Source organism: Macaca nemestrina, chromosome 17, assembly GCF_043159975.1.
Source record: "Macaca nemestrina isolate mMacNem1 chromosome 17, mMacNem.hap1, whole genome shotgun sequence".
Lineage (NCBI taxonomy): Eukaryota > Metazoa > Chordata > Mammalia > Primates > Cercopithecidae > Macaca > Macaca nemestrina.
Window position 1 is genome coordinate 23,062,524 of NC_092141.1, and position 143,544 is coordinate 23,206,067.

A 143,544-nucleotide genomic window follows, 5' to 3' on the forward strand; every position below is an offset into this window, starting at 1 on the left:
GACATCCACCTTGTGAAAGAATTTATGACTAAGTCCTCAAAAGCAATTGCAACAAAAACAAAAATTGATAATGGGGACCTAACTAAAACTTTCTGTGGCAGGGTAGTGTGCCATGCTGTCTCCCAGGCTGAAGTGCAGTGGCACAATCTCGGCTCACTGCAACCTCCTCCTTCTGGGCTCAAGTGATTCACCTCCCAGAGGTGCACACCACCATGCCTGGCTTATTATTTTTCCTTTCTTTTTTTTTTGTTTGTTTTTTAGAGATGAGTTTTCACCATGTTGCCTAGGCTGGTCTCAGACTCCTGGGACCAAGCGATCATCTTACCTCTGTCTTCCAAAATGCTGGGATTAGAGGCATGAGCCACCATGCCAGGCCAGGACCTAACTAAAGAGCTTCTGCACAGCAAGATAAACTATCAACAGAGTAAACAGACAACCTACAGAATGGGAGAAAATATTCACAAACTATGCATCTGATGAAAGTCTACTATCCAAATCTATAAGGAAATAAATTCAGCAAGCATAAAACAACCCCATTAAAAAGTAGGTAAAAGACATGTAGAGACACTTCTCAAAAGAAGACATAGAAGAAGGCAACAAGGCCAGGCGCAGTGGCTCATGCCTGTAATCCCAGAACTTTGGGAGGCCGAGGCAGGCAGATCACAAGGTTAGGAGTTAGAGACCAGCCTGGCCAACATGGTGAAACACCGCCTCTACTAAAAATACAAAAATTAGCCAGGCATGGTGGTGGGTGCCTGTAATCCCAGTTACTCAAGTGACTGAGGCAGGAGAATCATTTGAACCAGGCAGACGGAGGTTGTGGCGAGCTGAGATCATGCCATTGCACTCCAGCCTGGGCAAGAGTGAGACTTCAGCTCAAAAAAAAGAAGCCAATGAACATAACTATCAGTAGCCATCAGAGATATGCAAATCACAGCTACAATGAGATACCATCTCACAATAGTCACAGTGGCTACTATTAAAAAGTCAAAAAATAACAGAGGCTGGTGAGGCTGAGGAGAAAGGGGAATGTTTATACACTGTTGGTGGGAATGGGAAATTAGCCACTGTGGAAAGCTTTTTTCAGACTTCACAAAGAACTCAAAACTGAACTCCCATTTGACTCAGCAATCCCATTACTGCACATATATCCAAAGGAAACTAAACTATTCTACCAAAAAGACACATGCGCTGGTATGTTCATTGAAGCACTATTCACAATAGCAAAGACATGAAATCAACCTAAGTGCCCATCAACAATGGACTAGGAAAAGAAAATATGGTACACATACAGCATGGAATGCTATGCAGCTGTAAAAAGAACAGAATCATGTCCTTTGTAGCAACATGGGTGCAGCTAGAGGACACCATAAGCAAACTTACACAGGAACAGAAAACCAAATACTGCATGCTCTCAGTCATGAGGGGGTACACATGGACATACAATTAGCAATAATAGACACCAGGGACTACTAGAGGGGGGAGGGAGGGTAAGAGGGCCAGGCCTTAACTAGCTATTGGGTGCTCTGCTCACCACCTGGGCAATGGGATCATTCATACCCCAAATCTCAGCATCACACAATACACCCATGTAATAAACCTGCACAGGTATCCTCCTGAACCAAAACTAAAAGTTGAAATTAATTAAAATGTTAATTTCATTTTGTTACAAAACAAAGGTAAATTTATTTCTTTCCAATTTTGATATACATGATACTAACATACATACTGTATTATATGGTCAATTACATTGATTGAATTTCACATTTTAAACTAACACTGAGTTACTGTGAAAAACTCTATTGGATCATATGTATTATGTGTTTAATATATTTTAATACAATTTGCAAAAATTCTGTTTTAAATTTGCATCTATGTTTCATAAATAAATATGTAAAAAATTAAAAATGTTGGTATTATTCAAGTAAAGATTTTAGCGATCTTTAAAAATACCTACTTAATATCAACTAGCTTTAAATTCAGAAGTAGCAACTCCATAGAAATTCAACTTATTTCTACTTTATTAATGATAGTGGTCGCCTTGAAGAAGCTTCATTGCTATCATTTAGTTTAGACTGGGATGTCACAAATCTCTAGACTGAGTAGTATAATATTCACTGTTCAAATAAAATCAAACTATTGTAATGTTTTGACACCTCCAAATACAAAGAGCAAGCCCATGGATGTTAGGTTAAGGTATAGAGACAAGTATTCCTACTTACTATCTTTTAGGGCAGACATATCCCAGCCAAGATGATTGAAAAATGAAATGGAAACCATATGGTAGAAGGGGACTTGGGACTCATAAAGCCTGGATTTTCATTCCAAGTCTTACACACACAAGCTGCATGTCTCTGGGTAGACTGTATATTCTCTTAGAGTTTCAGTTTCCTCATTTGTACAATGGAGGTTAACGCCTACGTGTTATGGCTGATGTGGGGACAAAAGAGAACCAACATGGATGAATGGGCAGGGCCTGATTCATAGAGAAGCTGGCATCAACAAATGCAAGCCCCTTTCCCATCTTGTCTTTGCTTGCACTACAAAATTGGGAATATGTGGGTATAAAAAGTACTGTTTTGTTTGTTCATTTGTTTGAGATGGAGTCTCGCTCTCTTGTTTGAGATGGAGTCTCGCTCTCTTGGAGTGCAGTGGCGCGATCTTGGCTCACTGCAAACTCCTCCTCCCAGGTTCATGCCATTCTTCTGCCTCAGGCTCCATTTTTTATTAGAGACAGGGTTTCACTGTGTTAGCCAGGATGGTCTTGATCTTCTGACCTCATGATCCGCCCACCTTGGCCTCCCAAAGTGCTGGGATTACAGGCATGAGCCACCGTGCCTGGCCTAAAAAGTACTCTTACAAGAGACAGAATTGGAAACTTTTTCCAAAAGAGGTTGGAAAAGTGTCACATTTTGTGGCATGAGGAATTGTGGGCATATATTTGAACTTTGTGCTGTGAGATATCCATAGACCTTCAATAGCTTTAAGAGAACAGTTTAGATGCCATCTTATTCATCTACCGTAAAACTTCCTCTTCTTTTCTGAGATTTCCGAATTGTACCTTTTACAGCTCTAATAATGCAGTTCTATCCCTATTGTTTGGACTATTCTAATAGATGCAAAGCAGTATTTCACCAGCAGATGCTACTGCAGTTTACATGATTTCAAACTGAGAATCTCTTTAAGGTTATGCAATAGGTTTTTATGGAAATAGGATGGAAAGTACTTTAAGTTTAAAATCCTATAAAATAGGTTTTCTGTAAATAATTACTTGTTGCAATGTCTATCATACTAGCTTATATTCACATATGTATTGGTTTCCTAATACATGAGAGTGAAAGTTACTTGAGAGGAGAGACTGTGCCATATGTTCCCTGCATTGCTGGTGCCTATCTCAGCACCTGATATACAGTAGATGATCAATAAATACTTTAACTTAAAATACTTTAACTTAAAATCGCTAAGAATCAATCTTAGTAGACATCAAAATATATATGAGTACAATCTACGGACATGGTCAGGAGCTCAAAATTCAGTTTTCAATGTTTATTTATTTATTTATTTTATTTAGAGACAAAGTCTTGCTCTGTCACCCAGGCTGAAGTGCAGTGGCACGATCTCGGCTCATTTCAACCTCCCTCTCCCAGGTTCAAGCAATTCTCCTGCCTCAGCCTCTAGAGTAGCTGGGACTACAGGTGCATGCCACTATGCCCAGTTAATCTTTTGTATTTTTAGTAGAGACAGGGTTTCGCCATGTTGGCCAGGCTGGTCTCAAACAGTCCCCTGTCCTCCTGCTCCTTGCTCCCTGAGAAAGATCCACCTATGACCCCTAGTCCTCAGACCAACCAGCCCAAGGAACATCTCACCAATTTTAAATCGGGTAAGCGGCCTCTTTTTGCTCTCTTCTGCAACCTCTCTCACTATCCCTCAACCTCTTTCTCCTTTCAATCTTGGCACCACCCTTCAATCTCTCCCTTCTCTTAATTTCAATTCCTTTCATTTTCTGGTAGAGACAAAGGAGACACGTTTTATCCGTGGAACCCAAAAAGCCTGCGCTGGTCACGGACTGGGGAAGGCAGCCTTCCCTTGGTGTTTAATCATTGCAAGGACGCCTCTCTGATTACTCACCCACGTTTCAGGTGTGTCCGACCATGCTGTGGAGACGCCTGCCTTGATCCTTCACCCTAAGCGGCAAGTCCCGCTTTTCTGGGGGAGGGGCAAGAACCCAAACCCCTACCCTCCCTGTCTCTACCCCTTCTCTGCTTTTCTGGGGGAGGGGCAAACACCCCGATCCCTTCTCTGTCTCTACCCCTTCTCTGCTTTTCTGGGGGAGGGGCAAGAACCCCGACCTCTTATTTTTGTGCCCGCTCTTATTTTTGCGCTCCGATCTCTTATTTTTGCACCTAATACTTTATTTCTGCTCCCCAACCCCTTTCCCGCTTTTCTGGAGGACGAGAATCCCCAAACTCCTTCTCTCCGTATCTCTACTCTCTCTTTTCTCTGGGCTTGCCTCCTTCACTATGGGCAATCTTCCACCCTCCTCCATTCCTCCTTCTTCTCCCTTAGCCTGTGTTCTCAAGAACTTAAAACCTCTTCAACTCACACCTGACCTAAAACCGAAACGTCTTATCTTCTTCTGCAACACCGCTTGGCCCCAATACAAACTTGACAATAGCTCCAAATAGCCAGAAAATGGCACTTTAGATTTTTCCATCCTACAAGATCTAAATAATTCGCGTCATAAAATGGGCAAATAGTCTGAGATGCCTGACATCCAGGCATTCTTTTACACATCCAGTCCCTCCCTAGTCTCTGTTCCCAATGCAACTCCTCCCAAATCTTCCTTCTTTCCCTCCCACCTGTCCCCTCAGTCCCAACCCCAAGCGTTGCTGAGTCTTTCTAATCTTCCTTTTCTACAGACCGATCTGACCTCTTCCCTCCTCGCCAGGCCAAGTTACCTTCGCTCCACTACCCTGTAATCCTTTTATCACCTCCCCTCCTCACACCTGGTCTGGCTTACAGTTTCTGGCTTACAGTTTCCTTTGGAGACTAGCCTTCTCCCACCTGCCCAGAAATTTTCTCTTAAAAAAGTGGCTAGAGGCCGGGCGCGGTGGCTCAAGCCTGTAATCCCAGCACTTTGGGAGGCCGAGACGGGCGGATCACGAGGTCAGGAGTTCGAGACCATCCTGGCTAACACGGTGAAACCCTGTCTCTACTAAAAAATACAAAAAACTAGCCAGGCGAGGTGGCGGGCGCCTGTAGTCCCGGCTACTCGGGAGGCTGAGGCAGGAGAATGGCGTAAAGACCCGGGAGGCAGAGCTTGCAGTGAGCTGAGATCCGGCCACTGCACTCCAGCCTGGGCGACACAGCGAGACTCCGTCTCAAAAAAAAAAAAAAAAAAAAAAAGTGGCTAGAGCTAAAGGCATAGTCAAGGTTAATGTTCCTTTTTCTTTATCTGACCTCTTCCAAATCAGTTAGCATTTAGGCTCTTTTTCATCAAATATGAAAAAGCCAGCCCAATTCATGGCCCATTTAGCAGCAACCCTGAGACACTTTTCAGCCCTAGACCCTGAAAAGTCAGAAGGCCGTCTTATTCTCAATATGCATTTCATTTTATTACCCAATCTGCTCCTGATGTTAAATAAAACCCCAAAAATTAAATTCCGGCCATCAAACCCCACAACAGGACTTAATGAACCTCACCTTCAAAGTGTACAATAATAGAGTAGAGGCAACCAAGTAACAACTTATTTCTGAGTTGCAATTCTTTGCCTCTACTGTGAGACAAACCCCAGCCACGTCTCCAGCACACAAGTCCAAATGCCTGAACCACAGCTGCCAGGGGTTCCTCCAGAACCTCCTCCCCAAGGAGCTTGCTACAAGTGCCAGAAATCTGGCCATTGGGCCAAGGAATGCCCACAGCCTGGGATTCCTCCTAAGCCGTGTCCCATCTGTATGGGACCCCACTGGAAATTGGACTGTCCTACTCACCCAGCAGCCACTCCCAGAGCCCCTGGAGCTCTGGCCCAGGGCTCTCTGACTCCTTCCCAGATATTCTCGGCTTAGCGGCTGAATATCGACACTGCTCCATCACCTCAGAAGCCTCCTGGACCATCACAGATGCTTTGGGTAACTCTTACAGTGGAGGGTTAAGTCCGTCCCCTTCTTAATCAATACGGAGACTACGCACTCCACATTACCTTCTTTTCAAGGGCCTGTTTCCCTTGCCTCCATAAATGTTGTGGGTATTGACGGCCAGGCTTCTAAACCTCTTAAAACTCCCCAACTCCAGTGCCAACTTGGACAACATTCTTTTATGCACTCCTTTTTAGTTATCCCCACCTGCCCAGTTCCCTATTAGGCTGAGACATTTTAACTAAATTATCTGCTTCCTTGACTATTCCTAGCCTACAGCCACACCTCATCGCTGCCTTTTCCCCCAGTTCAAAGCCTCCTTCACATCCTCCCCTCGTATCCCCCCACCTTAACCCACAAGTATAAGATACCTCTACTCCCTCCTTGGCAACTGATCATACACCCCTTACCATCTCATTAAAACCTAATCACCCTTACCCCACTCAACGCCAATATCCCATACCACGGCACACTTTAAAAGGATTAAAACCTGTTATCACTCGCCTGCTACAGCATGGGCTTTTAAAACGTATAAACTCTCCTTACAGTTTCCCCATTTTACCTGTCCAAAAACCGGACAAGTCTTACAGATTAGTTCAAGATCTGCGCCTTATCAACCAAATTGTCTTGCTTATCCACCCCGTGGTGCCAAACCCATATACTCTTCTATCCTCAATACCTCCCTCCACAACCCATTATTCTGTTCTGGATCTCAAACATACTTTCTTTACTATTCCTTTACACCCTTCATCCCAGCCTTTCTTCGCTTTCACTTGGGCTGACCCTGACACCCATCAGGCTCAGCAAATTACCTAGTCTGTACTGCTGCAAGGCCTCATGGACAGCCCCCATTACTTCAGTCAAGCCCAAATTTCTTCCTCATCTGTTATCTATCTCGACATAATTATCATAAATACACTTACTCTCCCTGCTGATCCTGTCTGGCTAATCTCCCAAACCCCCCTTCTACAAAATAACAACTCCTTTCCTTCCTAGGCGTGGTTAGTGCAGACAGAATTCTTACCCAAGAGCTGGGACCGCATCCTGTAGCCTTTCTGTCCAAACGACCTTACTGTTTTAGCCTAGCCTTCATGTCTGCATGCAGCGGCTGCCACCGCTTTAATACTGTTAGAGGCCCCAAAAATCACAAACTATGTTCAACTCTCTACAGTTCCCATAACTTCCAAAATCTATTTTCTTCCCCCAACGTTTGCTCAAGACAATGCTTATGCTGATAAGGTAGCTAAAAAAGCAGCCATCAAAAAGCATCAGATCCCATCGCTCAGGACAATGCTTATGCTGATAAGTTAGATTAAAAAGGAGCTAGCTTCCAACTTCTGTCCCTCAGGGCAGTTTTCCTCCTTCACATCGGCCACTCCCACCTACTCCCCCTCTGAAACTTCCACCTATCAATCTCTTCACACACAAGGCAAATGGTTCTTAGACCAAGGAAAATTATCCCCTTCCAGCCTCACAGGCCCATTCTATTCTGTCATCATTTCATAACCTCTTCCATGTAGGTTACAAGGCGCTAGCCTGTCTCTTAGAACCTCTCATTTCCTTTCCATCATGGAAATCTATCCTCAAGGAGATCACTTCTCAGTGTTCCATCTGCTACTCTACTGCCCCTCAGGGATTGTTCAGGCCCCCTCCCTTTCCTACACATCAAGCTCGGGGATTTGCCCCTGGCCAGGACTGGCAAATTAACTTTACTCACATGTCAGAAAACTAAAATATCTCTTAGTCTGGGTAGACACTTTCACTGGCTGGGTAGAGGCCTTTCCCACAGGGTCTGAGAAGGCCACCACAGTCATTTCCTCCCTTCTATCAGACATAATTCCTTGGTTTGGCCTTTCTATATCTCTACAGTCTGATAACGGACCAGCTTTTAATAGTCAAATCACCCAAGCAGTTTCTCAGGCTCCTGGTATTCAGTGAAACCTTTATATCCTTTACCGTCCTCAATCTTCAGAAAAGGTAGAACAGACTAATAGTCTTTTAAAAACACACCTCACCAAGCTCAGACACCAACTTAAAAAGGACTAGACAATACTTTTACCACTTTTCCTTTCTCAGAATTCAGGCCTGTCCTCGGAATGCTACAGGTTACAGCCCATTTGAGCTCCTGTGTGGACACTCCTTTTTATTAGGTCCCAGTCTCATTCCAGACACCAGACCAACTTGGACTGCACCCCAAAAATCTTTCATCCCTTCTGTCTTCTGTCTAGGCATACTCCTGTTCACCATTCTCAACTACTCATAAATGCCCTGCTTGTGTTTACACTGCCAGTTTACACCCTTTCTCCAAGCCATCACAGCTGATATCTCCTAGTGCTGTCCCAAACCACCACTCTAAACTCCCTCTTAAAGTAAATAAATAGTCTTTGCTGGCAAGGCTATGCTGAGCCGCCTTAAGCACTCTCTAATTAGATGTTCTAGGTCCTCCCAATTCTTAGTCCTTCAGTACCTGTTTTTTCTCCTTCTCTTACCTTGTGTCTTCAGTTTAGTTTTTTAATTCATGCAAAACCGCATCCAGGCCATCACCAATCATTCAATACGACCAAAGTTTCTTCTAACGACCCCACAATATCACCCCTTACCACAAAATCTTCCTTCAGCTTAATCTCTCCCACTCTAGCTTCCCACGCTGCCCCTAATCCCGCTTGAAGCAGCCCTGAGAAACATCGCCCATTCTCTCTCCATACCACCCCCCAAAAATTTTCGCCGCCCCAACACTTCACACTATTTTATTTTATTTTTCTTATTAATATAAGAAGGCAGGAATGTCAGGCCTCTGAGCCCAAGCCAAGCCATCGCATCCACTGTGACTTGCAGGTATATGCCCAGATGGCCTGAAGTAACTGAAGAATCACAAAAGAAGTGCAAATGTCCTGCCTCACCTTAACCGATGACATTCCACCACAAAGGAAGTGAAAATGGCCGGTCGTTGCCTTAAGCGATGATATTATCTTGTGAAATTCCTTTTCCTGACTCATACTGGCTCAAAAAGCTCCCCCACTGAGCACCTTGTAACCCCCACTCCTGCCCGCCAGAGAACAACCCCCCCTTTGACTGTAATTTTCCTTTACCTACCCAAATCCTATAAAACAGCCCCACCCTTATGTCCCTTCGCTAACTCTCTTTTCGGACTCAGCCCGCCTGCACCCAGGTGAAATAAACAGCCATGTTGCTCACACAAAGCCTGTTTGGTGGTCTCTTCACACGGACGTGCATGACAGCCACCTTCATCAATGATCTTAGCCAGATCTTCTGGATAACTTACTGCAGCTTCTACATCAGAACTTGCAGCTTCATCTTGCACTATTATATCATAGAGATGGCTTCCTTCCTTAAACCTCATGAACCAACTTATGCTGACTTCAGACTTTTCTTCTGCAGCTTCCTCGTCTCTCTCGGCCTTCATAAAATTGAAGAGAATTAAGGCCTTGCTAAGGGTTAGGCTTTGGCTTAAGGGAAAGTTGTGGTTGGCTTGATCTTCTATCCAGGCCACTTCAACTTTCTCCATACCAAGCAATAAGGCTTTGTTTTCCTTATTTAAATATTATAGAATTGGTTTGTTATAAAGGTGATTCAAGAATATCCAGTTAAAACCTTATCCCAATGCTACCCAATACAACCAAGAAGCAGTTAAGCACTTTCACATTAGGAACAAGTACATAAAACAAGAGACTACATCAAGCCTATGATTCAAACCTAAAAAGAGAAAGGACTCTTAGGTCTCCTACAGGTCAATATAGAGGTTATCACAAGATCAAAGCACTGTGCCAGGTGTCACAGTACTGTCACAACACTGAGGTATAACTGGGCAAATTACAGTTGAAGGGAAATGAAGATCTCCATATTCTTGTTTTGTGGGTGTACTTAAGTGTTTGAAATTTCAGGAACAGCTGTCTTTAATGACAGCAAGATGTAAGACAAGTGTTTATTAAAGAGAAAGAAGCTTATAAAGTTCTCTATCAAGATCCCCCTAAATCCTCACAGCCCCTCAATCTTCCCACCCTCCCCCTGGAAGCTAGAGCTACTCTTGAAAGGACACAAAGATAGATGTGTACCCGCCCCCCACCCGCTACACCCTTGTTCTGCTCTCTAATCTTTGCACATACCAGAGATTTCGTAAGTTCTGTGAGTACCTGGTTTTCTGCACGTACCAGAGATTTTGTTTTGCACATACCAGAGATTTTGTAAGTTCTGAGGCAAGGTCACAAGACGTGTTTAAGTAAGATAAACTCTTGCTGCCATAAACCTGCTCTCCCGCCTCAAAGTTTGAACCAAAATATCAGAAATGGCAGGAACCAATCATAGTTTGCCAAATCGCTTTGTTCAAACTCCAGCCAATCATACCTCTAATTTGTATAATGATTCTATGCCTACTTTCCTTAGACTATAAAACATTGTTCGGAGCTCAGTGGGGGAGCTCTCCTGCCCGTCTCGTTTCATGAGCAAGTGAGAGCTCCAGGTTCGAACCTGTAATAAAGATCCTTGCTGCTTAGCTTTGACTCTGGACTCTGGTGGTCTTCTTCGGGGAATAAACGGTCTGGGCATAACACTCTGCCGGTATATAAGATGCCATCTTAATTTTTGGCTTACTGGAAAATTATAGGCACTCCTTCCAAGCAGCTTTGATCTTCTGCACATTAAAAAAAAAAAAAAAAAAAAAAAAAATCCCAGCTGTGGGAGATGGCTAATACCTCCCAGCACTTTGTGAGGCTGAAGCAGGAGGGTCACCTGAGGTCAGGAGTTCGAGACCAGCCTGGCCAACATGGAAAACCCTGTCTCTACTAAAAATAGAAAAATTAGCTAGGCATAGTGGCTCAGGCCTGTAATCCCAGCTACTTGAGGATTCTTCTGAGGCAGGAGAATCACTTGAACCCAGGAGGTGGAGGTTGCAGTGAGATGAGATCATGCCACTGCACTCCAGCCTGGACGACAGCGTGAGACTGTGTCGCAAAATGAAAAAATCCCAACAACACGCTATATAATTCATTTACACAATTTTGCATTCCAGGTAGAATTTCATTATTACTCTAAAACTCCATCTGCACAGTAGCCATTTCCCCAATAAGACTTAATTCCAGATGTAATCTTTCTGCTGTTTTCTGAATAAAAGCCTTAGAGTCAATTATTATGAGTGATCAATCTATGAACTATTTTATATAACATAGTGACTGCATTGTTTTAGCACTGAAAGTACTTAAAATAAAACTTCTTACTTCCAACTTTTGCACTCCTCCAAAATAAAAGGCCAAAATGTGTAGATTTTATAATTCAGGGAAAAATTTAACTTCCCAAGTTGAGGCTTGTCAGAGTAGCTTTTGCCAGGAAAAGAGATTTTATGTCTATAAAAAACCGTTGAAAACAAGGGCTTTTTCTGGAAACATTGGAAGACCCTTAAAACATAAAGGTGCTAGATGGTACCATTTAGACTCACAACCAAATGTTACTTTAGAGCTTATATTTAAGAGGTAATGCATGCTTACATTTTTTTCCTTTAAAAAAATACTCTTTGGAAACCATTATTACTCCTGTAGACACATACTCTAGTTACATCATCTCTTCTTGTAAAAATAAAGGTATAATCATGATTATCTCTATTTCTTTGTGAAATTCAACTACCAATATACATTTATTAATCTGATCACTTTTCCACTAACTCACGATCTTATAGTATTCTCTCCAGAGTCAATTTTCTTTCCCTCTTTATTTATTTTTTCTTTTTTGAGATGGAGTCTCCCTCCATCACCTGGGCTGGAGCACAGTGGCACGATCTTGGCTCACTGCAACTCCGCCCTCCAGTTCATGCAATTCTCTGCCCCAGCCTATGGAGTACCTTGGACTACAGGCAGCTGCCAACACACCCGGCTAATTTTTGCATTTGTAGTAGAGATGGGGTTTCACCATCTTGGCCAGGCTGGTCTTGAACTCCTGACCTCATGATCCAGCCGCCTTGGCATCCTAAAGTACTGGGATTACAGGTGTGAGCCACCGCGCCTGGCCTCCAGGGTCAATTTTCAGCATATAGAAGTAGGAGTAAGTCTTATAGGTAAGAACAATCTTGAAGGCAATTTTTAAATCTAGTCTTTAACGTGTTCAATGCAAATGAGGACTTGAGAACTACAAACTAAGATTTACTTCCAACACTAAGGTAAAAGTAAACTTCCAGAGTTAAATGAAGATAAACTACTATAAGACTGATTTCTGTCATGCACATTATGAATGTACTCAGTGATTTCCAACCAAGACTTAAAAATTAGTCCAAAGGAGTCCAAGGGGGAGAATAAAGATGCTTCTGGTTTGCTCTTTTCCAATTCATTAGATAATATCTATTGTATGCCCAGAGGGCATGGAGTACTCCCCTAGGCACTAGCCATAGTGATTAGCGATTTGTTTTCTTATCATGTATGTTTTCACTGGAGTAACATTTCTAATTTCCTTCGAGAACTTTTTCTTTGCATTTACAACTTGGTTCACTCTGACACAAGAAATATAGTTTTCGGCCTGTCTCAGATTTCAACATGGCCTATTAAACCTGATCATTTCTTGGTTTGGACTGAAAGTGAAAGACATGTATCTTCCTTTTATTTGAACCCTGAGAGGCCATTGGAGGATTATTCATTGGCATAATTTTAATATTGCTGAGTCTCAAGAAATAGGGAGGGCCAAGGAGAGAGAGAGATGGAGAAACAGCTGGTCAGGGGAGCAGTCAGAACACACACAATGTTTATCAATTAATTTTGCCATCATATAAGGGCCTGGCTTGGTTCAACATACTTACAACAGTTACATCAAAGATCACCTATCACAGATCATTGTAACAGAGATAATAGTAACGGAAAAGTTTAATGTATTGTAAGAATTACCAAAATGTGACAGAGTCACAAAGTGAGCACATAATGATAGAAACGTGGCACAGATAGACACTCCACGCATGGTTGCCAAACCTTCAATTTGTGAAAAGCACAATATCAGCAGGTGTAATAACATGAGTTATGCCTGCACTCAAAAGAATAAAGGGACAAATCTGGGAAATGGAAGGGCCAGTCCATCCCCAGTACAGCAACATCATCAGCACAATCCTGCTGGAGTCCTTCATCAACAAAGGCAAAAAGTATCCTCCACACATTTATATTATAACCCAAACTCCTGTTAAAGAGTTTTAGGATATTTTTAAGGGGCTGGCCCCTTTGTTCTTTCCTCTATTTTAATTTTTAAATTCCTTCTTTTTTTTTTTTTTTTTTTTTTTTTGAGATGGAGTTTTGCTCTTGTTGCCCAGGCATGATCTCGGCTCACTGCAACCTCCACCTCCCAGGTTCAAGTGATTCTGCTGCCTCAGCCTCCTGAGTAGCGGGACTACAGGTGCCTCCTACCATGCCCGGCTAATTTGTATTTTTAGTAGAGACAGGGTTTCACCATGTTTCTCAGGCTGGTCTTTAACTCCTGATTTCAGGTGATCTGCCCACCTCGGCCTCCTGAAGTGCTGGGAATACAGACGTCAGCCACCGTGCCTGACCTCTAAATTCATGTTATGGAGACTCATCTTCATGGCTAAAATATCCTGAATTGACTGTGGCCTGTTGGGAGGCAGGAGGGAGGAAGCTACTTGTGGAAAATGAAGAAAGGGAACCACACCAGAAGCAAGAAAGTGTCATCAATTTTTACATCAAAGGCTCCATGAAAAAGGACAGTACAAATAGCCTGTTTTTGTAGCTGACCATTGGACTGTGGACAGCACCTGCATCTACCAGGTTCTTCTGGATAGTCCCAATTTTAAATTTTTGACCTGATCAATTCATGAACACAGTGCTACCGGTTAGATCTTTGTCCAGGTGTTTTTTTGTTTGTTTGTTTGTTTTCTTGTTTGTTTTTTTTAGACAGATTCTCACTCTGCTGCCCAAGCTGGTGTGCAATAACACAATCTCGGCTCACTGCAAGCTCCGCCTCCTGGGTTCACACCATTCTGCTGACTCAGCCTCCTGTAATGCTGGGACTACAGGTGCCCGCCACCATGCCCGGCTAATTTTTTGTATTTTTAGTAGAGACGGGATTTCACAAAGTTAGCCAGGATGGTTTTGATCTCCTGACTTCATGATCCACCCACCTTGGCCTCCCAAAGTGCTGGGATTACAGGCATGAGCCACCGTGCCTGGCCACCCTTGTCTAGGTTTAAGCTTTAGAAAATAAGGTCTTCTTGCAGTGGGAGGCCTGATTAGGGTTATGATTCTGCCCTGGGGCATCTGCCACTTCTGACCTGGATGTAAACTTGGCATTTACTATTTACCTCCACACTTGAACAGCTAAGGATGGGCTGAGCACAGAGGCTCACATCTGTAACTCCAGCACTTTGGGAGGCCAAGGCACGAGGATCGCTTGAGGCCAGGAGTTCAAGACCACCCTGGTCAACATAGTGAGACCTTGTCTCTGTAGAAGCACACAAACAAAACCGAGGATGGGTGGGTGGCAGGTAGCAGATCAAACTGGAAAACCATTAATCTGAGAGCTGAAAGGACCCTTAGACCTGCCCCCAGTTATCAGATGAGACTCTGCCTTGAGATCATAGCCTAAGATAATGTATTGAGCTTTTCTAGAGATTTGAAAATAATCAATCCTAAAACCCCCAAGCATACTGCTACTGTTTGCTACTTCATAATGTTTTCTAGTCTGGGTGTGGTGGCTCATGCCTGTAATCCCAGCGCTTTGGGAGGTTGAGGCAACTAGATCACGTGAGGTCAGGAGTTCAAGACCAGCCTGGCCAACATGGTGAAACCCTGTCTCTACTGAAAATACACACAATTAGCCAGCCATTGTAGTATGTGCTGGTAATCCCAGCTTCTTGGGAGGCTGAGGCAGGAGAATCGTTTGAACCCATGAGGCAGAGGTTACAGTGAGCCGAGATTGTGCCATTGCACTCCAGCTTGGGCCACAAGAGTCAAATTCTGTCTCAAAATAATAATGATAATAATAATGTTTTCTACAAGCAAGGGGTTACTTTGTACTGCAAACTGGTGTGAAGGAATCCACCATGTATCAACTTTTGGAAGGATGACACTTATTTCTAGTTTTTGGAGGTGGGAATGCTTGTGGATCATCTTCTTTGTTCTTTGTTATATTGATTGATTTTTTTTAAAACTAGCATTTTTATAACAATAAAGTCATAAAAATAAGTAACTAAAATAAAGTAAAATAATCTAAAAAGGCCAGGCACGGTGGCTCACGTCTGTAATCCCAGCACGTTGGGAGGCCGAGATGGGTGGATTACCTGAGGTCAGGAGTTTGAGACCAGCCTGGCAAACATGGCGAAACCCCATCTCTACTAAAAATACAAACATCAGCCGGGCGTGGTGGCAGGCTCCTGTAATCCCAGCTACTTGGGAGGTTGAGGCAGGAGAATCACTTGAACCCAGGACAAGGTGCTTGCAGTGAGCTGAAATCATGCCATTGTACTCCAGCCTGGGTAACAACAGCTAAACTCGGTCTCAAAACAAAACAAAACAAAATTTAATATAATTGAGTTGAATATTTAAACTTTTTACTGACATTTCAAATTAGATTATAATTCAATTTAAAAGAGACTCTCATAGAAGCAGATGTACTCAATTATGTTACCTCTATGGTTTCATTTAAGCAATTTGTTTTGTGAAGAGACACAAATCCAACCAGATTTTAACAGTGTATAAATATGTATTTATTAATTTAATTACAATGACAATACTCGCAACTCCCCATTTGAATAAAGGAGAACATCTCATCTCTGTTCTGGGGCACTGTGCACTACAGGTGTGTGGAAATACCGATGCCCTCAGCTGTGTGGCAGGCTCAGTGGGACCTGGAGTGCTGGAAACCCTCGGCAATTCACCTGTAGCCACAAAAGTGTTTGTCCATTTATTCCCACTGCTATAGAAATATTATATTCAGTGGTTGTTATGATGCAAAAGAAAAGAAGGGAAATTTATTAAACCTTTACATATAAGTTATGTTAGTAAATAAAGTCAACTTTCTTCTGGCTTAACTAAAAAACTATACATATTTATGACTTCTGGAAATTTTAAATATTTTGAAGCAAAGCAACTCATTATTGGTAAGACAACCAATTAAAACTGCAGAGTTGTAGAGGTTATGGGTTACATGTATAAGAAAATTTCATAGCAATAATCTTTTAAGACTATGTGAAGAGACTCTACAGTGAAGCAGAAATCAGAAGAGGCTCCTAGACAGAAGAGACTTGCCTTGTCTCAGATGAGACTTTGGACAGCGGACATTTGGGTTAATGCTGAAATGAGTTAAGACTTTGGGGGACTGTTGGGAAGGCATGATAGGTTTTTTTTTTGTTTTTTTTTTGTTTTTTTTTTTTTGAGACGGAGTCTCGCTGTGTCTCCCAGGCCGGAGTGCAGTGGCGTGATCTCGGCTCACTGCAAGCTCCGCCTCCCGGGTTCACGCCATTCTCCTGCCTCAGCCTCCCAAGTAGCTGAGACTACAGGCGCCCGCCACCACGCCCGGCTAGTTTTTTGTATTTTTAGTGGAGACGGGGTTTCACCATGTTAGCCAGGATAGTCTTGATCTCCTGACCTCGTGATCCACCCACCTCGGCCTCCCAAAGTGCTGGGATTACAGGCTTGAGCCACCGCGCCCGGCCGGCATGATAGGTTTTGAAATGTGAGGACATGAGATTTGAAGGGGCCAGGAGCAGAATAATATGGTTTGGCTATGTCCCTACCCACATCTCAACTTGAATTGTATAGCTCAGAATTCCCACGTGTTAGGGGAGGGATCCAGGGAGAGGTAGTTGAATCCCTAGGGTCTCTGAAATTAGAATAGAATTAAGAATACGGTGTATGCTCTCAGTTCACCAATTTATCAAAAGTAGCTTTATGATTCAGGAGGGTATCTGTTCTTTTGCAATTAGAAGAAAAGAAAGAATATTATATATTTCAACTCTTTGGATTTTCTTCACTAACAGTATTTCCAAGGCTAAGTAAGGGAGTTGCAAGTAGCACCAAGAGAAAAAAGCAGGCTTGAGCAGCTTTTTAAAAATGGTCTTAAAATATGCAAAATGGAGCCAGGTGTGGTGGCTCACTCTTGTGATCCCAGCAATTTGGGAGCCTGAGGTGGGAGGATTGTTTGAGGTCAAAAGTTTTGAGACCAGCTTGGGCAGCATAGCAAGATCCCCATCATTACAAAAAAATAATATATGTTTTTAAAATTAGCTGGATGTAGCGGTGCATGCCTTAGAGTCCTAGTTTCTTGGGATACTGAGGTAGGAGGAGTTCTTGAGGCCAGGAGTTCAAGTCTGCAGTGAGCTACGATTGCACCACTGTCCTCAAGCCTGGGCAACAAAGTGAGACCCTGTCTCTCTCCATATATATATAAGTATATAAATAAATATATATAAATATATATATTTATAAATAAATATATAAATAAATATATATTTATAAATATGTAAGTAAATATACATTTATAAATAAATATATAAGTAAATATATATTTATAAATAAATACACATAAATATTTACTGATAAATACATATAAATATATATTTATTAATTTTATTATAAATTCATTAATTTTATAATATTTACTGATAAATACATATAAATATATATTTATTAATATTTATTAAACATATATTTATAAATAAACAAACATATATTTATAAACAAATATATATTTATAAATAAACAAACATATATTTATAAACAAATATATATTTATAAATAAACATATATTTATAAACAAATATATATTTATAAATAAACATATATTTATAAACAAATATATATTTATAAATAAACATATATTTATAAACAAATATATATTTATAAATAAACATATATTTATAAACAAATATATGTTTATAAATAAACATATTTATAAATAAATATATGTTTATAAATAAATAAACATATTTATAAATAAATATATAGATAAAGAAATATATATTTATAAATAAATATTTATTATATATATATAAATAAATATATATTTATTTATAAATATATATTTCTTAATAAATATATAAATATATATTACATAAATATATAAAATACACATATATATACCATGGAAAAGGGAAGGGGCCAAATTATCAAAGACATTATTGAAGAAAAAGAAATATTTGTCCTGCCAAATATCAGAACTTTTATAAAGCTACAGCAATTAAGACAATGTGGTCTTCACTGATTAACTGACTAATGAAAGAGAATAGAGCGCTCCCAAATAAATCTCCACAAATTTTATCTTTGATATGTGATGTAGATCACATGGCAGATCAGCAAGAAAAGAAAGGACTTTTCAATAAATAGAATAGAAAAATAAGGTTATTGATATAGGAAACAAAATGAAATTATATTTCTACTTTGCTCTATATACAAATATTAAATTCCAGATGGACCAGACTTACAAGTCAGAAACAAAACTTTAAAACTTCTAGTAGAAAATGTAAGTGAATGAGACACAAAAAGCCACTTAACCATTAAAAAAGAATAGACATTTTGACTATCACAAAATTAAGAACTTTTCACATCAAAAAGTGGAAAGATGGGCTGGACATGGTATCTCAAGCCTGTAATCCCAAACACTTGAGGTCAGGAGTTTGAGACCAGGCTGGCCAACATGGTGAAACCCAGTCTCTACTAAAAATACAAGAAATTAGCGGGACATTGGTGGCAGACACCTGTAATCCCAGCTACTTGGGAAGCTGAGGCATGAGAATCATCCGAATCTGGGAGGTCTAGGTTGCAGTGAGCCACTGCACTCCAGCCTGAATGATAGAATGAGACTGTCTCAAAAAAAATTAAAAAATTAAAGTTAAAAATTGAAAAGATAAACTATAAACTAGAGAAAGATATTTGCAGTACCTAAAACCTATGAAAGATAAATATCATATTGATGAAGTATAAGGAGCTCCTATGAATTAATTTTGAAAATAGCAACCCAACAGAAAATTGAGAAAAGACATTAATAGGGATTTCACAAAAGAGAAAGTCCCCAAAACATAAAAATTTTCTCACCCTCATTAGTAATCAGGAAAATGCACAAGATACTACATATCTATTGTCTCCAACAATATTAAGAAGTTTGAAAATACCAAATGTACTAGTCCCCATTCACACTGCTGATAAAGACATACCTGAGATGGGGAAGAAAAAGAGGCTTAATTGGATTACGGGTTCCATGTGGCTGAGGAGGTCTCAGAGTTATGGTGGTGGATGAACAGCACTTCTTACATGGCAGTGGCAAGAGAATATGAGAAAGAAGCAAAAGAAGCAAAAGACAGAACCCTTGAAAAACCCATCAGACCTTGTGAGACTTATTCACTATCACAAGAATAGCATGGGAATCTCTGGCCCCAGGGATTCAACTACCTTACCCTGGGTCCCTCCTCCAACACGTGGGAATTCTGAGTGATACAACTCAAGTTGAGATGTGGGTAGGGACATGGGCAAACTATATTATTCTGCTCCTGGCCCCTCCAAATCTCATGTCCTCATATTTCAAAACCTATCATGCCTTCCCAACAGTGCCCCAAAGTCTTAATTCATTTCAGCATTAACCCAAATGTCTGCTGTCCAAAGTCTCATCTGAGACAAGGCAATCTCTTCTGCCTGTGAGCCTGTAAAATCCAAAGCAAGCTAGTTACTTCCTGGATACAATGAGGGTACAGGTAATTGAGTACATACAGCTGTTCCAAATGGGAGTAATTGGCCAAAACAAAGGGGTTACAAGCCCCATGCAAGTCAGAAATCCAGCAAGGTAGTCAAATTTTAAAGATCCAAAATGATCTCCTTTCACTCTATGTTTCACATCAAGGTCATGCTGATGAAAGAGGTGGGCTCCCACGGTCTTGGGTTGTTCTGCCCCTGTGGCTTGGCAGGGTATATCCCACCTCCTGGCTGTTTTTATGGGCTGATGGTGAGTGTCTGCAGCTTCTCCAGTCTCACGGTGCAAGCTGTCAGTGAATCTACCATTCCGGGGTCTGAAGGACAGTGGCCCTCTTCTGAGAGCTCCACTAGGAAGTGCCCCAGTAGGGACTCTGTGTAGGGGCTCCGACCCCACATTTCCCTTCTGCACAGCCCTAGTAGAGGTTCTCCATCACAGCCGCACCCCTGCAGCAAACTTCACCTTGGACATCCAGGAGTTTTCATACATCCTCTGAAATCTAGGTGGCAGTTTCCAAACATCAATTCTTGACTTCTGTGCACATGCAGGCTCAACACCATGTGGAAGCTGCCAAGACTTGGTGCTTGTACTCTCAAAGCCATGGCCTGAGTTCTATGTTGGCCCCTTTCAGCCAGGCCTGGAGAGGCTGAAATGCACCGCACTAAGGCCCTAGGCTACATACAGCAGAATCAACTTGGGCCCAGCGCAGATAACAATTTTTTCCTCCTAGGCCTCCAGACTCATGATGGGCGGGACTGCTATGACGACCTGTGAAATGTCCTATAGACATTTTCCCCATTGTCTTGGGGATTAACATTCAGCTTCTCGTTACTCATGCAAATTTCTGCAGACAGCTTGAATTTATCCTCAGAAATGGGATTTTCTTCTCTATCACATTGTCAGGCTGCAAATTTCCAAACCTGTATGCTCTGCTTCCTTTATAAAACTGAAGGCCTTTAACATCACCCTAGTCACCTCTTGAATGCTTTACTGCTTAGAAATTTCTTCCAGCAGATACCATAAACCATCTCTCTTAAGTTCAAAGTTTCACAAATCTCTAGGGCAGGGGCAAAGTGCTGCCACTGTCTTTGCTAAAACATAACAAGAGTCACCTTTGCTCCAGTTCCCAAGAAGTTCCTCATCTCCATCTGAGACCACCTTAACCTGGACCTTATTGTTCATAACACTATCAGTAATTTTGTCAAAGCCATTCAACAAGTCTCTAGGAGATTCCAAATTTTCCCACATTTTCCAGTCTTCTTCTGAGCCCTCCAAACTGTTCCAACCTCTGCCTGTTACCAAGTTTCAAAGTCGCTTCCACATTTTGGGGCAACTTTTCAGCAGCACTCCACTCCACTGGTACCAATTTACTGTATTAGTCTGCTTTCACACTGCTGATAAAGACATACCTCAGTCTGAGAACAAAAAGAGGTGTTAAGAAAAATAACTGTAATTGGATTTACAGTCCTACATGGTGGGGGAGGCCTCGGTCATGGCAGGATGTGAAAGGCACTTCTTACATGGCAGCAGCAAGAGAAAATGAGGAGGAAGCCAAAGTAGAAATCCCTGATAAACCCATCAGACCTCATAAGACTTACTCACTATCACAAGAATACTACAGGAAAGACTGGCCTCCGTGATTCAATTACCTCACCCTGGGTCCCTCCCACAACATGTGGGAATTCTGGGAGATAGAATTCAAGCTGAGATTTGGGTGGGGACACAGCCAAACCATATCACCAAATATGGAGACACTGTGGATCAACAAGATCGTCTCGAACTTATACAGAAGGTGAGAGTTTAAATTAGAACAACCACCTTGGAAAACAATTTAGATTATCTTATAAAGATGAGCACACTCATATGTTATGGCAAAGTAATTCTTCTACCATAGGCCCTGGAGAAACTCTCCTGCACATGTAACAGAAGTAGTAAAAAAAAAAGAAAAGAAAAGAAAAGAAATGCTCATGTAATACCATCCATAATAGCAACAATCTGGAAATAAGCCAAATGCTCATTAATAAGAAAATGGATAAATTAATGGGAGAATGAGTAAATAAATTATACTCTTAAAAAACTAAATAATATGTCATTTAGGGCAATCATATATATGCAATAAAACAATGGTTTTTTAAAGGAAGGGAATCTTAAACATAAATTCAGGGTTGTAGTTACCCTGGGGCTGAAGGGTGTAAATCAGGAAAAAGGACAGAGGAGGAACAGATGTTAGGATCAGGACCTTAGTTCTTGGTTGTGTTGTGAGTTCACAAGTGATTACCATATAATTCAAATATATTCAAATACATTTACATAGATGTCTAGGCACAGACAAGGATTAAATAGGAGCCAAGCTATGCTATGAGCCAAGGATTGTGATTAATCAAATTTTATGCACTTTAAGCCATTTGAAAAACAGAAAAGCAAAACAGCAAAATAATTTTTAAGAAATTGAATATAGGGTGCTATGTTCTGAATGTGTCCCCCTAAAATTAATCACCAATGTCACAGGATTAGGAATAGGGCCTTTAGGTAGTGATTCAGGCATGAAGGAAGAGTCTCCATAAATGGGTTTAGGGTCCTTACACAAGGACTGGAGGAAGTGGGCTTCCTCTGTTTTGCCCTTCTGCCTTCTGCCATGTGAGGGCACATTGCATCCCCTCCTGAAGATACAGTGCACAAGGTGCCATCTTGGATGTAGAGACCAGGCCCTCACCAGATACCAATCCTACTGGTACCTTGATGTTGGACTTCCAGCCTATGGAACTGTGAGAAATACATTTTTGTTCTTCAGAAATTACCCAGCCTTTTGTATTTTCTTATATAATAACACAAACTCATTAAGGCATAATGCCTCTTGTCATTTTCTTCTACAGTTTTCTTTGTTGTCTCTTTACACTGGGTCACTTTATATTTGATGCTTCATAATATCTCTTACTTTTGGTTTTTCACATTTCTGTTCCAAGTGTATTCTTAGATACATGTTTTTCACTATTTGTTAGTATCCAGGTCAGAAAGTCCAGGATACATTATTTTAAGGGTTTAGTTTCTGCAACAACGTAAGTATTAATGCCTCCTGCAAACTAGGTATTTCCTATCCAATTGTAACTGCCATCCAGAAGCAAAGTGGAATTACAGTCTATGAGTGCAGGGTTGATTTTTAAGGTACCCAGGGTGTGGTTCAATGCTGGTTTTTAATCATGCAGATTCATTGATTGCTTGGCACACAAGTGTGTCGGTTGCCAGTTATATCTGTATTTATCCATACTGTTACAAGGGGAAGGTACAGACTGTGAAGTTGGACCAGGTATCACACCCAGGTTAATAGCTGGTTAATTAACTGCTTAACTGTTACGTGTAGTAGCTCAGCTGAAAGGCACTTTTATTATGGGGACTTTCCCTTAGTGCTCTGTGGCGCACAAGAGCAGATCTATGTAGAAGCATTTAAGTATTTTGTGCATCAATAGGAAAATTAAAGGAACAAATTCTTATTGTGTCTTTTAGTCCCTGAAGACAAAACCACAGTGACAATAACTAGGTCATGGCATTGTATTCAAAGAGGGTCAGCCTTGGCCTTTGAGAGTGAGTCCCCTTTAACCCACTGTCAAGACTCACTGAGCAGGCCAGGCGCTGTGGCTCATACCTGTAATCCCAGCACTTTGGGAGGCCAAGGCAGGCGGATCACAAGGTCAGGAGATCAAGACCATCCTGGGTAACAAGGTGAAACCCGGTCTCTACTAAAAATACAAAACATTAGCCGGGCATGGGGGCGGGTGCCTCTAGTCCCAGCTACTCAGGAGGCTGAGGCAGGAGAATGGCGTGAACCCGGGAGGCGGAGATTGCAGTGAGGTGAGATTGCACCACTGCACTCCATCCTGGGTGACAGAGTGAGACTCTGTCTCAAAAAAAATAAAAATAAAATAAACAATAAAAACTCACTGAGCAGTTGGGAAAGTTCAGGTGGAACAGGCAGGGAACAGCAAACACGGTGGGGGCGCTCACTGTCATGAGCGGCGATGCCAGATATAGTCAGTAGACCTGTCTTCTACTTGACAGCAGGCAGGTTGATAAACATTTTCTTGGAGAGTTTCTTGATTCTTCCCAGTTGTGGCAGGATGGACTGACTTTGAGGAGCTCAGGAAGGTTGTTAAAGGACACAGAAAAACAAGATGAATTGTACTCCTCAGCAGGCCTAGGTTACAGCAGCATGTCCTTGAAGCCTCAGCCTCTCCTGGGACACAGCATAATGCTCCTAATGATTTGAAATTTGGTGGAGACTGGGTTGCTAATCCCTGTGTCCAGGGAAAAAAAGGGACATCAATAGCAAAAGGTTATAAAATAAGTGGGCCTAACATCAGCTTATTGCAGGAGGTAGGGATTTAAGATGTAAGAATTTACCTGCATGTGCAAGCTCACACCTGTAATCTCAGCACTTGGGGAGGCCAATGTGAGAGGACGGCTTGAGCCCAGGAGTTTGACATGACCCAGGCAACATAGTAAGTCCCCATTCGCACAAAAATGTTTTTGAAGAAAAGTAGTTGAGAGTGGAGGCACATGCCTGTACTTCCAGGTACCTGGGAGGCTGAGGCAAGAAAATCGCTTAAGCCTGGGAGATTGAGGCTGCAGTGAGCTATGATCACAATGCACACCAGCCTGTGAGTCAGGAGACCCCAGCTGGTGCCCCGAAACTCCCCCTTCACTGGTAGATGTCGGCTCAAGTAGGTCCTGAGAACAGGAGTCCCGGGGGTCTGCTCCTGGAGGCCCCGAAGCCCCCACTCTCACAACAACCCCTACTATACCCGCGCTCCAGCCGCCAACAGGACTGCCACAGAAGCCCTTGCCCAGGTGTCAATGAACCTGTTTAAAGGGGCCGCAGCGGGAACTGGAAGAGCAGAGTCGGCCTGGGCAATGCGCATGCGCGTGGCGCTACCCTGTTCTCCTGTCACAGTGACTCCAGCGGTTGCCTGAGGACAACTCCGTGAGCCTTAACAAAGCAGGACCCCTCCGAGGCAGTGCCTCAGTGTCGAGGCACCAGCCTGACCAATCCAGGGGGTCAAAAAAACAGTTTCAGGACACCACGCTACACCGAGGGCTGACCAGGATGCCGAAACAGCAGGCAGAGTACAGGGAAAGCAGAGCGGAATCCCAGCCTCAGGCCTCCCGGACGGTGTTCAGGTGAGCCCCCCAAAAGCCGTGCCCCTGTGATCTCGAGACAGGTCTGCCTGTGTGCCCGTGGGCTGCTCTCTCACCTAAGGGTCGTGCTCCCCAAGAGCAGAACCCTCAGCCTCAGGGATTGTCTGGGGGTGAGTGTTTCTCTGCCACTGCTGTATGTCTGTGTGCGTGTGTCTCCTCTCCTCTCTCTCTGCCTCTCACTGTCTGTTTCTCTCGCTTTCTTTGTCTCTGTGTGTGTGTGCCTGTGTGCCTGTGTGTTGGGATGAATGTGTGCAGTGCGCTACAAAGCAACTTCTTGCAGGAAGGCCGGTCTTTGGTGAGCCTCTTTCTGTGTCCCGGGCTGGGTCATGTGCGGGTTGTCAATCATTTCCGTGGCAGTTCCACTCTGGCTTTGTGAAGGCCTCGATCATGTGAACAGATGCGTCCGTCTCAGAGAAATTGAAATTTCATCCCGATCCTGAGCAGCCTCTTTTCCATGATGAAGATGACCACACACCAGCCAAAAAAAGAAAAGCCTCAAAGAGCACATTGTCCTGCAGGAGGGGAGCAGACCGAGGTGAAAGGAGATGGTTCTATCCCCTCGCGTCTCTTCTCAGAGAAATGAAGACACACCATGAAATAATCTTGAAGAAAAAGCTGAGAACGGGAATCGAAACAGTGCCTGTCAAAGGCACACAAGCCTCTCAGGACAAGTCACCTGATTTGCACCCCTCCACTTATGCCTGAGGCAATGTTTCCAGGAGTTCTTCAATGGTTTCCATCTGCTCCAGGGGAAGCCAGTGTCACGTGTGGTCACATTGGCGCCACTTCGGAATGGCCCCTGGACCTCTTTACACATCTGTGGAAAGCTGGAAGAGTTTACAGGAGCCCCAGGCCCTCTATAATCGCGGCAGCCCACTGCTCTTTCAAAGGACGGAGCCAGAGGGCTCACAGGTCAGTGAACTTTCAGCTGACATCACCCCTTGGAACTCATGTGATTATTCTAGGCTGCAACAAGGCCATGACTGCCTCAGTAGATGTGCTCAGCCCATCCATTCTCACTCGGAGGGTTCCAGAATCGGATCTGATGGGGTGTCATGAGATGACCACAGCAGACGCCTTGAAACTACAGCTCCCACAGTGGAAATCGGCTCAAGGACATCCTGAAGACAGGACCCCTGGAGGTTTGACCCTCGGAGGCCGCCCGCAGCCAACTCTCCACGCGGCCCCCTACTGAACCCCGGATGCAGCCGCTGGCAAGGTGGCAGCAGGAGAGACCCTGGCGTCCAGAGCTCAAGGTCGTTTACAGGAGTTGCAGCCAGACTGCCTGCGGAAGAGCGGGGGGGGGGGGGGGGGGGAGCCAATGGGCATGCGCGAGTGGAGAGCAGGTGCCAGCGTCACAGTGGTTCCCATGGTTGTCAGAGAAACCGCTCCCGGAGGCCTGGCAAACAGGAGCCCTCTGTGGCAGTGCTTGGCTGGCGGGTCTCCGAGGCTTCAGCCTGACCTCTCCACGGGGTGGACAGGACGTTCTCCGGATGCCAGGAGTCGTGGCAAAGGGCTGACCAGGACGTTGAAAGCACAGGCGGGGTCCGGGGGAAGCAGCGCCGCATCCCAGCCTCAGGTCGGCCCGGACGCTGTTCGGGTGAGTCTCCCCAGAAGTCGTGACCCGTGATCTCGAGGACGGGTGGGCCTGCAGGCCCGTGGGCTGCTCTCTCAACCGAAGGTCGTTCTGGTCGAGAGCCGAACCCCCTAGCGTCAGCGGCTGCCTGGGGGTGTTTGTTTCCGCGCCACGGCTGTAGGGCTCTCTGTGTGTGTATGTGTTTGTGTGTCTCCCATTTTCGCTTCTCTACCTGTCTCTCACGCTCTGTGAGTTCCTTGCCCTCTCTCTGTCGGCTGGTGTGTGTCTGTATGTGTGTGTGTGTGTGTGTGTGAGATTGTGTGTTTGGAGGAAAGTGCCCTGTGCGCCCAAAAGCGATTTCTTAACTGTCGCCTGTCTTTGGTGAGCCTCCCTCCGCGTCTGTGCCTGGGTCATGTGTCCGCTCGTCAAGCGTTTTCGCGGCGGTTCCACTTTGGGTTTGTGAAGGCCTGGACCACGTGAGGAGATGCGTGACTCCCGGAGCAGTTGAAATCTCATCCCCATCCGGTGCGGCCTCTTTTCATTGATCAAGACAAACACACTGCAGCCGCGGACAAAAGCCGCAGGGAGCTCATCCTCCTGCAGGAGAGCAGGAGGCCCCCATCACAGAAGAGGCTTGTATCTTTTCAGGGCTCCTCTGTGAGAAAAGAAGCCGCACCACCACACAGGCTGAAAGAGGAAGCCAGGAATGGGAGATGGCCACAATCCCAGTCACTGGAACGCTGGCCTCACTGGACAAGCCACCCGTTTGGCACCCCTCTCCTTCAGCCCGTGGCAGTGGCACGGTGCTGTACCCGGCCTGGGCTCTGGCCTCTGCTCCGTCCTCCCTCTGGCTGTGTATCCCCTGTTTCTCCGGGGCTGACGTGCTTCCTGGTCTGGCTGGATGTCTTCCAGAAGGATCACTTCTCAGTCCATCAGGGAGACGCGTCCTGGAGATCCCTGTCATGATTGTTTCTCTCTGCAAACCTGCTTGGGTTTGCCCGATTTCCAGCGGGGGAGGGGGAGCTTCAGGGCCCCCGCTGGGGACTCAGGACTCCGCTTGGGATCCGATAATGGACACTCCGGGTGAGAAAGCATGGGCTGAGCACATCTCCTGAGGCAGGCAGGGTCTCGCTGCAGCCCACAATCATCCCACAGGCCTCAAGGCCTGCTGTCCACTGAAAGTTCACGGCCGCATCTGAGCCCTCTGCCTCCCTCCTCCTTTGAAAGACAGGTCCTTGTCTTCTGGGACAGGTGCTGTCGCATTTCCTCTGCACACCCAGTCTCATTCCTGAGAAGGAGACTCCCCTCTGCTCCTGGGTGGACTGGCCCCCTGAAACTTTTGGCCCGGTGCTAGATCCCAGGCGTTCTTTGATTTTCCCTGGCATTCATGGAAAGGTCACCTGTGCCCCCCTTCCACCGGGCACATGCCTGGACACCATTGTCTCCTTCGGTATCGCCCCGTGGGCCCTCAGTGACACACGTTCACACCATCTGCTCTAGGCTACGCCGGTGCCACGCGTTGGCTCCACCTCGGATTGGCCCCTGGACCTGTTGACACGTGTCCTGGGAAGCGGGATCAGCCCGATGGAGCCCCAGGCCCTTGAGAATCACGGCAGGTCACCGCTCTTTGAAAGGAGGGAGGCAGAGGGCTCACGGGTCAGTGAACTTGCAGCTGACTCCATGCCTTGAGGTCCATGGGATGATTGTGGGCTGCAGCCAGGCCCTGCCTGCCTCAGTCGATGTGCTCAGCCCATCCATTCTCACTCGGAGGGGTCCAGAATTGGATCTGATGGGGGGTCAAGAGATGACCCCAGCAGGCGCCCTGAAGCTGCCGCTCCCCCAGTGGAAATCGGCTCAAGGAGGTCCTGATGACGGGACCCCTGGGGGTTTGATCCTGGGAGGCCGCCCGCGGCCGTCTCTCCCACGCGGCCCCCTACTGAACCCCGGATGCAGCCGCTGGCAAGGCGGCAGCAGGAGAGCCCCTGGAGCCCAGCGGTCACCGTCCTTTAAAGGGGACGCAGCCTGACTGCCGGCAGCGGAGCGCGGGGCGGCCCAGCCAATGCGCATGCGCGAGTGGCGAGCGGGTGCCCGCGTCACAGTGGTTCCCACGGTTGTCAGAGAAACCGCTCCCTGAGGCCTGGCAAACAGGAGCCCTCCGTGGCAGTGCTTGGCTGGCGGGGCTCCGGGGCTCCAGCCTGACCTCTCCACGGGGTGGACAGGACGTTCTCCGGATGCCAGCAGTCGTGGCAAAGGGCTGACCAGGACGTTGAAAGCACAGGCGGGGTCCGGGGGAAGCAGCGCCGCATCCCAGCCTCAGGCCCGCCCGGACGCTGTTCGGGTGAGTCTCCCCAGAAGTCGTGCCCCCGTGATCTCGAGGACGGGTCGGCCTGCAGGCCCGCGGGCTGCTCTCTCAACCGAAGGTCGTTCTGGTCGAGAGCCGAACCCCCTAGCGTCAGCGGCTGCCTGGGGGTGTTTGTTTCCGCGCCACTGCTGTAGGGCTCTCTCTGTGTGTGTATGAGTTTGTGTGTCTCCCATTTTTGCTTCTCTGCCTGTCTCTCACGCTCTGTGAGTTTCTTGCCCTCCCTCTGTCGGCTGGTGTGTGTCTGTGTGTGTGTGTGTGTGTGTGTGTGTGTGTGTGTGTGTGTGTGAGATTGTGTGTTTGGAGGAAAGTGCCCTGTGCGCCCAAAAGCGATTTCTTGCCTGTCGCCTGTCTTTGGTGAGCCTCCCTCGGCGTCTGTGCCTGGGTCATGTGTCCGCTTGTCAAGCGTTTTCGCGGCGGTTCCACTTTGGGTTTGTGAAGGCCTGGACCACGTGAGGAGATGCGTGACTCCCGGAGCAGTTGAAATCTCATCCCCATCCGGTGCGGCCTCTTTTCATTGATCAAGACAAACACACTGCAGCCGCGGACAAAAGCCGCAGGGAGCTCATCCTCCTGCAGGAGAGCAGGAGGCCCCCATCACAGAAGAGGCTTGTATCTTTTCAGGGCTCCTCTGTGAGAAAAGAAGCCACACCACGACACAGGCTCAAAGAGGAAGCCAGGAATGGGAGATGGCCACAATCCCAGTCACTGGAACGCTGGCCTCACTGGACAAGCCACCCGTTTGGCACCCCTCTCCTTCAGCCCGTGGCAGTGGCACGGTGCTGTACCCGGCCTGGGCTCTGGCCTCTGCTCCGTCCTCCCTCTGGCTGTGTATCCCCTGTTTCTCCGGGGCTGACGTGCTTCCTGGTCTGGCTGGATGTCTTCCAGAAGGATCACTTCTCAGTCCATCAGGGAGACGCGTCCTGGAGATCCCTGTCATGATTGTTTCTCTCTGCAAACCTGCTTGGGTTTGCCCGATTTCCAGCGGGGGAGGGGGAGCTTCAGGGCCCCCGCTGGGGACTCAGGACTCCGCTTGGGATCCGATAATGGACACTCCGGGTGAGAAAGCATGGGCTGAGCACATCTCCTGAGGCAGGCAGGGTCTCGCTGCAGCCCACAATCATCCCACAGGCCTCAAGGCCTGCTGTCCACTGAAAGTTCACGGCCGCATCTGAGCCCTCTGCCTCCCTCCTCCTTTGAAAGACAGGTCCTTGTCTTCTGGGACAGGTGCTGTCGCATTTCCTCTGCACACCCAGTCTCATTCCTGAGAAGGAGACTCCCCTCTGCTCCTGGGTGGACTGGCCCCCTGAAACTTTTGGCCCGGTGCTAGATCCCAGGCGTTCTTTGATTTTCCCTGGCATTCATGGAAAGGTCACCTGTGCCCCCCTTCCACCGGGCACATGCCTGGACACCATTGTCTCCTTCGGTATCGCCCCGTGGGCCCTCAGTGACACACGTTCACACCATCTGCTCTAGGCTACGCCGGTGCCACCCGTTGGCTCCACCTCGGATTGGCCCCTGGACCTGTTGACACGTGTCCTGGGAAGCGGGATCAGCCCGATGGAGCCCCAGGCCCTTGAGAATCACGGCAGGTCACCGCTCTTTGAAAGGAGGGAGGCAGAGGGCTCACGGGTCAGTGAACTTGCAGCTGACTCCATGCCTTGAGGTCCATGGGATGATTGTGGGCTGCAGCCAGGCCCTGCCTGCCTCAGTCGATGTGCTCAGCCCATCCATTCTCACTCGGAGGGGTCCAGAATTGGATCTGATGGGGGGTCAAGAGATGACCCCAGCAGGCGCCCTGAAGCTGCCGCTCCCCCAGTGGAAATCGGCTCAAGGAGGTCCTGATGACGGGACCCCTGGGGGTTTGATCCTGGGAGGCCGCCCGCGGCCGTCTCTCCCACGCGGCCCCCTACTGAACCCCGGATGCAGCCGCTGGCAAGGCGGCAGCAGGAGAGCCCCTGGAGCCCAGCGGTCACCGTCCTTTAAAGGGGACGCAGCCTGACTGCCGGCAGCGGAGCGCGGGGCGGCCCAGCCAATGCGCATGCGCGAGTGGCGAGCGGGTGCCCGCGTCACAGTGGTTCCCACGGTTGTCAGAGAAACCGCTCCCTGAGGCCTGGCAAACAGGAGCCCTCCGTGGCAGTGCTTGGCTGGCGGGGCTCCGGGGCTCCAGCCTGACCTCTCCACGGGGTGGACAGGACGTTCTCCGGATGCCAGCAGCCGTGGCAAAGGGCTGACCAGGACGTTGAAAGCACAGGCGGGGTCCGGGGGAAGCAGCGCCGCATCCCAGCCTCAGGCCCGCCCGGACGCTGTTCGGGTGAGTCTCCCCAGAAGTCGTGCCCCCGTGATCTCGAGGACGGGTCGGCCTGCAGGCCCGCGGGCTGCTCTCTCAACCGAAGGTCGTTCTGGTCGAGAGCCGAACCCCCTAGCGTCAGCGGCTGCCTGGGGGTGTTTGTTTCCGCGCCACTGCTGTAGGGCTCTCTCTGTGTGTGTATGAGTTTGTGTGTCTCCCATTTTTGCTTCTCTGCCTGTCTCTCACGCTCTGTGAGTTTCTTGCCCTCCCTCTGTCGGCTGGTGTGTGTCTGTGTGTGTGTGTGTGTGTGTGTGTGTGTGTGTGTGTGAGATTGTGTGTTTGGAGGAAAGTGCCCTGTGCGCCCAAAAGCGATTTCTTGCCTGTCGCCTGTCTTTGGTGAGCCTCCCTCGGCGTCTGTGCCTGGGTCATGTGTCCGCTTGTCAAGCGTTTTCGCGGCGGTTCCACTTTGGGTTTGTGAAGGCCTGGACCACGTGAGGAGATGCGTGACTCCCGGAGCAGTTGAAATCTCATCCCCATCCGGTGCGGCCTCTTTTCATTGATCAAGACAAACACACTGCAGCCGCGGACAAAAGCCGCAGGGAGCTCATCCTCCTGCAGGAGAGCAGGAGGCCCCCATCACAGAAGAGGCTTGTATCTTTTCAGGGCTCCTCTGTGAGAAAAGAAGCCACACCACGACACAGGCTCAAAGAGGAAGCCAGGAATGGGAGATGGCCACAATCCCAGTCACTGGAACGCTGGCCTCACTGGACAAGCCACCCGTTTGGCACCCCTCTCCTTCAGCCCGTGGCAGTGGCACGGTGCTGTACCCGGCCTGGGCTCTGGCCTCTGCTCCGTCCTCCCTCTGGCTGTGTATCCCCTGTTTCTCCGGGGCTGACGTGCTTCCTGGTCTGGCTGGATGTCTTCCAGAAGGATCACTTCTCAGTCCATCAGGGAGACGCGTCCTGGAGATCCCTGTCATGATTGTTTCTCTCTGCAAACCTGCTTGGGTTTGCCCGATTTCCAGCGGGGGAGGGGGAGCTTCAGGGCCCCCGCTGGGGACTCAGGACTCCGCTTGGGATCCGATAATGGACACTCCGGGTGAGAAAGCATGGGCTGAGCACATCTCCTGAGGCAGGCAGGGTCTCGCTGCAGCCCACAATCATCCCACAGGCCTCAAGGCCTGCTGTCCACTGAAAGTTCACGGCCGCATCTGAGCCCTCTGCCTCCCTCCTCCTTTGAAAGACAGGTCCTTGTCTTCTGGGACAGGTGCTGTCGCATTTCCTCTGCACACCCAGTCTCATTCCTGAGAAGGAGACTCCCCTCTGCTCCTGGGTGGACTGGCCCCCTGAAACTTTTGGCCCGGTGCTAGATCCCAGGCGTTCTTTGATTTTCCCTGGCATTCATGGAAAGGTCACCTGTGCCCCCCTTCCACCGGGCACATGCCTGGACACCATTGTCTCCTTCGGTATCGCCCCGTGGGCCCTCAGTGACACACGTTCACACCATCTGCTCTAGGCTACGCCGGTGCCACCCGTTGGCTCCACCTCGGATTGGCCCCTGGACCTGTTGACACGTGTCCTGGGAAGCGGGATCAGCCCGATGGAGCCCCAGGCCCTTGAGAATCACGGCAGGTCACCGCTCTTTGAAAGGAGGGAGGCAGAGGGCTCACGGGTCAGTGAACTTGCAGCTGACTCCATGCCTTGAGGTCCATGGGATGATTGTGGGCTGCAGCCAGGCCCTGCCTGCCTCAGTCGATGTGCTCAGCCCATCCATTCTCACTCGGAGGGGTCCAGAATTGGATCTGATGGGGGGTCAAGAGATGACCCCAGCAGGCGCCCTGAAGCTGCCGCTCCCCCAGTGGAAATCGGCTCAAGGAGGTCCTGATGACGGGACCCCTGGGGGTTTGATCCTGGGAGGCCGCCCGCGGCCGTCTCTCCCACGCGGCCCCCTACCGAACCCCGGATGCAGCCGCTGGCAAGGCGGCAGCAGGAGAGCCCCTGGAGCCCAGCGGTCACCGTCCTTTAAAGGGGACGCAGCCTGACTGCCGGCAGCGGAGCGCGGGGCGGCCCAGCCAATGCGCATGCGCGAGTGGCGAGCGGGTGCCCGCGTCACAGTGGTTCCCACGGTTGTCAGAGAAACCGCTCCCTGAGGCCTGGCAAACAGGAGCCCTCCGTGGCAGTGCTTGGCTGGCGGGGCTCCGGGGCTCCAGCCTGACCTCTCCACGGGGTGGACAGGACGTTCTCCGGATGCCAGCAGTCGTGGCAAAGGGCTGACCAGGACGTTGAAAGCACAGGCGGGGTCCGGGGGAAGCAGCGCCGCATCCCAGCCTCAGGCCCGCCCGGACGCTGTTCGGGTGAGTCTCCCCAGAAGTCGTGCCCCCGTGATCTCGAGGACGGGTCGGCCTGCAGGCCCGCGGGCTGCTCTCTCAACCGAAGGTCGTTCTGGTCGAGAGCCGAACCCCCTAGCGTCAGCGGCTGCCTGGGGGTGTTTGTTTCCGCGCCACTGCTGTAGGGCTCTCTCTGTGTGTGTATGAGTTTGTGTGTCTCCCATTTTTGCTTCTCTGCCTGTCTCTCACGCTCTGTGAGTTTCTTGCCCTCCCTCTGTCGGCTGGTGTGTGTCTGTGTGTGTGTGTGTGTGTGTGTGTGTGTGTGTGTGTGTGTGTGTGTGTGAGATTGTGTGTTTGGAGGAAAGTGCCCTGTGCGCCCAAAAGCGATTTCTTGCCTGTCGCCTGTCTTTGGTGAGCCTCCCTCGGCGTCTGTGCCTGGGTCATGTGTCCGCTTGTCAAGCGTTTTCGCGGCGGTTCCACTTTGGGTTTGTGAAGGCCTGGACCACGTGAGGAGATGCGTGACTCCCGGAGCAGTTGAAATCTCATCCCCATCCGGTGCGGCCTCTTTTCATTGATCAAGACAAACACACTGCAGCCGCGGACAAAAGCCGCAGGGAGCTCATCCTCCTGCAGGAGAGCAGGAGGCCCCCATCACAGAAGAGGCTTGTATCTTTTCAGGGCTCCTCTGTGAGAAAAGAAGCCACACCACGACACAGGCTCAAAGAGGAAGCCAGGAATGGGAGATGGCCACAATCCCAGTCACTGGAACGCTGGCCTCACTGGACAAGCCACCCGTTTGGCACCCCTCTCCTTCAGCCCGTGGCAGTGGCACGGTGCTGTACCCGGCCTGGGCTCTGGCCTCTGCTCCGTCCTCCCTCTGGCTGTGTATCCCCTGTTTCTCCGGGGCTGACGTGCTTCCTGGTCTGGCTGGATGTCTTCCAGAAGGATCACTTCTCAGTCCATCAGGGAGACGCGTCCTGGAGATCCCTGTCATGATTGTTTCTCTCTGCAAACCTGCTTGGGTTTGCCCGATTTCCAGCGGGGGAGGGGGAGCTTCAGGGCCCCCGCTGGGGACTCAGGACTCCGCTTGGGATCCGATAATGGACACTCCGGGTGAGAAAGCATGGGCTGAGCACATCTCCTGAGGCAGGCAGGGTCTCGCTGCAGCCCACAATCATCCCACAGGCCTCAAGGCCTGCTGTCCACTGAAAGTTCACGGCCGCATCTGAGCCCTCTGCCTCCCTCCTCCTTTGAAAGACAGGTCCTTGTCTTCTGGGACAGGTGCTGTCGCATTTCCTCTGCACACCCAGTCTCATTCCTGAGAAGGAGACTCCCCTCTGCTCCTGGGTGGACTGGCCCCCTGAAACTTTTGGCCCGGTGCTAGATCCCAGGCGTTCTTTGATTTTCCCTGGCATTCATGGAAAGGTCACCTGTGCCCCCCTTCCACCGGGCACATGCCTGGACACCATTGTCTCCTTCGGTATCGCCCCGTGGGCCCTCAGTGACACACGTTCACACCATCTGCTCTAGGCTACGCCGGTGCCACGCGTTGGCTCCACCTCGGATTGGCCCCTGGACCTGTTGACACGTGTCCTGGGAAGCGGGATCAGCCTGAAGGAGCCCCAGGCCCTTGAGAATCATGGCAGGTCACCGCTCTTTGATAGGAGGGAGGCAGAGGGCTCACGGGTCAGTGAACTTTCAGCTGACTCCACGCCTTGAGGCTCATGGGATGATTGTGGGCTGCAGCCAGGCCCTGCCTGCCTCAGTCGATGTGCTCAGCCCATCCATTCTCACTTGGAGTGGTCCAGAATGGGATCTGATGGGGGGTCATGAGATGACCCCAGCAGGCGCCCTGAAGCTTTCCCTCCCCAGGTGGAAATCGGCTGAAGGAGGTCCCGTAGATGGGACTCCTGATTATTCACATCTGATTTTCTGAGGAGACATTAACACAGCAATTTTGTAAATTTCCCATTAATTGTTAATCCATGGAAAAAAATTGGACAATGTCTTAAAATTTGAAATGCTTCATATAGTACAAATATCTTCCCACATGTGATTCAGTTTGTATTCATTAAAGCCAGAGAAATTAATCATTACAAATTGCCAGTGGAAAAAAAAATAAATCATTCATCATTGAAGTAGCATAGAATGTTTAAAGAGACAAGAATTTGTTATTTGGTTTGGGACAGTTTATGATTTCCAAAGGTTTTTTTTTGTTTTGTTTTGTTTTGTTTTTTGCTTATGGCTTTCTTTCTCTCTCTTTCTTTCTCATTTCAGTTTCTTTTTATTTCTCCTGCTTAGAAATGTTGAGAGAACTTTGGATGCGGAACGTGGAGGTGGAGGAATATGATGTGGAGGCTTCTCTTGGTCAACACTGCAGGTGCCCAGCAAAGACACTGCTAGTCCACATCCCGGAGGTGTCTCTGAGCCCTAGTGGGCATTGCAGCTGATGATGAAACTTTTGGTGTGGCAGAAGAGTCTCCACAAACTTTGGAAGGTATCCGCTGCTTCCTCCATAGCCGTGTATCCCTCCTGAGGGTCGACTTCTGGGCGGGGGAAGTCCCCCTCACGGGCCAGGGCTGGCTGGCTGGTGACTCTTGCACAGCGCAGCCCCGGCGGTGGTGCAGGCTGCGCGGGCCCCTGGGTTGGGTGAGCCACAGTTCTCTGGATTTACCCAACTCCCTGGGAACACCCAGGTTAATTCCAGGCCCAAGATGGACCTCAGGCCCCACCTGGACACAAGTCCCTAGGTAGATGCATAGGCTCTGGGGAACATCAAGCCTTAGGTGAAGTTCTAGGCTACAGGTAGACATCTTGCTCCAGTTGGACATCTGGTCCCAGGTGGACATCAGTCTCCAGGTGGAAACAAAGTCTCAAGTTGGACATCAGGCACCAGGAGGATTTCAGCCCTCCAGCGAACACCAGCTCCCAGGCTGACATCAGGGTACAAATGAACACTGGGCATCTGATGTACATCAGGCCCCAAGTTGACACCAAGGGCCCAGATGGACATGTGGCCCCATATGAACACTAGTCCCCAGTCAGCTAGGGCCTGGGTCCACCTGGAGCCTGATGTTTAGCTAGAGACTGGATATCCACCTGAGGCCTAGGTATCTACCCAGGGACTGAAGTCAAACTGGGGCCTGATATCCACCTGGGGACTAGGTATCCACCGGGGGTTGATGTCCACCTCGGGCCAGACGACCTTCTGGGGTCTGATGTTCACCTCAGGTCTGGGTGTCCATCTGGGGCCTGGTGCTGATTTGGATTCCAGCGTCTACCTGGAACCTGGGGCCAGGTTGTTCACTTGGAGCCTGGAGTTTTCCTCTGGGGCCTGGTAGCCACCTGGGCCCTGAGTGTCCACATAGGTTCTGATTTCCACTTTTGGCCTGAGTGTTCTTCTAGGGCCTGAGTGCCACCTGGGTCCTGATGTTCACCAGGAACCTAGGTATCCACTTGGGGCCTGATGTTCACCTGGGGCCTGATGTCAATGTGAGACCTGATATTCACTAAGAGCCTGGGCATCCACCTGTGGCCTGATGTTCAGATGGTGACTAGGAATTCCCCTAAGGCTTGATGTCCACTTGGGGCATAGATAACCACCTGTAGCCTAGTGTCCACCTGGAGCCTAGGTATCAACCTGGGGCATAATGGGCATAATGTCCTTTTGGGGGCCCACTGTCCACCTGAAGACTGGTGTCTGCCTAGGACCTGGCATCCACCTGGGGTCTGGTGTCTGCCTGGGGCCTAGTGTTCACCTGAAGACTGAGTATGAACCTTGGACCTGATGTATGCCTGGGGACTATTTATCCACCTGGGGACTAGCATTCATCTGGGGCCTCATGTCCACCTAAGCCCTGGGTGTCAACCTGGTGCCTAATGGCCACCAGGGATCTATGTACTCACTTGGGGCCTGGTGCTCCCATAGGGCCTAGGTGTACACCTGGGGAATGATGTCCAGGTGGAGGTGGATGTCTTCCTTGGTGTTGGTGTTCACCTGGGGACAAAGGTGTCCCTGGGGACCCGTGTTCACCTGGAGCCTCATGTGCACTTTGGACCTGCTGTCTACCTAGGGCCTGATGTCCATGTTAAGGCTGGTTGTCCACATGGGGCCTAATGTCCACCTAAGACCCAGTGTTCACCTAGGGCCTGGGTGTCCACCTGGAGCCTGATGTTGAGCTGGAGGCTATGCATCCACCTGAGACCTAGGTATCCACCCAGGGTGTAGTGTCAAACTGGGCCCTTATTTCCACCTGAGGACTATCTACCTGAGGCTTGATGTCCACCTGGAGCCCCACCCGGGGCCTGGTGTTCATCTGGGGCCCAGTGCCCACCTGGAACCTGGGTATCAACTTGGGTCTTGGGTGTCCACTTGGAGAGTGATGTGCACCTGGGGCCTGAGTTTCCACCTAGGGCCTGATGATCGCCTGAGGCCCAGGTGTCCACCTGGGGTCTGATGTCCACCTGAAGCCTAGGTAACCACCTAGGGCATGGTGTTACCTGTGCCTTGGTTTCCACCTGAGCCCGGTGTACAGCTGAGGCCTGGATGTCCACCCGAGGCCTGATGTACACCTCAAGCCCAGTGTCCACTTGTGGCCTGATGTCAACTTGGAAGCTGATATCCACCTGGGGACGGATGTGCTCCTGGGGCCTGATATCCAACTGGGACCAGATGTTCACCTAAGACCTGGAGTTAATCTGGGACCTGATGGTCACCAGGGTCCCAGGTGTCTACCTAGGGCCTAGTGTCCAACTAGGGCCTGATGTCCACCTCGAGTCTAGTATCCACCTTGGCCCTGATGCTACCTGAGGCTTGGGTGTCTACCTAGAACCTGAATGCCCAATTGGGCCCTGATGTCCACCTGGGGCCTGGTGTCCTGTTAGGGCTTGATAGCTACCTAACGCCTGGGTATCCTCCTGGAGCCTGATGCTCACCTGTAGGCTGGTGTCCTTATGGGGCCTGGGTGTCCACCTGTGAGCCTGATGTACACCTTATGTACCAGAAAAATGGTATATACCTGGGGCCTGATATACACCTGGAACCTGTGTGTCCACTTGACCCCTGATGTCCACCTGGGGCCTGGTGTTTACCTGGTGCCTATATCCACCTGGGATCTGAGTATCCCCATAGGCCTGGGTATTCTCCTGGAAACTGGTGGCAACCTGGGGCTTAGCTATACACCTGAGACCTGTTATCTGTCAGGGACCTATGTCCACCTTGGGCCTGGTTTTCATCTGAAGCCTCGTGTTCACCTGGGCCGTGGGTGTCAACCTGGGGGTTGATGTTCACCAGGGGCCTTTTTATCCACCTGAGATTTAATGTCTACTTGGGGCCTGATTTCCACCTGGGGTCTGGGAGACCACCTGGGAACTGATGTTCAGCTGGGCCTGGAGTTCACTTGGGGCCTGTTGTCCACCTGGGGCGTGGGTGTCAACCTAGAGCCTGATGTCCACCTCAGGCCTGATGTCTACTTGTGGCCTAAGTGTGCATCTGGGGCCTGTTGTTTGCATGTGTCCAGGATATTCTTCTGGGGCTTGGGTGACTACTTGGTCTCTGATGTCTCCCTGAGGCCTGGGGTGTCCACCTAGAGCTAGATATCCACCTGGCACCTGCATATCCTCCAGTGACCTGATGTCCACCTACTACCTGGTGTCGATCTGGGGCCTGAAGATCAACCTGGGTCCTGATGTACACCTTGAGTCCAGTGTCCACCTGAGGCCTGATGTTTCCAAGGTGTCTGAAATTCACCTGGGACATGATACAAACCTGGCTCCTGGATTTTTATGTGGGGCCTCATTACATCAAGGGCTTTGGTGCTCCCCTGAGCCTGTGTGTCTCTCAGGGACCTGATGTTTCTCGTGGGTCTAGATTTCCACCTGGGCCTTCTGTCCACATGGGACCTGATGTGCTCCTGAGGTTTGATATTCAGCTGGGAACCAAGTATTCACCTGGAGACTGGTGTTCAGCTGAGGACTGATGTCCAGCTGAGGACTGATGTCCAGCTGGGACCTTATGTTTACTTGGGATTTGGTGTCCACCTGAGGCTTAGGTGTCCCTCTGGGGCCTGAAGTAAATTTGGGGCCTGATATCTACCTGGGGCCGGATGTTCATCTGTGGACTATCTATCTGGGGATGGATGTCTCCCTGTGGCTTATTGTTCATGCTGGGCATGAGGTCCATTTGAGGCAATGGTATTGACTTGGGGCCTGATGTGGATCTGGGGCTTCAATCTAAGATCAACTTGATTTTTTTTTGTAAGTGACTTGGTCTTTACACTTGAAGATTCACACATCACATAATTTTTAAGGTTTAATTTTTGTTACAATATATTTTTGAATTTTGTCTCTGGGCCAAAACATTCAGATGTATGATAGGTGCCTCTCAATATGTAAATTCAAATTTTGTTTTATTTCAAGAAAGTGTGTGTGTGTGTGTGCCTGTATGTTAGTACGTGTGTGCCTGTGTGTGTTTATGAGACTGTTATAGTCTTAAAATTAATTCTATTTCAACGTTTCATATTTCCTCAAAGAAAAAAAATGAAAGAAATAAGTTACTCCAATTACACCTCTGCCAGATTCTCCTTGCATATCTTATCTTCCACAGCTATTCCTAATTCTTTTGATAACATTCTTAATTCTGTTTTATTCTCTTAGCTTTGTTTCTATCCCCTATTTCTAACACTATATTTTCAATTAATTCATGCCCTGTCTGAGGAACACTGTAATTTAATCTTAATTTCTGATACACAGTTTTTCCCAATTTTTCTCTGAGGCTGATGAGTATCCACTTTGCATTTTATTTTCCTTTTGTCTAGAACTATCATGAAATTTTAGATTTCTGCTTCAAAATATTCTTCTATCTGCCTTTACATGAACAATCACTGTATTTTAAACATTAGTTGTTTTATGTTGTTTCCTATGCTCCATAGCTGTTTTGATTGTTGTGTGTGTGTGTGTGTGTGTGTGTGTGTGTGTGAAAACTTCTTAAAATTTTTGAGACTCACTTTCTGTTATTTTTTTATGTTATTGTTGCTGATCTACAACACTTTTTTCTCTTGCTGTTGTATAGTTAAATTTCCAAATAAATTGACACACTGACTTATGTCTGTCTTCTGGATCTTAGCACCTTGTCTCAGTTGCTTTATTATTTCCCTTCAACACCACTTAAAGGGAAAATCACAGGATATCAAAAATGACTTTACAAAGAACGGTTGTAAAGAACAATTGATAAGAAGCTATGTAAATCTTTAACATAAATAAATGTATAACTTTGAAATTTTAAATTAAATGCATAGTATAGGGGAAATAGGTAGAAAATACATTTTAACAAGTCCATTAGTAAGCTGGTTAGTAATGTTGAAAGGACAAAACTAAAAAAGCTAAAAAGGTATAAATAACTTGATCCATAAGCTTTATCTAAAACTATACAAATGTATATCGAACAAATAAAGAATATACATTTTGTTATGTTTTCAAAAGTAGCTCATGAATTAGACAAAGAGAGAATAATCAATACATTCTAAATAATCAATATCATATTGTGTTTTTCAACCTCAAAGCCAACAACAACAAAAATTTTCATATATTTGGAAATCACTAAGCCCATCATTAAGTATTCCTGAGATTAAAGAGAAAACAATAGGTAAATTAATAAATTTAGACACGTAAAGTTTCCAAGAATAAATTTAAAAGAGGAATTGGAGGTGTATCTAATTTCAAATAAATTTTTAGAAAAAAACAAAAATATAAAAAAGCACTAAATCTTCTACCTGAAAATCTAGAAAGAACATATAAGTAAAATAAAAAGCATAACATATTTAAGAATTTAAACCACTTTAAGAAACAATAGATCATTAAAGATTAAAATTTAAAAATGATTTTTCATATTAGAAATTCTAACTAAGAAGAAAATGAATGCAAATGAAACTGAACTTTGAAAAAGAGATAAGTAGAGATGTGATATAGATTTAAAAATTTGGTCTTAAATTAGAAAAAAATAAGCTTATTTGTTTTACTTTCAGAAATTTCTGCAAACTATCAAAGATAAACAGAAAACAACAAATAACAACAAACAAACAGGAAACAGAAAAGCACAACAACAAGGCCTGTTTATTTCATCCTCTCCTAATAGTCTTCTGTTCATGATTTTGCTTTTTCTGTATATGGAACTGCAGAGAGAAAACACACCAGCCATAACAGTCCAAGTAACAAATTTTCATATGTGCATTATCTTTTCCATTGTAAAGTTCCAAAAGAACATCTCATTATGACTGTACATTAGGTTCAAAAATTCGAACACTGAAGAAATTGCACTTGAGAGTTGGACCCATTCCTTCCATTCATTCAGCAAATGTTTACTAAGTGCTTACCACTATTCTTTTAGGTACCACATATTCAGTGATTAAAAACTCAGTTGAGGTTTCTATTCCCATAAAGTTTTAATTCCAGCATTAGGAGTCAGCTAATAAAGATACATGTAAGCATTGCAAGTGAGAAAAGGCAATGAAATAAGGATGGTTGTGTACAGAGATGGAAATGTTAACTTACGGGAAGTCTTGAGACAAAAATGAGAAAGAATGAATTGAACAACCAGAAAGATGTAGACAATAGAGTCCAAGAACTAGATGGGGACCAGAAGATGCAGGCCCTGATAGGCCACGTGGATAATTTGCAATTAAATTTGGGAAACTCCATCTTCAACACAGTGAGATCAATAGAAGGAGGTTCATTCTATCAGGTAATGGGAAGTCCGAGGTGGAGGTAGATAGTTTTAATGGCTGAAAAGGCTCAGTGACGTATTCTTTTGGAGCCTCTTAGACTTTACATCACCACTGCAAAATAGTTATGGTTGCTCTGGCCATCACAATTGTATCCCAGATAGGAAACATGAAAGAAAGGGCAACCAGTGTGTGGTAAAACTTGCATCAGGAAAGTCAAAATTCTCAAAGAACTTTCTAGTAGGAATCCATTTCGTTACCCAGAATCACAAAGCTGATGACTTCTGGTTGTAAGAAAGATTAGAAATTATGTTGCTGAATGCAGCGGGTTTGGCCTAAGTCAAGTTGCTCACCACACTGAAAGCCAATCATTAAGACAAGGAGTGTTTCCAGAGAAGAAAGGCTTTAATGCAGATGCCATCAGCCAGGACATAGGAGATCAGCTTTAAGTCAGTCTCCCACCCCAACTAAAATTAGAGGTGTATCTAGTGGGACATGAATGTAACTACATACAGGAAAACAGGAATCAGGAAGGGGTGAGTAAGAGGAGTTGGTCAACAAGCAGCAGGTGCATCTCATTATCCAATGCACTGTTGGAAAGTTTCAGTTCCTTGATACTATGTGTGAGTCCTGGTGGTTGGTTTTCTAAGAAAGGAATTCAGATAAAACAAATGTAATTTTCTTCAACTTCAGTTGTATGGGAAAGCTGAGCCAGTTTAAATTAGGGTTTTATGTTAACCGCAATTTCTTTTGCACCAACCTGATAACTCAGCATTACGTATTCATGATTCCAGCCCTGAAGGTGTTCTGATAAGAAGGCACAACAGAATGATGGATACTGTCTTTGCCATCTGAGAGTCAGAAGTTCTGATTTTATCACATGTGTGTTGGAGGCCTTTGGATGGTTTTCAGCAGCAAGTAGCATACTTAGATGTAAATGTTACATTGACATTTTGCCTGCTGCATGGAGAGTGAGTTGTAGGCAGGTGGCAGCAGAAGCCAGGACAACTGGGGATGTCACTATAGACATCCAGGTGAGAATCAGTGGTGACCCGGAACATCATGAAATTAATGGACACAGAGAGAAGTGGAAAGAATAAAAACTATGTTCTGGAGAGATGCAGGACTTATTCATGAAATGAAAATGCAGAGCGAGGGAACAATAGCCCCCAGGGATGAATGAAACCTAAAATTTTGACTTGAGCAGCTCGAAGACCATGGTGCTTGAGATGGGGGGACTTTGGTAGGAATAGGATTGAGGGTGGTGGACATAAGAGTTCTGTAACAATTTGCTATGTAGGAGATGCTCTTAGACATCCAGATGGAGTTACCAGTCAGTAGCCTATCACCCCTGACTCTGGAGGTCTGAGAACAGGATAGGTGGGAGAACATGGCAAGAACTCTGTGAGGAATTAGAGATATAGGAGGTTACACCTTTGACCAAAGTATAACCAGCAAGTCCTGTTCAATCTGCTGAGTTTTAGAGTCAGGCTCAGAAAAGGGCCCAGAGCATGGGCAGGAGGATCCAAAAGCTTCCCAAGGTTCTTCCTGGGCCAGGGCCCCCTGCCCAGCACAGCCTTGGAAGGTTGAGATTAGGGTCCTGCAGTCCACCTCTATGGGTACCTGGAATCGGATGGTCCCACCTGTCATAGTGTAGGTACAGGGGAGTAAGCCCCTACTTTCTCCTTTTTATGATGTGATTTATTTGGAGCATGGAACCACAGGTTTCCATGTACTCAGAAGAATCTGTTGGCCTTGGTTCTTTATGAATGACTGAGTGTGTGCTGAGACACTTGGAAAATGCTTTTTACTCCTGGGGGGTCCTTCAGAGCAGAGAGAGGCTTGGGGGCTTGGGTGATGATTTCAGATAAGACAGAATGTTTCCAGGTACTGGACTCTGTGTCAAAATTCCTGAGACAAGAGCAGGCCACATTGGGTCCGTGAGGTCCTCATTTGGAAGTTAGTGGAAATCGCTGCCCTGGCCAAGGTAAGGATGCATTGAGAATGAGCTGCATACCTCAGGAGCTGGAGGAAAAAAGGGGACAAGAGAGCTTCCAAGGTCCCTCTTAGTGCCCATAGAGCCTGCAGTTTCTGCTCCTTTGCCTCCTGGGACCCTGGAGAGCCACTAAGTTGATGACCCCCTAATGCAGGTGACAGTTGTGTTCTGTGATGCTCCTCCTGGCGACATGGGTAGTGGGAGAGCAGCCTCCTGGGTCCCTGGTGCCCACTGGAGCCAGGAGAAAGTCATGCTGAGGTCATGCACCTCCAGTTCTTATTAATGATCTCCACATTGTGAGGTAGCCAGAAGCAAGAAGGGACGTGTGACACCTTTTTATTGATTCACTCAGCAATTCTGCCCTTAGCACTAGTCCTGTGCCAGGTACCCTGGTGTGCCCAGCATGTGATACTGAAAATGACCAAGTGGTCTCTCAGCTCCAGGTGCCCACAGTCTGAGGACAAGTGGACATCAGGCCCCAAGTAAATACCTAGGACCTGGTGAACATCAGGCCCCAGATGGACACCCAGGTCTAAGTGGACATCAGTTCCCAGATGAAAATCTGGCCCCAGATGTACATCAGGACTTGAGTGGAAACCCAGTACCAGGTGGACATCAGACCCTAGGTTGACACCAGTCCCTGGGTGGATACCCAATGCCCAGATGGACTTCAGGCCCTAGGTGAACACCAAGGCCCAAGATGGACATTAGGCCACAGGTGGAGGCCCAGGTTTTAGGAGAACACAGGGTCCTACAGGGACATCAAGCCCCAGAAGAATACTTAGGTCCCTGGTGAACATCAATTCCTGAGTGGGCACCCAGGTTCCAGATGAACATCAAGGCCCACAATGGACACCCAGGCCTCAAATGGATACCTGGTCCCAAGTATACGCCATTTTCCTAGTAAGCATCAGTGCCCAGGTGGACAGTAGCCTCCAGGTGTATATCAGGTCTCTAGGTGGACATCCAGGCCCCAGATGTCCAGAGGTGGACATTGGACCACAGGAGGATACCCAGGCCCCAAATAGACATCAGGCCCTAGGTATATAGCAGCCCTAAGTATATAGCAGACCCCAGATGAACACCAGGATCCAGGTGGACATCTGGCTTCAGCTGTACAGCAGTCCCCAGGTAGATACCTAGGTCACTTGTGGATTTAAGGCTCCAAATGTACACTAGGCCGCAGGTCAACAATGGGCCCAAGTGAATATTTAGGCCTCAGGTGGACATCAGGCACCAAGTTGACACCCAGGACCCAGGTGGATATGAGGCCCCAGATGAACACCAGGCCCAAGGTGGGTATAGACCCCAGGTGGATTCCTAAGCCCCAGATGGACATCAGGCCCATGCTGGCCATAGTTAGTGGTGTGGCGCACCTGCTCTTGGTCCACGGAGTTGGAGAAGTTGGACCCATCAAATAGTTCCTCATTGATCTCCTGTGTGGAACTCTGCAGAGAGAGTGCCTAACACCCATTTTTTTTGACATTATTGGTGAAATTTAGTTATCCTGTTTATTTCAACTGTCTTTATATTACTATTTTGTGTTTGTGTCATCCAAAAGTGGTGGGTTTTTTTTTTTTTTTTTTTTTTGTCATAGGAAGAAGAATCAGATGGTAGAACATAGTCATAGCTCTATGAGACTATTGTTGGAGCCAGTCCAACCCTGGAGAGTGTGTGGTCCTCAATGGAGAGGCATCCATTTTGACATATTTTGCTGTGGGTCACCAGAAAACCTGGACTAGGTTCTCCTTTCTCCTTCCTTCATAGTTTTGCGCATTTCCCTGTGTGATGGGGTTTGGAGGTAGAGCCTTGGGAAGTGATTAGGTCATGCAGGCAGAGACCTCGTGTATGGGGTTCATGCTCCTATCAAAAGGACCACAGAGAGATCCCTCATCCCATCCCTTCTGTCATGTGAGGACACAGTAGAAACATGGCTGTCTATGAAACAGAAAGCCCGCCCTCACCAGACACGGAATCTGCTGACCACTTGACCTGAGATTTTACCATCTCCAGAACTGTGAGAAGTCAATTTGTTGTTTATTAGTCACCTAGTCTATGGCATTCTGTTTTAACCCCAGATTAGCAAAAATACCAACATATCAACTTGCACACATAACTTTTGGAAAGAAACTGTGATACTAAATCTTTGATGGTAAAAGGTGATCTATCTGCCTGAGAAATGAACCTACATGATCCCTCTTTCCACAATAAACCTGAGGGAGTCAAAACAGGTAAAAGCACAAAAGCACACAACTGTTAGAGGTTTCCAGGATGCCTCAAAAATATCATCTGCAACATTAGGGAGTGAAAGAAGACATTCAAGTTTCAAAAAGTCAAAGTTTATTTAAATGTCATTGTATAAACTTTTAATTCTAACACTATGAATAAAAGTGTTATTTTTTTCATAAATAAATAAATTTCATAAATGGAGGCATGGAGACCCTGATGTGCAGCTGCTGAGTTTGGAAGCTTCCTTTGGAGACACCCCCTGACTCCCTCACCCTTTGCCTGCCTGTCAAGAAGAGCCCATCCCAGGCAGCAAACAGCGCAGGTGCCCAGCAGAGGGCAAACCTCCATGCCTGGAGGAGGCCACCTCTGGGACAGGAGGAGCTGCTGGAACCCCTCCTTGCAGGCTTCTTTTCCTGCTCTCTAGCAACTCCTTCAAGCAGGCAAACACACCCAGCAGCAGCAGCAGGCTCTTCGGCAGCAGGGCTGTGGCTCTGCCAAATGAGAGAAGCCCCTCTCTAGCAATGCACAGGATCCCAGACTGCACACCCTGTTCTCTGCCTCCATGGCTCCCACTGTGTCCCGGACTGAGAGTAGCGTGGGAGCTGCTGGCTGGGGCAGTGCTGGCCCAACCCTTCTTGCCAGCTGTAGCTTCAACCATGCTAAAAGCTGAGCGTGGCTAGAGCAAGTGACATGGCTGAGGCCAGTGGCTAGAGCAAGTGACATGAAGTCAGGCAGCTCCTCACTGGGCTAGACTTTGGCAGTCCCAAGGCAGGGACAGGAGGTCTCTGGAGCTGCCTCTAGCTCCACCACTGTCCCTGGAGGGGGTCTTCCCCTGGTGCTGGCACTAACTCAACAGCTGGTGCTGGAAATAACTGTATTTCTGCACATGGAGCAGGAGCTGAGAAAGGAGAATGGTTACCAATGTCACTCACTTTCCACTGGAATTTCCAAACACAAAAACAACCTCACTGAATTTACAGGAATTTTAGCCCCAAAACAGCACTCCCAGATAGTCTTCCAGACTGGAGGTCACCTCATCATGTGCCTGTACATCAGTGGGCTTCAGAGGCTCCAGCTTGTCAAGGACAATGTGCAGATGCAGCCCCATTCATATCAGTGGTGACCCTCAGCCCAGAAGGGCCTGCCCTGGGCTGTCCTGTGATACCTGGGCCTTCTGCCAAATATGCAGAGGCATCTGGGGTGAGGGATGAGCCTTTGTCAGCATCGTCAGAAATGGCTCTCACTCTGGGCCTTCCTGAAGCAGGAGCCTTGAGATGTGGGGATGTAGCACGAGAACATCTTACTCTCTTGATCATCTCCCAGTCAGTGAGCTGGATACAGGGCTGACTCTAGGATATGGCACCTGGTTACCAGAATCCTAAGTTCTGTTAGGGTCTGTCATCAAGGAAGTGAGGTCACTTCTTTAAGGTTCCATCCCCTCAACCGCTTCCTTCCATAAGACCTACTCAGGACCCCACTGGGCTGCTGACTGCTCACCCTCCCCGCAGGTCAACTCCTTACCTTTACATAGTTATGTCCACCCAGGGCCTGCTTGTAGATCTGTGCCTGGCGTTCACCAGGGACCTAGGAATCCACTTGGGGCCTGGGATTCAACAGGGGCCTAATGTTACACTGGGGATTGGATAGTCACCTGAGGACTAGGTATCAACCTGGGGCCTGATGTCCACCTGGGGACTGAGTATTCACCTGGGACCTGATGTGCACCTGGGGCCAAATGTCCTCCTCAGGCCTGAATTCCACCTTGGGCCTCCGTGTCCACCTGAGGCTGGTGATCACTGGGGCCTGGGTGTCATTTAGGGTCTGATGTGTGCCTGGAACCTGATGTCTACCTAGGGCCTGATGACCACCTGGGGACTGGGTGTCCATCTAACGTCTACCTAGAGCCTAGGTATCTATCTTAAGTATGGCGTCTGCCTGCAGCCTGAGGTCCACATGAGTCTGGTGTTCAGCTGGGGCCTGTGGTCCACTGGGGCCTTGGTGTCCATTTCGGGCCTGGTTGTCAACTTGGGACCTGATATACAGCCTGAGTCCAGTGTTCACCTGTGGCCTGATGTCTACCTGGTGACTGGTGCCCTCCTGGAAATGGTTTATCCATGCAGGACCTGATGTCCACTTGGGGCTGAATGTCCCTCTGGGGCTAGACATCCGCTTGTGGCCTGATGTCCATCTAGGGCCTGGTGTCTACCTGGAGTGTGATGTTCACCTGGGGCTAGGTGTCCACATGGGGCCTGATGTCCATATGAAGACTGGGTGTCCACTAGGACCTGATGTTCACCATGGGCCTAGATATCCATCTGGGGCCTGATATCTACCTGGTGACCTGTGTCCATCTGAGGGCTGGTGTCCACCTGGGCCTGATAGCCACCTAAGATTTGGTGTTTATCTGAGGCCTGGGTGACCACCTGATATCTCATGTTCAGCTGGGGCCCAGAGTTCAACTGGGGACTGTGTGTCAACCTGGTGCACATCTGAGGACTAGGTACCCACCTGGGTGCTGGTGTTCGCTGGATCCTGATGTCCACCTGGGGCCTTGTATTTACCTAGGGCCTAAGCAACCACGTGGGGCCTGAGTGTCTTTATGGGCTCTAGAGTTCTCCTGGAGCTTGGTGCCTGCCTGGAGCTTCGGTGTACATCTGTGACCTGATATCCACCTTGGGATGGATGTGCACCTGGGCACAGATGTCCATGTGGGACTGAGTGTTCGCCTGGTTCCTGATGTCCACCTGGGGCCTGGTGTTCACCTGAAGCTTGATACCCACCTGGGGCATGGACATTTGCCAAAAATCTGACGTTCAGCTGTGGCCTGAAGTTTACATATGCCTGATGTCCACCTAGGGTTCAGAGTTCATCTGGGGCTTGATGCCCACCTGGGGCCTGGGTTTCCACATAGAGCCTGGCATTGACTTGGGATCAAGGTATTTACCTAGGGCCTGGGTGTCCACTTGGGGCCTGACTTCCACTTGGTTCTTGGTGTCAGGCAGAGGCCTGACTGTTCACTTGGGTCCTAGATAAGATCCATATGACTGATGTCCATGTGGGGCCTGAGAACCACTTGAGGCCTGCCATTAACCTAGGGCATATTGTCCACCTGGGGTCTGGGAGTCAAACTGGAATGTGATGTCCACCTGGGGTGTGGAGGTCACCCTGGGTCCTGATTCACTTTTCCAGTCCAGTGTCCAACAGAAGCCTGGTGTAAACCTGGAACCTGATGTCCACCTGTGGCCAGATGACCACCTTGAGTGGGATGTTCATCAAGAGACTAGGTATCCACATGGGACCTGGGGTCCACCTGGGGCCTGATGTCTACCTTAGGCCTGGCATTACCTGGGGTCTGTGTGTACATCTGGGGCCTGATGTTCAGCTGGGCCCTGGTTTCCACCTACAGTTCACCATCTAACTCAGGCCTGATGTCCACTCTGGACCTAGGTATCCATCTGAGGCCTGGTCTTTACCTGGGGCGTGGGAGTCCACCTGGGGCCTCTGTGTCCTTTTGGATTCTGATGTCCACCTGGGGCCTGATGATTACCTGAGGCTTCATGTTCACCTGGGGCCTGGGTGTCCACCTGGAGGCAAATATGCACATAAGGCCTGGCATCCTCCTAGGGCCTTATATTCACCTGTGTCCTGGTGTCCGTCTGGGGCCTGGGTGTCAAACAGGGGTTAATATACACCTGGAGCGCAGTATCCACCTGGGGCCTGATATCCACCTGAGGCCTTGGCGTGCATTTGGCACCTGGTGTCCATCTGCAGCACAGGTGTCCATCTGGTGCTTGGGTGTTCACCCCATGTTCATCAGGGGCCTAGGTATCCATTTGGGGCCTGGTGTCCACCTGGGGCCTGAAGTTCATCTGGAACCTGGTATTCACCTAGGGCATGGGTATCCACCTGGATCCTGATGTTCAGATAGGGACTGGGTATAGACCTGGGACCTGATATCCACCTTGGGTATAGGCATCCACGTGGAGCCTGATATCCGCCTAGTGCCTGTGTGTCAGCCTAGAGCCTGATGCCCACCCGGGAACTAGGTACACAGCTGGCTTTTTTGTTCACTTGAGGCCTGGTGTCCACTTGGGAACTGATGTCGAACTGGGGATTAGGTATCCACCTGAAGACTGGTGTCCAGCTGGGGCTTTATAAATCCCTGGGGCATGTTGTTCACCTGGGCTTGATATATACCTAAGACCTGGGAATCCAACTGAGGCTGATGTCCAGTTAGAGCCTAGGTGTCTACTTAGGGTCTCATATCCATCTGGAGCCTAATGTCCACCTGGGGACTTGTAGCTACCCAGGGTCTTGGGTGTCCACTTGGGGCTTGAGTGTACTCCTGGGGTCTGGGGTTCTCCTGGAACCTGCTGTCTGCTTAAGGCTTGGGAACATAACTGTGGCCTGATATAAACCTATAAATGGATATTCACCTGGGGACAGATGTCCACTTGGGGCCTGAGTGTCCACATGGTGCCTGATGTCTACCTGGGGTCTGGTGTTCACCTGAGGCCTGATATCCACCAGGAGCCTAGGTATCCACCTGAGTCCTGGTTTCTATCTGGGACCTGATGTCCGCCTAGGTCTGGTATTCACCTAAGGTGTACTACCCACCTGGTCCTGGATGTTAACTTGCGGACTGATGTAGACCTCAAGTTCAGGGTCCACCTGGGACCTTATGGCAACCTTGAGCCTGACGTTCGCCTGGGGACTGATGTTCACCTTTGACCTAATGTCCACCTGATGACTGGATATTCACCCACAGCCAAATGTCCACCTGAGGCCAGATGGCCAACTGTGGCCAGATGTACAACTGAGGTCTGGGTTTTCCCTTGGGACTTGATGTTCAGCTGGGGCCTAAGGTTAACCCAGGCCATGATGTCCACCTGAAGCTTGATGTCCACCTGGGGCCTGGGTGGCCAGATGTGCAACTGGGGCCTGGGTATCCACCTGGGGCCTAAGTGTCCTTCTCATGCCACCTGATATCCACCAGTTGGCCTGATGTTCATCTGGAGATGTGGGGTCAACCGGCAGCCTGATGTGGACATAGATTCCAATGTCCTCTCGGGGCCCGATGTACACCTGGGGCCTAGTATCCACTTGGGGCCTGGGATTTTACTGTTGGCCTGATGTTCACCGAGGTCCTAGGAATCTTTCCTGACTGGTGTCCACCTGGATCCTGATGTTCAGCTTGGGACTTGAGTGCTTAGCTGGGACCTGATGCCCACTTGGGGCATAGGTATTCACCTAGGGCCTGGTGTTCACTTGGGGCCTGGTGTACACCTGGGGCCTGATATCAACCTTGAATCTAGGTGTTCACTTGGGGACTGCTGTCTACCTGGTGCATGGTTATCAACCTAGGACCTGATGCCCACCTGGAGTTCAATGTCCACCTTGGGCCTGTTGTGTACCTGTGTGCCCACTGGCTAATTACTTAAAACTGAGGTTTACCTAGGGCTAGATGTGCACCTGAGACCTGATGTCCACCTGTGGTCTTATGTTCACCTGGGGACTGATGTACATCTGGAGCACAAGTATATCCATGGGGCCTTTCGTCCACCTGGACTGTGTGTGTCAACCTCAGGGCCAATGTCCACCTGGAATCCAGTGTCTAATAGAGCCTAATGTACACATGGGGCTCTGGCAGTCACCTGGGACCTGATATACAGACATGGTCTTGAGTTTACCTGGGGCCTGGTATCTACAGGGCCTTGGTGTACACCTGGAACCAGATACCCTAGGGGGGTACCTGGGTCCCAGATGGTCATTAGGTCCTAGCTGGAAACTCAGGCTCCAGATGCACATCAGGCTGCAAGTGGATACACAGGTCACAGGGTGATACCCAGGTTCCAGGTGGACACTGGGCTCAAGAGGAACACAATGGCCCAGGTGGACATCCAGGCCTGAGGTGGACATCAGGCCCCAGATAGACATCTGGCCCCAGCTGGATACCTAGGCCCCAGTCATTGGCCCTAGGTAGACGCAGCCATATGTGACTAAGGTCATCCAGAATCTAATGTCCACCTGGACCCTGGGTGTCCACATAGGGCCATGTATCTGTATGGGGCCTCAGCATCCACCAGGGCCTGATGTTCCCCAAAGGCCTAGATATCCACCTGAGGCCTGATGTCCACCTGGGGCCTGATGTCCACCTAATACTTGGTGTTTAGCTGGAGCCTGGGTGACATCCTGGGATCTGATGTTCAGCTGAGGGCCAGATTTCAGCTGGCACCTGTGTGTCAACCCAATGCCTGATGCACACCTGCAGATGAGGTATACACCTAGGGTCTGCTGTTCACTGGGGACAGGTGTCCAGCTGTGGCCTGGTGACCACATGGGTCCTAGTGTTCATCAAGTGCCTGGTGTCCACCTGGGACTGGGTTTCCACCTGGGACCTGATGTTGATGGCAGGGGGGAGGCCTGTTGTGTACTTGAGATGTGGGGGGTCCACCTGGGACCTGATGTCCACCTTGGGCCTTGTATTTACGTATGGCCTGGGGAGTCACCCAGAGCTTAAGTGTACCCTTGGGGCTTGGGTATATATATGTGGCCTGATGTCCATTTTGGGACAGATGTCTACCTGGGGACATACGTTCATGTGGGGCCTGATATGGTTTGGTTGTGACCCTACCTAAATCTCATCTTGAATTGTAGCTCCCACAATTTCCATGTGTCATGGGAGGGACCAAATGGGAGGTAACTGAATCACGAGGGTGAGTCTTTCCTGTGCTGTGTTCGTGATAGTGAATAGGTCTCACGAGATCTGATGGTTTTTTAAAGGGCACTCCCCTAAACAAGCTCTCTTGCCTGCCACCATATAAGATGTGACTTTGCTCCTCATTCACCTTCAGCCATGGTTGTGAGGCCTCCCCAGCCATGTGGAACTGTGAGTGCATTAAATCTCTTACCTTTATAAATTTCCCATTCTCAGGTATGTCTTTATTAGCAGCATGAAAACAGACTAATACAGTAAATTGGTACCAAGAGTGAGGTGGTGCTGCAAAGATATCCAAAAATGTAAAAACGTCCTTGGAACTGGGTAACAGGCAGAGCTTGGAACAGTTTGGGGGGCTCACAAGAGGACAGGAAGAGGTGGGAATGTTTGGAACTTCCTAGAGACTTGCTGAATGGCAATGGCCTTGATCAAAATGCTGACAGGAACTTGTTGGGAACTGAAATAAAGGTGACTCTTGCTATGTTTTAGAAAAGAGGCTGGCAGCATTTTGACCCTGCCCTAGAGATTGGTGGAACTTTGGGCTTGAGAGAGTTGATTTAAGGCATCTAGTGGAAGAAATCTCTAAGTGGTAAAGTGTTCAAATGGTGTATTGGGTACTGTTAAAGGCACTCAGTTTTATGTATTCAAAAATATATGGTTTGTAATTGGAAATTACATTTAAAAGGGAAGCAGAGCATAGAAGTTGGGAAAAAATTTCCAGCCTGATGATACGATAGAAAAGAAAAACCCATTTTTTGAGGAGAAATTCAAGCTGGAAGCAGAAATTTGCATAAATAACAAGGAGTCAAATGTGAATTACCAATATAATGGAGGAAAATGTCTCCAGGGCATGTCAGAGGTCTTCACAGCAGCCCCTCCCATCAAATGCCTGGAGACCTAGGAAGAACAAATGGTTCCATGGGCCTGGCCCAAGACCTTGCTGCTTTGCGCAGTCTCAAGACTTGGTGCCCCGCATCCCAGGTATGGCTAAAAGAGGCCAATGTAGCGTTCAAGCCATTGCTTCAGAGGGTGCAAGCCCCAAGCCTTGGTGGTTTACATGTGTTGTTGGGCCTGCAGGTACACAGAAATCAAGAACTGAGATTTGGGAACCTCCTCCTAGATTTCAGAGGATGTATAGAAATGGCTGGATGTCCATGCAGAGGTGAGCTGCAGGAATGAAGCTCTCATGGAGAACCTCTGCCACGGTGGTATAGAAGGAAAATGTGAGATGCGAGCCCCCACACAGAGTCCCCACTGGGGCACTGCCTAGTGGAGCTGTGAGAAGATGGCCACCATCCTCCAAACCCCAGAATAGTACATCCACTGACAGCTTGCACTGTTTGCCTGAAAAAGCCAGACACTTGACACCAGCCCGCGAAATCAGCCAGGAGGGGTGGTTGTGCCCTGCAAAGCCACAGGGGCAGAGCTGCTTAAGGCCATGGGGACCCACCTCTTGCATGAGCATGTCCTGGATGTGAGACATGAAGTCAAAGAAAATCATTTTGCAGCTTTAAGACATGGGCAAGGACTTCATTTTTAAAACACCAAAAGCAACGGCCCCAGGGGTACACCAGATTCCTGGTAGGCATAAGGCCCCAGGAGGACACTAGAATCCAGGTGTACATAAAGCCACCTGTTGACACCAAGCCCTCAGATGAATACCAGACCAACTGGTAGACATTAGGCACATGAGAATACTTGGGCACCAGGTGGGTATCAGGCCCCAGGTGAACATCAAACTTCAGGTGGACATCATTCTCCAAGTAAACTCTAGCCCCAGCTAAACATCAGGCTCCAGGTGGAAGCCCAGACTCCAGACTCCAGGTGCACTTCTGGCCACGGTTCAACATCTGTGCCCAGCTGAACATCAGACCATGGATGGATAGCTAGTCCCCAGGTGGACATCAGGTCAAAAGTGAATATAAGTCTCGAGGAAGACATCTGGCCCCAGGTGGATACTGAACTAGAGGTTTACATCAGACCCTACGTTGACAGCAAGACCCAGGTAGACAGCAGGCCCCAGGTGAAGACCAGGCCCAGATGAATACTGAACTAGAGGTTTACATCAGACCCTAGATTGACATTCAGTACCCAGGTGGTCATGACACCTTAACTAGACACCAAGTCTTCAGGTTGATACCCAAGTCCCAGGTGGACACCAGGTCAAAGATGAACACAAGACCTAAGGTTGACATTCAAGCCCCAAGTGGACACCAGGCCCTAGGTGAATAATATGACCCAGGGAATCATTAGGACCCAGCTGCATACCAGTCCCCAGGTTTACACGAAGCTCCCAGTGGTTTCCTAAGCTCTAGTTGGACATGAGGTCTCTAGTAGACACCCAGGACAAAGGTGGACATCAAGCATCAGATGGACATCTGGCCACAGATTAACATCAAGCCTCACAGTATCTAAAGAAGCTCTTTAGTTTAATTAGATTCCATTTGTCAATTTTGGATTTTGTGTCCACCTGGTGTCTAATGTCTAACTGGGGCCTGGTGTTTCTCTGAGGCCTTATATCCATCTGGGGCCTGGGCATCCATTTGAGGCCTGATGTCTACCTAAGACTTGGTGTTTAATTGGGGCACAGATTTCTTCCTGGAGCCTGATGTTCATATGGAGCCTGAAGTTCACCTGTGCCTGTTGTCTACCTGAGGCCTATGTGTCAACCTGGGGCCTGATGACCACCTTGAGTTCAGTGTTCATCTGGGGCCTGATGTCTGCCTGGAGTCTGGGTGTCCACATAGGGCCTGATGTTGGCTTGGGACTGAAGTATTTACCTAGGGCCTGGGTGTCTACTTAGAGCCTGACTTCTACCTGGTTCAGTGTGTCAACCTGGGGCCTGATGTCCACTTAGGGCCTAGGTAAGCTCCTTATGACTAAAGTCCACATGGGGGCTGAAACCATGTCAGATCTTGTGTTAACCTAGGGCCTAGTGTCTACCTGGGGCCTGCCTGTGACCTGGTGACCCCCTGGGGTCAAGGTATCCACCTTGGGCCTGATGACCAATTGGGGCTTAAGGATCTACCTAGAGACTGGTGTCAATTTGGAGCCTGATGTCCACTTGGGGTCTGGTGTACACCTTGGGCCTGATGTTCACCTGGGCATGGGTGTACACTTTGGGCCGAGTGTGCCCCTGAAACCTGGGTGTCAACCTGGGTCTTGATGCACACCTTTAGTCAAGTGTTTAACTGGGGCCTGATGAAATAGTGGGGCCTGATTTACACCTGTAGACTGGGTATCCACCTGAGGCCTGATGTCCACCTGCAGCCAGATGTCCACCTGGCACCAGATATCTACCTGGAGTCTGGTCTTTGCCTTGAACATGACGTATTCCAAGAGACTAGGCATGCACATTGGGCCTGGGGTCCTGATGTCTACCTGAGGCTGGTATTGAACTGGGGCCTGTGTGTTCACTTGGAGTCTGATGTTCATTTGGAACCTGGTGTTCACTTAGGACATGGGTATCCACCTGGATCCTGATTTTCAACTGGGGAGTGGATATAGACCTGGGACCTGATGGCCACCTATGGTATATGTAACCTAACCACCTGGGGCCTGGTGTTCACCTGAGGCCTGATATCCACCTGGTACCTGTGTGTCAATCTAGTGCCTGGTGTCTGCTTGAAAACTAGGTAGACACCTGGGCCTTGGTGTTCACCTGGGGCATGGTGTTCATCTTGCACCAAGTGTCCACCTGGATCCTGTGAATCAACCTGTGGCCTACGTGGCCACTTGGAGCTTTATGTGCACCTGCGGCCTGAAAGTTTCCTAGGATCTGATGACCACTGGGGCCCAGGTATCCACGTGGGGCATCAGGCTCCAGGTGTACACCCAGGCTCCATGTGGACACCAGGCCAGGAGAACTCCAGCCCTTATCTGAACATCAGGTCCTAGGTAGATGGCCAGGCCCCATGTGTACAGCAGGCCCCAGGTATGCACTGGACTCCAGGTGGACACCAGCACTCAGTTGGATACACACACTCAAGGTGGAAACCAGGCCCCAGGTGAACTGCTACACTCCAGGTGAACATCACGTCTCAGGTGGACACCTGGACCCCACGTGGGTACTAGGCTCTAAATTAATACCAGGCCTCAGGTGGTCCTCAGGAACCATGTGGACCTTAGTCATCAGGAGGTAACCTAGGCCCAAAATGTATATCAGGTTCCATGTTGACACAAGAACTACTCGGAAGTCAGGCCCCGGGTAGACACCCAGGCCCTAGGTCCCAAGTTGACACCAGGCCTTATGTGAATACTTATAACTCAGGTCATCATCACACCTCAGGTGGACATCTGAGTTCATCTGGAACCTCGTGTTAGAGGCCCCATGTAAACGCCAAGCCATAGGTGGATACCCAATCCCTAGGTGGACATCAGAGCTCAGATTGACACAAAGACCCCAGTAGACATGATGTACCCCTGAATATCCAGGCCCCAGCTAAATACCCAGGCCCCAAATTGACACCAGGGTCTATGAGGACACACAGGACTCAGATAGAAAACAGGCCCAAGGTGGACACTGGACTGTAAATCAGGTCCTAGGTTGACAACCATGCTTCAAGTTGATACCAGGCCCCAAGTGAACATCTGGCCCCAGCTGGACACTAGTCCCCTGGTGAATACCTAGGCTCAAGGTTGACATCAGGCCCCACATGAACACTAGACCCCAAATACACACTTGATGCCCTAAGTGGACATCAAGCCTCAGGTGTTTACCCAGTCCCAAGGTGAATATCAGGACACAGATGGGCACCAGTTATCAAGTGGATTCCTAGTCTCCAGGTGAATATCAGGCCCTAGGTGGATACCAGGATCCTGGTGGACATCAGGCCCCAAGAGGACACTAGAACCCAGGAGTACATTAGGCCACAGGTCAACACCAAGGCACCAGATGAATACCAGGCCAACTTGTGGACATTAGGCCCGAGAAGGGTCCTCAGGCCTCAGGTGGATATCAGGCCCCAGGTGAACATCCAGCACCCAGATGAACATCAAGCTTCAGGTAGACATCATGCCTCAGTTGAACTCCAGGCTCCAGCTGAACATCAGGCTCCAGGTGGATGCCCAGCTTCCAGGTGCACATCTGGCCACAGTTGGACATTCAACCCCAAGTGACCCTCAGGCCATGGGTGAATACACAGTTTCCAGGTGAACATGAGATCAAAGGTGAACATCAGTCCCCCAGTGGACATCAGGCCCAAGGTGGATACCCAGGCTCCCAGTGAATTTCAGACACCAGGTTGACATTCAGACCCCCAGTGGTCATCTGGCCTCATGCGAACACTCAGACCTCAGGTGCACCTGATGTCTCAACTGGACACCAACTCCTGGTTTGATACCCAAGTCCCAGGTGGACACCAGGTCCAAGGCTGGCACTCAAGCCCTAAGTGAACACCACACTCTAGGTGAATAATTCAACCCAGGTGGTCATTACGACCTAGCTGGATACCAGGCCCCAGGTTAACACAAGGCCCCCGGTGGGTATCTAGGCACCAGCGGGACATCAGGCCCTAAGTAAACACCCCAGTCCCAGGTGAACACCATGCCCCAGGTGGGCATTAGGCCCTAGGTGAACATGGGGCCACAGGTGGACATCTAGCCCCTGGGCGACATCCAGCCCCAGGTGGACATAACCGTTTCCATGCATAAACCATTCCCAGGTGGACATCAGGCCTCAAGAGGATGACAGTCACCAGGTAGACATCAGGCCTCAGTTGGACACCAAGGTCCCAGATGTACAGCAGGCCCCAGCTGAAACCCAGACTCATGTGGACATCAGGCCACAGGTAGACACCATGCCTTAGGTAGATACCCAACTTCAGGTGGACATCAGACCCAAGGTGGACATCCAGTCACCAGATGGACATTCAGGCCCTAGGCACACATCAGGCCTTAAGTGGACACCCAGGCCCCAGGTTGATATCCAGCTTCCAGGTGATCACCAGGCCTCAGGTGGGCACCAGACCTTAGGTGAACAACAGGATGCAGTAGGTCATCAGGACACAGCTGGATACAAGTCCCTGGTGAATGCAAGGCCCTAGTGGGACATAGATCTAAGGCAGACATCAGGTCCCAGGTGGACATACAGACCCGAGGTGGAATTCATCCTGAGGGGGACATTCGGCCCCAGGTGCACATAGGGCCCCAGGTGAATACCCAGTTCCCAGGTGGACATCAGCCCACAGGTCAACCACAGTCCCCAGGTTGATACCTGGTCCCCAGGAGGCTACCCAATCTGCAGGGTAACATTAGGCCCCTGTAGGATTCCAGGCCCCAAGTGGATTCCTAGGCCCATGGTGAACATCAGGTGCAGGTGTCCAAGAGGCCCTGGGTGGACATAACTGTGTACAGGTAAGGAGTTGACCTGTGGGGAGGGTGAGCAGTCAGCAGCCCAGTGGGGTCCTGAGTAGGTCTTCTGGAAGGAGGAGACTGAGGGGATGGAAACTTAAAGAAGTAACCTCACTTCCTTGGCGACAGACCTAAGGGAACTTAGAATTTTGGTAAACAGGCCAAGTGGCTCACACCTGCAATCTCAGCACTTTGGGAGGCTGAGGTGGGCAGATCATGAGGTCAGGAGTTTGAGACCAGCCTGATCAAAATGGTAAAACCCCCATCTCTACTAAAAATACAAAAAAATTAAAAATTAGAAAAAATCTAGCTGAGTGTGGTGGTGCGCGCCTCGTGCCTGTAATCTCAGCTACTCAGGAGACTGAGGCAGGAGAATTGATTGAACCCAGGAGGTGGAGGTTGCAGTGAGCTGAGATCGTGCCACTGCACTTCAGCCTGGGCAACAGAATGAGACTCTATCTCAAAAAAAAAAAAAAAAAAGAATTCTGGTAACCAGGAACCCACATCCTAGAGTCAGCCCCGTAGCCTGTTCACTTGGTGGGAGATACTCAAGAGAGCAAGATGTAATCGTGCTGCATCCCCACATCTCGAGGCTCCTGCTTCAGGAATGGTGGGAGTGAGCGCCTTTCTTTTCCAGCGATGTCCATGTATGCTCATCCCTCACTCCAGATGCCTCTGGCCATTTGGCAGAAGCCCCCCAGGCCCCAGGTAGCACAGGACAGGAGTCACCAGGTAGACATCAGGCTCGCAGGTGCAATCGTGGTGTGCTATAGCCTTGAACTGCTAGGCTCAAGTCATCCTCCTGCCTCAGCCTCCCAAGTAGCTGGGAGTACAGGTGCATGCCACCACGCCTAACTACAAATCCAGATTCTTATAGTGACAGTTGATTAGATGGTTCTCTTCTAGAAATAGAAGCTCAAGGATTGCACATGCATCTCCTGGAAATATTTCTTTTGTCTTTTTTTTTTTTTTTTTTTTTTTTTAGATGGAATCTCACTCTGTCGCCCATGTTGGAGTGCAATGGCACAATCTTGGCTCACTCCAACCTCCACCTCCCAGGTTCAAGTGATTTTTCTGCCTCAGCTTCCTGAGTAGCTGGGACTACAGGCGCTTGCCACCACGCCTGGCTAATTTTTATATTTTTAGTAGAGACAGTATTTCACCATGTTGGTTAGGATGGTCTCGAACTCCTGACTGCATGATCCACCCACCTCGGCCTCCCAAAGTGCTGGGATTACAAGCGCACCACCATGGCCGGCCTCCTGGAAACATTTCTAAAACCCAGGTGAATACGCCTCCTAAGTTTTCCAAGCTGACAAAAACTCTGGGATAAGTAACAGATGGATTTGGGAAATTGCAAAAGTGTAGCACAAAGCTAGTGTAATTTATGCCTTATAAAAGACTGGCTCAAAGTAGTTTTCCCTTTAATTAAATATTTATGTTATAGCCAGAAACAGCAAGTGGTCTTTGTGTGGTCAGGACTGGCTTGCAATATGTCTATTTAAAAAAGAAAATGAATGGCCATGAAATAGTAATTCTTTACATGTTAACAGTAGATTCTGCTCTTTCCCTGCCTGAAGGCAAACAGAATGGCTAGAGATAACCAATCAGCTGCATCTGGAAACATACTTTAATAAAAAGACTGGGAGGACAGGTTCAATTAGGAAGTGGATCCGAGGTTTTAGTGAAGCCAGATGATGAGAAATACTCAGCCCTTTACCATTTATCTGGGGGCCGCGAAGGTGAACTTTTTTACTTTAGTTGCATTTTCTCATCTTTAGAATGGGGAAAATAACATGAGATGACCAATTTTTCCACGAAGCTTAGATTACTAACTGCTGTATCAATTTTCCAAACTCGTATATGACCCTTGCAAAGGATAATCTGTTGTAGCAAACTAATCTCAAGTATAATTTTGTGTTTTTAGTTTTTCTTCAGTCTGAAAATTTAGAAATGATCATGAACCAGAGCATGTAAATTCCTCTTATTTAGTTTTGTTATCTTTTATTATAAAAATTTACTTTTTTAGAGATGGGGTCTTGTGATGTTGCCCAGGCTGGAGTGGAGTGGCATGATCATGGCTCACTGCAACCTCCGCCTCCTGGGCTCAAATGATCCTCCCACCTCAGTCTCCTGAGTAGCTTGGACTACAGGTGCACACCCCCCTGCCTGGCTAATTTTGGTATTTTTTGTAAAGACAAGGTTTCACTATGTTGCTCAGGCTGGTCTCCAACTCTTGGGCTCAAGTGATCTGCCTGCCTCAGCCTCCTAAAGTGCTGGGATTAGAGGCGTAAGCTACTGCACCCGGCCTAGATCAGTGTTTTAATAACCTGCACTTAATAGCTTAAAGTTATTCCCTGAACTTTATAAAGTTTCATTTGCCTGAACTGCTAGAGCAACACTGCAATATCAATTATTGTTGGAATTAAATACACGTGTATGTATGTATGTATGTAACGAAAGGCAAAATTTGTACTTGGGTTTGGAGCTCAGAAAACTTCTCAGGGCAAAGGCCATGAAAATACAAATACATACTAATTAATTTTTAAAAAGGGGGTGTTGAAAAAAGTCTAATTCTGAAATTTAAATTAATCTCCCAAATTTGAGAACCTAGAACAAAGTTCATTCCAAGAGGTACACTCTTAACCACGTTAATAATGAAACTACAGTCGTGCAATAAAAGAGAAAAAGTAAAGAGATGAGAAAAATACGGCATTCTTTGATGTTGAGTCTAGGGCACATGGGTTCTAAAACTGCCGAATTGGAAAGGCATCTGCTCTCAAGACATTGTAAACAATGCCAAGTGCTAAATATTTAAAAGGTAATTAGGATATCTAAACCTAGGCTTGGAAACATTTTTAAAGCTTAAACACCTAAGTAAAGAATAATAACTGTTTTAAAATAACCACTTAGATAGAAAGTACGAGTGAAAAAAAAAATCCCATGAGATTTAGGCCAGAAATTAGTTACCCCACAATATAAGATTTTAGTTAGCTTTGGAAGGAAGCTTTCCTGATATATTCATGCACTTTGCATGAACAACTTTTTTGTCTCTTAACACATAATTCACAACAGTTTAGGGTCTCCTATAGGAAACACACAATTTCTTTTTCTTTTTCTTTTTTTCTTTTTTTCTTTTTTTACACACAGTCTTGCTCTGTCGCAAGGCTGCAGTGCAGGGGTGCAATCTTGGATCACTGCAACCTTCGCCTGCCTGGTTCAAATGATTCCCCTGCCTCAGCCTCCTAACTAGCTGGGATTACAGGCATGTGTCACCACACCCAGCTATTTTTTATTTTTTTAATTTTTTTAGTAGAGACAGGGTTTCATCATGTTGGCCAGGATGGTCTAGATCTCCTGACTTCATGATCCACCTGCCTTGGCCTCCCAAAGTGCTGGGTTTACAGGCATGAGCCATCACACCTGGCCTTTTCTTTCCTTGAGACTAAGTTTCACGCTGTCACCCAGTCTGTTGCCCAGGCTGGAGTGCAGTGGTGTGATCTGCTCACTGCAACCTCTGCTTCCCGGGTTCAAGTGATTCTTCTTCCTCAGCCTCCTGAATAGCTGGGACTATAGGCACAAGCTACCATGCCCAACTAAGTTTTGTATTTTTAGTAGAGATGAGGTTTCACCATATTGGTCAAGCTGGTCTCAAATTCTTGACCTCATGATATACCCACTTTGACCTCCCAAAGTGCTGGGGTTATAGGCGTGAGCCACCATGCCTGGCCCTTCTTTCTTCTTTCCTTCTTTTCTTTTCTTTTCCTTTCTTTCTTTCTTTCTTTAAAGAATTCTGCTATTTCAAGAATTCTGAAATAGCTACCTTTAAAGAATTCAAGAATTCTGAAATAGCTACCTTTAAAGAATTCAAGAATTCTGCTATTTCAAGAATTCTGAAATAGCTACCTTTAAAGAATTCTGCTATTTACAATAAAAGTGAGATCTCCCTCCTCCATCCTGTGTTGCACAGCTTGGGATTGCACCCTTGTTCCTGGCACCTTTGCATTGCAGGAGCCTGCCTTTGACTTTCTTTCCTCTCTGCACATCTTCTATTCTTGCTGCTTCTCTTTACAGAAAGTGCTGAGCTTCTTGGCGAGTGTCCCTCCCAACAGATGAATATTCAGCAGAGAATGGAGAGCTTTCTACTGGAAGAATCAGGATGTGGCTGTTTATAAAGTTATTGCATTTTTTTTTGAAGAGTGGCTGCAATTAGTTTTGGTGTTAGGCAGCAAAAACCCCAAAATGTTCTTTTTGATTTCACATTGCTTGCATAATACAGATACCCATTTACTGGAAGAAATCTTTGTGGGTAAGTGTATGAGTGTGTATGCATAAGTATGTGTGTGTGTGTGTGTGTGAGACTCCACATATATTTCTGGAGTGCCTTCTATGTTCCAGGCATGGTGTTAGTCAACATATGTAATTGAGAGTAAAGCAGTCATGATCTCTGCTCTTAACCAATTTACAATCTAGGATAAAAGAGACTTTCCATGTTCAAATCCACAATGACATTAATTGCAATATGATCATTGTTGTGTTTGAAGAATAGCTAAGAAAAGCACAAAGAACTTACAAGATGGCTTAACAGAAGAACTTCATCTAGCTTACAAGTATGGATAGCCCCTTTCTAAGAAAGCGGTATGAGTAAGGATGAATAGGAATAGGCCAGATAAAATACTAAGCCAGGAGTTGGAGGTGGACACGGGGGAGGGAGGTGACATAGTACTGACAGAGAGGTGTAGAGAGCTGAGGAGGCTGATGAATGTAGAGAAAGTAGAAGTGTCACTGGATTGCAGTTCTTGATAGGTAGAAATGTTGTATGAGGGGACGAAAACAAGGCCATTGGAAAGGGAAGCTGAAGGTGGTGGTGGTGGTGTTTGTGAAGGTATTCATATTATTGCAAAATTATCTGAAGTGCAGTTTCCAATGTTGACCAAATTCATGGTATGACTGTGGAAGTTGGTGCTTGGGGTGAATGATGACAACTATCAGTGGGTATCAGGGTAAGGAACTGCTGGTCAAGGTGTTGATGGTGCATCCAAGTGATGTTAAATCTGCTTAGCATGATGGTAAGGTTGGGTGAAAAGACAATCAGTTGGGTGCTAAATTCTTTAAGGAGTGATCAAATGATTAAGTGAGGACTGGAGGGAGAAGAGGCTCTTATTGTCAACTACTCAAAGGAGCAGCTTACAAAAGAGAGTGCAGTTATTTGTCTGCAAGTGGCATTGGGTAGTCAGGAGGACACTGCCTTGGTTCTGATACTGGGATATTTCGAGTTTGATGGAAAACATCTCCCAGCCCCTGCTTGAGAGGAGAAGCAGTATCCTTAGGTGACAGTGGGTTTCAGTGAAGTCAAGAAAGTGTGTGGTGTGTGTGTGTGTGCGATAACTTTGAGATAATTATGGGTTAGAAACATGTGGATTAAGGTAAGAAGAGACTACCCTCAGGCATTCATCCAAACTTTGAATGTCTTCTAGAAACCTCCTCTCAAGTCACAGTCAAGTAACTGTGATTGATTGATCCAGCAATTGCAAAATCACTCTCTTCTAATGCATACCATTTAAGTTAATTTAAAATGTAAGTTTTATTTTCTTTTTGGATGGGGTCTTGACTGCATCCTGAAAACATAGCTGGTGTTTTTATTACCTTAGTGTAAGCTGTGTAGTCAAAAGAATAGTGGGAATGGTCACTGTGTGTGGATATTGTTGTTCCTGAGGTAAATTCTGTCCTAGCTACTAACCAAAGGATCTTTCAGAAATGCTCTCCCAAACCACTGCCCATTGGATAGCAAACGCAGTATCTATTTTAGAGAAAATGATTGCATCAGATTAAAATGGTTAAATTGTCTTAACATGCCAGGATGTTATCTTTTCATGAAAACATTTTTTATTAACTTTTTTTTAAAGGAGGACAACTGCTCTTCAGATTTTTCCCATGAGAACTGGAGATTAAACTTTGATTTTTCTCCTTTTATCCTCCCCAACAGAAGCTGTATGTTTTGAGGATAACCACTTGGTTTAAAGCAAAATAGCCTTAAATAAACATACATACCTTAAAATGAATGAGCATTTCTGGTATAGTCTTAGATTTCACAGTGTCATACTGACTGGGTTGAGAAAGCCACCAGAATTTCATAGCTCAAAGTTCAGGTTTTATACAAGATTTATATGTCCTGTAGAATATTTTGTTTGCTGCAGTTTGAAATGATAGTATCTTCTTCTCTAGGAAACTAATGTTTAACAAGTAAGTACAACTGGATTTGCTAACAGGAGATGGAGAAAAAAAATGTCACTATTTTGAATGGGGTTTGTGTTTACCAGTACACAAAATGTATGCTTGTATTATCGATTATGTGAAAATATCTATAATTGTTAGAAAGATAAAATCCATGTTTGACAAGAAAATCAATTTTTTCCCTATCTCTCTTTGTGCACTGTGGTTTTAAAATTTCCTTTTCATTTTTAATGGTGTTTTCTGTTTAGAAAGCTTATTTGAAAAAATTAAACAAAAATTATATACATTTATTGTGTACAATGTAATATTTTAAAATATGCATACATTTGGAATGGCTAAATGTAACTAATTATCATATGCATACTTATGATTTTTGTGGTGAGGACACTTAAAATCTACTCTTTTAGAAATTTTCCAGAATACAATACTGTCCAATGTTATTAACTGTAGTCACCATATTGCACAATAGATCTCTTGGACTTACTACTCCTGTCCAGTTGAAGTTTTGCATACTTTGACAAACATCTCTCCAATCTCCACCTTTCTCCCCACCAGTCCCTTGTAACCACCATTCTACTTTCTGCTTCTGTGAGTTCAACTTCTTTAGATTCCACATGTGATATTTGTCTTTCTGTGCTTGGCTTATTTCTTTTTTTTTTTTTTTTTTTTTTTGAGACGGAGTCTCGCTCTGTCACCCAGGCTGCAGTGCAGTGGCCGGATCTCAGCTCACTGCAAGCTCCGCCTCCCGGGTTCACGCCATTCTCCTGCCTCAGCCTCCCGAGTAGCTGGGACTACAGGCGCCCGCCACCTCGCCCGGCTAGTTTTTTGTATTTTTTAGTAGAGACGGGGTTTCACCGTGTTAGCCAGGATGGTCTCGATCTCCTGACGTCGTGATCCACCCGTCTCGGCCTCCCAAAGTGCTGGGATTACAGGCTTGAGCCACCGCGCCCGGCGGCTTATTTCACTTAACATAATGTCCTCCAGGTTCAGCCATGTTTCACATACGACAGGGTTTCTTCTTTAAGGCTGAATAGTATTCCATTGCGCATATATATCACATTTCCTTTATCCATCCCTCCATTTTTGGACATTTAGGCTGATTCCATCTCTTGGCTATTATGAATAATGCTGCAATTAACATGGGAGTGCAGATACCTCTTTGACACATGGATTTCGTTTCCATTGGATATATGTGGTATGCTCAGAGGTGCGATTGGTGGATCATATGGTAGTTCTTTTCAAATTTTTTTGAAGAATCTCCATATGGATTTCCATAATGGATGTACCAATTTACATTCCCATGTGCATTGTTTTCTGACGTTGATAAAGCAGTAGATCTATTCGTTTCACAAACCTTTATTGCGTGCTGACTATGCATCAGCATAATGGGAGACGCAGTTGATACAAATAAAAGGCACAGCCTTACTCGGAAACAGATATGATAACTATTGATTAAACAAAGATGGCAGAAGTGGGCAACTGACCACATGTGAGAAGAGTGACAAGGAGAGTGGAATCTGGGATGATGTATATTTTGGCTTGGGCTGTTGAGCTAATGAGGAATGTATACTTTTTGAAATGCAGTATACTGTCACCTTATTTCTAAGTAGGGTCAAGTTTGAAGCCAAATAAAACTTTCCAATATTTGTTCTTCTAGCACATTAATAAAATGTACTTTGTGATTATGGGCAGCTGATTTGAAGATTGATTAATTTCTACTCCTGTTACCTTGATAAATGAGAAATAAATTTCATGGACAAGAACTCATCATTTGAAATAGATGGTAACAGTTGGATTGTCATTGATTACATGAGGTGATTTACAAGGAGGTCCAGCACATGCATGTAGTGTGCTATTCCTTGCTATGTCTGTTTTCTGTTAATTAATACAAATGTTGTTGTGTAGATTTTGGTATTTTGACTCAAATTGAGAAAATGTATACACTTCTATATACACGTATTAGTGTAAAACTTGGACCTGGAAAAGCAGAGGTTTCTAATAAATTAGCTAACATTTTCTTTGAAGAATTCAAGGTACCCTGAAGTACTTTCCTAATGATTGAATTGTTATTGTTAGAGGTCAATTTTCCACAGACTTTTTGTATTTCTGCATCTCTTGTGAGTGAGCAACTAACTGCCCTTCATTCTGAACTATCTTTTCAGGGATATTTGTATTGTGAACAGTCTTGGAACATAGAGACAGTGTCTCTGTCTGGAGCAAAGGCCAGGCATGCTCACTGCCCATTATAAAGGATTCGGGTTCCCTGAATTCAAGATTCCTCTTCTATAGCACAATCACTGAAGGTACCATCTGGTTCTCTTTGCATCACCTTGCAAAAATGGAGGCCTGGTTAACTGGTACAAAAAAATGCTAATACTTTGGCTACTGCTATTGTCATGAGCACTAAACTGTTATTTTTCTGTGACCCAGGAGTCTTGCGTCTTCTACCAGCATTCATGAAACTTTTGTCTGGCTAACTGGTTAGTTTGTGAGAAGGGTGAACTCTCAGACACGTCGCAGTTTTTTGTTTGTTTGTTCGTTTTGTTTTTTGAGATGGAGTATCGCTCTGTCGCCCAGGCTGGAGTGCAGCGGCATGATCTCAGCTCACTGCAGCCTCTGCCTCCTGAGTTCAAGCGATTCTCCTGCCTCCTCAGCCTCCCAAGTAGCTGGGACTACAGGTGTGTGTGACCACGCCCGGTTAATTTTTTGTATTTTTAGTAGAGACAGAGTTTCACCGTGTTAGCCAGGATGGTCTCGATCTCCTGACCTCGTGATCCACCTGCCTCGGCCTCCCAAAGTGCTGGGATTACAGGCGTGAGCCATGGTGCCTGGCCTCCTTCACAGTTTTTGATGGTTAATGCACTTCAATGTCTTATCTTCCAATCCGTAGACTTTATCCTACCATAAAATATGAAACATTCCAACTTTTCCAGCACTGAGAGGATGGAACTCTAAGTTGTAGATTGACATGGTTTGGCTGTGTCCCCACTGAAATCTCAACTTGAATTGTGTTTTCTAGAATTCCCAAGTGTTGTAGGAGGGACCTACCAGGAGGTAATTGAATCATGGGGACCGGTCTTTCCTGTGCTATTCTTGTGATAGTGAATACATCTCACGAGATCTGATGAGCTTATCAGGGGTTTCTGCTTTTGTTTCTTCCTCATTTTTCTCTTGCTGCCGCCATGTAAGAAGTGCCTTTCGCCTCCTGCCATGATTCTGAAGCCTCCCCAGCCATGTGGAACTGTTAGTCCAATTAAACCTCTTTGTCTTCCCAGTCTTGGATATGTCTTTATCAGCAGTGTGAAAACAGACTGATACAGAAATGAAATAACAAAAAGTCAAAAACTGTTACATCTGCTTTTCCTTGTGATTGCAAATGAATATGGTGCCTGTGATACCTCACATTTATTACATACCATGATTTTTGAAACCTCTCACTGAGAAATATTGGAGTGTAAGTGTACATTTAAAGCAATGACTTCTGTGAAATGTGAATATTTACTATCACTCATAGTTCATTTATTTTCAGTGCACTTAACTTTTATCTAGGGATCATAAACAAGTGTTTTGCTTTCTTATTGTAATCAAGTTTATTGAGGTGTAATTTATGTGTAATAGATTGCATCCAGTGTACACTTTGATGAATATTGACTGTTTAATATGCCTGTAAGATCACCATCACCATCAAGATACAAAACACTTCCATCACCCCAAAGGCTTACATGTACGCTTTGACTAAATGAATTTCGATGATGTGTATAAGTCCTTGATATTGAGCAATTTGGGAATAATTTCTGCTGAGGAGTTTTTGCTAGTTTCCTTATTTTATTTACTTTTTAAATTATCATAAGCATTAATATCTTATTTTTTTTCCTTGGTTATTTGCTTTGATTTCTGTTTTCCCGTTAAGGGTCCTCTGTTTGGTCTTTCCTTCTCTTTCATATTTGTTGGAGCAGAAAGACCAAATAATGTTTTCTTGAGCTCACATAAATGAGATAAATAGAATACATTTAAAAAAACATCAAGACTAAGTTGTCTCGAAGGGAACAAAAAGTCACACCAAAAAGAAGGTGGGAATTAGTGTACTTGAGTATGGAAGTTGATTAAGCAATAAAAATATGATGACAATTACTTTTGTAATTCAGTTATGAATTATGCTTAAAATGTGTACTTTATTCACTTTAATTATGACATTTGATTTTAGAGTTTTTCCTTCTCTCAATTATCGATACATTTTCTAGGGAAGGCTTTCTCAAATATTTGTTTTCGTCTGACATTTTATAATCATGGCTCTTAAAATCGAAGGATGGATTTTGAACAGTCAATTTCTCTCGGCAGTGTAAAATGAGTCACATGGGTCACATTTGTCTTGAGTCCCTTCAAAGACTGGAATGTGAGTAGAAATTGCAGTGCAACTTTCCCACGGCACTAATTGCATGTGAAGGACAAGACACTTCCATATTGTAATACCAAATATAAAATAGTGCAAAAAAAAAAAAAAGTCTCTGGTTAGAACTGTTCCATTTGTCATATGCCTTCTCATTTAGAAAACAAGAATTTTCTCTCTTCTCTCACCCGGTTGGAGGATCAGCTTTATTTTTCAAAATTTGGATGGAAATCAGTCTTCAGTCTGCTCTATCTGAAAAGAGAAAAATGCTTGCAACAGTTTGAAACCCTATAAATTGGAATACTTGATGTCAGTTATCTAGGATTTTTCTATCACTCCTCTTCCAACCTCCCACTTCTCACTGATGAGGGTTTCTTACTTTGGGGGGAAGAATACATAGCAACTGTAAAAATGTAAAATAAAGCGAGTTCATCTGATTAGTCTGCAATCTCTCTCTTTTTGTTTGCATCTGGAAATTCTCAAGTAGACACATGGAAACTTGCAGCATGCATGCTTTCTCCCTGTGTGTCTGCATATTCCATGCCATTTTCCAGCCATGCTTGTCTTTTATTAGGAATTAGATGGTCTGAATGAGAATAATTTAAAACATTTTTTAAAAACTTTATTTTTTTAGGAAGAGTTTTAGGTTCATAGCAAAATTGAGATAAAAAAACAGAGATTTCCCATATATCCCTCCTGTCCCCCTCACCTGGCCTCCCCTATTTTCAACACCTCTGACCAGAGTGGTACCCTTGTTGCAATCCATGAGCCTATACTGACACATGATTATCACCCAAAGCCCAGAGTTTACTTTAGGGTTCCCTTGGAGTTGTATATCCTAGGGGTTTAGACAAATATGTAATGACATGTAGACAGAAAAATAAAAATTTGAGGTCAACATCTCACCTTTCCTGTTCAGTATTAAACATGAAGCAACTGTTGTGCCTTTTCCAAAAATAGTCTGCCACAAGGAGCAATAAGTAATCAGAATTTAAAGGGGAGGAAAATGGAAAACTCAAGAGGCCTGCTTTACATGAACACACACATATTTTATAACTTATCTTATACTTTAGAACATTATTCCACTGGATTCTGGATTTCTAGATATCACATGAAAGTTCAACTGTAATTAGGAAGTACTTAGCTTAGGGTGAGGCAGGGTAGCTTGGGCTCTGTTTGATAGAATTGAATTGGGTCAACTTGCGATGCATCTAACACTCAGAGCAAGTATTTTTTTGGGAATTATCCACCTGAACAGGGAAATTTTCTAATTTGCACTAAAGTGCAGTACACGCTCTCAGAACATGAGGAATTGAAGACAATCACACTTCCCCTCTTTTGTAGCAAAAGGATTTTTTTACACCGGAGACCTCTGTTGAATTATGCCTAGTTGGTATTATCCATGCAGATTATAAATATGAGATGTTTTGATCCAAGAAGAAAAGCATTTTTTGCCTTTTTCTTGTTTTTGTTTTCTTGCTTATTTTTACTTGCTTGTTTTCACTACTGTACCAGTCCAAGGAATCACTAGCCAAAAAGGAGGACACAGTTATAATTAGGAAATAAAGGAGGCTGGCGGGAACTGGAAAGACGTGAATAAGTGGTTCATTAAACTGAGAAAACTGAGAAAGCAAAGCTCAGGGAAAGCAAAGCTCACTACTGAGAAAGCAAAGTTCACTACTGAGAAATTGTAGTGGGGTTGGGAATAGGGTTGAAAGAGATGCAACTGTATTGTAGACAAGAGAAAGGCCACTTCAGGCACTAACTCATAAAGGCAGTGCATCTGCCCTGGTTTTCCTTTCACGAACAGCTAAAATACTAGGTGGCACTGGACATGGTGAAAGCACATAATAGGATGAGGAGGTTGGTTTTGAAATTTGGACTAGGTCAAGATTTCTGGTTCATAAAAGTTAGTTGATCATGGAGCAGTCAACGTTCACAATGGGTCTCAGCAGCTAAGTCAGGCAACGGGGAAGATATTCTTTACTTCTCTTGGGTAAATATGTAGAGGTGCATTGGCTTGCTTATACGGTTGGCATTTGTTTAAATTTTTCATAAACTTCAATTGTTATTTAAAGTGCTGGCATAATTTGACACTCCTATCAGCAGTGTGTAAGACCTCAAGTTGCTCCATATACTTAATAATACTTGGCATAATCAGTCTTTGATATTTTAAACATTCTAATAAGTATATAGTGGTATTTTACTGACATTTGTTTCTCTCTCACTATTTTCCTCTTGCTTTTTTTTTTTTTTTTTTTTTCTTGTGAGACAGAGTCTTGCTCTGTCGCCCAGGCTGGAATGCAATGGCGTGATCTCGGCTCACTGCAACCTCCGCCTCCCAGGTTCAAGTAATTCTCCTGCCTCAGCCTCTCGAGGAACTGGGATTACAGGCCACCACGGCCGGCTAATTTTTTTGTATTTTTAGTAGAGACGGCGTTTCACCGTGTTAGCCAGGATGGTCTCAATCTCCTGAACTCCTGATCCACCTGCCTCGGGTTCCCAAAGACCTGGGATTATAGGAGTGTCCACCGTGCCTAGCGTTTCCTCTGTCTTTCTTTCTTTTTCTTTTTCCAGCACTGGCACAACATGCACAGACTTCGAGGGCACAGGAGGACAAATGCTTAGGGTTCCATTCATATGAAATGCCCAGCACTGGCAAACCCATACAGACGGAAAGCAGCTCAGAGGTTTCCAGGGGCTCGGGGGAGGAGGGCACGTGGGGAGCGAGTGCACCGCATTTTCACGGGGTCTTCTTTTGGAGCGATGGAAGTGTTTTGGAACTAGAGAGCTGTGATGATTGCAAAACATCGTGAGCAGAATGCCACTTAATTTGTACGCTGTAAGAAGGGCAGTTTTAACTTACGTGAATTTTACCTCAATAAAAAGGGGTGAATCCCCCACCAGGGACAAGCAGAAACAGCAGCCCACGCAGAGACACGACGGAGAGGCCAGGCTCTGGATCTGCCTACCGGGAGGGAGAAGGACACCCATGCCCCTGGGGCTGCTGTGAGGGAGGAGCGCTCAGCACAGGGCCCAGAAACGGGGCAAGTGAAATATTTGCTGCATTCATTACCATCGCCAGACCAGCAGGGCGGCCCATGCAGCTCAGGCTAGCAGCCCTGTCAAGGGAAGCCCCGGGACGACCCAGGCCACGCCTGTGGCCACAGCTCCTGCAGTGGCCAAGAGCAGAGCCAGAGTGGGGAGTCAGGTGGGTTCAGCCCTCCCTCCCTGACTAGCTCATGTCTCCTCCCTGGGCCTCACCTACCTCTGGGAAGGGGATAGAGACCAGTCCTCTAGGAAGCTTCCAGCACCAGAACCTTTCTGCACCTGGAGTCTCTGGGGAAGAAAATCAATCAATCAACCTATGGATCTACCCACAGGACCAGTGGAGAGGGAGGCAGGATGGTGCATTGGGTAAGCCGTGGTGATTAAGCTGACAGACAGGGGTTCAAATCCCAGCTCCTCCACCTCCCAGCCCCCCACCCTCAGGCCCCAGCTACCCTAGCCAGCCCTTCCGTGCCTCAGTTTACCCACCTGTAAAAGTCAGGTAATAATCGCCACTATCCCGTAGGGTATTGTGACGATGGAATGAGTAGTCTCACTCTGTCGCCCGAGCTGGAGTGCAGTGGCGCGATCTCGGCTCACTGCAAGCTCCGCCTCCCAGGTTCACGCCATTCTCCTGCCTCAGCCTCCCGAGTAACTGGGACTACAGGCGCCCGCCACCTCGCCCGTCTAGTTTTTTTGTATTTTTTTTTTTTTTTTAGTAGAGACGGGGTTTCACCGTGTTAGCCAGGATGGTCTCTATCTCCTGACCTCGTGATCCGCCAGTCTCGGCCTCCCAAAGTGCTGGGATTACAGGCTTGAGCCACCGCGCCCGGCCGCCCTCTGTCTTTCTTACTTGATTTTGTCTTTTGTTGATTTTCTATTTAATTTGATTATTTTCTTTCATTTGATTATTTTGGTTTTCTTTTGCTTTAAGTTTCTTTCTAATTTCTTAGTTTGCTTTTCTAGCTTAAGGTGGGAGCCAAGGTGGAAGCTGACTCAGATCTTTCTTCTTTTCTAATGTAGGGTTCAGTACTATAAACCTCCCACTAACTACTGAGTTACCTGCAAAGTACAGATTTTCATTTGTCGTACCTTCATTTTGATCTACATTCAAATGCTTTCAAAAAATTTCACTTTTGAATTCACCTTTGACCCATTGATTATTAAGAAGAGTGTTAGTTTCCAAATATTGGGGAATTATTAATACTTTGTTAATGATTTCTATTTTAATTGCATTGTCATCAGAAATATAATTTCAATGGCTTAAATCTTTTCAGATTTATTGAGAAAGTTTTGATAACTCAGAGTATGATCTATCTTGGTAAATGTTTTATGTACACTTGGAAAAGTTGTAAATCCTGATGCTCTTCTTGTTTGGAATATTCTATAAATACAAAAAATTGGTCTAGTTGGTTGATAGGTCATTCAAGTCTTCTTTATCCTTTTTGATTTTCTATCTCTATTTATACTATTTGACATGAGAGAGAAGTATTAAAATCTCTAATTATAACTAAAGATTTGTCTACAACAGAATTTTTGCTTGCAGTTCTATCAGATTTTGCTTCAAGTATTTAAAAACTTTCCCTAAGTACATAAATGGAAAGAACTGTTATATTATCTTGATTAACTAACTTTGTTGCCATTGTAAGATTATCCTTTTTATCCCTATTAAGAGACTTTGCTCTTAAGTCTGTCTACTTTATCTGATAATAATACAGTCCCTCTAGCTTTCTTTTTGATCAGCGTTTGCATGATATATCTTTTTACAACCTTTTACTTGTATTGGTGTTTTTATACTTAAAAAACATAATTTTAAAAGCAGTGTATATGAGTCTTGTTATTTTTATCCAATCTGATAATCTCTGCATTCCAACTAAAGTTTTTAGACCACATAAATTTAACGCTATTATTGATAAGATTGGGTTTAAATCTACCTTCAAGCTATTTGCTTTTTATTTATACTATCTGCAGGCAATTATTTTTTTTCTTTTTTCATTCTTCTTTGGTATTGAGTACATTATTCAATTTTTCCCTTTTTTGTTGACTGATTAGTTGCTATTTTTGATGTTTTATTTTAATGGATACTTTAAGGTTTTTAGTACACATTTTTAACTCTTTACCATCTACTTTCAAGCAGTGTTATGTTTTTCCCATAGAGTGTAAGAACTTTAAAATAATGTATAGCTGACCATTGAATAATATAGGATTTAGGGATGCTGACCGCCTGTGTAGCTGAAACCAAATATAACTTTTGACTTCCCCCAAATTTAACTGCTAATAGCCTACTACTCACCAGAAGCCTTATAGATAATATAAACAGTTGATTAACACTTATTCTATATGTTATATGTGTTAGATACAATATGCTTACAATAAACCAAGCTAGAGAAAAGGTAATGTTATTAGGAAAATTATAAGGAAGAGAAAATATATTTACTCTTTATTAAGTGGGAGTGGATCATGATAGAAGTCTTCATCTTTGTCCTCTTCATGTTTAGTAGGTTGAGTAAAAGGAGGGGTTAGTCATGCTGTCCTAGGGGTGGCAAACGTGGTTGAAAATCCATGTATAAGTAGACCTGCAGAGTTTAAACCCTTGTTGTTCAAGGGTCAACTGTGCTTCTACTCCCCACCCACCAGACCTTTATGCTATTGTCATGTATTTTGTTTCTATATATGTTTGAAACAACACTTAAATTATTATTATGTTTATTTTAAATGGTTTCTTATTTTTAAAATAAGATTTTAGTAATAAAAGTCACTACATTTATCTATGTAGTTACACTTTCTGTGTTTTTTCATTCCTTTAGGTAGATCCAGGTTTCAACATAGTTTCATTTTCTTCTGCTTGAAGTACTTCTTTTTTTTTTAACATTTGTTTATGCCACAAGACAGCTGATGATTATTAGTCTTCCTATGTCTGAGAAACTATTTTACTTAAATATTTGAATGATATTTTTGCTAGGAATAGAATTCTATGTTGACAGTTTCTTTTTTGTCCTTTCAGTACTTTTAAAGACATTACTCTACTGTCTTCTAAGCTAGCTTTCCTAAGAGAAATCTAGAGCTATTACCTTTGATCTTCTGGACATAACATGTCTTTTTTCCCTGAGGTGCTTAAAGTTTTTCTCTTAAACATATATATGGTCACATTCTTCAGAGTACATGATGTTATGTTCATTTTTCCTCAGTCTTTTTTTTTTCCTCTGGCTCTTATTTTGGATATATTTATTGCTATATTTTTAAGTTTACTAGTCTTTTATTCTCCAATATCTAATCTTGTGTTAATCACATTGCATCTTTTTCATCTCAGGGATTGTAATTTGTAATTTTTGACTTAGATCTGAACCTTTCTTATGACTTTTATGTCTCTACTGAATAAGTTCAAGATGACTTTTAGATTTTTGAAAGTATGAAATACAGTCATAATAAATGTTTTAATGTTCTTGTCTATGAATTCAATTATGATAATTATTTGAGTTTGTTTCAGTTTCTTGATTTACTAGTATGAGTTGTATCTTCTTGATTTTTTGCATGGCTGTAATTTCAGACATGAATTTTACCTTGTTTGATATTGGATGTTTTTATATTTCTTTAAATAATTTTGAGGGGTATATGTGTGTGTGGGTGAGAGAGAGAGAGAGAGAGAAAGAAACAGATTCACTATATAGAAACCATTGAGTCCTTCATGTCTGGTTTTAAGTTTGTTAGGCAAGACAAGAAATGCATTTATCTGGGTTTAATATATTTTTCTAGCTGGTGAGGCAAGACCTTTCTACTCTACACAATGTCCCCTGAAATAAGATGGTTTGGGTCTGAATAATGATTACAGATGCTGTTTTGGCACTGTGTGCTTTCTGGGCATTTTTTCTTCTAATCCTTTTGGATGGTTCTTCTCCCAGTCTTTGAGTATTTTCTCCCATGCACGTACTGAGCAGTACTTAGTTGAATTCTCTAGGAGATGTTTTTTGCAGTATATGAAATTCGTTCTCTGTGCAGCTCTCATTTTCCAGTGCTTCCGTCTGTCTACTTTAATCTCCTTAGCTTCCCCAGACTTTGGCTCTATTTTTTCAACCCAGGGAGGCTGTGGACTCTGTGTGAGTTTTCCCATCCTGCACTGCTCCTGAAAACTTTTTCAGGCAATTAGCTGCGGTAAGTGTAAAATTTAACTGCTTTCTTTCTGTCTTACTGTCCTTCATTGACTGATGCCTAATGCCTTAAGTGTCATTATTTAATATATTTTGTTTAGTTTTTCTGTCCCTTCTTTGTCTTGTTTTTTAAAATCTTTGTTTTTATAGAATTTGAGTTTTGTCTAAAACACAAAGTGTGATTCCTAAAATCTTCTCAGTTGTTTAACAAACCATGTAAAAATTATGCATTTTTAGCATTTTAAATGTGATGTTCTGTCTTTTGTATTGATAAGTATTTTCATAAGCTCATCTTTTTCCCTTATGTATTCACTCCTAAAAAATGTCTAGTAAAGACTGGTGTCTCCACATGTATGTACCCAATGTATTTTCTTTTTATTTTATTATGGCACACCTGATTGTTGTTATAATTATAATCCTGGACACAGAATGATAGAATCAAAAGCACAGGGTATCTCAATCAGGTGTTTCTCTGCACAGTGGTTTTCTCTATCTTAGGTGAGGCCACTTTACTAAGGCAAGGGTATCTATTTGACACTACCTTTGTGCCAGGGATATCTTACAAATAAGCCCAGATTACTTTTTAGTGCCATTGTCCCCTGCTTCAAAGATAAGCCTATACTGTGTTGACAGGCTTAGATACTGCTGGAGTAGCCAAATAAAGTCCAATTATGATTCTGTCTATATCCATTTGTCTTTTTATCCCAATTATTTGAGAGGCATACTCCTGTCTCTTATGAGAGAATATTACATGATGTATGAGAGAATATAGTCTCTCTAACTTTATATATAGAAGAGATTTAGCATTATGCATTGCACATCAGAATCTTCAGAGCTGATTCAGGTATTGCTAAATTATTGGTAATTAAATCTGAATCTAACACAAGGGTGCATATCCAAATACACATCACTTTCTTTTTTAGGAGCTATTTAAAGCTAATTATATTTGAAACTGCAGAGGGAGACAGGCACTCATTTATTTTCTCTCTTTCTCCCTCTCTCTCTCTTTCTAAGATTCTACAAGCTAAGACAGAAAAGGAAAGGACAACAGAAAACAAAATAATTGTTATATCACTAAAACACAAATTTCTATAACAAAAGGAAAATGTTATTATAGAAAAAGCCAGTGGTGCTTTGAAAGAGTACAGTAATTAAAGAATATTAACCTTCAGGCAAATTAGAACAAGAAGTTTTTTCTATTTCCACTCACTCAGAACAAGAACTCTCCTAAGAAGAATGGTATAATTGAGGAGACATGTGAAACAAAAGCATGCTTCCTTAACCAAGAAATGGTAGGTACAGTGTATAGAACCAAACATTACTCTTTTGGCCAAAGGCTGCTTCTAGGGCATTACAGATAATGAATATACTTCCCACTAATCGACTATGATTCATCAACTTCATAACATAGGGGGACAATATTTTCTTGTTCAAAGAGAGAATCTCTTGAAAGTTTAAGCCAGAAACAATTAAAAGTTACACCAGACACAAGTAAAAGCCAGATATCTCATAAGAAAACCAGAATATGCTCACCATGTTAAGGCATTACTTTGATTTGGATTTCTCCAACTCAGGAAACAACAATCACAACTTGTGGCATATTGGATAAAGTGAAAACTTTCCTTTATGATTTGCAGAGCTCTTCGTAATCCGGCTCCACTTCACCTATCTATTATTCTACCACTGTCAAGCTCTCAAGGAAGAGAAGAATTAACATGAGCTTTGTAGTGTGACCATCCTGGTAATGAATCATGGCAGCCTTTCACTTCAGCCAAGATCTCAGTGACGATGGGTGTCAGGCTATTATCTTCAATGTGAAGACAATGATAGATGACTTTCTAGGTTCTCATCAGCATGTGATTTAGGATACTTTTCGACTACCAAGACAGAGTAGTAGAAAGATAGGATCTCTTTTTCCTGGGGTAAGACATTTGGTATAATCTGGGCATGATCTGGAGAAATAACTAAGAGAGGAATGTCTGGCTTATGGGAAGTAGAATTCAGCTCACGATATTAGAAAATATCAGGGTGAATCCCATGGGCTGAAGGTTGAGGGCCTCGAGTCCGATTGGGAAATATGAGTTAGTGGCAGTGAAATCCAATATAAACACAGTCAGTTGGCCTATTATACTTGTGTAAAAGAGTAGATAAGAACAAATTATATGGAAAGGCTTCAGCTGCAGATGTCTGGGGATCACTCATTGTGCATAGAGTCACTGGGGCTGACTCGAAGGATGTGCACACCTGAGGTTGCTGATAACCACAATTCTGTCTTTGTCTTTGACTTTCAAACTAAAATAGATTTGGATCCTGTGGGCTGCTTGGGAATAAAGGTGAAAATATAGCTGTGAAAAATAAGTGAAGAAGAAACAAGACAAGCTAAGAGCAGCACATTTTTGGACAGATGATACTCAAAACCTACCTACCGATATATTAATACAATAATTTAGAAAGCGACTTGGGATTTATTTGAGCAGTTGTAAGTTTCATAGACAATAGAAATTTTAAAGCTAGCTGCTGATTCACTGACCTTTTATTTTAAAGTCAGGTAGCACTTATTTGTAATGAGAAGCGTATAGATTTAGTCTCTTCTTATCTTCCTATCAGAAAACTTAATGTTGAATCCTTCTAGCTCACAGCTGGACTGTGAACATTGATTACTCTCATGCCCTGCATAGATTTGAGAAATTGTCTTGAATTTTTATTGACTTTATGTGGAATGGTGAGTTACACTAATTAACATGACAAAACTTTGCACTTTGTGGCTTCTTATTTCTGTTTGTTGTAGATCACCTACATTGATACTTCTACAGTTTTCTAGCATTGCATTTGTGTTTTATGGCATTCACTTAGAAAGCCATTAATATAGAGGAAATCCATCTGCCTTTGAAAGGATGTGTCTGTTTTTCTTTTTTTGTTTGCTGTCATTTTTTCCCTCTTTAATTTTTGTGGGTACATAGTAGATGTTTGTATTTATGGGTCACATGAAATATTTTGATATAGGCAAGCCATGCCATCACATAGGGGTCTATTATTCTTAATGTACAGCTTTTAAACATTTTCTTATATAATTTTTTTTTTTTTTGAGATGGAGTCTCGCTCTGTCACCCAGACTGGAGTGCTGTGGCGCGGTCTCGGCTCACTGCAATCTCCGCCTCCTTGGTTCATGCTATTCTCCTGCCTCAGCCTCCCGAGTAGCTGGGACTACAGGTGCCCGCTACCACGCCCGGCTAATTTTTTGTATTTTTAGTAGAGACAGGGTTTCACCATATTAGCCAGAATGGTCTCGATCTCCTGACCTCGTGATCTGCCCGCCTTGGCCTCCCAAAGTGCTGGGATTACAGGCGTGAGCCACTGCACCCAGCCATTCTTATATAATTTTAAAGCTGACTGTGGTTTATAGCTTTGTTCTGTTTTTCTTTGTCCTCTCTTAACAAATACCTTCTAGATATTGCTTTAAAATGGAAAGTTCCTGCCCATTACTAACTTAGGTTACCCAAACATTTACTCATACGCTAGTTGGAAAGTTGTCATCATTGTTTCATTTCAGGAAATAGAGGCAAACTTGGCGGATTAGTCATTGCATTAATAAAATGGAAGATTTAGCCAGCTTTTAAAAAACTGCACTGGAAACTATGGAGCACTGGGCACCCTAACAATGAAAAGTGAGGGCAGGGGAGGTGGAGACATTGAGATTTGTTTTCTCTCTCTGGCTATTTGAAGCTGCATTTTTCTTTGAAATTTTTCTTCTGGAAATTATATTTTGCTTTATTATACTCTCACATTACCAGACTAATTTAAAAAGACTTCTTTTTTTTTTCTTTTATTTTTTTGCATTTTACATATTTGCCAGGTATGTTCATGGATTACTTCATAAATTATTCCATGAACATTGCATTTTAAAGCTAATGCTGTTGTTTTAATATTTCATTTTTCTATGTGGAATGCTAAATCCCTTCTGATAATAATGTATATTTTATATATTAAAAATTAGAACATATATATCATATATTTTTAAAATTTTTTATTGTGTCCTCTGTAGAGTAGCTATTTTGATGATCAAAAAACTTGTAAGATTAGCAGGGCAATTATTTTATCTCAGTTATATAGATGAGAAAACAGACACATACACACTACATTAATGACCTGCTGTGTTCATACAGCTATTATCGGATGGAGTCAGAACTCAAACTCAAGGCACAATGCGATCTGGTAAGTGCCCTCAGTCATAATCCACTTACAAATGCTATGATTAATTTGATTGTGTAAGTTTGTCATATTTGCAAACTGAGACAAAATATGTTGAACATAGCAAATAAAGAATAGTGTAGTTGTTGGAGTATAAAAGATCTGAACATTAACCCTGTCTTTGACACTTGCTAACCAGCTCATTACTAAACTACTTTAAGTGACTCATATCTTTCAAATGAGCATAAAATTCTTTCCAACCTCATAAAATTATTATGAGAATTATAAGAAACAGTGCACATAAGGTGCTTAACATAAGTACCCAACATTGGTAAACAATTAATTATAGATTTCATTAAAGTTTGAATCTAATATAAATGGGCATGTTATAATTTACTGGTCATTGTAGACTAAGATCTAGTTTTTTCCTTACCTCCATTAAATCCTCCCAGCTTGGTGGACCACTTTGCGTGTCACATTTCCAGCACTCTCTATGATTGGTAGTCATTTTTTAGGTACCGGCTGTGAACTGTGTGTTATCTTTTCTTGTATTCCTCCCTTGTCTCCTCAGTTAAATTTTGCTTTCCGGGCCATGGCTAATTCTGTTTTACTTTCTTTCATTGATTATAGTACAGGGAAGGGACCTTGCCTCCCTGATATTATACCATTCTATGGTAGAAGCATAACAACAATTTTGTGGATGATAAATGAACAGCTAGGCCTTAGGAACCAAGTAGTAAGTGCCAGGCAATGTGTGATTGCATGGTCTCATACCACATGTTTCCATACTACATGTTTTGTCTTTCCTCACAGAGGGTAAAGATGCTAATTTGGCTCGGTTTGAATCTCTAATGTGTAACACAATCTGGAAGTGATTGAGTTTACCTATAATTAATTGATTCCTTTTTTTTCCTACTAGGCAAAATGGGAACTTGAGAGAGTATGCAGTTCAGTAATTGAAAAGAAAAAATAAATTTCTCTATAAATAAGCTTTCTGATACGTGCTCTTAGCACACACAGTGTGTATGTGTGTGTGTGCGCGCGTGCACGTGCATGTGTTTATTAAGCCATAACTATGGTAATTATGTGCCTGATTGATAAATATTTTTGACCCTCAGTCTTCTGGGAACATAGGATTGTACTTTCTGGCCTTTTAGTGGCTGACTGAGACCGAGAATCATAATTGGAATTGACATGGTTTCCTTCTGAGACACAAGACTTAATTCGTTGTGTAAGATTTGCATGAGTTCCCTTTTGCCTCCTGCCATGACAGCCATTGACACTGAGTAATAACTTTTCCATTAGCCTGACTCTCTGGGTGTCCCATTCCAGCACAACCTTGCCCACCCTGACTAGTACAAAAACTTAGAGAAGTTGAAATTAAATTTCTCTTCAGAGCAAGGTGTTAATGTGTACAATTAAGTGTATTCTGCCTACATCCCCCGACACAGGGTATAACGACACTGAAGATCAATCCTTCTCAGACATGCGCCACTTACAAATTCTTCCTCAGGGAAAAGTGAAAGCAGAGCTGCCTTGCCTGAACTGAGAGGTGGAAGATGCACTATTCAGATTTGAAAACAATCCTTTTTTTCCTAAAATAATTGAAAAGTGTTGTTCCTGATAGAAACATAAGGATATATATTGCTAGTACTTGAAGGCCACCTTATTAAGCTGTTCACATTATTCTGTCTTTTTATCTGTACTACAGATTTACAAACTATATGTAATTATCATCATTTCACAAATCAAGAACCTATCGATCTCAAATATGTTAACAATTTTGCTCTTCTCAAATGACCAGTACATTTTTAACCACAATCCCAACACATACCTATCTTTTAAACAAAAGTCTTTGATTTCTCTATCAACTCATTTGGTAACTACTGTCTCCAGCCAGTGGAGGCCCAAAAAAGAAGAACATCAGCAGGGGATCCATCTGCATGGGGTTCTTTTGAGGCCCTTAACTTCAGCGTTCAGATTGGTTGGCAGGCTTTAATGTTTCACAAACAATGAGAAAGTTTAAGAGTTTTAGTACTTACAGACCCTGAGGGGGTACACTGTATGCCTGGAGGCCATACACAGGAGGTCAGGGGGGTGTAAACAGGGGTGAGGGTAGAGCCTAGCAACTAGCAGTATCTATTTGGAATAGGCTGTGGGTCACTTTATGTTCACCAGCAAATGCCAGAATGATCCATTGAAGGGAAGCTGCAGCAAAGCTGGGATCCCAGTCTGTTAAGCAAGAGAGATGTATTTAAGTTGTGTCTTTGGCCACATCTTGAGTCTTTTGGGTGTAAGGTAGAACTGGAAACTGTGTCAAGGGTCACTGAGCCCTGCCTTTGGCACAAGAAAGCTAACCAGTATTCAAAATGCATGCAGAGGCAACATAGAATTACAAGCATCTGCTACAACTTGTCTGACTCTACATTCAATAGACACATTTTACACCACTCCATGTGGTCTCTCATAGAATGGAAATATTTCTGGAAAGAAGAGATCCAAGGTTAAGTCATTCTCCTAAAATATAAAACATCCTTTGGAGAGAAAATATTTAAAGATTATTAATAATCACCTCCAAGCAACACTCTCATCAGTAGGCAAATTAACTTAATGGAAAAGGGGTGTGGTTAAAAAAATATAATACGTCGGTATATCACTGAGTTCTACTACAGGTCCCAGGCTTATGATATTTTCTTTAATTTATTGCCTTGAATTTTTCATTCTCTGAATCCAGATCATTAAATTTTCATTGCACTATGATAATGCTAGAGATGAAACAAGGCTCTCTATTTTAAACTCCAGTTGTTTATCTTTGATCAGTTTATCCTTTGCTTAGAACAAACATGGATCTTTCTGTTTTTTTTTTTATGTAGTTGTCAAATAAACTTATTCTGTTTTTATGGTATACTTTATATTTTACATATCCATGTATGTTTGCTCTTTCAAAAAGTATACATTCTTTAGAAACACACTTTCTAAGTGCTCTTCTGGGCATTTAGTGCTTAGTAGCTGCTTCACTTTCCTGGACTTATAAGTAAACTATGTTATAAAACTTGAGTAATTCCATAAGTTTTTTAAAGGGTAAAAGGGGTACCCATCACCTCAAGCATTTATCAATTCTTTGAGTTACAAATGCTCCAATTATACTCTTTTAATTACTTTAAAATGTACAATAAATTATTGTTGACTCTAGTCACCATGTTGTGCTGTCAAATACTAAGTCTAATTCATTCTAACTGTATTTCTGTACTCATTACCTGTCCTCACTCCCTCCACCGCACCCACCACCCTTCCTAGCTTCTGGTAATCATCATTCTACTCTCTATCTCCATGAGTTCAATTGCTTTAAGTTTTAGTTCTTACAAATAAGTGACAACATGTGAGGTTTGTCTTTATGTGCCTGGTTAATTTCACTTAACACAGTATCCTCCTGTTCCATCCATGTTGTTGCAAATGACAAGATTCCATTCTTTTTTTATGACTGAATAGTACTCTATAGTGTGTATGTACCACATTTTCAGTATTCATTTATCTGTTGACAGACAAGTAAGTTGCTTCCAAACCTTGGCTATTGTAAATAGTGCTGCAATAAACATGAGAGTGCAGATATCTCTTTGATATACTGATTTCCTTTTTGGGGAGTACTGATAAAAGAAAAGCTTCAGCCAAATTAAATTTAAAGGAGTTTAATTGAGCAATGAATGATTTGCAAATCAGGCATCTCCCAGAATCACAGCAGATTCACAGAGACTCAGGGCAGACACATAGTGGAAGAAGATTTATAGACAAAAAAAAGGGAAATGACGTACAGAAATTGAAAGTGAGGTACAGAACAGCTGGATTGGTTACAGCTTGGTGTATGCCTTATTTGAGCATACTTTGAACACACAGCGGTGTATGAAAGGTTGAAGTATGGCTGCTGGGATTGGCCAAGAGTTACCTATTGTTACAGGTGCATACTACTAAGTTAGGTTTTCAATTTTGTCTGCCTATTAAGCTAGGTTACAGTTTATCACCAAGGACTCAAATATAGAAGTACAGAGTCCTTTTCAGGCCATATTTAGTTTGTTTTAACAGTATATACCTGGTAGTGAGATTGCTGGATCATGTGGTAGTTCTATTTTTAGTTTTTTGAGAAACCCCCATACTGTTCTCCATAGTGATTTACTAATTTACATTCCCACCAGCAGTGTACAAGTGTTCCTTTTTTCCCACATTCCTACCAACATTCATTATTGCCTGTCCTTTGCATAAAAGCCATTTTAACTAACATGGAAGTGTAGTTGTGATTTCATTGTAGTTTTGATTTACATTTCTCTGACAGTCAATGATATTGAGCACCTTTTCATATACCCATTTGCCATTTGTATGTCTCCTTTTGAGAAATGCTTGTTCATATCTTTTGTCCATTTTTAAGTCAGATTATTAGGTTTTTTTTTCCTATGGAGTTATTTGGACTCCTTATACATTCTGATTATTAATTCTTTATCAGATGGATACAATGTAAATATGTTCTCCCATTCTGTGGGTTGCTTTTTCAGTTTGTTGATTCTTTCCCTTGCTGTGCAGAAGCTTGTTAACTTAATGTGATGCTGTTTGTCCATTATCACTTTGATCACCTGGAGTAATCAGTTTTGTTCCTTGGAATTATCCAGATCAGTTATTCATATTTTCTATATTTATGCTAATTTATAAAATCCCAAACATCTATATGCTATAAACCATCTTTCATGGAAAGTGAATTGATTTTAGAATTGAATTAATGGGGAATCATTGAAAGGTCTTATGTACCTAAATGATCAATAGTTAAATCTCAATATCCAACCCTTAAAAATGATCATTTTTGTGTATCAGCTGTTACACAGTTTCAGCAATCCTTACTACTATTCGACTCAGCAATCCGATTACTGGATATATACCCAGAGGAATATAAATCATTCTGCCATGAAGACACATGCATGCAAATATTCTTTGCAGTGCTATTCACAGTAGCAAAGACATAGAATCAACCTAAATGTCCATCAGTGACAGATTAGATTAAGAAAATGTGGTACCTATACACTATGGAATACTATGCAGCCATAATAAAGAATGAGATCATGTCATTTGCAGTATCGTAGATGGAGATGGAGGCTATTTTTCTTAGCAAACTAATGCAGGACGAGAAAACCAAATACTGCATGTTCTCACTCAGCGGTGAGAGCTAAATGATGAGAACTCACAAACACAAAGAAGGGAACAACAGGCACTGGGGCCTACTTCAGGGTGGAGGGTGGAAAGAGGGAGAGGAGCAGGAAAAAAAAATGGATACTAGGCTTAATATCTGGGTGATGAAATAATCTGTACAAAAAACCCCTATAATACAAGTTTACCTACATAACAAACCTGCACATGTACCCCGAACCTAAAAGTTAAAAAAGAAGGCAGTAGCAAAAGGAAAAATAAAGAGTTAAAAAAAAAAAATACTGAAGCAGCCCTCTAACTGGCCTGTTTTCTTTACTCCCTATGATGCCAAATAAAAGGCATTCATAGGCTGGATCCAAGTGGATAGAATATTGAAATTCATAATTTATCATTCACTTCTGGTGTTTCTCTAAACTTCATGTGATAAACCGTCAGGTATTTTCTCAACCATGTTTCTTTCTCTCTCTTCGTGGAATACAAGTTATCCAAGTTTCCAAAATCCTGCTTATATCTTTGAAAGTTCACTTACACAATCTCATTAACTCCTCTTTTGTATTCACAGGAATTTAAATGATGATAAGTTCAATTCCTCTACATAATTATAAATGAATTTTTGAATTATAAATATCTTGTTCCCAGACAATTTTAACAAGGACCAACAGAGTCCAAACTTCAATGAACTTGACTTTGTCTTTAGGTTACATTAAGAATAAACATATTCTCTCTCTTATTCATGATCTCAAATCATGTTCGATTTACCATTATATTGTCTCACTGGACAATAATATGGAATGAGCATGAATTGGCAGTATAAACTCGAACAGTCATGACTTCAAAGACATTTTAAATGTCCTATTATGTTATCACTTTTCCTGAAGCAGTAAAGCCTAGGAATATTTCATCTAATGATCTGTTTTGATTACCGTCTGTGGTTTTCCTGCACTTTCATGCAGACTTAAGTACATTTTTAGAACTCTCAACCATCTCTCAAATAAATCTTCCTTCCTTTTTCTCTCATGGAGATAGCACGGTTTTCAGATGAAAGCCCTCATCCACACACAACCCTTTTTTCTTTTGTGTTTTCCATTTTATTTTAAAAATCAAAATCTTGTACTCATGTGTGAGTGTATGTGCTATATTAAAAGTTGATCCAATTTCACTCTTGGAAGCTTGTTTCCTTTCTAATGAATGCACAATAGTTTTTTCGTCGCATACAAAATTCTGAGACCATCTTACTCTTTCTGTGAGTCAACCTAATTTTCACTATTAGAGTCTTCTAGGCACAGGACACTTTTATTTGTTTCAGATTTTTTAGAATTTATGTTTTTTTCTTTTACAAACCAAAAACTGGTCAACCTTTAGAATTACTTCATCAGATTTCAATATGGGGCACTGATATTACTCAAAATACAACAATAGGCCAAGTTGCTTAATATTTCTATTTAATTTATCTAAAAAGCAGGAGTGGTATTATTATCTACTTTATATTTTTTGTGGAATATTTGATCTCTTTAGTCTTTTCAGAGGCAATAGAGTAGTACAAGAAAGGTGGAATAAAGCAGAGTAAGAAATTATTGCAAGTATAGAGGTCTGTATTTCTTGTCTCTAGAATCAATTATTAGATTGCCATGGTGGATAATTGTTTTGAATATTATGATTTCAACATCATATCCCTTTCCAGGTATGTTTTCATATATAATTTATAAACTACTCAGAAATATATATTTCTATAAAATTAACTTCTGGCTGAACGAGCTGAACACCACTTTGGCAGAAATGAGCTTCATTTTTTAACATCATTATTCCTATTTTCATCATAGATAATTATCTTTGATTTTTAGCAAAATTCACTGTTTGCTTTAAGTAAAATTAACTATTTCTTACGGCAGTTGATACAAACACTACATTGACAGTTAATATACTTTATTTGTTAGAATTTTTTTTCTCCTTAACATGACATACATGTAACAATTAGTATTGTGATACTGTACCAAGGAAGTTATGATTTGGATTCCAAAGCATTCTTCTACTCAATTCATTATTTAGACCTTTGGAGTATCTGTTCTTTGTTCTTCAATTGGTATTTGTGATGATAAGACAATAATACTCAAAAATTGACCCAGTATTGAACTCAGTAAACTTCGACCTCAATGATATGCCATATGCCTAAAATAGGTAACATTTGACAACCATCGTGTGCTCATAAAAACCACAGAATTTGAAGAAAGGATATCAGGATGACAAAAGCAATTTAGGAAAACATTCAGAACATCATATTTCAAATAAACTAGAAAACCATTTTGAAATATATCAAGTGCAGGCCAGTCATGGTGACTCACACTTGTAGTCCCAGAATTTTGGGAGGCCGAAGTGGGCTGATCCTTTGAGCCTAGGAGTTTGAGATCAGTGTGGGCTATGTGGTGAAACCCTGTCTCTACCAAAAACAAACGAACGAACAAACAAAATAGCTGGGCCTAGTGGAGCACACCTGCAGTCCCAGTTACTTGGCGGGCTGAGGCAGGAGAATCACTTGAGCCTGGGAGGTAGAGGTTGCAGTGAGCCAAAATCATTCCGTGGCACTTCAGCTTGGGTGATGGGAGTAAAACTCTAAGAAAAAAAAAATCTCTCTCTCTCTCTCTCTCTCTCTCTCTCTCTCTCTCTCATGGGCAATTATGTTGAGAACAAGTTTAATCTTATTGTGTCAAAACTGTGCTTCATTTGTAGTTTTATTTTTTCTGTTTCTTTTGTGTACATTATAATGTAATTCATAAATATACTAAACATATTTTATTAATAAATGTATTAAATTGTCCTGTATATAAGTGAAAAGGCATGTAACTGATTTTCAAATGAATTAAGTAGTGGTCACAATTCTATATCTAATTAGTTGAATCTATGGGAAATAACATAGTTGTGATTCCTTTATATAGAAGATGACAACCTGTCTCCCATGATTGCAGGGAGAGAAAGCCAATGAATGTAAAAATACTATGTGTGTAAATTATTGAACTTAACTCTTCTCTTCAGAACAGTATGTGTCTCTTTTGTCTTTAAGTTCAATTTCAATCACATGACTAGGCAACTTTCTTATAGGTTGTAGGTGCCAAACTGAGGGGAAAAGGCAATGCTTGCCAACTTCTGTGATCAATTCCATATCTTTGATCCTCAGTATAGGCTTGGTTGGGGGAGAATGTTGGATATTTTGACTGTAAAGAGTAATATGAACTGGTTCTAGCTCATAGTAATCCACAGAGGGACCTGATACAACCAGAATTCCAAGATCAACTCTGCTACTTACAAGTCATATGCCCTTGAGAAGCTAACACAACCTTTTTACATTTTTCTTTTAATTTCTTAATAAAAATGGATGAGCTTTGAGGAATAAATAACAAAATAAAAATGTGTATAAAACATTTCATGATACCTGAAATATTATAGCTCCGAGCCAACTAGTAGGTGATTTCTTGTTTTTCTTTATTTCCCTTCCTTTCTTCCTTCCTTCCTTCCTTCCTTTATTTCTTTCTTTTTCTTTCTTTCTTTCTTTCTTTTTCTTTCTTTCTTTCTTTCTTCCCTTCCTTCCTTCCTTCTTTCCTTCCTTCCTTCTTTCCTTTCTTTTCTTTCTTTCTTTCTTTCTTTCTTTCTTTCTTTCTTTCTTTCTTTCTTTCTTTCTTTCTTTCTTTCTTTCTTTTTCTTTCTTTCTTTCTTTCTTTCTTTCTTCTTTCTTTTTCTTTCTTTCTTTCTTTCTTTCTTTCTTTCTTTCTTTCTTTCTCTCTCTCTCTCTTCCTCTTCTTTTTCCTTTTTCTTTTTCTTTTTCCTTTCTTTCTTTATTTCTTTCCCTCTTTCTTTCCTCAAATTGATATGTTTTTAGGCATTAACCATATTTCATTTTATTGTGATGTCTTAAGACAAGAGGAATATTCTTGTTTGGTCCCTAACTCATTTGAAATGCAGTCCTTATACTTGTACATTCGTTGTTCCTCTCTTACAGTTCTTGAATTTCTATGCTTTATTTTATTCCTTCCTGAAATCTTTGGATTACATAGTTGTTAACACAATCCTTGTCACCTGTGTGTTGCCTGCTGTTGATTATTTCAAAATATATATGTTGCAAGCAGAATACTTATATTCTTCATAAAGGAGAAGATGCATATCTTCTACTTTTATTCAAATGTCTTATTCCTTTATTCTCTTACAATGGTAATATCTTCCATTCATCTATGACTGTTAGAAAAAAAATTAATACTGTCTGAGTTGTAACTGCCCTACCTCTATTTTTAGGACTTAAGTTATGACATCACATTTATTTACTTGGATGGTATATTTATACTGCATGGTTTTGAGTCCATCACCATTTCAAATTCACTATTCAAGTCATATATCAGTTTATATATCAAATTTGCTGTTTGCCACCTGTCATTTAGATAAATGACCTCTCTGTTGTTACCAAAGAGCTATAAAAATAGATTAGGCAGAACAATCTTTATATGGAATCTTGAGATAACCATGAGAAATCACCTAGCCAGTTGATCACAATTATATTCACATTTAGGTAAAGTCACCCAATTGATTTCTGATTCAATAAATTGCTGTTACATTTCACCTTTAATTTTCTTGTAGCTACAAGTATCTCATAAGAAATATGATCAAATGCCTTTCTGATAAGCATGACTACCACAGTTAGATTTTTTATATCTACCAATCTATTTCCCAAGGAAATGAATGGGTTCATGTGATAGTATGCATTCATACCAACCCAGCTTATGCCTAGTAGTTCTTGATTCTAGAATATTTTCCAGGATCTACATTAAATGATACAATCCCCAGTTTATTTACTTTATTTTTAGTATACACTGTGAAAAATCAAGATTTTGTTTACCAATTTTCAGAGTTTTTTATCCTATTCTCAATAACAATCAATAATCATCAACAGCCATAAGAAATCTTGCTTACTAGGTCTTTCGTTCTAGCATCAAATTTGTCAGCTGAGGGACTTGAAACAGTTAGTTACTCACCTTACATCTCCTGACCAATCTTGAGCATGATCTTGGGGCACTTTCTCCTATATTAGTGTTTGCACTACTATTTTAGTTCAGTGGTCATTTCACTTGACAAATAAGACAAAAGCAAAAGATGAGTTAAAGTGTTCTAGTTTTCTATTCAATTCATCATTTAGTAGCTTTAATCCCTCTTTGAAAAAAGCTTGAACATAAATAAAATAAGAAAATCATCACTGCTATGCCCCAAGCTGAAGAACTATATTTTCCTTGATCTTCTTTTGTGCTGAAAATAACAAAAAGATGGATTTATGTTTAACTAACAATTTTGTGACTTCACTTCATTTTGAAAAATTAGCATTAATGCTGTAATTATTTTCATTTTACAAGTCCTCATTATATTTATCCTTGATTATCTTTCTACCTGTTTAAATATGGTTTTAAAATGTGAACTGATTAACATGCAAAAGCTCCTAGTATGCTGTACATCACATTAGATCTGAAGAATAAATTCAAATTTCCTTCATACTGATTCATTGTCTGGTCCTGGAAAAGTCACTGATTCTCTCAGAGCCTTAGTTTTATTATCTGTGAAATGAGCATAATAAAACATCTACCTCAACTCTTAATTTAAAGTGGCATCTAAGACTTCCTTTCAAAGGCAGACAGAAACCATCAGAAGATCCTTTCTCCAGCTACTCTGGATAAAGTATAATAATATTTTATATATGTGACTAAATTCAAAATCCAGAGAGATGAGTTTTACAGTATCTGATATTAAGATCTCAAAACCATATAGTGAGAGTTTTTAAAAGCCCAGCAAAATCACAATGGTAGTGAAACAGGGTATATAACATAGAGAATTTTATTTTATACCAGTGAGGAAAATATGGAAAGGGAAGAAACAAAGTGTCTATCCTTTTTTTTTAAATAAAGCATGGTAAAATGATTGGGAAAGCTATTTTATTAGATTAAATATTAGCAGTTTAGTCTTATATACTACGGAATATTTTTTCCTAAAATTAAACATTTAATTTGATTTGATCCAATATAATTTCATTGTTTTATTTTGACACTTGATATTTTGATAATGTTTGCATATTACCTATATAAAACTATATGTGCATGGCTGAAATGATGAAATTATTATATTCTCATATGCAATTTTTCATCTATACATATGACAGGGTTGCATTATTTCACTTAGGATTTTCTTAGAGTGTCGAATTGCTTACAACAGGTTTGCAAAATGATTTCTACAGCTTCCACAGTTTTATCTGATTTATATTAGTATGTACAATATTGGGATGATGTGTTCCTTAAAGAGTAAAAAATAGTTACATGAGTTTCCTGATGATGACAGTGATGGGTTGTGATGTTTTAGGAAGATTCCTGGCAGTGATAGTAAATAAAGTGTTTTCCTTAAAGTCACACACCTAGTGATTGTAGAGCCAGAATACAAACCTTTGTGACTCGAAATTCCGTGCTTCCGACAAATAAGGTCAAAGAGTAAAAGAAACTAAACTCAGAAAGTAGGATGTATAAATGGAATAAAGAAGACAGGCATGAGAAGTATTATGGGAGCTGTATTTATAAGATACAGAACCTGATTGAATATGATGGCATACAAGGAATTCATAAACTATTGGTTGATGGGAAATTATTCATTACAGAGATAATCAGAAAACTGATAATGTGTCCTACATTATTTAAAAGGAAATTTAAGAGAAATGTGACTGAGCAAAAAGGGCACAGAGTAGTGGTCAAACACATCCATAGTTTGTCTTTCTGTATTTTGTCCTGCAGCTGACCCTTTGGAAAGAGTTTGGTCTCTACTAAACATTTCATGGCAGAAAGTAGATGTGATTCACCCGTATGTCTTCTTGGTAGTAGAACTCTCATTGAAAATTTTTCAGCTAGTCTGTAATTATTGAGTCTTAAAAACAAAGTGGAATAATTTGACAATAGTGTCAAATTTGAGAGGTGCTTTCTTTGAGAAAAATATTAGCTACCATATATCTGTTTCTAATCATTAATCCTTGAATATATGCCTATAGTATCATAAGATGGTGACAGAAACTTCCCCAGAATCTTATACCCATTGAAGTATCAGTAGGATTAAAAAGCATGGCAGCATTTTGAAGGACAGTGAGCAAATTACGTGACATTGTGATAAGATTGTCAGGGCTACTTGTCCCCAACTTAAGGACATGTAAGAATACCTAATGTATCCAACCAATATTTAACTTAAAGTAAATGAATAAAAGGTTTAGAAAAAAATCTCATGAGATGATCAATTGTATTACTTCTGATCAAGCTATACCATAAACCTTTGTGTTGAGATAATCAACTCCTGTCCAAATGGGCTTGGAGAAGGCATGTCATATGGGCAAGATAAGGGTTGGTTTACTGGAGGAGACAAAGCTTGAGTAAGACTTACTTAAAGGATGAATCTTTTTTTTCTTCATTTTTTCCCCTTCTTAGATTTTAAAAAATGAGATGTAATTTACATACCATAAAATTCACTCTTTTAAAGTGTGAACTTCAGTGATTTCAGATATTCAAGAGTTGTGTAACCACCACCACTATTTAATTCAAACAAAATTTCACCATCCCAAAAAGAAACCGTGTACTTATTAGCCATCATTTTCCATTCTGCATTCCCCACTCAGTCATTAGAAATTACTGATCTACATTCTAGTTATATGGATTTGGCTATTCTGGATATTCCATATAATTTAAATAATACAATTTGTGATCTTTTGTACCTAATTTCTTTCACTTTCTTTCAAGGTTTGTCCATGTCATAGGTTGCATTAGTAACTCATTCTTTTTATTTCTGAATAACATTTCATTGTATGAATGTACCACATTTTGCTTATTCATTTGTCATTTGAAGGACATTTGGGATATCCACCTTAGGCCAATTATTAATAATACTGTTATGAACATTTATGTCTTTTATATTATTATTTTCAAATACACTTTAACTTTATTTTTTACAGCAATTTTAGGTTCATAGGAATATTGAGTAAAAGATACAGGGATTTCCTATATACTCCCTGCCCTCACGCTTGCATAGCCTCCTCCATTATGAATATTCCTCATCAGAGTGGTACATTTGTTAAAACTGATGAACCTACATTGACATATCATAATTATCCCAAGTCCATACTATAAATTAGGGTTCATTCTTGATGTCATACCTCAATAATTACAGGCTACCTGAAAAATTCTCTGAGTTTAGACAAATGTATAATCATATTTATCCACCATTCTAGCATCCTACCAACCAGTTTCACCATTCTAAAAATCCTCTGTGTCTGCCTATTCATTCCTACGTCCTCCTCAACCCCTGACAACCACTGTTTTTCTTTTTTTGTCTCTCTGGTTTTGCCTTTCTAGAATGTCACAGTTAGAATCATGCAGTATGCAGCCTTTTAAGATTGACTCATTTTACTTAATATACATTTTAAGTTTCCTTCATGTCTTTTCATCCTTCATGAATAGCTCATTTGTTTTTAGTGCTGAACAATATTTCATTGTCCAGAAGTACCACAGTTGATTAATCTCTTCACCTACTGAAGGGCATCTTAGTTGGTTCCAGTTTTTGCAAATATTAATAAAGCTACTATAAGCATCTATGTGTAGATTTTTGTGTGTACATAAGTTTTCAACTTCTTTGGGTAAATTTGAAGTGATGAGATTGTCAGATTATATGGTAAGACTATGTTTAGTTTTGTAAGAAACTGCCAAATTGCTTTCCAAAGGGCTGTTTCAAAGTGATGTTTGGAAAATGGCTTTTTCAAAATTTTGTTCTTACCAGTAATTAATGGAAGTGTATCTTGCTCCACATCCTCTCCAACATTTGGTATTACCAGTAGTTTTGGTTTTGGCCATTCTAATAGGTGTGCAGTGGCATCTCATTGTGCTTAAATGAGAATTCTTGGGGTTTTTTTGGTTTTTGCTTTTCAAATATTCTCACCCATTCTTTGAGTTGTCTTTATACTTTCTTGATGATGTCCTTTGAAGCATTAATATTTTAAATTTTGATAAAATTTAGTTTATCCTTTTTTTGTACAAAGCTTGTGTTTTGGTATCATATGTAAAAAACTTATTTTAAGGTCATGACATTTTATGCCTATATTTTTAAGAGTTTTATAATTTTAGTTTTTATGTTTATATAAGTGATACATTTTCAGTGAGTTTTTGTGTATAGTGTGAGGTAATGGTCCAGTTTAATTTTTTTCCATGTAAATAGCCAGGTTTTCTAGCACTATTTATTGAAAAAGAATGTTCTTTTCATTTTGAATTGTCTTGACATCCTTTTGAAAAATCAATTGAATGCAAATATAAAGATTTGTTTCTGAACTCTCAATCTTCTGCATGATTTACATATCTATCTTTATGTTAGTACCACCACTGTAGCTTTGCAGTAGGATTTAAAATTTAAAACTGTAACTCCTCCAAGATTTATTTATTTCATTTATTCAAGATTATTCAGGCTACTCTTGCTTCATTGCATTTCCATATGAATTTTAAGATCAATTTATCAATTTCTGGAAAAAAGTTGAGATTTTAAGAGGGTTTACAGTGAATCTGTAGATTAATTTTTAACACTTTCTAAACAAAATTAAGTCTAGACCATGAACATGGTTTTTCCTTTTAATAATATCATCTTTATTTTCATTAAATGATGTTTTCAAGTTTTCATTGTGTAATATAAGTCTTTCATGTGTGTCAACAAGTTCATTTCAAGGTATTTTATTCTTTTTGATGCTATTTTCTTAATTTCATTATCAGTTTGTTTATTGCTGGTTATAGAAATAGTTTATTTTTATCTTGATATTTTGTCCTGCAACCTTGCTGAAATAATTTTTGTATTTTATTCCTTAGAATTTTCTACATACAGGATCATGTCATTTTTAAATAGAGGTAGTTTTACTTTTTGCTTTTCAAAATCTGGATTTTTTTATTTTTGCACCTATTTTTTACTGAATGTAGTCTCCCACTACAATGTTAAATAGAAGTGGCAAGTGTGAACGTCTTTAAACTTTTTATTTTTTTTTCCTGTTGTGAGGAGGTAAGCTTTCTGTTTTTTGTGTGTGTGGTTTTTTGTTTTGTTTTGTTTTGAGACGAGTCTCGCTCTGTCGCCCAGACTGGAGTGCAGTGGCGCGATCTTGGCTCACTGTAAGCTCCACCTCGCGGGTTCACGCCATTTTCCTGCCTCAGCCCCCCAAGTAGCTGGGACTACAGGCATGGGCCACCACACCTGGCGAAATTTTTTTTTTTTTTTTTTTGTATTTTTTTTAGTAGAGATGGGGTTTCACCGTGTTAACTAGGATGGTCTCGATCTCCTGACCTCGTGATCCGCCTGTCTCAGCCTCTCAGAATGCTGGGATTACAGGTGTGAGCCACTGTGCCCGGCGAAGTTTATATTATTAATATATTATACTAATATATTTGTCCGCATTGCCTCACCCTTGCGTTTAAGAAATAATGCAAGGGTGATTCAATGGACACATTCAATGTACCCATTTGCTTATAATATGTGACTTCTTCTATGTTGCTGAACTCCCTTGGCTAGCATTTTATTGATTTCAGCATCTATGATCATAATGAATGTTATTCCGTGGTGTTATTTTCTTGTGATGTCCTTTTCTGTTTTTGGTGTTAGGGTAAAACTGGTCTCATAGTTGAAAAGTGCCTCCCTCCTTTCTCGTTTTGGAAGAGTTTGTAAAATATCGGTGTTAATTCTTCTTCAAATGTTTGGTGGAATTCACAAGTGAAGCCATCTGTTCATGGGTTTTTATTGTGGAAAGTTTTTATTTTAAATTATTTTTTATTACTATTTAAATTGCTCTACTTCTCATAAGTCTATTCAGACTTTTTTTATTTCCCCTTAATTTAGTTTCAGTGGTTTAAGTCTTTCCAGAATTTTTTGCATTTCATGTAAGTTATCTACTTTGCTGGTACAAAAATGTTCATTTTATTCACTTATACTCCATTTTATTTCATAAGTTTGGAAATAATTTCCTATTTTCCACTCCTGTTTAAAAACTGACTTTTCTCTTTGTTTTCTTTTTCAGACTAGTTAAAAGTTAATGATTTAAAAATAGTTTCACAGAACCAACTTTTATTTTTATTTGTTTTCTCTATACTATCTTTCTATTTTCTATTGTATTAACTCCTACTCTAATTTTCACTAGTTCTTCTACTTGCTTTAAATTTAGTTTTCTCTTATCTAGAAAAAAACTCGAAAGGTTTTGTAGGTAGAGTATTAGGTTATTGATTTAAAATCTTTCTTTAAAAAAAAAAATAGAAAGCTCTAAATTTCTTTCAGCCTTGCTTTAACCACACCAAATAATTTCTTTATGTTGTGTATTTGCTTTCATTCATCTCAAAATATTGTTTTAGCAACCATTTTTTTTACTATTTTTTATTTTTAATTTTAGTAGGTACATGGTAGATGTATATATTTATGAGGTACATGAGATAGAGGCATACAATGCATAATAATCATGTCATAAAAATGGGGTATCCATCCCCTCAAGAATTTATTCTTTGTGCTACAAGAAATTCAATTATACTGTTTTAATTATTTTTACATGTACAATTAAATTCTTATCGACTATAGTCACTCTGTTGTGCTATCAAATACTAGGTCTTGTATGTTCTTTCTGTTTTTTTAGGGGTACCCATTAACCATTTCCACCTCACCCCACCCCCCACTACCCTTCCCAGCCTCTGGTTATAATCATTCTACTCTCTGTCTTCATGAGTTCAATTGTTTTGATGTTTAGATCCCACAGTAAGTGAGAACTTGTGATATTTGTCTTTCTGTGCCTGACTGATTTCACTTAACATAATGACCTCTAATTCCATCTAGCTTGTTGCAAATGACAAGATCTTATTTTTTTAATGAATGTATAGTACTCCACTGTGTTATAAGTACCATATTTTCTTCATCCATCCAACCTTAGGCCACTTAGGTTGGACCCAACTTTTGGCTGTTGTGAATAGTGTTACAATAAACATGGGAGTGCAGATATCTCTTTGATATACTGATTTCTTTTGGGTATAAACATACCAGTTGGATTGCTGGATCATATAGTAGCTGTTTTTAGTTTTTTGAGAATCTCCAAACTGTTTTCCACAGTGGTTGTACTAGTTTATGGTCCCAACAACAGGCTATGAGGGGGTCCCTTTTCTCCACATCCTCACCAGCATTTGGTATTGCCTGTCTTTTGGATAAAAGACATTGTAACTGGAGTGAGATGATATCTCATTTTAGTTTTTATATGCATTTCTCTGATCATCAATGCTTTTGAACACATTTTCATGTTTCTATTTGTCATTTGTACGTCTTCTTCTGAGAAACGTCTATTCAAATCTTTTGCCCATTTTTCAATATGATTATTAGATTTTTTCCAGAATTATGTATTCTGGTTATTAATCCCTTGTCAGGTAGGTAGTTTTCAAATATTTTCTCCCATTCTGTGGGTTGTTTGTTCACTTTGTTGATTGTTTTCATTGCCGTGCAGAAGCTTTTTATCTTGATGTGATTCTGTTTGTCCATGTTTGATTTGGTTGCCTGTGCTTGTGGGGTATTACTCAAGATTTGCCTGAAATGATGTCTTGGAAAGTGTTTCTAATTTTTTTGTAGTCGTTTCATAGTTTGAGGTCTTAGACTTAAGTCTTTAAATTACTTTGATTTGATTTTTGTGTATGACAAGAGATAGGGGTCTAGTTTCATTCTTCTGCATATGGAAGTCTAGTTTTCCCAGAACCGTTTATTAAAGAGGCTATCTTTTCCCCATTGTATGTTCTTGGCACCTTTCTCAAAAATGAGTTCACTGAAGATGTGTGAATTCATTTTTGGGTTTTCTGTTCTGTTCCATTGATGTATATGTCTGTTTTTATGCCAGTACCATGCTGTTTTTATTATTATAATTCTGTAGTATAATTTGAAGTCAGATAATGTTATTTCTCCTGTTTTACTCTTTTTGCTTTAGATAGTTTTGGCTATTCTGGGTCTTTTGTGGTTCCATATCAATTTTAGGATTTTTTTTCTATTTCTGTGACCAATGTCATTTGTGTGTTGATAGAGATTATATTAAATCCATAGATATCTTTGGATAGTATGGATATTTTAGCAATATTAATTATTCCAATTTATGAATATGGAATGTCTTTCTATTTTTGGCGTCCTCTTCAATCACTTTCATCAGTGTTTTACAATTTTTATTGTAGAGATCTTTCACTTTTTTGGTTAAGTAAATTCCTATATACTTATATATTTAATTTTATTGTGGCTATGGTAAACAGGATGACTTTCTTGATTTCTTTTTCAAATTGTTTCCTGTTGACATATACAGATGCTACTAATTTTTGCATGTTAATTTTTATCCCACAATTGTAATGAATTTATTTTTCAGTTCTAAATTTTTGGGGGGTATTTATAGGTTTTTCTAAATGTAAAATCATATCGTCTGCAAACAAGGATAATTTGACTTCTTTCTTTCCAGTTGGATGTCCTTTAGTTCTTCCACCTGTGTCATTGCTCTAGCTAGAACTTCTAATACTATGTGGAATAACTATGGTAAAAGTGGGCATCCTTGTCATTCTCCAGATCTTAGAGGACAGCATTTCAGTTTTTCCACATTTTGTGTGATACTAGCTATGGGTCTGTCCTATATGACTTGTAGTATGTTGATGTATTTCCTTCTATATCCATTGTTTTAAGGGTATTTTTAAATCATGAAAAGATATTGAATGTTATCAAATGCTTTTCAACATCAATTGATACAATCAAATAGCTTTTGTCATTCATTCTGTAGATATGAGTTATCACATTGATTGATTTGTGTATGTTAAACCATCCTTGCATCTCTGGGATAAATCCCATTTGGTCATGATGAATAATCTTTTTATTGTATTGTTAAATTCAATTTGCTAGTATTTTATTGAGGATGTTTACATCAATCATCATTAGAGATATTGACCTTTAGTTTTCTTTTTGTGATGTGTCTATGTCTGTTTTTTTTTTTTTTTTTTTAAATCAGGGTTATATCTGGCCTTGTAGGATGAGTTTGGAAGTATTTTCTCCTCCTTCATTTTTTGGAAACAGTTTGAGTATGAATAGTATCAGCTCTTCTATAAATGTTTGGTAGAGTTTTGCTTGTTTGGGAATGAATGCCTTTATTTCTCTTTCATATTGGAAGGATATTTTCATCAGACATATTAGTGTACGGTGAAAGGTTTTTGTTTTTTTTTCCCTTCAGCACCTTAATATGTCATGTCACTCTTTCACGGCCTATAAGGTTTATACTGAAAAGTCTGCTGCCAGATGTGTTGGAACTCCATTGTATATTTGTTACTTTGCTCTAGATGCTTTTAGTATCCCTTCTTTACTCTTGACTTTTGAGAGTTTAATTATTAAATGCCTTGAGGTTGTCTTCTTTGGGTTAAATCTGCTTGATGTTTCATAACCTTCCTGCACTTGGACATTGACATATTTCTCTAGGTTTGAAAATTTCTCTGATATAATCATTTCGAATAAACTTTCTACCCCATCTCTTTCTTTACCTTTTCTTTAAAGCCAATAACTCTTAGATTTTCTTTTTTGAGACTGTTTTCTAGATTCTGTAGGCATGCTTAATTGTCTCGTTATTCCTTTTTCTTTTTACGTCCTCTGACCATGTATTTTCAAATGGCCTGTCTTCAAGCTCACTTCTTCTTTCTTCTGCTCAATTAATTCTGCTATTAAAAGATTCTGATGCATCTTTCAGTATGCCAGTTGCATTTTCCATCTCCAGAATTCTGCTTGAATTTTTAAAAATTAATTCAATCTCTTTGTTAAATCTATCTGACCGCATAAGATAAATTTTCTCTGTGTTATGAATGACTCTGAGTTTTCTCAACACAGCTATTTTGAATTCTGTTTCTGAAAGGTCACATATCTCTGTTTTTCCAGAATTGGTCCCTCATGCCTTGTATAGTTCATTTGGCAAAGTCAGAGTTTCCTGGATGGTATTGATGCTAGTAGATGTTCTTTGGGGTCTGAGCATTTAAGAGTTAGGTATTTATTGTAGTCTTTAGGAGTTAGGTATTTATCATAGTCCTGAAAAGAATGCTTTTCAATATCCTTCCTTCTTAGGAAGGCTTTCCAGATTTTTGAAAGGACTTGGGTGTTATGGTCTAAGCTCTGTTGGCCTTATGGGGAACCCCAAGTCCAGTAATGCTGTTGGTCTTGCAGATTTGTAGAGCTACCCCCTTCATGATCTTGGGCTATGTCTGGAAGAATTCTCTGGATTACCAAATAGACACACTTGTTCTCCTCTCTTACTTTCTCCCAAACAAATGGAGTCTCTCTCTCTCTGTTATGAGCCACCTAAATGTGGGGGTGGAGTGCAACAAGCACTGCTGTAGCTACCACCAGAAGAACTGCACTGGGTCAGGCCTGCTGTCAGTACAGCACGGAGTCTTGCCCAAGGGTTTCTGTAATCGCTGCCTGGTTACCACATATGTTTGCTCAAGGTCTTGGAGCTCTACAATCAGCAGGTGGCAAAGCCATCCAGACCTGTGTCCTTCCCATCAGGGCACCCCCACCACAGTCCCATGGGAAGTTCTGCCAGACTACTGCCAATGTTCCCTTGATGGCCAAGGGCTCTTCAGTCATCTTGTGGTAAATGCTGCCTGGCCTGGGACTCACCCTTCAGGGCTGTGGGCTCCCTTCTGATCCATGGCAGGTTCAGAAATGCTTTCCAAGAGCCAACACATGGAATCAGGGACCTCAAGAGCCCACATGGTGCTCTAGCCCCTTATGACTGAGCTGGTGCCTAAGATGCAATGCAAACATATCCTTTATGTTTCACTCCACCTTTCTTAACCAGAAATATCTGAGCCAGCAAGTCTCAGAGTCTCACCGAAGGCTTTCAATGTACCACCTGGGTATTACTGCTGGTCATTTAGGCCCCAAGGGCTCTTCAGTTACCAGGTGATGAAGCCTGCTAAGATGGGGTCCTTCCCTTCAAGGCAGCAGGTTCCCTTCGGTCCTGTGCTGTGTCTAGAAATGTTCAGGGCAAGGGCCTAGAAAGGGGGCCTCAGACTCTGACTGGCATTCTATTCCACTGTGGTTGGGCTTGTATCTAAGATACAAGGCAAAGTCCTCCCCACTCTTCCTTCTTTTCTCCTCAAGTGGAATAAAGGGTTCTCTTTTGGAGCTGCAACTTGTATTAATAAATCCTTGGGTTACAGGAGAAATGATGTCAGCACTCCCTTAGTAACCCCAGCCGATGTTTAAGTAGCTGTCGGGCCTCCTCAGCGTTCTGGCTTTGGGCCCAGTTCAGCACCAGGATTCACCTAGGCATTGCAGTCCTTGTGGTCTAGACTGCCTTTCAAATTTATTTAAGACTCTAGAGTATTTTCTTTCACAAAAAACAAAGACTGTTTCTCCTATGTCTTTGGTGCATCTATTAGCAATATGACGTTAATGCCAGGTACTGTTAGTTCTCACTTGATTTTTGGTTCTTATGAAGGTGCTTTTTTATGTAGATAGTTGTTGAATTGGGGTTCTTGAAGATGAAAAATATTGGTGAAATCTTCCATTCTGCCTTCTTGCTCTGCCTCCCTGAATCTCAGAATATTTTTAATATCACTTGTGATTTATTCTTTGACTAATTTTTCTTTAAGGAGTGTGTTGTTTAATGGCCACATATCTGTGTATTTCCCAAATTTTCTTATTGTATTTACTTCTAGTTTAATTTCATTATTGCCAGAGAACATATTTGCACAATTTCAGTTCTTTTAAATTTGCTGAAACTTATTTTATAGACTAACATATGGCTAATTCTGGAGACTGTTTTACATGAGTTTATGAGTGTGTATACATTAATGTTGGATGGAGTATTCTATAGATTAGAACTATTAGGTCTAGCAGGTTTCTAGTGTTGATGAAGTTTTCTATTTCCTTGTTAAATTTAAATCAAATTTCTCTATACATTATTGAAAGTGGGGTACTAAAGTCTATGTTATTGTTGAATTGTCTTTTTCTTTAATTTTGTCAATTTTTGCTTTAAGTGCTTTGGTTCTCTGTTTTTAGATGCATAAATATTTATTATTTTATATTTGTCATGGCTTGACTATTTATGTCTCTGTCTCTTGTTACCTCTTTTTTTTTAAGAAAAAAATTGGTATTAGTATAGTTGATCAGTTATCTTTGGTTACTGTTTGCATGGCCTACGTTTTTTCATTCTTGTTTTTTGAAACTACTGTAGCTTTAAATCTAAAGTTTGCTTTAGCAGACGATATATAGTTGAATTATTTTTTAAAAATCCCTTCTACCAGTTTGGTTTCATTTGAAGTCTATTTATATTTAATGTGACTACAGACAACATAAGATTTATTTCTGCCACTTTGTTATTGTTTTCTATATGTATAATGTCTTTTTAGTTTCTCTTTTTGCCTATTACTGTCTTCTTTTGTATTAAATATATATTTTATAGAAGACCATTTAAATTCCTTTTTTCTTTTACTGTAATATTTGAGTGATTTTCTTGTGATTGTCCTGGGAGGATAACAATTAACATCTTAGTTTATAACAGTGCTATGTATATTAATACCAGATTTGCTTCTGTCTAGCTTATTTCCCTCTCCCATCTTTATGCTCTTATTGGTATACAAATTCCAGTTTAAGGAGTTTTGGGGCTGAGATGACGGGGTTTTGTAAGTATAAAATTATGTCATCTGCAAACAGAGACAACTTGATTTTCTCTCTTCCTATTTGAATACCCTTTATTTCTTTCTCTTGCCTGATTGCCCTGGCCAGAACTTCTAATATTAGGTTGAATAGGAGTGGTGAAAGAGGTCATCTTTGTCTTGTACTGATTTTCAAAGGGAATGATTCCAGTCTTTGCCCATTCAATATGATACTGGCTGTGGGATTGTCATAAACAGCTCTTGTTTTTGAGGTATGTTCCATCAATACCTAGTTTGTTGAGAGTTTTCAACATGTAGGGATGTTGAATTTTATCAAAGGCCTTTTCTGCAACTACTGAGATAATCATGTGGTTTTCGTCCTTGGTTCTGTTTATGTGATGGATTATGTTTATTGATTTATGTATGATGAGCAGCCTTGCATCCCAGGGATTAAGCTGACTTGATCATGGTGGATAAATTTTTTGATGTGCTGCTGGATTTGCTTTGCCAGTATTTTATTGAGGATTTTTGGATCATGTTAATCCAGGATATTGGCCTGAAGTTTTCTTTTTCTGTTGTGTCTCTTCCTAGTTTTGGTATCAGGATGATACTGACTTCATGAAATGAGTTAGGGAGTAGTTCCTCCTTTTCAATTGTTTGGAATAGTTTCAGAAGGAATAGTACCAGCTCCTATTTGCATTTCTGGTAGAATTCTGCTGTGAATCCATCTGGTCCTGGGCTTATTTTTGTTGGTAGGGTATTAAATACTACCTCAATTTCAGAACTTGTTATTTTCTATTCAGGGATTCAGCTTCTTCCTGGTTTAGTCTTGGGAGGGTGTATATGTCCAGGAATTTACCTATTTCTTCTGGATTTTCTAGTTTATTTGCAGAGAGGTTTTTATAGTATTCTCTGATGGTAGTTTGTATTTCTGTGGGGTCAGTGGTGATATCTCCTACATCATTTTTTTTATTATGTCTATTTGATTCTTCTCTCTCTTCGTTTTTATTAGTCAAGCTAGCAGTCTGTCTATTTTGTTATTTTTTTTTTCAGAAAACTAGCTCCTGAATTCATTGATTTTTTAGAAAGTTTTTCCTGTCTCTACCTCCTTCAATTCTTCTCTGATCTTAGTTATTTCTTGTCTTCTGCTAGTTTTTGGATTAGTTTTCTCTTGTCTCTGTAGCTCTTTTAAATGTGATGTGAGGGTGTTGATTTGAGATCTTTCTAGCTTCCTGATGTGGGCATTTAGTGCTATAATTTCCCTCTTAACACTGTTTTCATGTCCCAGAGATTCTAGTACATTTTCTCTTTGTTCTCATTGGTTTCAAAGAACTTCCTGATTTCTGCCTTAATTTCATTATTTACCCAGGAGTCATTCAGGAGCAGTTTGTTCAATTTCCATGTAATCATGTGGTTTTGAGTGAGTTTCTTAATCCTGAGTTCTAACTTGACTGCACTGTGGTCTGAGAGATTGTTTCTTATTATTTCAGTTCTTTTGCATTTGCTGAGGAGTGTTTTCCTTACAATTATGCGGTCGATTTTAGAATAAGTGCCATGTGGCACTGAGAACAATCTATATTATGTTGATTTGGGGTAGAGAGTTCTGTAGATGTCTACTAAGTCCACTTGATCCAGAGCTGAGTTCAAGTCCTGAATATTCTTGTTAATTTTCTGCCTTGTTGATGTAATACTGACTGTGGGGTGTTAAAGTCTCCCACTATTATTGTGTGGGAGTCTAAGTCTCTTTGTAGGTCTCTAAGAACTTGTTTTATGAATCTGGGTGCTCCTGTATTGGCTGCATATCTATTTATAATAGTTAGCTCTTCTTGTTGAATTGTTCCCTTTACCATTATGTAATGCCCTTCTTTGTCTTTATTGATCTTTGTTGGTTTAAAGTCTGTTTTGTCAGAGGCTAGGATTGCAACCCCTGCTTTTTATTTTTCTTGCTTTCCATTTGCTTGGTAAATTTTTTGTCATCCCTTTATTTTGAGCCTATGTGTGTCTTTGCACATGATATGGGTCTCCTGAATACCGCGTACCAATGGGTCTTGACTCTTTATCCAATTTGCCAGTCTTTGTCTTTTAACTGGGGGATTTAGCCCATTTACATTTAAGGTTAGTATTGTTATGTGTGAATTTGATCCTGTCTTCAGGATGCTATTTGGTTATTTTGCACACTAGTTGATGCTGTTTTCTCATAGTGTTATTGGTCGTTATATTTTGTTGTGTTTTTGTAGTGGCTGGTACCAGTTTTTCCTTTCCATATTTAGTGCGTCTTTCAGGAGTTCTTGTTGGGCAGGCCTGGTGGTAATGAAGTCCCTCAACATTTGCTTGTCTGGAAAGGATTTTATTTCTCCTTCGTTTATGAAGCTTAGTTTGGCTGGATATGAAATTCTGGGCTGCAATAATTTGAAGTCAGGTAGCATGGTTGTCTTGGCAATGCGGGCTCTTTTTTGGTTCCACATGAACTTTAAAGAATTTTTTTCCAATTCTGTGAAGAAAATCATTGGTAATTTGATGGGGATGACATTGAATCTATAAATTACCTCGGGCAGTATGGCCATTTTCACAATATTGATTCTTTCTGTCCATGAGCATGGTATGTTCTTCCATTTGTTTGTATACTCTTTTATTTCACTGAGCAGTGGTTTGTAGTTCTCCTTGAAGAGATCCTTTACATCCCTTGTAAGTTGGATTCCTAGGTATTTTATTCTCTTTGAAGCTATTGTGAATGGGAGTTCATTCATGACTTGACTCTCTGTTTGTCTGTTACTGGTGTATAAGAATGCTTGTGATTTTTGCACATTAACTTTGTATTCACCTATTTCTAAGGCTAAAGTCCATTGCCTTCGTTGCCCTCAATAGACTCTTAAAAAAGGCTAAATTGGGCCACGTGCAGTAGCTCTTGCCTGTAATTCCAGCACTTTGGGAGGCTGAGGCAGGTGGATCACAAGCTTGGGAGTTCAAGATCAGCCTGGCCAACATGTTAAACCTCTCTCTATGAAAAATACAAAAATTAGTAGGATGTGGAAGCACACAACTGTAATCCCAGCTACTCGGGAGGCTGAGGCAGGAGAATCACTGGAATCCAGGAGGCAGAGGTTGCAGTGAGTCAAGATCATGCCATTGTACTACAGCCTGGGTGACAGGGTGAAACTCTGTCTCAAAAAGAAAAAAAAGGGGGGGGTTGGCGAGCTAACACTTGAAATGGTGGTCCAGAGCTCTTAAATATGTCATCTTTGTAAATCTGAATATATTTACTAAAATATTTTAATCAGATCATTTTCTGATTATAAGGGATAATGCAATTTATGGTAACTCTAATTTATTTTAGCCTATTTTATAAAGTTTATAAAGTTCAACAACCATTTTTATTTCAAATCAAGATGTAGTCTCACCATGTTACCCAGGCTGACCTTGCTCTCTCTTCCCTGTTTCTCAGGGGCCTACATGCTTCTCGGTCTGACTGAATGTCTTCAACACAGATCGCTTCCCAGTCCCTCAGGGAAACACTCCTCGGAGATCCCTGTCCTGAGGGTCTCTCTCTCCAAACCTGTTTCTGCTGGCTTGGGCAGGTTCCATGACCCTGGAGCTCTTGGCTTCCATACGTGTCTCCAACAGGGAAGCTGTCTTGCTCTCCCTGTTTCACCTCAAGGCTGCGTGGCTTGCCTAGCATGAGCGGTAGGCAACCGTGACTGGCCTGGTCTTCGTGGACAGGCGGTGTGGCATTTACCCTCTGCACTTACCGTCTCATTCTTCAGAGCCTCTCCTCTGCTCCTGGGTGGACTGACTCCCTGAATCTTCTGGCCCCCTCGAGGATACCGGGCGTTCTTTGATTTCCCTTGGAATCGATGGACAGGTCCCTTGGGACCCTCTTCACCGGGCACAGGCCTAGACACCGCTGTTGGATTCGCCGTCGCCCCATACGGCCGGGCTGGCACACATTCCCATCGTCGGCTCGAGGACACGCCAGTGCCACGCGTGGGGCCAATGGCTCCGCCGCGGGACCGCCCCTGTCCCTGTTTGCACGGGTCCTGGAAGGCAGTAGCACCCTGCAGGAGCCCCGGGGTTTTTGCAAGTGGGGGCAGGTCTCCGCTCTTTCAGAGGGGGAGGGAGGCCGAGGGTTCATGGGTCTGTGAATTTTGAGCTGACACCATGCCTTAAGTCCCAGGGGTTGATTCTGTGCTACAGCGAAGCCCTGCCAGCCTGAGCAGATGATGGCGAGTCCATCCTCTCTCACCCGGAGGGGTCCAAAATCCCATCTCAAGAGGAGTCCTGAGACCCCAGCGGAGGCCCTGAAGCTCCCCATCTACTGGTGGAAGTCGGCTCAAGGAGGTCCTGAAGACAGGACTCCGGGGGTCTTGGGACTGGGATGCCCGCGGCCCCTTCTCCCACGCCGCAACCTGCTGGAGCCCGGATCCGGCGGCCGCCGGGGCTGCAGCGGCAGGCCCCAGCGACCCCCCACCAGGCCCGCTCCCCCCCCCGCTCCACCGCGCACACGCCCCCTCCCACCCCATCCCCGGCCCCGGCGCCCCGCGCAGCCGCCGTTGTTTAAAGGGGCCGCAGCCTGACTTCCAGGTGGCGAGCGCGAGTGGGCCCGGCGCGGCAGGGCCAGTGCGCATGCGCGAGGCGCGAGCGGCCTCTCGCGTCACAGCGGTTCCCACGGTTGTCTTAGAAACCGGCCCCCGAGGCTTGGCAAAGCAGGAGCCCTCCGTGGCGGTGCTTGGGTGTCGGGGCTGCGAGGCTCCTGCCTCACCTCTCCACCGGGTCGACAGGAACGTCTCCGGACGGACGCCGGGAGTCGCAACGCGCCGGCCAGGATGACAAAAGCGCAGGCGGAGTCCGGGGGAAGCGGCGCGTCGTCCCAGCCTCAGGCCTGCCCGGACGGTGTTGGGGTGAGTCTCCCCAAAAGTCTTGCCCCCGTGATCTCCACGACAGGTCCGCCCGCCTGTCCGTGGGCTGCTCTCTCCCCCGAGGGGCCTTCACGCGCGGAGCGGGAGCCTGCAGCGTCAGGGGGGCTGTGTGCCCGCGGGGGCTGCGTTTCTGCGCCGCTGCTGCCGTGTGAGTGTGTGTGTCTGCGTCTCTCCCATCCTCTCTTGTCTCTCTGGCCCTCACTCTCTGTGTGTGTCTTTCCCTCTTTCTGCCGGTTCGTGTGTGCGTGCCCGTGTGCGTGGGTGCGTTCGGACGAATGCGCCCGGTGCGCCCAAAGGCGACTTCTTGCGCGTCGGCCTGGCTCTGCCGAGCCTCTTTCCTCTGCCTCTGTGCCTGGGTCTTGCGGCGGGCTCCTAACTGGTTTTCGCCGCCGTTCCACTTGGGGTCCCTGAGGGCCTCGGCCGCGTGAGGAGATGCGTCTTCCCCAGCAGCAGTGGAAATCTCCTTACCCTTGCCGAGCGGACTCTCTCCTGGGATCAAGATAACCACAGTCCAGCCAGGGCCAAAAGCCCCAGAGGAGCTGGTCGCCCTGCAGGAGAGGAGCAGACCCGCCTCAGAGGAGACGCTTGGACCTTTTCACGGCTCTTCTCTGAGAAATGAAGCCGCACCACGGCAGAAGCTTGAAGAGGAAGCCGGGAAGGGGAGATGCCAGGCCTCCCGGTCCCTGGAAGGCTGGCCTCTCCGGACAAGTCAGCCGTTGGGCAACCCTCCCCTTAGGCCCGCGGCGGTGGCACCGGGCAGTGTCGGGCCTGGGCTCCGGCCTCTGCTCTGTCCTCCCTCTTGCTCTGTCTCCCCTGTCTCTCGGGGGCCTACACGCTTGTCGGTCTGGCCGAACGTCTTGGACGCAGATGGCTTCCCAGTCCGTCAGGGAGACACTCCTCGGAGATCCGTGTGGTGACGGTTTCTCTCTCCAAACCTGTTTCTGCTTGCTTGGGCAGGTTCCATGACCCTGGAGCTCCCGGCTCCCATGCGTGTCTCCCACAGGGAAGCTGTCTTGCTCTCCCTGTTTCACCTCATGGCTGGGTGGCCTGCCTAGCACCAGCGCTAGGCGACCGTGACTGGCCTTGTCTTCTTGGACAGGCGGTGCGGCACTTCCCCTCTGCACTTCCCCTCTCGTTCTTGAGGCACAGCCTCTCCTCGGCTCCTCTGAGCAGGTGGACTGACTCCCTGAATCTTCTGGCTCCCTCCTGGATCCCAGGCGTTCTTTGATTTCCCTTGGAATCCACGGGCAGGTCCCTTGGGACCCTCTTCCACCCGGGCACAGGCCTGGACTCCGCTGTTGGTTTCGCCGTCGCCCCGTACGCCCGGGCTGACACGCATTCACATCGTCTGCTCGGGGATCGGCCAGTGCCACGCGTGGGGCCAATGGCTCCGCCGCGGGACCGCCCCTGTCCCTGTTTGCGCGGGTCCTGGAAAGCAGAGGCAGCTTGCGGGAGCCCCGGGGCTTTTGCAAGCGGGGCTAGGCCGCCGCTCTTTCGGAGGGGGAGGGAGGCCGAGGGCTCGTGGGTCAGTGAATTTTCGGCTGGCACCACGCCTTAAGGCCCCAGGGGATGATTCTGTGGCGCAGCGAGGCCCCGCCTGCCTCAGCCGATGATGGCGAGTCCATCCTCTCTCACCCGGAGGGGTCCAAAATCCCATCTCAAGAGGAGTCCTGAGACCCCAGCGGAGGCCCTGAAGCTCCCCCTCCACCGGTGGAAGTCGGCTCAAGGAGGTCCTGAAGACAGGACTCCGGGGGTCTTGGGACTGGGATGCCCGCGGCCCCTTCTCCCACGCCGAACCCCTGCTGGAGCCCGGATCCGGCGGCCGCCGGGGCTGCAGCGGCAGCCCCCAGCGGCCCCCCCCGCACCCCCGCTCCCCCCCTCCCCAGCGCGTACACGCCCCCTCCCACCCCATCCCCGGCCCCGGCGCCCCGCGCAGCCGCCGTTGTTTAAAGGGGCCGCAGCCTGACTTCCAGGTGGCGAGCGCGAGTGGGCCCGGCGCGGCAGGGCCAGTGCGCATGCGCGAGGCGCGAGCGGCCTCTCGCGTCACAGCGGTTCCCACGGTTGTCTTAGAAACCGGCCCCCTGAGGCATGGCAAAGCAGGAGCCCTCCGTGGCGGTGCTTGGGTGTCGGGGCTGCGAGCCTCCTGCCTCACCTCTCCACCGGGTCGACAGGAACGTCTCCGGACGGACGCCGGGAGTCGCAACGCGCCGGCCAGGATGACAAAAGCGCAGGCGGAGTCCGGGGGAAGCGGCGCGTCGTCCCAGCCTCAGGCCTGCCCGGACGGTGTTGGGGTGAGTCTCCCCAAAAGTCTTGCCCCCGTGATCTCCACGACAGGTCCGCCCGCCTGTCCGTGGGCTGCTCTCTCCCCCGAGGGGCCTTCACGCGCGGAGCGGGAGCCTGCAGCGTCAGGGGGGCTGTGTGCCCGCGGGGGCTGCGTTTCTGCGCCGCTGCTGCCGTGTGAGTGTGTGTGTCTGCGTCTCTCCCATCCTCTCTTGTCTCTCTGGCCCTCACTCTCTGTGTGTGTCTTTCCCTCTTTCTGCCGGTTCGTGTGTGCGTGCCCGTGTGCGTGGGTGCGTTCGGACGAATGCGCCCGGTGCGCCCAAAGGCGACTTCTTGCGCGTCGGCCTGGCTCTGCCGAGCCTCTTTCCTCTGCCTCTGTGCCTGGGTCTTGCGGCGGGCTCGTCAGTGGTTTTCGCCGCCGTTCCACTTGGGGTCCCTGAGGGCCTCGGCCGCGTGAGGAGATGCGTCTTCCCCAGCAGCAGTGGAAATCTCCTTACCCTTGCCGAGCGGACTCTCTCCTGGGATCAAGATAACCACAGTCCAGCCAGGGCCAAAAGCCCCAGAGGAGCTGGTCGCCCTGCAGGAGAGGAGCAGACCCGCCTCAGAGGAGACGCTTGGACCTTTTCACGGCTCTTCTCTGAGAAATGAAGCCGCACCACGGCAGAAGCTTGAAGAGGAAGCCGGGAAGGGGAGATGCCAGGCCTCCCGGTCCCTGGAAGGCTGGCCTCTCCGGACAAGTCAGCCGTTGGGCAACCCTCCCCTTAGGCCCGCGGCGGTGGCACCGGGCAGTGTCGGGCCTGGGCTCCGGCCTCTGCTCTGTCCTCCCTCTTGCTCTGTCTCCCCTGTCTCTCGGGGGCCTACACGCTTGTCGGTCTGGCCGAACGTCTTGGACGCAGATGGCTTCCCAGTCCGTCAGGGAGACACTCCTCGGAGATCCGTGTGGTGACGGTTTCTCTCTCCAAACCTGTTTCTGCTTGCTTGGGCAGGTTCCATGACCCTGGAGCTCCCGGCTCCCATGCGTGTCTCCCACAGGGAAGCTGTCTTGCTCTCCCTGTTTCACCTCATGGCTGGGTGGCCTGCCTAGCACCAGCGCTAGGCGACCGTGACTGGCCTTGTCTTCTTGGACAGGCGGCGCGGCACTTCCCCTCTGCACTTCCCCTCTCGTTCTTGAGGCACAGCCTCTCCTCGGCTCCTCTGAGCAGGTGGACTGACTCCCTGAATCTTCTGGCTCCCTCCTGGATCCCAGGCGTTCTTTGATTTCCCTTGGAATCCACGGGCAGGTCCCTTGGGACCCTCTTCCACCCGGGCACAGGCCTGGACTCCGCTGTTGGTTTCGCCGTCGCCCCGTACGCCCGGGCTGACACGCATTCACATCGTCTGCTCGGGGATCGGCCAGTGCCACGCGTGGGGCCAATGGCTCCGCCGCGGGACCGCCCCTGTCCCTGTTTGCGCGGGTCCTGGAAAGCAGAGGCAGCTTGCGGGAGCCCCGGGGCTTTTGCAAGCGGGGCTAGGCCGCCGCTCTTTCGGAGGGGGAGGGAGGCCGAGGGCTCGTGGGTCAGTGAATTTTCGGCTGGCACCACGCCTTAAGGCCCCAGGGGATGATTCTGTGGCGCAGCGAGGCCCCGCCTGCCTCAGCCGATGATGGCGAGTCCATCCTCTCTCACCCGGAGGGGTCCAAAATCCCATCTCAAGAGGAGTCCTGAGACCCCAGCGGAGGCCCTGAAGCTCCCCCTCCACCGGTGGAAGTCGGCTCAAGGAGGTCCTGAAGACAGGACTCCGGGGGTCTTGGGACTGGGATGCCCGCGGCCCCTTCTCCCACGCCGAACCCCTGCTGGAGCCCGGATCCGGCGGCCGCCGGGGCTGCAGCGGCAGCCCCCAGCGGCCCCCCCCGCACCCCCGCTCCCCCCCTCCCCAGCGCGTACACGCCCCCTCCCACCCCATCCCCGGCCCCGGCGCCCCGCGCAGCCGCCGTTGTTTAAAGGGGCCGCAGCCTGACTTCCAGGTGGCGAGCGCGAGTGGGCCCGGCGCGGCAGGGCCAGTGCGCATGCGCGAGGCGCGAGCGGCCTCTCGCGTCACAGCGGTTCCCACGGTTGTCTTAGAAACCGGCCCCCTGAGGCATGGCAAAGCAGGAGCCCTCCGTGGCGGTGCTTGGGTGTCGGGGCTGCGAGCCTCCTGCCTCACCTCTCCACCGGGTCGACAGGAACGTCTCCGGACGGACGCCGGGAGTCGCAACGCGCCGGCCAGGATGACAAAAGCGCAGGCGGAGTCCGGGGGAAGCGGCGCGTCGTCCCAGCCTCAGGCCTGCCCGGACGGTGTTGGGGTGAGTCTCCCCAAAAGTCTTGCCCCCGTGATCTCCACGACAGGTCCGCCCGCCTGTCCGTGGGCTGCTCTCTCCCCCGAGGGGCCTTCACGCGCGGAGCGGGAGCCTGCAGCGTCAGGGGGGCTGTGTGCCCGCGGGGGCTGCGTTTCTGCGCCGCTGCTGCCGTGTGAGTGTGTGTGTCTGCGTCTCTCCCATCCTCTCTTGTCTCTCTGGCCCTCACTCTCTGTGTGTGTCTTTCCCTCTTTCTGCCGGTTCGTGTGTGCGTGCCCGTGTGCGTGGGTGCGTTCGGACGAATGCGCCCGGTGCGCCCAAAGGCGACTTCTTGCGCGTCGGCCTGGCTCTGCCGAGCCTCTTTCCTCTGCCTCTGTGCCTGGGTCTTGCGGCGGGCTCGTCAGTGGTTTTCGCCGCCGTTCCACTTGGGGTCCCTGAGGGCCTCGGCCGCGTGAGGAGATGCGTCTTCCCCAGCAGCAGTGGAAATCTCCTTACCCTTGCCGAGCGGACTCTCTCCTGGGATCAAGATAACCACAGTCCAGCCAGGGCCAAAAGCCCCAGAGGAGCTGGTCGCCCTGCAGGAGAGGAGCAGACCCGCCTCAGAGGAGACGCTTGGACCTTTTCACGGCTCTTCTCTGAGAAATGAAGCCGCACCACGGCAGAAGCTTGAAGAGGAAGCCGGGAAGGGGAGATGCCAGGCCTCCCGGTCCCTGGAAGGCTGGCCTCTCCGGACAAGTCAGCCGTTGGGCAACCCTCCCCTTAGGCCCGCGGCGGTGGCACCGGGCAGTGTCGGGCCTGGGCTCCGGCCTCTGCTCTGTCCTCCCTCTTGCTCTGTCTCCCCTGTCTCTCGGGGGCCTACACGCTTGTCGGTCTGGCCGAACGTCTTGGACGCAGATGGCTTCCCAGTCCGTCAGGGAGACACTCCTCGGAGATCCGTGTGGTGACGGTTTCTCTCTCCAAACCTGTTTCTGCTTGCTTGGGCAGGTTCCATGACCCTGGAGCTCCCGGCTCCCATGCGTGTCTCCCACAGGGAAGCTGTCTTGCTCTCCCTGTTTCACCTCATGGCTGGGTGGCCTGCCTAGCACCAGCGCTAGGCGACCGTGACTGGCCTTGTCTTCTTGGACAGGCGGCGCGGCACTTCCCCTCTGCACTTCCCCTCTCGTTCTTGAGGCACAGCCTCTCCTCGGCTCCTCTGAGCAGGTGGACTGACTCCCTGAATCTTCTGGCTCCCTCCTGGATCCCAGGCGTTCTTTGATTTCCCTTGGAATCCACGGGCAGGTCCCTTGGGACCCTCTTCCACCCGGGCACAGGCCTGGACTCCGCTGTTGGTTTCGCCGTCGCCCCGTACGCCCGGGCTGACACGCATTCACATCGTCTGCTCGGGGATCGGCCAGTGCCACGCGTGGGGCCAATGGCTCCGCCGCGGGACCGCCCCTGTCCCTGTTTGCGCGGGTCCTGGAAAGCAGAGGCAGCTTGCGGGAGCCCCGGGGCTTTTGCAAGCGGGGCTAGGCCGCCGCTCTTTCGGAGGGGGAGGGAGGCCGAGGGCTCGTGGGTCAGTGAATTTTCGGCTGGCACCACGCCTTAAGGCCCCAGGGGATGATTCTGTGGCGCAGCGAGGCCCCGCCTGCCTCAGCCGATGATGGCGAGTCCATCCTCTCTCACCCGGAGGGGTCCAAAATCCCATCTCAAGAGGAGTCCTGAGACCCCAGCGGAGGCCCTGAAGCTCCCCCTCCACCGGTGGAAGTCGGCTCAAGGAGGTCCTGAAGACAGGACTCCGGGGGTCTTGGGACTGGGATGCCCGCGGCCCCTTCTCCCACGCCGAACCCCTGCTGGAGCCCGGATCCGGCGGCCGCCGGGGCTGCAGCGGCAGCCCCCAGCGGCCCCCCCCGCACCCCCGCTCCCCCCCTCCCCAGCGCGTACACGCCCCCTCCCACCCCATCCCCGGCCCCGGCGCCCCGCGCAGCCGCCGTTGTTTAAAGGGGCCGCAGCCTGACTTCCAGGTGGCGAGCGCGAGTGGGCCCGGCGCGGCAGGGCCAGTGCGCATGCGCGAGGCGCGAGCGGCCTCTCGCGTCACAGCGGTTCCCACGGTTGTCTTAGAAACCGGCCCCCTGAGGCATGGCAAAGCAGGAGCCCTCCGTGGCGGTGCTTGGGTGTCGGGGCTGCGAGCCTCCTGCCTCACCTCTCCACCGGGTCGACAGGAACGTCTCCGGACGGACGCCGGGAGTCGCAGCGCGCCGGCCAGGATGACAAAAGCGCAGGCGGAGTCCGGGGGAAGCGGCGCGTCGTCCCAGCCTCAGGCCTGCCCGGACGGTGTTGGGGTGAGTCTCCCCAAAAGTCTTGCCCCCGTGATCTCCACGACAGGTCCGCCCGCCTGTCCGTGGGCTGCTCTCTCCCCCGAGGGGCCTTCACGCGCGGAGCGGGAGCCTGCAGCGTCAGGGGGGCTGTGTGCCCGCGGGGGCTGCGTTTCTGCGCCGCTGCTGCCGTGTGAGTGTGTGTGTCTGCGTCTCTCCCATCCTCTCTTGTCTCTCTGGCCCTCACTCTCTGTGTGTGTCTTTCCCTCTTTCTGCCGGTTCGTGTGTGCGTGCCCGTGTGCGTGGGTGCGTTCGGACGAATGCGCCCGGTGCGCCCAAAGGCGACTTCTTGCGCGTCGGCCTGGCTCTGCCGAGCCTCTTTCCTCTGCCTCTGTGCCTGGGTCTTGCGGCGGGCTCGTCAGTGGTTTTCGCCGCCGTTCCACTTGGGGTCCCTGAGGGCCTCGGCCGCGTGAGGAGATGCGTCTTCCCCAGCAGCAGTGGAAATCTCCTTACCCTTGCCGAGCGGACTCTCTCCTGGGATCAAGATAACCACAGTCCAGCCAGGGCCAAAAGCCCCAGAGGAGCTGGTCGCCCTGCAGGAGAGGAGCAGACCCGCCTCAGAGGAGACGCTTGGACCTTTTCACGGCTCTTCTCTGAGAAATGAAGCCGCACCACGGCAGAAGCTTGAAGAGGAAGCCGGGAAGGGGAGATGCCAGGCCTCCCGGTCCCTGGAAGGCTGGCCTCTCCGGACAAGTCAGCCGTTGGGCAACCCTCCCCTTAGGCCCGCGGCGGTGGCACCGGGCAGTGTCGGGCCTGGGCTCCGGCCTCTGCTCTGTCCTCCCTCTTGCTCTGTCTCCCCTGTCTCTCGGGGGCCTACACGCTTGTCGGTCTGGCCGAACGTCTTGGACGCAGATGGCTTCCCAGTCCGTCAGGGAGACACTCCTCGGAGATCCGTGTGGTGACGGTTTCTCTCTCCAAACCTGTTTCTGCTTGCTTGGGCAGGTTCCATGACCCTGGAGCTCCCGGCTCCCATGCGTGTCTCCCACAGGGAAGCTGTCTTGCTCTCCCTGTTTCACCTCATGGCTGGGTGGCCTGCCTAGCACCAGCGCTAGGCGACCGTGACTGGCCTTGTCTTCTTGGACAGGCGGTGCGGCACTTCCCCTCTGCACTTCCCCTCTCGTTCTTGAGGCACAGCCTCTCCTCGGCTCCTCTGAGCAGGTGGACTGACTCCCTGAATCTTCTGGCTCCCTCCTGGATCCCAGGCGTTCTTTGATTTCCCTTGGAATCCACGGGCAGGTCCCTTGGGACCCTCTTCCACCCGGGCACAGGCCTGGACTCCGCTGTTGGTTTCGCCGTCGCCCCGTACGCCCGGGCTGACACGCATTCACATCGTCTGCTCGGGGATCGGCCAGTGCCACGCGTGGGGCCAATGGCTCCGCCGCGGGACCGCCCCTGTCCCTGTTTGCGCGGGTCCTGGAAAGCAGAGGCAGCTTGCGGGAGCCCCGGGGCTTTTGCAAGCGGGGCTAGGCCGCCGCTCTTTCGGAGGGGGAGGGAGGCCGAGGGCTCGTGGGTCAGTGAATTTTCGGCTGGCACCACGCCTTAAGGCCCCAGGGGATGATTCTGTGGCGCAGCGAGGCCCCGCCTGCCTCAGCCGATGATGGCGAGTCCATCCTCTCTCACCCGGAGGGGTCCAAAATCCCATCTCAAGAGGAGTCCTGAGACCCCAGCGGAGGCCCTGAAGCTCCCCCTCCACCGGTGGAAGTCGGCTCAAGGAGGTCCTGAAGACAGGACTCCGGGGGTCTTGGGACTGGGATGCCCGCGGCCCCTTCTCCCACGCCGAACCCCTGCTGGAGCCCGGATCCGGCGGCCGCCGGGGCTGCAGCGGCAGCCCCCAGCGGCCCCCCCCGCACCCCCGCTCCCCCCCTCCCCAGCGCGTACACGCCCCCTCCCACCCCATCCCCGGCCCCGGCGCCCCGCGCAGCCGCCGTTGTTTAAAGGGGCCGCAGCCTGACTTCCAGGTGGCGAGCGCGAGTGGGCCCGGCGCGGCAGGGCCAGTGCGCATGCGCGAGGCGCGAGCGGCCTCTCGCGTCACAGCGGTTCCCACGGTTGTCTTAGAAACCGGCCCCCTGAGGCATGGCAAAGCAGGAGCCCTCCGTGGCGGTGCTTGGGTGTCGGGGCTGCGAGCCTCCTGCCTCACCTCTCCACCGGGTCGACAGGAACGTCTCCGGACGGACGCCGGGAGTCGCAGCGCGCCGGCCAGGATGACAAAAGCGCAGGCGGAGTCCGGGGGAAGCGGCGCGTCGTCCCAGCCTCAGGCCTGCCCGGACGGTGTTGGGGTGAGTCTCCCCAAAAGTCTTGCCCCCGTGATCTCCACGACAGGTCCGCCCGCCTGTCCGTGGGCTGCTCTCTCCCCCGAGGGGCCTTCACGCGCGGAGCGGGAGCCTGCAGCGTCAGGGGGGCTGTGTGCCCGCGGGGGCTGCGTTTCTGCGCCGCTGCTGCCGTGTGAGTGTGTGTGTCTGCGTCTCTCCCATCCTCTCTTGTCTCTCTGGCCCTCACTCTCTGTGTGTGTCTTTCCCTCTTTCTGCCGGTTCGTGTGTGCGTGCCCGTGTGCGTGGGTGCGTTCGGACGAATGCGCCCGGTGCGCCCAAAGGCGACTTCTTGCGCGTCGGCCTGGCTCTGCCGAGCCTCTTTCCTCTGCCTCTGTGCCTGGGTCTTGCGGCGGGCTCGTCAGTGGTTTTCGCCGCCGTTCCACTTGGGGTCCCTGAGGGCCTCGGCCGCGTGAGGAGATGCGTCTTCCCCAGCAGCAGTGGAAATCTCCTTACCCTTGCCGAGCGGACTCTCTCCTGGGATCAAGATAACCACAGTCCAGCCAGGGCCAAAAGCCCCAGAGGAGCTGGTCGCCCTGCAGGAGAGGAGCAGACCCGCCTCAGAGGAGACGCTTGGACCTTTTCACGGCTCTTCTCTGAGAAATGAAGCCGCACCACGGCAGAAGCTTGAAGAGGAAGCCGGGAAGGGGAGATGCCAGGCCTCCCGGTCCCTGGAAGGCTGGCCTCTCCGGACAAGTCAGCCGTTGGGCAACCCTCCCCTTAGGCCCGCGGCGGTGGCACCGGGCAGTGTCGGGCCTGGGCTCCGGCCTCTGCTCTGTCCTCCCTCTTGCTCTGTCTCCCCTGTCTCTCGGGGGCCTACACGCTTGTCGGTCTGGCCGAACGTCTTGGACGCAGATGGCTTCCCAGTCCGTCAGGGAGACACTCCTCGGAGATCCGTGTGGTGACGGTTTCTCTCTCCAAACCTGTTTCTGCTTGCTTGGGCAGGTTCCATGACCCTGGAGCTCCCGGCTCCCATGCGTGTCTCCCACAGGGAAGCTGTCTTGCTCTCCCTGTTTCACCTCATGGCTGGGTGGCCTGCCTAGCACCAGCGCTAGGCGACCGTGACTGGCCTTGTCTTCTTGGACAGGCGGTGCGGCACTTCCCCTCTGCACTTCCCCTCTCGTTCTTGAGGCACAGCCTCTCCTCGGCTCCTCTGAGCAGGTGGACTGACTCCCTGAATCTTCTGGCTCCCTCCTGGATCCCAGGCGTTCTTTGATTTCCCTTGGAATCCACGGGCAGGTCCCTTGGGACCCTCTTCCACCCGGGCACAGGCCTGGACTCCGCTGTTGGTTTCGCCGTCGCCCCGTACGCCCGGGCTGACACGCATTCACATCGTCTGCTCGGGGATCGGCCAGTGCCACGCGTGGGGCCAATGGCTCCGCCGCGGGACCGCCCCTGTCCCTGTTTGCGCGGGTCCTGGAAAGCAGAGGCAGCTTGCGGGAGCCCCGGGGCTTTTGCAAGCGGGGCTAGGCCGCCGCTCTTTCGGAGGGGGAGGGAGGCCGAGGGCTCGTGGGTCAGTGAATTTTCGGCTGGCACCACGCCTTAAGGCCCCAGGGGATGATTCTGTGGCGCAGCGAGGCCCCGCCTGCCTCAGCCGATGATGGCGAGTCCATCCTCTCTCACCCGGAGGGGTCCAAAATCCCATCTCAAGAGGAGTCCTGAGACCCCAGCGGAGGCCCTGAAGCTCCCCCTCCACCGGTGGAAGTCGGCTCAAGGAGGTCCTGAAGACAGGACTCCGGGGGTCTTGGGACTGGGATGCCCGCGGCCCCTTCTCCCACGCCGAACCCCTGCTGGAGCCCGGATCCGGCGGCCGCCGGGGCTGCAGCGGCAGCCCCCAGCGGCCCCCCCCGCACCCCCGCTCCCCCCCTCCCCAGCGCGTACACGCCCCCTCCCACCCCATCCCCGGCCCCGGCGCCCCGCGCAGCCGCCGTTGTTTAAAGGGGCCGCAGCCTGACTTCCAGGTGGCGAGCGCGAGTGGGCCCGGCGCGGCAGGGCCAGTGCGCATGCGCGAGGCGCGAGCGGCCTCTCGCGTCACAGCGGTTCCCACGGTTGTCTTAGAAACCGGCCCCCTGAGGCATGGCAAAGCAGGAGCCCTCCGTGGCGGTGCTTGGGTGTCGGGGCTGCGAGCCTCCTGCCTCACCTCTCCACCGGGTCGACAGGAACGTCTCCGGACGGACGCCGGGAGTCGCAACGCGCCGGCCAGGATGACAAAAGCGCAGGCGGAGTCCGGGGGAAGCGGCGCGTCGTCCCAGCCTCAGGCCTGCCCGGACGGTGTTGGGGTGAGTCTCCCCAAAAGTCTTGCCCCCGTGATCTCCACGACAGGTCCGCCCGCCTGTCCGTGGGCTGCTCTCTCCCCCGAGGGGCCTTCACGCGCGGAGCGGGAGCCTGCAGCGTCAGGGGGGCTGTGTGCCCGCGGGGGCTGCGTTTCTGCGCCGCTGCTGCCGTGTGAGTGTGTGTGTCTGCGTCTCTCCCATCCTCTCTTGTCTCTCTGGCCCTCACTCTCTGTGTGTGTCTTTCCCTCTTTCTGCCGGTTCGTGTGTGCGTGCCCGTGTGCGTGGGTGCGTTCGGACGAATGCGCCCGGTGCGCCCAAAGGCGACTTCTTGCGCGTCGGCCTGGCTCTGCCGAGCCTCTTTCCTCTGCCTCTGTGCCTGGGTCTTGCGGCGGGCTCGTCAGTGGTTTTCGCCGCCGTTCCACTTGGGGTCCCTGAGGGCCTCGGCCGCGTGAGGAGATGCGTCTTCCCCAGCAGCAGTGGAAATCTCCTTACCCTTGCCGAGCGGACTCTCTCCTGGGATCAAGATAACCACAGTCCAGCCAGGGCCAAAAGCCCCAGAGGAGCTGGTCGCCCTGCAGGAGAGGAGCAGACCCGCCTCAGAGGAGACGCTTGGACCTTTTCACGGCTCTTCTCTGAGAAATGAAGCCGCACCACGGCAGAAGCTTGAAGAGGAAGCCGGGAAGGGGAGATGCCAGGCCTCCCGGTCCCTGGAAGGCTGGCCTCTCCGGACAAGTCAGCCGTTGGGCAACCCTCCCCTTAGGCCCGCGGCGGTGGCACCGGGCAGTGTCGGGCCTGGGCTCCGGCCTCTGCTCTGTCCTCCCTCTTGCTCTGTCTCCCCTGTCTCTCGGGGGCCTACACGCTTGTCGGTCTGGCCGAACGTCTTGGACGCAGATGGCTTCCCAGTCCGTCAGGGAGACACTCCTCGGAGATCCGTGTGGTGACGGTTTCTCTCTCCAAACCTGTTTCTGCTTGCTTGGGCAGGTTCCATGACCCTGGAGCTCCCGGCTCCCATGCGTGTCTCCCACAGGGAAGCTGTCTTGCTCTCCCTGTTTCACCTCATGGCTGGGTGGCCTGCCTAGCACCAGCGCTAGGCGACCGTGACTGGCCTTGTCTTCTTGGACAGGCGGTGCGGCACTTCCCCTCTGCACTTCCCCTCTCGTTCTTGAGGCACAGCCTCTCCTCGGCTCCTCTGAGCAGGTGGACTGACTCCCTGAATCTTCTGGCTCCCTCCTGGATCCCAGGCGTTCTTTGATTTCCCTTGGAATCCACGGGCAGGTCCCTTGGGACCCTCTTCCACCCGGGCACAGGCCTGGACTCCGCTGTTGGTTTCGCCGTCGCCCCGTACGCCCGGGCTGACACGCATTCACATCGTCTGCTCGGGGATCGGCCAGTGCCACGCGTGGGGCCAATGGCTCCGCCGCGGGACCGCCCCTGTCCCTGTTTGCGCGGGTCCTGGAAAGCAGAGGCAGCTTGCGGGAGCCCCGGGGCTTTTGCAAGCGGGGCTAGGCCGCCGCTCTTTCGGAGGGGGAGGGAGGCCGAGGGCTCGTGGGTCAGTGAATTTTCGGCTGGCACCACGCCTTAAGGCCCCAGGGGATGATTCTGTGCCGCAGCGAGGCCCCGCCTGCCTCAGCCGATGATGGCGAGTCCATCCTCTCTCACCCGGAGGGGTCCAAAATCCCATCTCAAGAGGAGTCCTGAGACCCCAGCGGAGGCCCTGAAGCTCCCCCTCCACCGGTGGAAGTCGGCTCAAGGAGGTCCTGAAGACAGGACTCCGGGGGTCTTGGGACTGGGATGCCCGCGGCCCCTTCTCCCACGCCGAACCCCTGCTGGAGCCCGGATCCGGCGGCCGCCGGGGCTGCAGCGGCAGCCCCCAGCGGCGCCCCCCGCACCCCCGCTCCCCCCCTCCCCAGCGCGTACACGCCCCCTCCCACCCCATCCCCGGCCCCGGCGCCCCGCGCAGCCGCCGTTGTTTAAAGGGGCCGCAGCCTGACTTCCAGGTGGCGAGCGCGAGTGGGCCCGGCGCGGCAGGGCCAGTGCGCATGCGCGAGGCGCGAGCGGCCTCTCGCGTCACAGCGGTTCCCACGGTTGTCTTAGAAACCGGCCCCCTGAGGCATGGCAAAGCAGGAGCCCTCCGTGGCGGTGCTTGGGTGTCGGGGCTGCGAGCCTCCTGCCTCACCTCTCCACCTGGTCGACAGGAACGTCTCCGGACGGACGCCGGGAGTCGCAACGCGCCGGCCAGGATGACAAAAGCGCAGGCGGAGTCCGGGGGAAGCGGCGCGTCGTCCCAGCCTCAGGCCTGCCCGGACGGTGTTGGGGTGAGTCTCCCCAAAAGTCTTGCCCCCGTGATCTCCACGACAGGTCCGCCCGCCTGTCCGTGGGCTGCTCTCTCCCCCGAGGGGCCTTCACGCGCGGAGCGGGAGCCTGCAGCGTCAGGGGGGCTGTGTGCCCGCGGGGGCTGCGTTTCTGCGCCGCTGCTGCCGTGTGAGTGTGTGTGTCTGCGTCTCTCCCATCCTCTCTTGTCTCTCTGGCCCTCACTCTCTGTGTGTGTCTTTCCCTCTTTCTGCCGGTTCGTGTGTGCGTGCCCGTGTGCGTGGGTGCGTTCGGACGAATGCGCCCGGTGCGCCCAAAGGCGACTTCTTGCGCGTCGGCCTGGCTCTGCCGAGCCTCTTTCCTCTGCCTCTGTGCCTGGGTCTTGCGGCGGGCTCGTCAGTGGTTTTCGCCGCCGTTCCACTTGGGGTCCCTGAGGGCCTCGGCCGCGTGAGGAGATGCGTCTTCCCCAGCAGCAGTGGAAATCTCCTTACCCTTGCCGAGCGGACTCTCTCCTGGGATCAAGATAACCACAGTCCAGCCAGGGCCAAAAGCCCCAGAGGAGCTCGTGGCCCTGCAGGAGAGGAGCAGACCCGCCTCAGAGGAGACGCTTGGACCTTTTCACGGCTCTTCTCTGAGAAATGAAGCCGCACCACGGCAGAAGCTTGAAGAGGAAGCCGGGAAGGGGAGATGCCAGGCCTCCCGGTCCCTGGAAGGCTGGCCTCTCCGGACAAGTCAGCCGTTGGGCAACCCTCCCCTTAGGCCCGCGGCGGTGGCACCGGGCAGTGTCGGGCCTGGGCTCCGGCCTCTGCTCTGTCCTCCCTCTTGCTCTGTCTCCCCTGTCTCTCGGGGGCCTACACGCTTGTCGGTCTGGCCGAACGTCTTGGACGCAGATGGCTTCCCAGTCCGTCAGGGAGACACTCCTCGGAGATCCGTGTGGTGACGGTTTCTCTCTCCAAACCTGTTTCTGCTTGCTTGGGCAGGTTCCATGACCCTGGAGCTCCCGGCTCCCATGCGTGTCTCCCACAGGGAAGCTGTCTTGCTCTCCCTGTTTCACCTCATGGCTGGGTGGCCTGCCTAGCACCAGCGCTAGGCGACCGTGACTGGCCTTGTCTTCTTGGACAGGCGGTGCGGCACTTCCCCTCTGCACTTCCCCTCTCGTTCTTGAGGCACAGCCTCTCCTCGGCTCCTCTGAGCAGGTGGACTGACTCCCTGAATCTTCTGGCTCCCTCCTGGATCCCAGGCGTTCTTTGATTTCCCTTGGAATCCACGGGCAGGTCCCTTGGGACCCTCTTCCACCCGGGCACAGGCCTGGACTCCGCTGTTGGTTTCGCCGTCGCCCCGTACGCCCGGGCTGACACGCATTCACATCGTCTGCTCGGGGATCGGCCAGTGCCACGCGTGGGGCCAATGGCTCCGCCGCGGGACCGCCCCTGTCCCTGTTTGCGCGGGTCCTGGAAAGCAGAGGCAGCTTGCGGGAGCCCCGGGGCTTTTGCAAGCGGGGCTAGGCCACCGCTCTTTCGGAGGGGGAGGGAGGCCGAGGGCTCGTGGGTCAGTGAATTTTCGGCTGGCACCACGCCTTAAGGCCCCAGGGGATGATTCTGTGGCGCAGCGAGGCCCCGCCTGCCTCAGCCGATGATGGCGAGTCCATCCTCTCTCACCCGGAGGGGTCCAAAATCCCATCTCAAGAGGAGTCCTGAGACCCCAGCGGAGGCCCTGAAGCTCCCCCTCCACCGGTGGAAGTCGGCTCAAGGAGGTCCTGAAGACAGGACTCCGGGGGTCTTGGGACTGGGATGCCCGCGGCCCCTTCTCCCACGCCGAACCCCTGCTGGAGCCCGGATCCGGCGGCCGCCGGGGCTGCAGCGGCAGCCCCCAGCGGCCCCCCCCGCACCCCCGCTCCCCCCCTCCCCAGCGCGTACACGCCCCCTCCCACCCCATCCCCGGCCCCGGCGCCCCGCGCAGCCGCCGTTGTTTAAAGGGGCCGCAGCCTGACTTCCAGGTGGCGAGCGCGAGTGGGCCCGGCGCGGCAGGGCCAGTGCGCATGCGCGAGGCGCGAGCGGCCTCTCGCGTCACAGCGGTTCCCACGGTTGTCTTAGAAACCGGCCCCCTGAGGCATGGCAAAGCAGGAGCCCTCCGTGGCGGTGCTTGGGTGTCGGGGCTGCGAGCCTCATGCCTCACCTCTCCACCGGGTCGACAGGAACGTCTCCGGACGGACGCCGGGAGTCGCAACGCGCCGGCCAGGATGACAAAAGCGCAGGCGGAGTCCGGGGGAAGCGGCGCGTCGTCCCAGCCTCAGGCCTGCCCGGACGGTGTTGGGGTGAGTCTCCCCAAAAGTCTTGCCCCCGTGATCTCCACGACAGGTCCGCCCGCCTGTCCGTGGGCTGCTCTCTCCCCCGAGGGGCCTTCACGCGCGGAGCGGGAGCCTGCAGCGTCAGGGGGGCTGTGTGCCCGCGGGGGCTGCGTTTCTGCGCCGCTGCTGCCGTGTGAGTGTGTGTGTCTGCGTCTCTCCCATCCTCTCTTGTCTCTCTGGCCCTCACTCTCTGTGTGTGTCTTTCCCTCTTTCTGCCGGTTCGTGTGTGCGTGCCCGTGTGCGTGGGTGCGTTCGGACGAATGCGCCCGGTGCGCCCAAAGGCGACTTCTTGCGCGTCGGCCTGGCTCTGCCGAGCCTCTTTCCTCTGCCTCTGTGCCTGGGTCTTGCGGCGGGCTCGTCAGTGGTTTTCGCCGCCGTTCCACTTGGGGTCCCTGAGGGCCTCGGCCGCGTGAGGAGATGCGTCTTCCCCAGCAGCAGTGGAAATCTCCTTACCCTTGCCGAGCGGACTCTCTCCTGGGATCAAGATAACCACAGTCCAGCCAGGGCCAAAAGCCCCAGAGGAGCTGGTCGCCCTGCAGGAGAGGAGCAGACCCGCCTCAGAGGAGACGCTTGGACCTTTTCACGGCTCTTCTCTGAGAAATGAAGCCGCACCACGGCAGAAGCTTGAAGAGGAAGCCGGGAAGGGGAGATGCCAGGCCTCCCGGTCCCTGGAAGGCTGGCCTCTCCGGACAAGTCAGCCGTTGGGCAACCCTCCCCTTAGGCCCGCGGCGGTGGCACCGGGCAGTGTCGGGCCTGGGCTCCGGCCTCTGCTCTGTCCTCCCTCTTGCTCTGTCTCCCCTGTCTCTCGGGGGCCTACACGCTTGTCGGTCTGGCCGAACGTCTTGGACGCAGATGGCTTCCCAGTCCGTCAGGGAGACACTCCTCGGAGATCCGTGTGGTGACGGTTTCTCTCTCCAAACCTGTTTCTGCTTGCTTGGGCAGGTTCCATGACCCTGGAGCTCCCGGCTCCCATGCGTGTCTCCCACAGGGAAGCTGTCTTGCTCTCCCTGTTTCACCTCATGGCTGGGTGGCCTGCCTAGCACCAGCGCTAGGCGACCGTGACTGGCCTTGTCTTCTTGGACAGGCGGTGCGGCACTTCCCCTCTGCACTTCCCCTCTCGTTCTTGAGGCACAGCCTCTCCTCGGCTCCTCTGAGCAGGTGGACTGACTCCCTGAATCTTCTGGCTCCCTCCTGGATCCCAGGCGTTCTTTGATTTCCCTTGGAATCCACGGGCAGGTCCCTTGGGACCCTCTTCCACCCGGGCACAGGCCTGGACTCCGCTGTTGGTTTCGCCGTCGCCCCGTACGCCCGGGCTGACACGCATTCACATCGTCTGCTCGGGGATCGGCCAGTGCCACGCGTGGGGCCAATGGCTCCGCCGCGGGACCGCCCCTGTCCCTGTTTGCGCGGGTCCTGGAAAGCAGAGGCAGCTTGCGGGAGCCCCGGGGCTTTTGCAAGCGGGGCTAGGCCGCCGCTCTTTCGGAGGGGGAGGGAGGCCGAGGGCTCGTGGGTCAGTGAATTTTCGGCTGGCACCACGCCTTAAGGCCCCAGGGGATGATTCTGTGCCGCAGCGAGGCCCCGCCTGCCTCAGCCGATGATGGCGAGTCCATCCTCTCTCACCCGGAGGGGTCCAAAATCCCATCTCAAGAGGAGTCCTGAGACCCCAGCGGAGGCCCTGAAGCTCCCCCTCCACCGGTGGAAGTCGGCTCAAGGAGGTCCTGAAGACAGGACTCCGGGGGTCTTGGGACTGGGATGCCCGCGGCCCCTTCTCCCACGCCGAACCCCTGCTGGAGCCCGGATCCGGCGGCCGCCGGGGCTGCAGCGGCAGCCCCCAGCGGCGCCCCCCGCACCCCCGCTCCCCCCCTCCCCAGCGCGTACACGCCCCCTCCCACCCCATCCCCGGCCCCGGCGCCCCGCGCAGCCGCCGTTGTTTAAAGGGGCCGCAGCCTGACTTCCAGGTGGCGAGCGCGAGTGGGCCCGGCGCGGCAGGGCCAGTGCGCATGCGCGAGGCGCGAGCGGCCTCTCGCGTCACAGCGGTTCCCACGGTTGTCTTAGAAACCGGCCCCCTGAGGCATGGCAAAGCAGGAGCCCTCCGTGGCGGTGCTTGGGTGTCGGGGCTGCGAGCCTCCTGCCTCACCTCTCCACCTGGTCGACAGGAACGTCTCCGGACGGACGCCGGGAGTCGCAACGCGCCGGCCAGGATGACAAAAGCGCAGGCGGAGTCCGGGGGAAGCGGCGCGTCGTCCCAGCCTCAGGCCTGCCCGGACGGTGTTGGGGTGAGTCTCCCCAAAAGTCTTGCCCCCGTGATCTCCACGACAGGTCCGCCCGCCTGTCCGTGGGCTGCTCTCTCCCCCGAGGGGCCTTCACGCGCGGAGCGGGAGCCTGCAGCGTCAGGGGGGCTGTGTGCCCGCGGGGGCTGCGTTTCTGCGCCGCTGCTGCCGTGTGAGTGTGTGTGTCTGCGTCTCTCCCATCCTCTCTTGTCTCTCTGGCCCTCACTCTCTGTGTGTGTCTTTCCCTCTTTCTGCCGGTTCGTGTGTGCGTGCCCGTGTGCGTGGGTGCGTTCGGACGAATGCGCCCGGTGCGCCCAAAGGCGACTTCTTGCGCGTCGGCCTGGCTCTGCCGAGCCTCTTTCCTCTGCCTCTGTGCCTGGGTCTTGCGGCGGGCTCGTCAGTGGTTTTCGCCGCCGTTCCACTTGGGGTCCCTGAGGGCCTCGGCCGCGTGAGGAGATGCGTCTTCCCCAGCAGCAGTGGAAATCTCCTTACCCTTGCCGAGCGGACTCTCTCCTGGGATCAAGATAACCACAGTCCAGCCAGGGCCAAAAGCCCCAGAGGAGCTCGTGGCCCTGCAGGAGAGGAGCAGACCCGCCTCAGAGGAGACGCTTGGACCTTTTCACGGCTCTTCTCTGAGAAATGAAGCCGCACCACGGCAGAAGCTTGAAGAGGAAGCCGGGAAGGGGAGATGCCAGGCCTCCCGGTCCCTGGAAGGCTGGCCTCTCCGGACAAGTCAGCCGTTGGGCAACCCTCCCCTTAGGCCCGCGGCGGTGGCACCGGGCAGTGTCGGGCCTGGGCTCCGGCCTCTGCTCTGTCCTCCCTCTTGCTCTGTCTCCCCTGTCTCTCGGGGGCCTACACGCTTGTCGGTCTGGCCGAACGTCTTGGACGCAGATGGCTTCCCAGTCCGTCAGGGAGACACTCCTCGGAGATCCGTGTGGTGACGGTTTCTCTCTCCAAACCTGTTTCTGCTTGCTTGGGCAGGTTCCATGACCCTGGAGCTCCCGGCTCCCATGCGTGTCTCCCACAGGGAAGCTGTCTTGCTCTCCCTGTTTCACCTCATGGCTGGGTGGCCTGCCTAGCACCAGCGCTAGGCGACCGTGACTGGCCTTGTCTTCTTGGACAGGCGGTGCGGCACTTCCCCTCTGCACTTCCCCTCTCGTTCTTGAGGCACAGCCTCTCCTCGGCTCCTCTGAGCAGGTGGACTGACTCCCTGAATCTTCTGGCTCCCTCCTGGATCCCAGGCGTTCTTTGATTTCCCTTGGAATCCACGGGCAGGTCCCTTGGGACCCTCTTCCACCCGGGCACAGGCCTGGACTCCGCTGTTGGTTTCGCCGTCGCCCCGTACGCCCGGGCTGACACGCATTCACATCGTCTGCTCGGGGATCGGCCAGTGCCACGCGTGGGGCCAATGGCTCCGCCGCGGGACCGCCCCTGTCCCTGTTTGCGCGGGTCCTGGAAAGCAGAGGCAGCTTGCGGGAGCCCCGGGGCTTTTGCAAGCGGGGCTAGGCCACCGCTCTTTCGGAGGGGGAGGGAGGCCGAGGGCTCGTGGGTCAGTGAATTTTCGGCTGGCACCACGCCTTAAGGCCCCAGGGGATGATTCTGTGGCGCAGCGAGGCCCCGCCTGCCTCAGCCGATGATGGCGAGTCCATCCTCTCTCACCCGGAGGGGTCCAAAATCCCATCTCAAGAGGAGTCCTGAGACCCCAGCGGAGGCCCTGAAGCTCCCCCTCCACCGGTGGAAGTCGGCTCAAGGAGGTCCTGAAGACAGGACTCCGGGGGTCTTGGGACTGGGATGCCCGCGGCCCCTTCTCCCACGCCAAACCCCTGCTGGAGCCCGGATCCGGCGGCCGCCGGGGCTGCAGCGGCAGCCCCCAGCGGCCCCCCCCGCACCCCCGCTCCCCCCCTCCCCAGCGCGTACACGCCCCCTCCCACCCCATCCCCGGCCCCGGCGCCCCGCGCAGCCGCCGTTGTTTAAAGGGGCCGCAGCCTGACTTCCAGGTGGCGAGCGCGAGTGGGCCCGGCGCGGCAGGGCCAGTGCGCATGCGCGAGGCGCGAGCGGCCTCTCGCGTCACAGCGGTTCCCACGGTTGTCTTAGAAACCGGCCCCCTGAGGCATGGCAAAGCAGGAGCCCTCCGTGGCGGTGCTTGGGTGTCGGGGCTGCGAGCCTCCTGCCTCACCTCTCCACCGGGTCGACAGGAACGTCTCCGGACGGACGCCGGGAGTCGCAACGCGCCGGCCAGGATGACAAAAGCGCAGGCGGAGTCCGGGGGAAGCGGCGCGTCGTCCCAGCCTCAGGCCTGCCCGGACGGTGTTGGGGTGAGTCTCCCCAAAAGTCTTGCCCCCGTGATCTCCACGACAGGTCCGCCCGCCTGTCCGTGGGCTGCTCTCTCCCCCGAGGGGCCTTCACGCGCGGAGCGGGAGCCTGCAGCGTCAGGGGGGCTGTGTGCCCGCGGGGGCTGCGTTTCTGCGCCGCTGCTGCCGTGTGAGTGTGTGTGTCTGCGTCTCTCCCATCCTCTCTTGTCTCTCTGGCCCTCACTCTCTGTGTGTGTCTTTCCCTCTTTCTGCCGGTTCGTGTGTGCGTGCCCGTGTGCGTGGGTGCGTTCGGACGAATGCGCCCGGTGCGCCCAAAGGCGACTTCTTGCGCGTCGGCCTGGCTCTGCCGAGCCTCTTTCCTCTGCCTCTGTGCCTGGGTCTTGCGGCGGGCTCGTCAGTGGTTTTCGCCGCCGTTCCACTTGGGGTCCCTGAGGGCCTCGGCCGCGTGAGGAGATGCGTCTTCCCCAGCAGCAGTGGAAATCTCCTTACCCTTGCCGAGCGGACTCTCTCCTGGGATCAAGATAACCACAGTCCAGCCAGGGCCAAAAGCCCCAGAGGAGCTGGTCGCCCTGCAGGAGAGGAGCAGACCCGCCTCAGAGGAGACGCTTGGACCTTTTCACGGCTCTTCTCTGAGAAATGAAGCCGCACCACGGCAGAAGCTTGAAGAGGAAGCCGGGAAGGGGAGATGCCAGGCCTCCCGGTCCCTGGAAGGCTGGCCTCTCCGGACAAGTCAGCCGTTGGGCAACCCTCCCCTTAGGCCCGCGGCGGTGGCACCGGGCAGTGTCGGGCCTGGGCTCCGGCCTCTGCTCTGTCCTCCCTCTTGCTCTGTCTCCCCTGTCTCTCGGGGGCCTACACGCTTGTCGGTCTGGCCGAACGTCTTGGACGCAGATGGCTTCCCAGTCCGTCAGGGAGACACTCCTCGGAGATCCGTGTGGTGACGGTTTCTCTCTCCAAACCTGTTTCTGCTTGCTTGGGCAGGTTCCATGACCCTGGAGCTCCCGGCTCCCATGCGTGTCTCCCACAGGGAAGCTGTCTTGCTCTCCCTGTTTCACCTCATGGCTGGGTGGCCTGCCTAGCACCAGCGCTAGGCGACCGTGACTGGCCTTGTCTTCTTGGACAGGCGGTGCGGCACTTCCCCTCTGCACTTCCCCTCTCGTTCTTGAGGCACAGCCTCTCCTCGGCTCCTCTGAGCAGGTGGACTGACTCCCTGAATCTTCTGGCTCCCTCCTGGATCCCAGGCGTTCTTTGATTTCCCTTGGAATCCACGGGCAGGTCCCTTGGGACCCTCTTCCACCCGGGCACAGGCCTGGACTCCGCTGTTGGTTTCGCCGTCGCCCCGTACGCCCGGGCTGACACGCATTCACATCGTCTGCTCGGGGATCGGCCAGTGCCACGCGTGGGGCCAATGGCTCCGCCGCGGGACCGCCCCTGTCCCTGTTTGCGCGGGTCCTGGAAAGCAGAGGCAGCTTGCGGGAGCCCCGGGGCTTTTGCAAGCGGGGCTAGGCCGCCGCTCTTTCGGAGGGGGAGGGAGGCCGAGGGCTCGTGGGTCAGTGAATTTTCGGCTGGCACCACGCCTTAAGGCCCCAGGGGATGATTCTGTGGCGCAGCGAGGCCCCGCCTGCCTCAGCCGATGATGGCGAGTCCATCCTCTCTCACCCGGAGGGGTCCAAAATCCCATCTCAAGAGGAGTCCTGAGACCCCAGCGGAGGCCCTGAAGCTCCCCCTCCACCGGTGGAAGTCGGCTCAAGGAGGTCCTGAAGACAGGACTCCGGGGGTCTTGGGACTGGGATGCCCGCGGCCCCTTCTCCCACGCCGAACCCCTGCTGGAGCCCGGATCCGGCGGCCGCCGGGGCTGCAGCGGCAGCCCCCAGCGGCCCCCCCCGCACCCCCGCTCCCCCCCTCCCCAGCGCGTACACGCCCCCTCCCACCCCATCCCCGGCCCCGGCGCCCCGCGCAGCCGCCGTTGTTTAAAGGGGCCGCAGCCTGACTTCCAGGTGGCGAGCGCGAGTGGGCCCGGCGCGGCAGGGCCAGTGCGCATGCGCGAGGCGCGAGCGGCCTCTCGCGTCACAGCGGTTCCCACGGTTGTCTTAGAAACCGGCCCCCTGAGGCATGGCAAAGCAGGAGCCCTCCGTGGCGGTGCTTGGGTGTTGGGGCTGCGAGCCTCCTGCCTCACCTCTCCACCGGGTCGACAGGAACGTCTCCGGACGGACGCCGGGAGTCGCAACGCGCCGGCCAGGATGACAAAAGCGCAGGCGGAGTCCGGGGGAAGCGGCGCGTCGTCCCAGCCTCAGGCCTGCCCGGACGGTGTTGGGGTGAGTCTCCCCAAAAGTCTTGCCCCCGTGATCTCCACGACAGGTCCGCCCGCCTGTCCGTGGGCTGCTCTCTCCCCCGAGGGGCCTTCACGCGCGGAGCGGGAGCCTGCAGCGTCAGGGGGGCTGTGTGCCCGCGGGGGCTGCGTTTCTGCGCCGCTGCTGCCGTGTGAGTGTGTGTGTCTGCGTCTCTCCCATCCTCTCTTGTCTCTCTGGCCCTCACTCTCTGTGTGTGTCTTTCCCTCTTTCTGCCGGTTCGTGTGTGCGTGCCCGTGTGCGTGGGTGCGTTCGGACGAATGCGCCCGGTGCGCCCAAAGGCGACTTCTTGCGCGTCGGCCTGGCTCTGCCGAGCCTCTTTCCTCTGCCTCTGTGCCTGGGTCTTGCGGCGGGCTCGTCAGTGGTTTTCGCCGCCGTTCCACTTGGGGTCCCTGAGGGCCTCGGCCGCGTGAGGAGATGCGTCTTCCCCAGCAGCAGTGGAAATCTCCTTACCCTTGCCGAGCGGACTCTCTCCTGGGATCAAGATAACCACAGTCCAGCCAGGGCCAAAAGCCCCAGAGGAGCTGGTCGCCCTGCAGGAGAGGAGCAGACCCGCCTCAGAGGAGACGCTTGGACCTTTTCACGGCTCTTCTCTGAGAAATGAAGCCGCACCACGGCAGAAGCTTGAAGAGGAAGCCGGGAAGGGGAGATGCCAGGCCTCCCGGTCCCTGGAAGGCTGGCCTCTCCGGACAAGTCAGCCGTTGGGCAACCCTCCCCTTAGGCCCGCGGCGGTGGCACCGGGCAGTGTCGGGCCTGGGCTCCGGCCTCTGCTCTGTCCTCCCTCTTGCTCTGTCTCCCCTGTCTCTCGGGGGCCTACACGCTTGTCGGTCTGGCCGAACGTCTTGGACGCAGATGGCTTCCCAGTCCGTCAGGGAGACACTCCTCGGAGATCCGTGTGGTGACGGTTTCTCTCTCCAAACCTGTTTCTGCTTGCTTGGGCAGGTTCCATGACCCTGGAGCTCCCGGCTCCCATGCGTGTCTCCCACAGGGAAGCTGTCTTGCTCTCCCTGTTTCACCTCATGGCTGGGTGGCCTGCCTAGCACCAGCGCTAGGCGACCGTGACTGGCCTTGTCTTCTTGGACAGGCGGTGCGGCACTTCCCCTCTGCACTTCCCCTCTCGTTCTTGAGGCACAGCCTCTCCTCGGCTCCTCTGAGCAGGTGGACTGACTCCCTGAATCTTCTGGCTCCCTCCTGGATCCCAGGCGTTCTTTGATTTCCCTTGGAATCCACGGGCAGGTCCCTTGGGACCCTCTTCCACCCGGGCACAGGCCTGGACTCCGCTGTTGGTTTCGCCGTCGCCCCGTACGCCCGGGCTGACACGCATTCACATCGTCTGCTCGGGGATCGGCCAGTGCCACGCGTGGGGCCAATGGCTCCGCCGCGGGACCGCCCCTGTCCCTGTTTGCGCGGGTCCTGGAAAGCAGAGGCAGCTTGCGGGAGCCCCGGGGCTTTTGCAAGCGGGGCTAGGCCGCCGCTCTTTCGGAGGGGGAGGGAGGCCGAGGGCTCGTGGGTCAGTGAATTTTCGGCTGGCACCACGCCTTAAGGCCCCAGGGGATGATTCTGTGGCGCAGCGAGGCCCCGCCTGCCTCAGCCGATGATGGCGAGTCCATCCTCTCTCACCCGGAGGGGTCCAAAATCCCATCTCAAGAGGAGTCCTGAGACCCCAGCGGAGGCCCTGAAGCTCCCCCTCCACCGGTGGAAGTCGGCTCAAGGAGGTCCTGAAGACAGGACTCCGGGGGTCTTGGGACTGGGATGCCCGCGGCCCCTTCTCCCACGCCGAACCCCTGCTGGAGCCCGGATCCGGCGGCCGCCGGGGCTGCAGCGGCAGCCCCCAGCGGCCCCCCCCGCACCCCCGCTCCCCCCCTCCCCAGCGCGTACACGCCCCCTCCCACCCCATCCCCGGCCCCGGCGCCCCGCGCAGCCGCCGTTGTTTAAAGGGGCCGCAGCCTGACTTCCAGGTGGCGAGCGCGAGTGGGCCCGGCGCGGCAGGGCCAGTGCGCATGCGCGAGGCGCGAGCGGCCTCTCGCGTCACAGCGGTTCCCACGGTTGTCTTAGAAACCGGCCCCCTGAGGCATGGCAAAGCAGGAGCCCTCCGTGGCGGTGCTTGGGTGTCGGGGCTGCGAGCCTCCTGCCTCACCTCTCCACCGGGTCGACAGGAACGTCTCCGGACGGACGCCGGGAGTCGCAACGCGCCGGCCAGGATGACAAAAGCGCAGGCGGAGTCCGGGGGAAGCGGCGCGTCGTCCCAGCCTCAGGCCTGCCCGGACGGTGTTGGGGTGAGTCTCCCCAAAAGTCTTGCCCCCGTGATCTCCACGACAGGTCCGCCCGCCTGTCCGTGGGCTGCTCTCTCCCCCGAGGGGCCTTCACGCGCGGAGCGGGAGCCTGCAGCGTCAGGGGGGCTGTGTGCCCGCGGGGGCTGCGTTTCTGCGCCGCTGCTGCCGTGTGAGTGTGTGTGTCTGCGTCTCTCCCATCCTCTCTTGTCTCTCTGGCCCTCACTCTCTGTGTGTGTCTTTCCCTCTTTCTGCCGGTTCGTGTGTGCGTGCCCGTGTGCGTGGGTGCGTTCGGACGAATGCGCCCGGTGCGCCCAAAGGCGACTTCTTGCGCGTCGGCCTGGCTCTGCCGAGCCTCTTTCCTCTGCCTCTGTGCCTGGGTCTTGCGGCGGGCTCGTCAGTGGTTTTCGCCGCCGTTCCACTTGGGGTCCCTGAGGGCCTCGGCCGCGTGAGGAGATGCGTCTTCCCCAGCAGCAGTGGAAATCTCCTTACCCTTGCCGAGCGGACTCTCTCCTGGGATCAAGATAACCACAGTCCAGCCAGGGCCAAAAGCCCCAGAGGAGCTGGTCGCCCTGCAGGAGAGGAGCAGACCCGCCTCAGAGGAGACGCTTGGACCTTTTCACGGCTCTTCTCTGAGAAATGAAGCCGCACCACGGCAGAAGCTTGAAGAGGAAGCCGGGAAGGGGAGATGCCAGGCCTCCCGGTCCCTGGAAGGCTGGCCTCTCCGGACAAGTCAGCCGTTGGGCAACCCTCCCCTTAGGCCCGCGGCGGTGGCACCGGGCAGTGTCGGGCCTGGGCTCCGGCCTCTGCTCTGTCCTCCCTCTTGCTCTGTCTCCCCTGTCTCTCGGGGGCCTACACGCTTGTCGGTCTGGCCGAACGTCTTGGACGCAGATGGCTTCCCAGTCCGTCAGGGAGACACTCCTCGGAGATCCGTGTGGTGACGGTTTCTCTCTCCAAACCTGTTTCTGCTTGCTTGGGCAGGTTCCATGACCCTGGAGCTCCCGGCTCCCATGCGTGTCTCCCACAGGGAAGCTGTCTTGCTCTCCCTGTTTCACCTCATGGCTGGGTGGCCTGCCTAGCACCAGCGCTAGGCGACCGTGACTGGCCTTGTCTTCTTGGACAGGCGGTGCGGCACTTCCCCTCTGCACTTCCCCTCTCGTTCTTGAGGCACAGCCTCTCCTCGGCTCCTCTGAGCAGGTGGACTGACTCCCTGAATCTTCTGGCTCCCTCCTGGATCCCAGGCGTTCTTTGATTTCCCTTGGAATCCACGGGCAGGTCCCTTGGGACCCTCTTCCACCCGGGCACAGGCCTGGACTCCGCTGTTGGTTTCGCCGTCGCCCCGTACGCCCGGGCTGACACGCATTCACATCGTCTGCTCGGGGATCGGCCAGTGCCACGCGTGGGGCCAATGGCTCCGCCGCGGGACCGCCCCTGTCCCTGTTTGCGCGGGTCCTGGAAAGCAGAGGCAGCTTGCGGGAGCCCCGGGGCTTTTGCAAGCGGGGCTAGGCCGCCGCTCTTTCGGAGGGGGAGGGAGGCCGAGGGCTCGTGGGTCAGTGAATTTTCGGCTGGCACCACGCCTTAAGGCCCCAGGGGATGATTCTGTGGCGCAGCGAGGCCCCGCCTGCCTCAGCCGATGATGGCGAGTCCATCCTCTCTCACCCGGAGGGGTCCAAAATCCCATCTCAAGAGGAGTCCTGAGACCCCAGCGGAGGCCCTGAAGCTCCCCCTCCACCGGTGGAAGTCGGCTCAAGGAGGTCCTGAAGACAGGACTCCGGGGGTCTTGGGACTGGGATGCCCGCGGCCCCTTCTCCCACGCCGAACCCCTGCTGGAGCCCGGATCCGGCGGCCGCCGGGGCTGCAGCGGCAGCCCCCAGCGGCCCCCCCCGCACCCCCGCTCCCCCCCTCCCCAGCGCGTACACGCCCCCTCCCACCCCATCCCCGGCCCCGGCGCCCCGCGCAGCCGCCGTTGTTTAAAGGGGCCGCAGCCTGACTTCCAGGTGGCGAGCGCGAGTGGGCCCGGCGCGGCAGGGCCAGTGCGCATGCGCGAGGCGCGAGCGGCCTCTCGCGTCACAGCGGTTCCCACGGTTGTCTTAGAAACCGGCCCCCTGAGGCATGGCAAAGCAGGAGCCCTCCGTGGCGGTGCTTGGGTGTTGGGGCTGCGAGCCTCCTGCCTCACCTCTCCACCGGGTCGACAGGAACGTCTCCGGACGGACGCCGGGAGTCGCAACGCGCCGGCCAGGATGACAAAAGCGCAGGCGGAGTCCGGGGAAGCGGCGCGTCGTCCCAGCCTCAGGCCTGCCCGGACGGTGTTGGGTGAGTCTCCCCAAAAGTCTTGCCCCCGTGATCTCCACGACAGGTCCGCCCGCCTGTCCGTGGGCTGCTCTCTCCCCCGAGGGGCCTTCACGCGCGGAGCGGGAGCCTGCAGCGTCAGGGGGGCTGTGTGCCCGCGGGGGCTGCGTTTCTGCGCCGCTGCTGCCGTGTGAGTGTGTGTGTCTGCGTCTCTCCCATCCTCTCTTGTCTCTCTGGCCCTCACTCTCTGTGTGTGTCTTTCCCTCTTTCTGCCGTTCGTGTGTGCGTGCCCGTGTGCGTGGGTGCGTTCGGACGAATGCGCCCGGTGCGCCAAAGGCGACTTCTTGCGCGTCGGCCTGGCTCTGCCGAGCCTCTTTCCTCTGCCTCTGTGCCTGGGTCTTGCGGCGGGCTCGTCAGTGGTTTTCGCCGCCGTTCCACTTGGGGTCCCTGAGGGCCTCGGCCGCGTGAGGAGATGCGTCTTCCCCAGCAGCAGTGGAAATCTCCTTACCCTTGCCGAGCGGACCTCTCTCCTGGATCAAGATAACCACAGTCCAGCCAGGGCCAAAAGCCCCAGAGGAGCTGGTCGCCCTGCAGGAGAGGAGCAGACCCGCCTCAGAGGAGACGCTTGGACCTTTTCACGGCTCTTCTCTGAGAAATGAAGCCGCACCACGGCAGAAGCTTGAAGAGGAAGCCGGGAAGGGGAGATGCCAGGCCTCCCGGTCCCTGGAAGGCTGGCCTCTCCGGACAAGTCAGCCGTTGGGCAACCCTCCCCTTAGGCCCGCGGCGGTGGCACCGGGCAGTGTCGGGCCTGGGCTCCGGCCTCTGCTCTGTCCTCCCCTCTTGCTCTGTCTCCCCTGTCTCTCGGGGGCCTACACGCTTGTCGGTCTGGCCGAACGTCTTGGACGCAGATGGCTTCCAGTCCGTCAGGGAGACACTCCTCGGAGATCCGTGTGGTGACGGTTTCTCTCTCCAAACCTGTTTCTGCTTGCTTGGGCAGGTTCCATGACCCTGGAGCTCCCGGCTCCCATGCGTGTCTCCCACAGGGAAGCTGTCTTGCTCTCCCTGTTTCACCTCATGGCTGGGTGGCCTGCCTAGCACCAGCGCTAGGCGACCGTGACTGGCCTTGTCTTCTTGGACAGGCGGTGCGGCACTTCCCCTCTGCACTTCCCCTCTCGTTCTTGAGGCACAGCCTCTCCTCGGCTCCTCTGAGCAGGTGGACTGACTCCCTGAATCTTCTGGCTCCCTCCTGGATCCCAGGCGTTCTTTGATTTCCCTTGGAATCCACGGGCAGGTCCCTTGGGACCCTCTTCCACCCGGGCACAGGCCTGGACTCCGCTGTTGGTTTCGCCGTCGCCCCGTACGCCCGGGCTGACACGCATTCACATCGTCTGCTCGGGGATCGGCCAGTGCCACGCGTGGGGCCAATGGCTCCGCCGCGGGACCGCCCCTGTCCCTGTTTGCGCGGGTCCTGGAAAGCAGAGGCAGCTTGCGGGAGCCCCGGGGCTTTTGCAAGCGGGGCTAGGCCGCCGCTCTTTCGGAGGGGGAGGGAGGCCGAGGGCTCGTGGGTCAGTGAATTTTCGGCTGGCACCACGCCTTAAGGCCCCAGGGGATGATTCTGTGCCGCAGCGAGGCCCCGCCTGCCTCAGCCGATGATGGCGAGTCCATCCTCTCTCACCGGAGGGGTCCAAAATCCCATCTCAAGAGGAGTCCTGAGACCCCAGCGGAGGCCCTGAAGCTCCCCCTCCACCGGTGGAAGTCGGCTCAAGGAGGTCCTGAAGACAGGACTCCGGGGGTCTTGGGACTGGGATGCCCGCGGCCCCTTCTCCCACGCCGAACCCCTGCTGGAGCCCGGATCCGGCGGCCGCCGGGGCTGCAGCGGCAGCCCCCAGCGGCGCCCCCCGCACCCCCGCTCCCCCCCTCCCCAGCGCGTACACGCCCCCTCCCACCCCATCCCCGGCCCCGGCGCCCCGCGCAGCCGCCGTTGTTTAAAGGGGCCGCAGCCTGACTTCCAGGTGGCGAGCGCGAGTGGGCCCGGCGCGGCAGGGCCAGTGCGCATGCGCGAGGCGCGAGCGGCCTCTCGCGTCACAGCGGTTCCCACGGTTGTCTTAGAAACCGGCCCCCCTGAGGCATGGCAAAGCAGGAGCCCTCCGTGGCGGTGCTTGGGTGTCGGGGCTGCGAGCCTCCTGCCTCACCTCTCCACCTGGTCGACAGGAACGTCTCCGACGGACGCCGGGAGTCGCAACGCGCCGGCCAGGATGACAAAAGCGCAGGCGGAGTCCGGGGGAAGCGGCGCGTCGTCCCAGCCTCAGGGCCTGCCCGGACGGTGTTGGGGTGAGTCTCCCCAAAAGTCTTGCCCCCGTGATCTCCACGACAGGTCCGCCCGCCTGTCCGTGGGCTGCTCTCTCCCCCGAGGGGCCTTCACGCGCGGAGCGGGAGCCTGCAGCGTCAGGGGGGCTGTGTGCCCGCGGGGGCTGCGTTTCTGCGCCGCTGCTGCCGTGTGAGTGTGTGTGTCTGCGTCTCTCCCATCCTCTCTTGTCTCTCTGGCCCTCACTCTCTGTGTGTGTCTTTCCCTCTTTCTGCCGGTTCGTGTGTGCGTGCCCGTGTGCGTGGGTGCGTTCGGACGAATGCGCCCGGTGCGCCCAAAGGCGACTTCTTGCGCGTCGGCCTGGCTCTGCCGAGCCTCTTTCCTCTGCCTCTGTGCCTGGGTCTTGCGGCGGGCTCGTCAGTGGTTTTCGCCGCCGTTCCACTTGGGGTCCCTGAGGGCCTCGGCCGCGTGAGGAGATGCGTCTTCCCCAGCAGCAGTGGAAATCTCCTTACCCTTGCCGAGCGGACTCTCTCCTGGGATCAAGATAACCACAGTCCAGCCAGGGCCAAAAGCCCCAGAGGAGCTGGTCGCCCTGCAGGAGAGGAGCAGACCCGCCTCAGAGGAGACGCTTGGACCTTTTCACGGCTCTTCTCTGAGAAATGAAGCCGCACCACGGCAGAAGCTTGAAGAGGAAGCCGGGAAGGGGAGATGCCAGGCCTCCCCGGTCCCTGGAAGGCTGGCCTCTCCGGACAAGTCAGCCGTTGGGCAACCCTCCCCTTAGGCCCCGCGGCGGTGGCACCGGGCAGTGTCGGGCCTGGGCTCCGGCCTCTGCTCTGTCCTCCCTCTTGCTCTGTCTCCCCTGTCTCTCGGGGGCCTACACGCTTGTCGGTCTGGCCGAACGTCTTGGACGCAGATGGCTTCCCAGTCCGTCAGGGAGACACTCCTCGGAGATCCGTGTGGTGACGGTTTTCTCTCTCCAAACCTGTTTCTGCTTGCTTGGGCAGGTTCCATGACCCTGGAGCTCCCGGCTCCCATGCGTGTCTCCCACAGGGAAGCTGTCTTGCTCTCCCTGTTTCACCTCATGGCTGGGTGGCCTGCCTAGCACCAGCGCTAGGCGACCGTGACTGGCCTTGTCTTCTTGGACAGGCGGTGCGGCACTTCCCCTCTGCACTTCCCCTCTCGTTCTTGAGGCACAGCCTCTCCTCGGCTCCTCTGAGCAGGTGGACTGACTCCCTGAATCTTCTGGCTCCCTCCTGGATCCCAGGCGTTCTTTGATTTCCCTTGGAATCCACGGGCAGGTCCCTTGGGACCCTCTTCCACCCGGGCACAGGCCTGGACTCCGCTGTTGGTTTCGCCGTCGCCCCGTACGCCCGGGCTGACACGCATTCACATCGTCTGCTCGGGGATCGGCCAGTGCCACGCGTGGGGCCAATGGCTCCGCCGCGGGACCGCCCCTGTCCCTGTTTGCGCGGGTCCTGGAAAGCAGAGGCAGCTTGCGGGAGCCCCGGGGCTTTTGCAAGCGGGGCTAGGCCGCCGCTCTTTCGGAGGGGGAGGGAGGCCGAGGGCTCGTGGGTCAGTGAATTTTCGGCTGGCACCACGCCTTAAGGCCCCAGGGGATGATTCTGTGGCGCAGCGAGGCCCCGCCTGCCTCAGCCGATGATGGCGAGTCCATCCTCTCTCACCCGGAGGGGTCCAAAATCCCATCTCAAGAGGAGTCCTGAGACCCCAGCGGAGGCCCTGAAGCTCCCCCTCCACCGGTGGAAGTCGGCTCAAGGAGGTCCTGAAGACAGGACTCCGGGGGTCTTGGGACTGGGATGCCCGCGGCCCCTTCTCCCACGCCGAACCCCTGCTGGAGCCCGGATCCGGCGGCCGCCGGGGCTGCAGCGGCAGCCCCCAGCGGCCCCCCCCGCACCCCCGCTCCCCCCCTCCCCAGCGCGTACACGCCCCCTCCCACCCCATCCCCGGCCCCGGCGCCCCGCGCAGCCGCCGTTGTTTAAAGGGGCCGCAGCCTGACTTCCAGGTGGCGAGCGCGAGTGGGCCCGGCGCGGCAGGGCCAGTGCGCATGCGCGAGGCGCGAGCGGCCTCTCGCGTCACAGCGGTTCCCACGGTTGTCTTAGAAACCGGCCCCCTGAGGCATGGCAAAGCAGGAGCCCTCCGTGGCGGTGCTTGGGTGTCGGGGCTGCGAGCCTCATGCCTCACCTCTCCACCGGGTCGACAGGAACGTCTCCGGACGGACGCCGGGAGTCGCAACGCGCCGGCCAGGATGACAAAAGCGCAGGCGGAGTCCGGGGGAAGCGGCGCGTCGTCCCAGCCTCAGGCCTGCCCGGACGGTGTTGGGGTGAGTCTCCCCAAAAGTCTTGCCCCCGTGATCTCCACGGACAGGTCCGCCCGCCTGTCCGTGGGCTGCTCTCTCCCCCGAGGGGCCTTCACGCGCGGAGCGGGAGCCTGCAGCGTCAGGGGGGCTGTGTGCCCGCGGGGGCTGCGTTTCTGCGCCGCTGCTGCCGTGTGAGTGTGTGTGTCTGCGTCTCTCCCATCCTCTCTTGTCTCTCTGGCCCTCACTCTCTGTGTGTGTCTTTCCTCTTTCTGCCGGTTCGTGTGTGCGTGCCCGTGTGCGTGGGTGCGTTCGGACGAATGCGCCCGGTGCGCCCAAAGGCGACTTCTTGCGCGTCGGCCTGGCTCTGCCGAGCCTCTTTCCTCTGCCTCTGTGCCTGGGTCTTGCGGCGGGCTCGTCAGTGGTTTTCGCCGCCGTTCCACTTGGGGTCCCTGAGGGCCTCGGCCGCGTGAGGAGATGCGTCTTCCCAGCAGCAGTGGAAATCTCCTTACCCTTGCCGAGCGGACTCTCTCCTGGGATCAAGATAACCACAGTCCAGCCAGGGCCAAAAGCCCCAGAGGAGCTGGTCGCCCTGCAGGAGAGGAGCAGACCCGCCTCAGAGGAGACGCTTGGACCTTTTCACGGCTCTTCTCTGAGAAATGAAGCCGCACCACGGCAGAAGCTTGAAGAGGAAGCCGGGAAGGGGAGATGCCAGGCCTCCCGGTCCCTGGAAGGCTGGCCTCTCCGGACAAGTCAGCCGTTGGGCAACCCTCCCCTTAGGCCCGCGGCGGTGGCACCGGGCAGTGTCGGGCCTGGGCTCCGGCCTCTGCTCTGTCCTCCCTCTTGCTCTGTCTCCCCTGTCTCTCGGGGGCCTACACGCTTGTCGGTCTGGCCGAACGTCTTGGACGCAGATGGCTTCCCAGTCCGTCAGGGAGACACTCCTCGGAGATCCGTGTGGTGACGGTTTCTCTCTCCAAACCTGTTTCTGCTTGCTTGGGCAGGTTCCATGACCCTGGAGCTCCCGGCTCCCATGCGTGTCTCCCACAGGGAAGCTGTCTTGCTCTCCCTGTTTCACCTCATGGCTGGGTGGCCTGCCTAGCACCAGCGCTAGGCGACCGTGACTGGCCTTGTCTTCTTGACAGGCGGTGCGGCACTTCCCCTCTGCACTTCCCCTCTCGTTCTTGAGGCACAGCCTCTCCTCGGCTCCTCTGAGCAGGTGGACTGACTCCCTGAATCTTCTGGCTCCCTCCTGGATCCCAGGCGTTCTTTGATTTCCCTTGGAATCCACGGGCAGGTCCCTTGGGACCCTCTTCCACCCGGGCACAGGCCTGGACTCCGCTGTTGTTTCGCCGTCGCCCCGTACGCCCGGGCTGACACGCATTCACATCGTCTGCTCGGGATCGGCCAGTGCCACGCGTGGGGCCAATGGCTCCGCCGCGGGACCGCCCCTGTCCCTGTTTGCGCGGGTCCTGGAAAGCAGAGGCAGCTTGCGGGAGCCCCGGGGCTTTTGCAAGCGGGGCTAGGCCGCCGCTCTTTCGGAGGGGGAGGGAGGGCCGAGGGCTCGTGGGTCAGTGAATTTTCGGCTGGCACCACGCCTTAAGGCCCCAGGGGATGATTCTGTGGCGCAGCGAGGCCCCGCCTGCCTCAGCCGATGATGGCGAGTCCATCCTCTCTCACCCGGAGGGGTCCAAAATCCCATCTCAAGAGGAGTCCTGAGACCCCAGCGGAGGCCCTGAAGCTCCCCCTCCACCGGTGGAAGTCGGCTCAAGGAGGTCCTGAAGACAGGACTCCGGGGGTCTTGGGACTGGGATGCCCGCGGCCCCTTCTCCCACGCCGAACCCCTGCTGGAGCCCGGATCCGGCGGCCGCCGGGGCTGCAGCGGCAGCCCCCAGCGGCCCCCCCCGCACCCCC

The 143,544-nt window shown here is 48.9% G+C and overlaps 3 long non-coding RNA genes across 5 annotated transcripts; 2 read left to right on the forward strand and 1 right to left on the reverse strand.

Moving 5' to 3' along the window:
- Positions 1-35,806: 35,806 nt before the first annotated feature.
- LOC139359485 (uncharacterized) lies at positions 35,807-107,909 on the forward strand. Of its 2 annotated transcripts, XR_011615522.1 has the most exons (4): positions 35,807-36,047; positions 63,636-63,870; positions 67,958-68,098; positions 107,883-107,909. It is a non-coding gene; the product is annotated as an uncharacterized lncRNA (long non-coding RNA). The 2 variants fall into 2 exon arrangements; XR_011615521.1 differs by lacking the exon at positions 107,883-107,909 and having other exon boundaries at positions 67,958-70,614.
- Positions 70,306-91,834, reverse strand: LOC139359486 (uncharacterized). Of its 2 annotated transcripts, none has more exons than XR_011615524.1 (5): positions 91,760-91,834; positions 75,668-75,763; positions 73,451-73,521; positions 73,060-73,150; positions 70,306-70,434 (listed from the first exon to the last, which is right to left on the reverse strand). It is a non-coding gene; the product is annotated as an uncharacterized lncRNA (long non-coding RNA). The 2 variants fall into 2 exon arrangements; XR_011615523.1 differs by having other exon boundaries at positions 70,356-70,434; positions 73,049-73,150.
- LOC105465344 (uncharacterized) lies at positions 76,690-80,498 on the forward strand. The gene is made up of 3 exons (XR_977493.3): positions 76,690-77,379; positions 78,590-78,667; positions 79,013-80,498. It is a non-coding gene; the product is annotated as an uncharacterized lncRNA (long non-coding RNA).
- Positions 107,910-143,544: the final 35,635 nt, after the last annotated feature.